We start from the raw sequence: 144,179 nt of genomic DNA, 5'->3' as shown, positions 1-144,179 counted from the left end.
GCTCTACATTTGCAGATGCATGTGTTCACGTGTACATGTCTATGGCTCTTAGTAAAATTAATGTGAGCTCCCTGCACAGTCTTAGTCAAGCATATTCATCTTGTCCCTATCATTTCTGACACATTCACCTTTTTAGAAGTGACAATCCAGGAGCTGACTATTTTGTGATAGGCTGGTCTATTGTTTCTCCAGATCTTTTCTCACAAAGAAACCTTTTATTTACGACATCTTTTGAAAGATGAAATGGTTTTTAAAGCATCACTAGGATTTTACACAGTTTGTCTTGGTTCGATGCTCCTGCTAACACACACAGCAGTTTTTACCAATTGCAGCTGATGGGGTGGCTGAGCTTACCCTGATTTACATTATATCTACATACTAGTGCTACTAAACTGATCCTGCCTTAAGTTCAGCCCTGCAGGGGTAGAACATCTACAGTGTTGCTATAATCAGGTTTCTTTTAATTTTTTTTTGCTTCTTTTCCTTTGAGCTATTCAGTATTAAGACAGACAGACATCCCAGGCAATGCAATGGACTAGTCCTTTCTCCAGTTACTCTGTCCACTCATCTAGCACTTCCAGAAAGTAGAATTCCCTGAACTCTGAGGTATAATCATTCAACAGCTTCTCCTATATGGAATAGTGCCTATTGAAAACCACAGGTCAGTGCCCTGCTCAGCTCTATACTTCCTCCATGGCCTTTGACAAATCACTTGTTCTGTCTGTATCAAGATGACTAAATATTTAATCGTGGCATTTACGCCAAAAAGGACTGCTCCATAGTGATACAGATGCACAGGGACCATTATGAAGTCAAGAAAGTTTGCAGCAGAGGAGTCACCAGTATCTCGCCCCTCAAGCTGAATCAGATCCATTACAGGACAGAAAAAAAATCTTCCCATTGTTTCCTGTCCTGGTTTCGGCTGGGATAGAGTTAATTTTCTTCCTAGCAGCAGGCATAGTGCTGTGTTTTGGATTTAGTAGGAGAAGAATGTTGATAACACACTGATGTTTTTAGTTGTTGCTGAGTACTGCTTATGCTAGTCAAGGACGTTTTCAGCTTCCCATGCTCTGCCAGGCGCACAAGAAACTGGGAGGGGGCACAGCCAGAAGAGTTGATCCAAACTGACCAAAGGGCTATTCCATACCATATGACGTCATGCTCAGTATATAAACTGGGGGGGGGGGGGTGGGTGGCCAGGGAGCAGCGATCGCTGCTCGGGAACTGTCTGGGTATCGGTTGGTGGGTGGTGAGCAATTGCATTGTGCATCACTTGCTTCGTGTATCATTATTATTATTATCATTATTATACTGTTACTATTAGCATTACTATTTTACTTTATTTCAATGATTAAACTGTTCTTATCTCAACCCAGGAGTGTTTCTCACTCTTACTCCTCCGATTCTCTCCCCCATCCCATCGGGGTAGGGGGAGTGAGCGAGCGGCTGCGTGGTGCTTAGTTGCTGGCTGGGGCTAAACCACGACATTTCCCTTCTTCGTCCTCAAGGCTACACAGAGATCAAGCCAGTTTTGCTCTCTATTACATTAAAGATATTTTCAAAATAAGCTTTTAATAAAACTTCAACCAGGCTTGGATGCAGTCCCTGTGTGGATATATATAAGAATGCTCCATACAGACAGGATTGTGTGGGCACATGTTGTGCCCTTACCTGGCTGAAGATGCTAACAGAAGCATTGCAGCCCTTCGCTTCCTCTTCAGTAAAAACACTTTTTCCTTTAACTGTAGCCACTGTGAAGTAATTGCATAAAAATAACCTCTCTATGAACAAGGTATGGGCTCCTGTCTTAGCAAGATCAATGAAGAATGACCAAGAGAAGTGACAATGTAAAGGTTTGATCCAGAATGCAGGTCTACACATGAACTGCCCTCCCAAAACAGAATGAGGAGGATGCTCATAGGGTCACCTATAGCCTCAAGTACTAGACAGTTTTTGTGGGATGAGCCAGTTCTCTCTATTGTAGGTTTATTTTTATGCGAAAAAGCTTGACTGGCTACATTCAAGGCATTTTCCCTAGCTGGTATGCATTTTCAGGGTTTAACCCTGAGCAACACACAGACAACTTGAGTAAAACCGTGCACCAATTTGTCTTTGCAAGTCATTTCAGGTACCAGCAGGGATAAACAATGTACAAGAACTTCCCAAGCAACCAAATGAACAAGGAGCTCCCTTTCCCCTGGCAGCTTTATATATCTTTAAGCTAACTTAAATCTGATAGTGCAACTCAGAGTTTAAGGACTTTCATGGGATTTGTAGCAATCTCAGAAGAATCACAGCCTGAGGGGATGAGGAACAGCTCATACTCAGCCAGCCAGATAATCATGACCTACACGGAAAGTCATTTCATCAACCAGCCAACTCAGCAGAAATTATGACTTTTTCTTGGAAGAAAAAGCAATTTTGTTTTATATAATGTTTTCTTAAATGTGCAAAAGAGGACAAAAGGAACTGAACATGTAGTAGCTTTTGGTGACATCTAGCTTCTATGTCACGTTTCTTCTAAACTGAGTAGCAAACACAATCCCATCTGAAGATGATGTTAACACTCTTAACCAGACCTACATTTCTCTATCCTATTACTCTTAGTTTCCCTGAATTCAAGCAGGATTTGTGCTCTAATGCACACTCCCGTCCAGTCTGATTTACCAGATAGGAGTTAAAGTACCTCCAAGTCCATGTCCAAGGATTGCTGGCCCTTATCCATTACAGAGGTAAAGCTAACACCCAACTGAAAGCCCAAGTTAGCAACAGTGTACAGAAGTACCTTGCACAGGTGAAAGGCACATGACACTTGTTTGCTCAGTGACACACAATGACATTGATGTTGCTTAAAATGCTGGCATTACATCCAGGCGTTTGGCTCAGGGATCATGAGTCATGACACAGTTAAATTGGACTGAGAAGAGATGAGGAGTTTTTAGACAGAACAAGTCTCAGGTGGCATATAAGCAGGACTGTGCCAGAGCTGCAGAATGAAGAGATATTGAACTGTACAGACACCCACCAAGAAGCCAGATGGGTACATCAGGGAGATACTGCATGTGGACCATAGGGCCACTATTAGAATAAAAGCCACAAAATAAAGAGCATGTTACCTTCTCTGAGAGATTTATATTCATGTGGTTCTCTGTAATGGTAATTTGCTACTGACAATAGCTTTTTCATATGTTCCAGACAGTTGTTTCACTGAGACCATCAGCAGTAAAGAATCTTTGTCCTTCATTAACTTCTCTTGCAATTAATTATCCCACAGATTCTAGTAATAATAGGCTTACGAAACTGATGTCTGTATCAATAACCTCTGCAGTGTCCTGTGCCATCCATCAGCAAATCCAGGAAAGTAACTGGGGAAGGAATATACTGTTAGAGAGTTTCTACCAAGATCCCTTTTCCTCCTTTGCAGGACAGTTGGAAAATGGATTGAGAAAGCCTGCTTTCATTTTCCAGGCTCTTCCTTCAGAAGATTTTGAAGTAGCACTATGAAGCTTAGTTATTAGTGTCTCTGAAGTCAGACTCCTGCTATTTAGTGTATATTGCTATGCAATTCTTTTGAAACAGCATCAAGCACAAAAGGTGCATTGCCCCTTCCTGCCTGTTTCTGTGACTGCTGTTACTCTGTGGCAGTACTGTGCTGGAGCCTGTGGTGTTGGGCACTATTAAACACTGACCATCAAAGCTGCATGCCCCTAGGAGCTAGAACAAGACGGCTGATGAGATACACCCAGGGAGCAGAGTACAGGGACCAAGGAAGCAGCACTAGTCAGTATGACAAGCACTGATTCTAGCAGATGAGCTGTCCCAACTCTTAGACTGATTACTGTAGGCCCTGGTCCTTGGAAGATGCTCTGTATGCCTGGGTCACTGCATCTCCAAGGTGGCCACTGAGGCTGCTGGAGCCCTGTGCAGACACTGTGGTCTTCCCACAGGAAGCACCTTTCACGATCGGGTTCTCTGAATGCACAAAAATGCAGAAAATCTCCCCAATCTCCCCATGACCTTTAAATGGCACATTGTTTGTCATGTAGCTGAAGGAGCTATTTCCCTGGAGTGTGTCGGGGGAGAGTGCTAAGGGTGTTTATTTTCTGTGACTGCACAGTTGGGTAAGTGTCTTAGCCCACAGTGCCAGTTTTCCAGCAGTCCCCCAGGCCTCAAGCCATCCCTCCTGTAGTCAGAAAACCTGCCAGCATGCAGGTTCTAGAAAGAGAAGCCCAGCAGAGTGTTCAGCAAACTAATCCTCCTCACCCACAGGTATCATTTATATTACAGTGGCTGTTAGATGCCATAAGCTTGGAAGAGCACCTTATGCTCTGAACTGTGGATTTATGTGTGATCCTTTATGCCAGCTCTCCTATTTCTAAAACTCTCATCAGATCACAAGTTAAAAATACTTGAAGTACCATGACCTGTCTAATCGTCTGGATGAGAAGCGAGTTCTCTGTTAGCACCACGCAACAATGAAATCTGCAGTGTCCTTTTTTTAGTGTGCTTCCTGGTTCTCTGTGATACAGACACTAATGAACTGTAACCTGGGAAACCACTGAAAGTCTGTTGGCTTAATGCATGTGAGAAGTTTGTGTAGATTAAGGTGTCTTTTAGAAAGGAAACTGAAGAGATGTTCATCCCCCACAACCTCATGGTCTTTGGACTGTTCCTTTAGACTAGCAAAGTTTCTTGAAATTCATGGAGCTAGGTTGTTTGTTTGTTTGTTTGTTTGTTTTCCTACCTGCAATGAAACAACAACAGGTGTCTGGAAGTGGAAGAATCTTTAGTTACCAAAATAACTTGTGAAAAGTGGGAAGAATGTATTTGCAAGATTGGGGTAAATAATATTTTGCCTTTGAGAACAGGATCGTGCAGAGGTTTATAAGCACTGCACATCTATCAGTTAAACTTCATACCAGCCAATTAGCTTACCTTATACAGGTAGCAGAATTACAGGGAGAGTAGAGGAGGGTAGGACATTCACTCAAACTCACGCCATGAACTGGACTTAGACTAAAACCAAAAGTCCCCAACCTCTCCTTCTGGCCCTCTGTCCATAAAAATGCTGCCCTCCTTCTGTAGCACTTCAGTAGCACTTCTCCACAAACACTTCTGCCCACTCAGCCCTCTCCCACCTTGGTCCTACTCAACACAGCCATTTTCTGTGGGCAGACTTGCAGTTCTGTTTTGGGCAAACTCTGTCTCTGATCCCTCTCTTCTTCCACTGGCTCGTGCCAGCAGCTGGAGAAGAAAAGAAAGGGATAACAGGTGCTGGCAGTGGCGGGAAAGTGCAAGGGCTTCACTGTGACAACTCCCACAAAACATCTGCTGTCTACTGTGGCTGGCCAAGCTCATGCCCTTAGGACAGCACCTCCTCTCTGCATGAAAAAAGGTCTCACCACATGCCTGTTCCTGCTAAGACACGCGCAGCAGATAGTGGTGTGCCAGGAAAGAGAGGGTGACAGAGGAAAAAATATGGCAGCACTGTACTCACTGGGATGTTAACCACCCAGTTCAAAGCACAGCTCAAAGATTAGCTCTGAACCAGCCTCCTCCACTGCAACCTGCCAGCTCCTGCTGACCACACTTTTCTTCATAGCTTTGCTTCAGTGACTTCCAATTCTGCCCTCCATCCCTAGTTGCTCCTCCTTTGCATCATCTACAGCAGCAGTCACCTGAGCACCCTTCCCAGAGCTGCATCCTTGATCATCTACTCTCCATCAATATTTGTTCCCTGGTAATCTCACCAGTTACAAGCCAAGCCGCTACACTTGCTGTCTGTGTGTAGGTATTTGACAGATCTATTGCTCTATTGCATCTGGGCCTGCCTTTCACTTGCATACAAATCTGCCTGTCTCTCTGGTACCTCCTTATACACATGTGATCTCTAACACAAAGCCAACAGGGCTACAGTCTGTCCCATCATGTCTCCTTTCTTTTCTCTAGCTCAGCTGGGATAACACTGCCATCCTCTCATACCTCTGCCACTCTGTGTCTCATCTTCTGTCCCCTTGTCCAGGCAACATCTCAGCCTGATAGGTTGTTTTTACCATTATCCCCACTATCTACTTGTCTCATTCAAAATCCTTCTAGAAAATAATTTTCCTCTGCTGCTGCCTGGATCCTTCACTTTCTCCTCCTCGTGCATTGCATGAATGTCTTTCTCATCTTTTCACTCCCAGCTCTGCAACCCCCCCACCCCATCCTAGCTCTTGTCTTGTAGTCATTCTCAGAGGAATCAAAACATGCTTCTAATCAGACTTGTGTCAGGACCCACTTATCTGGAGCCCTAGCAAGCATCATCTCTCTTTATCTTGTTCCTCACACAAGATAGGTGCTCTATGAATTTCCACAGACATGCTTATGCACACCCTCAAATATTTTTTAAATTCTCTTTTGCCATGATGTCACCAAAATGCTACCAGCTAACTAGGCTGCTGGTAGCTGGAGCCTCCTGCCTCTGGTACTAAGCATAATGTCTCCACTGGATCCCATTTAGCTGTCTGCATCCTGCTGGATAGTATCTTATTCTTGGAAGGCAAGCTTGGGGTTAGAGGCAGACATTGCCTTTTTGTTCTGTGTTTGCAGAGTAGCTACCACACTGAGAACCAAGTCCATCATTCCTGAGTCTTTGGCATTAAGGTGATAAATAAGAGTGGAAATTACAGTAACAGAATTGTGACAGGGAGAGCAAATGGCAGCACTGACAACAGAGCAGTGGCATCCTGCTTTCCCTTCTCGCTGTTCATCCCTCACTATTTGTTTCAATACCTCTGTGATTCTGCACCTGCACACATACAGCCAGTGGAGCAGTAGGAATTGTCACCACCTAGAAGTCTCCTTCTAATTATAAGAGTAAGATCACATGGCTTTCTGCCAGCCAAATAGTTGTAAGCTCTTCATATACAAGAAGCTTTCACTTGAACTTAGCCGCCACAATCCAATTTGCTTGATTTCAGTAAGGTTTAAATTGTTCTTCCTGCTCTTGCTACACTAACAGCCCCAGAACAGCATGGTAAGAAGATGTAGATAACATGTCTGAGAGAGATTTTCAATTAGATATGTTAAAATCTTCCTTTTTGCCCCTAAAAACATCCGGGCAAGAGAAAATTACTAGTTGCAGACACGTGTTTCTGTCATATCTATCAGCAACCAAGCTAAGCTGATTTGCAGCCTTGGACACTAACCACCACTCTACTTTCAGGTTGCTGAGGACTTCGTATATAAGCATGCCAAAAGCTAGGATGCTCCCAAAATAGAATATGTGTTAGGATTCAGCATAGTTAAAGCAGAACATTAAGGTGAAAAAGCAAAGACTTGATCATATTTACAGTGGAGTGTAACAGCATACTCCAAACAAAGTAAGTCACCTAAATGTTGTGTGAGAGATGTCTTGAGTCTATTGAAGATGAGGGGGCAGAGGGAGAGGCAGAACTGAGAGTTAACCAGTTGTGTAGAGGATAGGAAAAAGAAGTGCATTTTCTCCGGCTTGAAAGCTGTGCTATAGGTGTTAATTTTCCCCAGCTTGAAAGCTGTGCTATAGGTGTTAAATGGCCTCCCGAGCCTAAGCAGGCTTTATGTGTAATGAATATTTTCCTTTGATGTTTCTTCAGAACAACTAGTCTAGGGCACTGACCACCGTAAACCTCTTAAATTTCAAGTGCTATTTTTATGGCCTCTTTATGGTTGGAGTAACCTCACTTAAAGGATTACAGGGGTTACTTCATGTCTTTGTAGCCAAATGCATTCTGGTAAAGATCAGATTGATCTGAAGTCAACTGTTATCTTTAGCTTTGATTGTTAATCACACCCAAGACCTTTGTTCTTTAATTGTCACTAGGGAATCTTAAATGCAGGGTATGTTAATTAGTACCTGGCTTATCAGCAAGATGTGCATTATCAAATACAAGAAATATATCCCTGATATTGTTAGGAAAAGTACCTAAAAGTAAATTTAAAATAGTAGTATTCACCTGACGATTCCCACAATGTTTTGCTGGTTTGGCTTTAGTGTTTGCAGCTGTTTTATAGTAGAGGTATTTAAAAGGGAAGGCAAGTAGGGTGCTCCAATTTAAAAGGAATGAATGCTCTCTAAGTAAAAGAATTCACAGCCTAGACTGAAGCATTTAGACAAACTAAAGTCAAATGAACAGGTTAATATATTTGCCGGGTTATTCAGTGTCAATCTATAGTAGAAATGATGCAGACGCTGCTTTCGTATTAAATAGCATGTCACAGCTGATCATTAACAAACATCAGACAACACAGTAGTGATTGATGACACTCTTGTACTAAAGCTCTATACAGCTTTGCAATGAAAAATACAATTATGCAGTGTGTACTTTGAAAAGCACAGTCCAACTGCCATGTCATGATACCTTTAATAGTGTAAAGAACTACTTAGTGTCTGTGTACAGCTTTGCCCTCTGTAAGACTGCCTCACAGCACCCTGTTTTACCTGGGCCTGCCCAGTCATCAGCTGTCTGAGATTCACCTTTTGCTGAATTGCTTCACGCCTTTTACTTTTGAAGAAGGATGCAAGGTCCCCAGTGCTGTTTTCATGTTGCCCAAGCCAAGGTGTGCGTCCAGAGGAAGTCGTGGGTGGCAAAGGATGAGGATGATTGTATAACATGTAATCTGGCACCCAGAAATGCTCGTGTTCATCTGCCACGTCTATTTTTAGGCATTCTTCTCCCTGTGGGTGCTTCCTTCAGTCCCAAAGGTCTCAGGTAAATGATTCCTGTAATACACTCCAGTGCAAACTATTTGATCTGGGAGAAGACTTACAGCAAGAAATTGTTCTCATGTATTAAGTTGGCTAGAGCAAAGATGCTCAATATTAAATCTTAATCAAATGGTAAGTTCATTCTCTCCCTTCATAGTCCGTTATAGGGAAAGGTCACAGAATCACAGAATCACAGAATGATTGAGGTTGGAAGGACTTCTGGAGGTCATCTGGTCCAAACCCTCAAGGGCCAAGCAGGGCCACCTAGATCCGGTTGCCCAGGACCATGTCTAGATAGCTTTTGAATATCTCCAAGGAGGGAGACTCCACAACCTCTCTGGGCAACCTGTGCCAGTGCTCAGTCAGCTTCACAGCAAAAAAGCACTTCCTGATGTTCAGAGGGAACTTCCTATGTTTCAGCTTGTGCCCATTGCCTCTGGGCCTGTCACTGGGCACCACTGCAAAAAGCCTGGCTCCATTCCCTTTCGGTATTTACATGCATTGATAAGGCCCTTGCCCCCCACCCTGAGCCTTCTCTTCTCCAGGTCCCAGCTCTCTCACCCTTTCCTCATAGGAGATACGCTCCAATCCCTTAATCAACTTCATGGCCCATTGCTGGACTCTGTGCAGTGTGTCCATGTCTCTTTTGTACTGGGGAGCCCAGAACTGGGCACAGTGCTCCAGGTGTGGCCTCACCAGTGCTGAATAGAGGGGAAGGATCACCTTCCTCAATCTGCTGGCAATACTTTGCCTATTGCAGCCCAGGATACTGTTAGCCCTTCTTTGCTGCAAGGGTACATTGCTGGCTCCTATTCTTAGTTTCCAACAGGACCCCCAGGTCCTTTTCTCCCAAGCTGCTTTCCAGCTGGGTGGCCCCCAGCATATATTGGTGCATGGGGTTGTTCTGCTCCAGATGCAGCACTTTGCACTTCTCCTTGTTGAACTTTATGAGGTTCCTGTCAGCTCATTTTTCCAGCTTGTCAAGGTCCCTCTGGATGACAGCATGACTCGCTGGTATATCAGCCACTCCTCCCAGTTTTGCTGAAGGTATACTCTGCCCCATCAGCCAGATCATTAATGAAGATGTTAAACGGGAATGGACCCAGTACCGACCCCTCAGGTAAACCACTAGTTACTGGTGTCGAACTTCATTCCACTGATTACCACATTCTGGGCCTGGCCATTCAGACAATTTTCAATCCACCTCACTGTCTACTTATTCAGCCCATACTTCATCAGCTTTACTATGTGGATCTTCTGGGAGACAGTGTCAACAGTTGAAATCAAGGTAGACAATATCCATTGCTCTTGACAATCATCTACCAAGACAGTCATTTCATCTTAGAAGGTTACCAGGTTGTTCAAGCATGACTTCCCCTTGGTGAAGCCATGCTGACTGCTCCCGATCACCTTCTTGTCAGAGCAGCCTACCTATGGGATTAAAAGCTATAACAGCAGTATCAAAATCCATCAGCAACTTCTCAAATCTTATCCAAGCTCAATTCAATTTTCTTTCAAAAGCATTGATAAGACACCTTCCTTCATTAAGTATAGCTGGATCAGGCGCGTTTAAAAAGACATTTCTTTTTCTTGCCTTCAGTTCTGTTGTCAAATCTTCCATGCCATTGTTATGTTCTCCACAAGACTCCTGTGAGCTATTCTAGTCTCAATGGCAAATATCCAATGAGAAAATTTCTAAGCTGTCTTTCATTTACTTAAAAGACTGTATTTTGGGGCAGCATGTATTTTAGGCAGGTTTATCACCCAAGAAATGGAAGGGTTCCAGCCTCACAGTTAAATATGTAATTAGTCAACTCTTAAAGCACGGCTACCCCCAATTCACCTTGGGGGTAAGGGATAGTTCTTAAATAAGAAGCGTTTTGAAGTCTGTAGCATTAAGAGCAAGAGGTAGGAATAGGATCTTTACAACATATACCTTCAATGGGATTGAATTCCATGGTTATTTAAATACTTTTTTGAAAGATGATCTCTGTGTAATGAACAAAAATCTCATTTTACAAGGCACTTGCTTCTTGTGTGGGTCTGAGATCTGACTATGCAATGGAAACATACAGGTCATGATAATCCCTACTGGTAACACGAAGCAGATGGGACTACTACCTCACTGGCAAAGCAATCCACAGACTGCATTAACATTCACTTTCTGAGAGCTAACCTTACTGGCAGCTCACCACAGAAGTCTATTAGATCAAATAAATCCAGGTGAGTGTAAACTCTTAACAATTTACTTCTGACAAATGGACTTAGTCTGTCCTTGACCCAACTACAGCTATTACAGTGGTAGCTATTACTACCATTCTGCTTTGTGGTTTTGTCTTGCTGCTCATCACTTGAGTAGTATCTGAATGTCTTACAAAATATGCAAACACTAACAAAGTCCAGAGTGGATTTAAAACTACTGACAGCACTTAAAACACTTCTCTGGCCTCCTTCGAGGATGCAATGCTGGCTGCTCACTGCTCAAGAACCAAAATAATTTATTGCCTTTAAGTTTGAGTACAGGCTCCATAGATCATTAAAATAATTCTCAAGTGTCCTCCCAAGACCATGTGTGAATACATAATAAGGACATTTGCTACCAGGTTTTTGTCAGATCTTATAATTTTAAAATTATTGAAGTAGTGCCTTTGTATCCAAGATATCTGAGGCCTGACAAATATTGTTCTAATTTAAAAGACGCCAAAATAAAAGTTTTCTTCTTGTCTTTTAACTCACTGCTGAGGTCAGTAATTAGTCAGATTTGAGACCTGGCAGAGTTTTGAGGGTGCTTTTCTGTAGGAGATTCTCAGATTCTGCTTCTCTTTGCAGGCTTGTGCATATCAGAAATAGCCTTTGGGAGAGAATAGGCAGAACCAGTCAGCAAAGGCTGCTTCCCATCTTGAAGCTAATGCTAATGCAAGTTCCAGTCATTGCCTTCTTGCCTGGCATTCCAGATCAGCTGCACAATTTGAACAGTAAATTAAGTTGTTGAACTGTGGTCTGCCTTGCTCACAGCAGCCTCCTCAGGAGGAGCAACATCTTGTCCTAACTGGTTGGCAAAAACGTAAAGTTTGGTGCCTGGAACACAGTTAATACCAGAAGCTTGGAGATAACTGGAGCTTTATGTTTTAAAGAATAGGAGGAATTCCAGAAATGTGGCCCTGGTATGTGAAAGCCCCAGGAAGTAAATGACCTGAGCATATGCACCAACTTACTGCTTGGTTTTGGACTGGGCAGTGGTAATTGAAAAAAGTAATAAACTGAAATGTTCCACACTGGATACCAAGAGCTGGGTAAGTTCTGCTTAGATGAGAAGTGAATAAAATTCCACTTGCCTGCTGTTTACCCTCAGCTCCAGGGAAGTCTCCAAGGTGTAATTATTCAGGCCTTTCTTGTGTGAGCTGAATAGACTAAAGCTGCTCGCGCTCCCAGAGTGGGAAAAGCTCGCAGCTACCGGCAGCGCTGCGAGGCAGGCCCTGTGCTGCCCGGGGACTGAACGGGGCAGGGACCAAGGGAAGCTGAGACACGCAGCACAGAGCAGTGCCAGCAAGCACAGTCTGATAGCCATAGAGATGTGGCTAAAAGCTTTTCATTTAGTCAAAGCAATTCCTTTGCCATTTATTAAATTGATTAAAATTGATTGCTTTTTATCAAAGTTATTGCTCTGATTTTAGGCTCAATACAAAGGAAATAAAATAGGGAAACTGTTATTATGAGATAAAATGAAACATTGGAGCTCAATGAAAATGCGAAGGCTTCTTTTCTCCTGATATTTGATTAGGGGTAACGTTTCAAGTGAAAGTTCACACATAAACAGTTCATTGAGATTCAATAAGATAGTCACTGTATCTATTTAAATAATGAATTTAAATCATCCTGGCTCTGCACTATCCAGGTCCTCAAGCTGTGTTTAGAAGGTGGCACTGAAGAGCAAAGAGTGAGGGTCTCTGGTTTCCTCTGTTGTAAGCAGTATGAGAACCAACAATTCCCCTGCACCTCAGTTCAAAACCCATTAGCTCTGCTTAGGTAGACGGGACTCCAACACAGCCTACATGGCCTTCCTCTGCCTCGTATTCGCCAAGTCCTCCCTGTTGGCAGCCGCATAGGAGTGCTCTGCCACGGGTTTCCCATCTGTATTTTGGGGTAGAAGCATTTCCTTGTGTGGTGAGAATTAAATCACTGACATCCAAAACCAGCATTTAAGAACTAATGCTTAAATCAGAACAAATGATCTTTTTAACATATAAATAAAATTAGGGAGAAGTTTATGTATACATATGTAATTACTACATGGTTAGAAGGTGAACAGCATTGTCACAGGCTTTGTATTTTAGAGGAAATGCAAGCTCTAGAGGCTTCACTCTGCCATTTGATGTATAATTACTGTTACAGCCTGAGGAGCAGTAAACATCATCCACAAGCTTCATGTGGATGTGCCAAAGAAATTTTCTATCAACTGACACATGTAGACCAATAACAGAAGTTTTCAACCAAGCAAGAGATGGAGAAGATGAAAGAGAAATATTACTAGCATATGAATCAAATCTGTGTTTCCACAAGATAGCTGTAACTCTAACTCTCTGAGTATCAACTAAAGATGCAGTGGGTCTAAGTTACCTTCAAGCAAGGTACAGCCTAACAAAATAGATATAATCGAAGTATTTAAGCTGTGAAGTTTTAGTTCCAGCCTACTTCTGCCTTTCAAGATAATTCAACTTAAACAAAAGTATTCACCAAGTTTTGTTTTTCTCCCAAATTCCCAAATCAGAAGAGAACAGAACACAAGTTTGAGCTAACGGTCCAGAAGGGGTGTGTTTGCTGGTCCTTATGTAGCAGCACATGTGCCTGATCAGAGTCAAGCAAAAGGGCATGATGGCCCCAGAACAGGTACATATGCCATCAGGACAGTTTAAGATGTGGGAAATATAACTGGATTCACTGGAAAAAATTAGCTGCATTACTCAGCACTTCACTGTCCCCAGAGAGAGGGACTCAAGCCATACACAAAACCTGAGAACAAAGTTTTTAGTCAGATACATTACTGCAGAGAAAGAGTGACAGCAGAGATGGACCAATGGCTCATCTGATCAGTCACCAGTGGCTGAAAAGTAATGTTGTGGTGTGCACTGGTTTTCACCCAGTCTCTCTGGGGTTTTATGTGCAGAGAGCCATTGCTGCTGAAAGAACAGAAAACTCAATACTTTAAAATATATTTTATGGCTTTTGTTAGTGTCTGAATAATTGATAATTTCTAAAAAGACAACTTAAAAAATTAATCTGAAGAGTCTATAAGTAGCACCTGGGATTCTGGTTATTTCTTCCAGTGCTAGCTGCTTTACTGTCCAGCTTTTCATGACTCAGAGGAAACTCACAGAAGATAGACACTTACTGCTTCAGCTAATGGTCTATAGTCAACAACTAAACTAGACTTAGAAACTTGGAACTAAGACATGAAGAAGTTAAAAAATCACCCAAAAAATCCAAACAAGCCTTCAGGTAGCACAAGACCATATCCTTGCCAGACTTGGCTTCACAGCTGATCAAAGAAAGATGAAACTGGGATCCTATCAGCCCACACTGCTGAGTTTCACAGGAAGTCTTCACAGTGATTTATATCCTCATAGGGCTACTGCCAGGCTTGTCTGCCTGGAGAGAAAAACAACCACATCTGGCTACTCTGCAGGAAGAACTGATTCAGTTTAACCCTTCCACATACAACACAGCCTTTTCCCGAACCCAAGTGCACCTCTATGTGTGATTGTGAGTAAATGTTATAACCCATTGAGCTAATTAACTAAAGATATTTCCTACTATAGCCATGGCAAAAGTAGTTTATTAGCACTCCTTGTCTCCAGGGGAGGTTTAGACTGGACATTAGGAAGCATTTCTTTACCGAGAGGGTGGTCAAACACTGCAACAGGCTTCCTAGAGAGGTGGTCAATGCCCCAAGCCTGTCAGTGTTTAAGAGGCATTTGGACAATGCCCTTAACAACATGCTTTAACTTTTGGTCAGCTCTGAATTGGTCAGGCAGTTGGACTAGATGATCACTGTAGGTCCCTTCCACCCAAAATAGTCTAGTCTAGTCTAGTCTAGTCTAGTCTATGCTTTATTTTCCAGGAGTGATAGTAATACAAGAAAAAACTGCCTTTTCTCCACAAGAAGACAACTGATCAGAGTGTGCCCAGAGTATTGAAATGCAGCATGGTTAGCAGAGTCTTGCTGGGATTAAGAGGAGCACAAGCCTCCTGACTTTTTAAAAGACTGTTTGGATTAGCATAGGAAGAGAAGACTCAGGAGGGAACTCTGAGAATGCTCTTAGGTCTCTGCAAAAGTTTGTCTCAGATTCGTTTAGCTCAGAGGCTGCAGTCTCCAACCTGCCCCTGTGTAATGTGCAAAGTTAGACGATACAACACACTAACATTTCACCTCTCTTGAGACCTGTTTTTAAAACTAAGATGAATCGCAAGGAAAACAAATTTGATACTTTGACCTGAGGGCTAAATCCGAAGGGGAACTGAGTTAGTCAGAACCAGAGAGACCTCACAGTCCTGGGTAGGGTGTTTGGGGCTCCCCAGGTAATGTCACTGAGCAGTAGAAAGTGGAGCTGGCTTCACTGGAAACAGGCAAACCGAGCAAAGGACTGCCTGAGCCTAGCCAAAGGGGAAGGCCACCAAGAAGAACATGTAGTTGTGTCAGCTTAGAAATGTCAGCTGTGAGCCTATTTCTGAGATTGGCTGTTTAAAGCCAGAGAGAAACAGGTCCAGCTAATGGTTAGATAATTTCAAATCACCACTTTTGGCTGATTTGGAGCAAGGACTTGAACTCCATGATGTGAGCATGATCTCTTTAAGTTCTGCAGACTTGCTGCATGCCAAAGACATTTTAGGAAATTCTAGTCCCTAGAAGACAGAGTCTTTTTTCACCAAATAATTTCCCTGCATTACTAGCTGTCAAACCAAAGCCTGACATCCTTGAATCCCCCAAGAGACAAAAAGGGAGTACAACTCTTTGGCCTGCTGAGCAGGTCTGTTGCACAGGTGGATGAGGGGATCACCCAGATCCTGATCCCTGCTCCATGGACTGTTTATACATTTCCTTCAATGACTTGTCCACTTGAAACAGTTGGTCAGGCAGTAGCTAGCATCAACCTGCCAGGTCAGTGCACCACTTACTCTTCCCTACCATCTCTGGTCCAGCCAACATCTAATCTTTTTTTTTAATCACAACTTTAATAGGCAAGGCAGAAAGCCAGAGTAGTACATAGCCAGCAGGGTGGTAAGAATTTGACTCCTTTTAAGCAAAGGAACGTATGCCATGGGCAAACACTCCAGCCACAAGAGGAGCTATTTTGGCAGAAACCTGTTCTGTGGTTGTATTTTAAATGTGCTCCAAGGATGTGGGTTAACCTTGGCCAACGGTCAAACTCCCACTGAGCTGCTCACTCTTCACCCTCATGCCCCCAGTGGAATGGGGCAGAAAATAGGAAAAAAAGAGGGACAAGAAAGCTCATGTTTTGAGATAAAGACAAGGAGATCACTTAGCAATTACTGTCATGGGCAAAACAGATGCGACTTGGCGTAAGAAAGAGAAAATGGGCACAAAAATGGTCAGAGGGCTGGAACATTGCTCCGATGAATAAAGGTGGAGAGAGTTCAGCCCGGAGAAGAGAAGGGTCCAGACAGACCTTATTGTGGCCTTTCAATACTTAAAAGGGGCTTATAAGAAAGATGGAGAAAGGCTTTTTACCAGGGTCTGTAGTGACAGGACAAGGGGCAACAGTTTTAAACTAAAAGAGGGTATATTTAGATTGGATATAAGGAAGAAATTTTTTATGATGAGGATGGTGAGACACTGGAACAGGTTGCCCAGGGAAGCTGTGGGTGCCCCATCCCTGGAGGTGTTCAAGGTCAGTTTGGATGGGGCTTTGAGCAAACTGATCTAATGAAAGATGTCCCTGCCCATGGCACAGGAGTTGGACCAGGTGATCTTTAAAGGTCCCTTCCAACTCAAACCATTCTGTGATTCTATGATTCTAAATTAACTTAATTTGTTGTCAGTTAAAATAGATATTTAATTACTGATTTAGGTAGTGCGAAACAAGGAGACAGACATTAAACCAACACCTTTCTTGCCCCCTTTCCCAGGCTCAACTTTATTCCTCCACTCCAGACTCTTCCCCTCACCCCAAGTGGCACAGAGGTGTTTCTATCTGATGCTTCATCCTTGTCACACTTTTCCTCTGCTCTGGCTTGGGTCCTCCCTGGGCTGCAGTGGTGGATATTTGCTCCAGCACTGTGGAGCACCTCCTCCCCCTCCTTCTCTGACCTTGTTGTTCCCTTTGCTGTTTCGCACTCTTTTTGTTCCCTCCTCCTCTCTGTGGCATTTTTTGCCCTTTCTTAAATATGCTTTCCCAGAGGTGCTGCTAGCTTGGCTGATGGGCTCAGCTGGGTCCTGCTGTGGGTCCATTGCGGAGCTGGCTGGAACCAGCTGTCCCCAGCACAGGGGCAACCCCAGCCTCTGCTCACAGAGGCCACTCCTGCATCCCCACCCCCTAGTATCAAAACCTTGCCATCTACACCCAATACACCACCAGAACAAGCCTCTGAGCAATCTGGTTTTCATAGCAGCACCATACAGACTGCTATGAAGAAAACTAACTCCATCCCAGCCAGACCCAGTACAGCCTATCACACAAGCAAAGCAGTTTTCCTGCTTGGCCCTACCAAAAGTAACTTTTGAAGGTATCTGCAGAACATCTTAGTAACAGATGCAGATACCTTTGGAGGTTAGAAACCTCCAAGGTTAGGAAGGACTTGGCAGGGAGAGGGAACAGAGATGAACCCCACTCCTGCAGATTGGGAACTGGGCACCAAAATTCAGCCTCGGTCCTTTCTGGGTCTTGGTCCTACAACACTCTGTAGACGGGGTGCTTAGTCATTAGTGGATCTTTGTATAAATGCAATAAAACATCAGACAGAGGCATTTGCTAGCCCAGCAAAGATTAGGGCAGAGGTTCTTGCAGGTAAGGCTTGAAAATGGTGGCAGAACTGAGGGCGGAAAGTAGGTGAGTTTTGTTCAGCCTCATCTGGTGCATGCTGCACTGGTGGCAGGGAACCAGAGCACCCACCTAAACCCCCTGGTCCTCCGCAGGGCCTCCGCGCTGGCAGGCTGCACTGCTGGAGCAGGAGGCTTTGGTACAACATTTGGGCTACAGGTGGGCTATGTCTGCATTACATGTGTAACCCTGATGTCCTATGGAAACATCTGCTTGTTACAGTCCTTTCTGGCTTCTTTCTGGGGAGCTTGAAAAGTTTTGTAGCTATTAGGAAAACAAGTTCCCTAGAGAGGAAGGATGTGAATGTGCAAAAGTCTAACTAAAAATGAAATTTAATTCTTCTTTGCAGATGAAATGGGAAGTTATTACTTTCTGTGCTCCTGGAGGATGCATTTCTGAAAAGAAGATAATTTTCTGAATTGTCTTAAAGGCTTGCAAATAAATTGCTCAGTTTCAGGTTTTATTATAGTCTTGAGGCTCAGTAGGAAGTTGCTAAAACATTTGGGCAGTGCTGATTAAACATTTGAGTGAACCTAGTGGAATTCAGATTCCAAATGAAAGTCATGTAAATAGTACTCTCATGCAGCTTTCACGACACAAGCAAAATTAGGGCATTGGCTTTTGCTTTGATGTTATGGACTGTATTCAGAGGGAATGAACTGCTGCTGTATCTAGACAATGAAGAGAGCAAGGCACATCCAAAGAGCAATTTGCTGAGCCTATCACTGGGCTGAGTGGAAACCCTTCTAGAGTCAGCTAACACTCAGCACCGGAATACAGGTGCCATCGAGGCTGTCTCACATGGCCCTTCCCTTGGTTCCCTTTAGAAGAATGCCACATGCAAGGTAAAGGAAAGGCCAAGCAGGCCATTACAAAACAAGAACAAAGAAAAGGCTTGCTCAGCATGTGGGCAAACAACCCTACCCCCAAGCTGTAATCTAGTTCTCATCAGTGGATCTTTTCTGCAAACATGATCACCCACTGCCCTATTTTGCAGACAAGGAAATGGAATTACAGAGGTTAAATTAGTTACAGAGGGACCTTCACCACTGTCCAGCATTGCAAGGGCAAAGCCAGGAGTAAAGTGTTAGCATTCAGTGATCTGTTGACAGGGCGTAACTCTGCATTCATTAGTTGATACAATTAGTTGATATCAATTAGTTGATAACTAGAGACTAAGGCTAGTGGCTTACAACTGAAAATTTCAGACTTATGCCTCCTCATGAGCCTTATGACATGCAGCCACTGGGTTTTGGTGCAGGTTGTGATCTACAGATGTCATATCTGGTTTATTTGCAGGACCCGTCAGCTGAGATTTGCTGTCAGTTCCACACATTGCAGACATATATACCCAACTCCTGCCAGTATTACCAGGTATACCAGAGCTTCGTGCATAAGCCTCTGACTTCAGTAGCTGGTTTCAAAACATTGCAACATTATTTTCTCCCCTCTACTTTTATTGCACCATTTATATCTAGGTTCTAAAAATAACAATAGAAAACAGTAACCACTTGTTGCTAGTCAGTAACTACAGTTGTAAGGAGCACAAACCACAGAATTTACAGAGGACATGCCTGACCAAAGAGTACTTCCCATTTTCTATTTCTGTGGGGATTTTCCTTGCAGACTTGCATGAAGGAAAATTATCAGAAATAACTACCTTTTTTTTTTGGGGCGGGGGGGTATTCTGATAGAGGCAGATATTGACATCTGTGATCAAATTCATTCATCCTAGCTTTGTCCTAGCTCTCAGTGCCAGAGCTCAGAGAAGTGTCAAATATGCAGAAATTCCCACTGGGCACAACTTCTGCTGCATTTAACTCTGGTACCAAATAGCATTGGGGGGGCGGGGGGTGGGGGGAGCTGAAACAGGCTCAGGCTGTCAACTGGCTCAGGCTGTCAACTTTTCCCAGAAGTCCTAGCACAAGGCGGAGAGCCATTCATCCAAGTGTAGTTGTCTACCTGATTTCAGGGTGTGCTTTGCTTCACTAAGGTCTAAAGATCTTTTAGACACCTAAAATAGGACATATGAATCATGTGACTTTTGCCATAGACTATGGGCTGGAGAACTGGACAACTAGCACAGATAAATCCCAACAGGCAATGGCTGTTTCAACCTTCCCTTCAGGACATCACTTTTTGGTTGCACCATCAGCTTGTAGAAATCCCAAAATGACATTACTATTGGCCCAAAGAAGAGCCTTTTGCCAGTACCTTGGTGCCACATATGGCTCTTCCCCATTTGTCCTAAACACCAGGAGCTCCTTCAGCTCCAGGTCTTACAGTTGGCACCCCCATCACCTGCCCTCTCCCCACAGGGGTGCCTGGCTCCAGACCTCCAGCGTCTCTGCCTATATCTGTACTGCTAAATAACAACAGGACCAAGGCTGAAGCCAAGTGACCCACAGCGGGTCACATCCACACTGCATACACTTAGCCCTGCATGTCTTCTGGGGCCCACGTAATGCTTGGTGGCCTTAAGACATTATTGGGACAGGGCACAGTGCTTAATTCAAAATGCCTGAAATCATGGGATGAAAACACATCATGTGATTTCAGCAGAGTGATAACTTTATAGCAAGTGCATGTGAAATACATGTGCCATGCAGCATGGCATAAGGGCATACAGGAGTGTTTGAGGAAGCAAGGCTTGCTGGAGTGTGTCAGGGGACTGAGGAGGGAGTCAGACACTGCACGGTGTCTTCCATCCTGCCTGTGAGGGAGCATCATCGTCCCTCAGCCACACAGACTGCCAACTGGCATAGCCCAGCCATGGCAGGGAGTAACCTGCCACATAAGTGATATGGATAATTACTGCCCAGTGCTTAAACTCACCACTGGATGTTGTTTTATTTAGCTATATGGACACAGAGTCTTATACCCAAACACTTCCCTGGGAAAGGGCTGTATCTCAGCAAGAGAGGGACTAGCCCTAAAAGAGCAGATAACCTTGCTACCCCAAGAGCCCAAATCTCATAGATATTTTTGCCCTTACTTTCTCCCTCCCTCAGTTTCCTATCAGCAAAAGGTGGATAATAGCAAACAGGGATGGGGCAATCAATTCGCTGCAGTCCACAAAGCATGGAGGGGGCAAAAAGTGCCAGGAAAAAGCCTGCCCAGAAAACACTAGTTCTGCTTTCAGAGGGGACTCAATGAGCACACAGGAAATACTGCTGCAAACCCTACTGTGAATAACAAGAGCAGCCTCCAATACACGAGACTGGGTCCTGTGCTCTGCGATGCTGTTTTTAACTCCACTACATATGCACAAAGACCATGAGGCAGTAACCTGGATTCACCCCACCACACTTCAGCCATGTGACTTGAGTCAAACAAGTTAGGAGCTCAGCCACCCCTGGCTTCTAATGCTAATGGAGAGAAGTGAGGCACAACTTTGTAAGAACCACCTAAAACCTCAGTTAGGTTAGTTATCTACAGTGGAAAAGGATGAATCTGGAAGTGAAGGGTTGATTTTGCAATTGAAATTATTTTTTCAGGTTTTTTTTCTGAGAAGGGTCATAGCTGAATGGTGCAGAGCCAGCAGCACACTGTACATGAACATGCCAGTGTATAGGGGCCTACAAAGAAAACAGGCAGCAGAGAGGCTATTTAAAAAAAAATAAAGAAATTGATTAGATTTTTTCCAGGCAAAACGTAAAAGGTGATTAGAGAAATGCAAGTGAAAGTTTCTTACACAGTCCTGTTTTCCATAATCTGAAAAACTATTAGCAACTGCAGGCAAGGAAGGCATTTACAAAACCAAACACTGCCTCTGTGATAAAAAAAAAGAAGTTACTGAATAGCGTTTGCAAAAAGTTTTGAGCTGTCCTTTACTTAAGAACAGGCCCGCCTCAAAGCAGAGCTAAGTAGGTTGCTCTGTTGCAGGCCGTCACAGATTTCTTCACCTGGTGTCGCTTATAAAAAGACCAAAAGAGGGTATTGCTATTAACAGTGAATAATATGTGTGGATGTTCCCTGTCATCTTTTTGATACTGTTCTTACAAAAAGGTTTCTAGAAAACAACAGAAATCTTTTCAGAGGCCAACTCCCCTGAACTGGGGCACTGAGTAGCTAATGGCTGTGAGAACGATCAGTGAGGCAGAGCAGCATTTTGGGTGCGATGGCTTTTTAGGTTTTTCTTTTTCTCCAAATGCTCTCAACAGATTTGTGATGGATTAAAGAAGTGATGTACAACAAGATGATGGTGGAAGAAGAATAAAGAAAATACTTTTATTATCATAAATAATTCATCATTTGTTAAGAAAAATATCAATCTACCGAATTTGTTTCAGAATATTTGGAAATGTCTTCAGGGTGCCTGTTAAAGGATCTGGTCATCTATTCAAAGATTAGCTGCAGAAAATGTCCTTGTTTGAGATCAGCAATGCAAGACCTTCATCACCAGTGACGTCACAACTCAACAAAGACAGGATTGTGCTTCTAGACACCGTAAGCTAAATGTGTCCTTTCACCCTAAGCCACAGAACTAATTAATATAAACAAACATTAGTATAAACATTAATATCAATTCCTCACTCAAGAGAGAAGCTGGCCTCATGGCTCTCTTACTGAGTTCCTCTAGACTGGATCCTGGCTGTCAAAACAGCACCTGTGCACAGCTCCAGGAACACAAAGAAGCCTTAAACCTGTTCCGAGAAGCAGGTACGCATTGTGTCTGCATGGAGAAATCTTCAGGTAGCGTTCGGAAGACAAGACAAACTCTGTGTGCTCTTAACGCCCAGGGTGCACGCTCTGTAGGGGAGGCGCTTCCAGCAGGGCCCTGGGGAGCTCCAACCGGCGTACGCGTGCTGCTGTGAGCGGTCATGAGCCAGGCCAAGCCAGAGCAGCACTGACGCTGCTTTGACACTTGCTAGGAGAACATCAACACCCTGGGGGTCACAAAAGCTGTGCTGGGCCCTCTTTAGCCATGTTAGATTCCTCTATCAAGCACAACTCAGCCTGATGCCCCGGCCTTAGGTTTTCATCCTCCTAGGCAGCCTGCTTTCTTAGCTTTAGAGACACAGCACTTGCAGCGCGAGCTATATACAGCACAGGAGACATGCTTTGGTAATAATATGCAAAACTGTTGCATGCCAGAAACTACCAAGACAAATATATTCTGTGAAAAATGAGCAACCTTCAGAAATGTTGGAGGAAGGTCATTTGCAGCACGACTGCAATCTACGTTCAGTCTGATTTGAGGCCTCAGACCAGCTGCAGTGCTGAATACAAAGACTGAGGCTGGCCAGAAATTTTATTTTGAAACTTTTTTTCAACAGACAGTATACAATTTACATGAAAGATTTATATGATCTGAAGAGAAACTAGAGCATGTTTCAGCCAAATACTTTTCTGAGTAAAGCTCTTTTTAAAATTTTTTTTTTTCTTTGGAAAGCCAAAATATAGATAAACTTGCCTAAGGTGAAAAACTGACAGCTTCCTGGAGTTCAGTTGCTGAGAATGAAAAAAACCCCATGATTTTTATGAATTTTATTTTTAATTAGCATCTTCCACAGAGGGAAATTAAATTCTCAGCCTGTCTAAGTTGGCATTCATTTACCCAGCAGCCTTCTGGTCCCGTTCTCCCCACTATGCCCCTCTTTCCCTTCTCCTTCCACAGCTAAGATTATCATATAAACATGTGGAGAGCAGAGATCAGTAAGAGACTTATGTGGGGGCTTTCCTCTGAGAAGCCACGCATGACCAAAAGTAATATTGGAAATAGTAATAACAACAGGAAAAGAAAGAAAAGTACTTGCTTTGGTCCACATTTCTTACATGTCTCTGTGTTATCAACAGTCAGTCACCACGATAAACTTTCCTAGGCTATGTATCTATTTGCAGCTAGAAACATTGCAGCTCCCCAGGTTCCTGGTGCACACATGTAACTTCCATCTCTGTGACTACCATTTTCAGGATCTGTGAAGGCATTCTGGCACAGCTTCATCTCTCAAAAGTGTAAGTACAGGGAACTTCAAGTTGTTTTCAAGGATTCAAACAGTGAAAGCTGTATGAAATAGGAAGGATTTAAAAATCTGCAGCAGTTTAAAATATGAAGAAAGTTAAAAAGTGCCAGTGGGGCTAAATATTGTTCAGATGACAAAACACACGTAAAGCAATGTACCTACTTTGGAAAACTACACTGTGATTTTGGAAGAGCAATATAATAAAATATAATGTGACCTTTTTACCTATGTTTCTCGTGGAGGAACAAGTGGATAGCTTATGAAACTTCACACAAATCTCATGATCTTTCAAGTGGTCAGTCTCTCTTTCAGCAGCATCTGCAGTATCACATCATGACTGAGGTCAGATGCCAGAGCACACCCTTCCTTATTCTTTCTTTAGTAAAGCATCTTCCATCTGATACCAAACTGTAAAAGAAAAAGTGAACGCTTTCTCAGTGCCACTAGTGAAGAGGAAAAATATTTGCTCATGAACTGGGTCTTGAAAAATTAAACCAGATCAATCCCACAAGCCAAGCTCCCTCCCTCAGGAGGGGGTAAAAGACACGCAGGCTTAAAGCCTGTCCCTGTTGCAAGCAGTCTGAGTTAGATCCATGGTATTGGACACTACCCCTGGACAGCGATATTGAGGAGGGATAATGCTCCAAAGCATAGCATCAGAGCAGTAACATTTGGTACTACTTTCCCCACAGAATTCATTATGCAAGGTCCAAGAAAAACCTTAGCTCTGAACAATAATTTTTTCAACAAGATTTTATCATTTTATCTTCAACCCTGATTTTCCAAAGTCTGCATTTTTTTTCAGTTGTGGCTTTCTCTATCAAGGAGTGGAGCAAAAAACAAGACCATCCTTTTCTGTCGTGTAGAAGATGACTGTATCTTTGGATGTGCTTTCATTTAATTCTCATACATAGCACTACTAGAAGAATTACCTAGCTTAGTATTGGAAAGGTGCTGTATCAGATTGCAAAGTGTCATTAAATCCACCCACCAGCAACAGTGGGATGAAACTCAGCAGTTCCCAATTCACAGTAGCAAAATGTCAAATGGAAACAAGCCAGCAAAGGTCAAAGCACATTTAGGGTGATGAGGTTCCAGCTAAAGGATGGTGAGGCTCAGCAATGGTGCAGCCTGAAAAGGTTTATGCAGCCACTCAGAACGTAACTGAAAAAGGTACATAGCAAGCAGGGACTAGCAGGGACTTTGGGGCACTAAAATAATTTTCCTTTACTTGATCGTGTGAGAATCAGGAGACCATCTTGTGACTTGTGAGCCATGACACACCACCCATCACTGAAAAACAGCAGAAAAATAATTCAGAGACAAAAATCTGACTGACTCTACATGTGTGAAAGTAATTGCTCACTTGTCAGAGGGGGGACACACACAGAGGATAGACTTGGAATAGCAGAGGTGAAAGAAAAAATTGCAAATTGCTGTTTAGCCCCTAGACTACATGCTTCTCAGTTACCAATATTATTGATAAATATTTTGACAGCTCTTCAGCATGATAGATTTCAAAGGGGAGACGGCAAGCCCCTGTCATAGATATCAGATCAGCCAGAGCTCACAAACTAGGCAGCAGAGTCAGCAAGTGATACTATAGGAAGCTCACGGACCAACTTCTGCACTTTGTGACAGCAATGGCAAAGCTAAGAGATTCCAGCAACTGATTCCTACAGGCCAAAGAGGAGAGCTCCCTCAGGAGATCTGTACTGGGAACACTGCTCTAGCCCTCCTTCTGCTTCTCTCTTTTTCTAGTGGAGGGAAAAAGGCAGAAAAGAGTTTAAAAAAAAAAAAAAAAAAGTCAGGCAGATATAACTGGATCCAGAGTGGAGGCTGGTGGTGAGAACTTGCCGACAGTGAAGCGTTTTAAGACATCTATTAAAAAGGAGAGGAGGAGTCTAACAGAGAAGTAAAAGGAAGTTTGAGGTGTGAAAATTTGCATGTCTGTGTATTTATGTAGATGATATTAGCAGGATCTAAAAAGAAAGAGTGGAAGCTGGAAATTCCTGCACACATTTCAGAATATCACACATTCCAGAACATTATACAGTGTGTGCGGTTTTGACACCTGTAGCATCTCCTGCAGGAAGGAAGTTTGCCATAAGTATTGGAAATTGCAGAAGATCCAGTCAACTAAGAGCAAATGACAGCTGGTTTTCTTATTAAACATTATGTAAAACATTAACACATAGGCCTGCCATATTAAATCCTCCTTCAGGGTACTTGGCCTCACATGTGTAAGCCTAAAGCAGCTTTTGCTGGAAGCAAATGAAGCTAGCAAATCTATCCTGCAACTACATTTGAATACTAAAATACTAATGAGGCTCTAGCAGACACTGCAATCAGCTACAGCAATCATCTGGCTGCTTGGCCCCTCTTCCATTCAGGATATGTTTTGGATATAATGAATTTATGCGACTGGGAAAAAGGTGGCAGGAAAAGCTCAGGGCACTTGTCTGCATCAGTGTAAGTTTTCTGAAGAAAAAGTCCTGATGCACTGGCAATACAGCAAGGCGGGTGGTATTGGGATGCCACCCATCACTCACAGGTCTGGAGCTGGCAGAGGGGGAAGAGGGAAGGGGGTATTGATCCCAGGTGTTCAGGAGGTGAAAATAGCACTAGGACACCCACCACACTGGAGGGGAAAAAGGTAGGAGGAATATCCCAGCTCACTCTTCAGAGCAGAAGGAAAATCAAAGAGGTTAAAGCCAGGCATCAAGGGAGGGAACAGCAATGGAGTTTCCACACATTCATAGGGAAACTGTGATCCCAGTCACGTATGGAGGCACTGGGGAGGAGGGCACAGGTCCCTTCTGGGGAACACCCATAAAGGGTCAGGACAGCCTGCCCCAGACAACCTACCAGAAGCCTGTGGGGTCTCCAGCCATTCCTTTGAGAAGTAGGGGGGTCTTACCCCTATTTCTCCTTTGCTACAACAGTATTTATGCAGGGTCACAAACACTGGCAGCAGAGGTAGAACAGAGCCTCACTCTCCCCAACTTAAGCCGTAACAGTAAGAATATTAACTTGTGTATTTTTCATCAACAGATCTTGAAACATTTTATGGAAGAAAATAACTGCCTATTCTCAGTTCACAGATACAGGCATGACTTTCCTACAGCCAGAGAGCAAGTGAGGAGATGGTACAAAGAGCCCTGTTTGGGGACTGCCAGGCCTCCTTCCTCTTCAACCACAGGAGGAGGCCACAACTCCAGAATATCCCCTCTCTTCCACTTCTGTTCTCATGCCAGTTTGCATATCGGACGGCAATAGCAGAGCCAAATTAGCATAAATTGGTTTTGATATCAAGGTTACACCTTTTGCAGAGAACTCGTACTACCGCTTTGCTGAGCAAATATTTGAATGGAGTGGAACCAATTGGCAATTGTCATGTGTTATTTGCAAGTGAATACACCAGATCTTTTACTGCGCTGAGAAAACAAATAATCAGACCCCCAAATTCATGTACTTTCCCTTTAGAAAGAGTCACATTGTGTTGTTACATCAGCAATTGAAATATGACAGGGTGCTTGTGTTTATACTTGGAGAAGTCATATACAGATTCCATCTGTTGAACATTTGGAGCAAATTTGCAGTGATTACTCAGGCTGAAAATTGCTTTGGAGTTTTGTCTGCTGTTGCTTTATTTGAAATAAATCACCGATGTGGTGCCTCACTTCTGAACACAGACACGCATGTCAAAGCGAGAAGACAGCAGTTGAACTTCAGCTGCTCTGATCTGCAAGACTTTCAGGTGTTGACACTCACAGCATGGTTTTCTCATAGGTTTTGGAGAAATCCAAGGAGAGGTGAAGCTGCTGAGGTGAGGAATTAATTTCCTCGAGGTTTGTCCCTGCAAACTAAGACTCGTTCCACTTTGGACAAAGCCCATCCCATGCCATGGGCTCTGGGACAGAGCTGTCAATAGCAAATGTCACATCACAGAGTTGTAGCGGCATTGCTAAAGGTGGTTGCCCAGTAGTCTGATAGAGGTACCAGTTAAACTGAGGCACAGATCATTCCCAGCCATTCAAGCTCATCGGGTCCAGACTTACATCCAAGCTTTGAAGTAGCAACCTCTCTCTGAACAGGACATAGCCAAGACTCTGGATCTCAACAATATCAAAGAGAATTAAGAAACTTTTGAGTTTGCTCCAGCTTTGCTGATTGGGCTCTAAATCAGACCTGTAGAGAGATGAATTTCAAACTCGATCCTTGATATGGCCAAAGACGAAACCACAAAGGAGAAAAAATTATTTCAGTCATTCAAATGCAGTTGAATATGCTCAGCTGCAACTTCAGAGAGAAATCAGAGAGAAAGAATTTAGCTGATCAGATTTTGAGCCAGAAACAACTCCTATTAAAGTACCAGATGTTCAACAGTAGTCACAAATAATAAGGGTTAAGCTCTGCATCACCATTATCCAATCCTTTAAAATCCATGACTGATGGGAGGCTCTTTATGTGAAGGTAGACTATTCTTCCAACACTCTGCCTAGCTTGCGAGATCAAGTGGAGTAAAGCAAGATGACTAGCTACCCCAGCTAACAAATTAGTAAGATGAGAGAGTGAAAGCATGTGTCGTTCTGAGAATCAGGCTGTGTGGGTGGCAAAGAGACGGGAAATGGGTTGGAGGGAGTTGGTATGCATTACCAGCCTCTGATCCTCTGCAAAACTTGTTGACAATGGTACTGAAGCCAGGCAGCTTTGGAAGTTGAACAGCTTGGCTGGTGAAAAAAACCTGTTCTCTGGCCACCCACGCCATGGAAACCAGAAAGCAGTTGGCTTCAGATGGATAAAAGGTTATTTCTATGGATGAAACACACTCAACAATTAAGGGTAAAGTGGCAAAGTTAGGCATCGACTGAGCCCTACCTAACACCCAGTGACTGCAGCATGACTTGTGAGACACTGGCACCATGACACCATCTGTTTATGATTTATGCTGAACAGACATATAGAAACAGATGGGAGGTGTCAGCTTTTATCAGAATTGTTATGCCGGTGATTCCACAGCACATTATATAGCAGAGAGCCTTACTTTCCCACATACTTCTATAAAGAGGAAGGTGGTTGTATTCATAAGAGCTCCATGTTACTCAGGGAATTATTCTTGCTGAATCCCCACTGGACAGACTCCTAAGGTTATGCAGCTGGGACAGATCTTTATTATTGTACCAGGTATGTTCAAGAAAGGCAGTCACTTTGCCAAGTCCAATGTTCCTAAAATAACGTCCCAAAGTGTCTCTTTTGGGCTAGCTCTCAAGGTCAAATCAGAAACCTGCTGAGACTGTGTTCAAGTTTGTTATGAAGTGAATCTCAGGCACCACTGTCCTTCAGCACTGCCATCCTTGTTTTTTCAAGTCTCAACATCAGAAGGTTTCCTTTATGCTTTCATGATTTCATATGATTGTGAAAGTTGATTTTAAGTTTTCATGACTGTGAAAAAAGCTGATAAATATAACTCAGATTCAAAATAACAGAAATGCCCTTTGGAAGGGACCCCTGGACAGCTCTTGTCTAATCTCTCACTCAAAGGAGGATCATTTCCAACATTGGAACAGGGCAGCCATGGCTTTGTCTAGCTGGGGCTTGAAAGCCTCCAAATTTGGAGATTGCACAACCTCCCTGGGCAACATGTTCAGAAGCCGAAATGCAGACATAAAAGAACACAAACCATATATTTGCCAAGCCTGATTTATGATTTTTAATGCAAACACCTGGCATGGATACCTTCACGAAGAGTTTTCTAGTACAAATAATAGACCATAGGATCAATTTTCTGTGTTATCACTGTCTGCGGACTTTCCTTAGGCCACACAGTTGTTAGGAGACTCAAGTCAACAAATATTAGATCAAAATAGCCAAAAAGAATGCTACACATGAGGACAACTGTTAAAAACTAAACTAATTTGAAACTTTAGTATCATTTTTGTAGGAGTGCAGAGGCTTTCTAATATTTCCAGTTAGGTATGGATTGTGTAGCACGGAAAGATCTAGCTACCTTTCCCAGGAAGCAAGGGAGTCCTGCTAGTGCTACGCCAGGGCACGGGCCTCAGGACCACTGGCATGCAGCTGCAGGTCCTCACTTCTACGGAGAAAGCAAGCACCCGAGTTGTTGATTAGCTACATGGCACCCACCAGGTTCAAGAATAAAAAGCAGCAGATGGCACAGCAAGAGTCGTTATAGAAACAAAACAAAAAAAACTTTTTTACTTTTTCCTGAAACTAATACGGTTTCCTGAAACTATAACAAAATGAGGCCTCGTACTACTCGGAGCCGACACATCTTTCCCGGATGCTGTGCCTCAGGGCAGCGCTGCAGTGGGAGTCACCTGCGCTGCTGGGAGCTACAGACACGGGGGCCACGCACCAGCCGTTGCACTTGCAGGACACCAGCAGACATGGGGACCGCTTCTTTCAGGGGTTGTTTGTATTTACAGACGAGAAAGAGTGGATTAAGAAACAACCAGGTTTAGGCTGAAGGAATTTTTCACAGATTTCCCCAGGCCCTGGAGAAAATAAAGGCTGTAATTCCCAAACACTGCTGGCTTCCCACAGTCTGCGCTGCCTCACCTACCTGGCGTTATCAGAACTGATCCTGAAAATCACCTGCCAGATCAATTGAGTTAACTTGCCAGGGCGAGATCCAATTTTGCGCAGTAAAGATGCAGAGTCCAGGCTGGCCTGAAGGCAGGCAGAGGCAATGGGAGCACAGGGTCTGGAGGGGAGGATGCTCTGTGAAACTGGCTGGGAGCTGCTTTCTCAGTAGGCAACATAATGAATGGTTTGCAACTAGGGACAGAGCCACAGGAAGCAGCTACTGGCAAAGAAAGTTTCCCATGCGTTTAGGGCAGAGGAGGGAGGCTGTGGCCTTTGGACAGATGCTCTCCCTTCCCGCTGCTTGGTGCTGCTGCCGGATTGCTTCCCCCTCTGCTGAGCCACTGGGCTGGTTGTGCTGGCGGGCTTAGAAAAGAGTCACCGTTCAGTGCTCTCCCAGGCACTCGCCAGGGAGCTGACTCTGCACACTTACGGCAGCACAGCCAGTGAGGAGGAACTGTGACAGGAGGAACAAAGCACTCGCCCATTCCTCCAGCATCAACCAGTTCCCTCAATTCAGCTTTAGTGGGCCTATACACAGGCCTATGGAAATAGCACAGCCCCTGGGCACTTAACACAAGGATGGCCAGCATTAGACCGCAAAAACGTTCTCCAGCCTCATCTCTGCACTTGTCAGGCGTCTTGCAGCCAGGTCAGCAGAGCGGAAACCCAACAAGGAAGGGTTTCAAACTTGGCCAAGTGTTCAAGTAGAGGGGAAATGCTTTAGTTTCCTAACTTTCCCTTAAAATAATGCGCACGATCTGTTCTGGGAACACCCACCCAGTGAAAATCCCTCCGGAGGCTGCCTGCCAAAGCCTGTGAAAATCCCCTCTGGGAGCCGTGTCCGCTATTTCAGACACAGCCTGTTCATAGGAACATAAATCTGCTGTCCTCACTGATGAAGATTATTCGAGCTGGATTTAATGTGCCTAGGCACATCTTTCTTAACTTGGCTCAGACAGCCACCTGCTACTTCACGTGCATTTGTTGCTCAGTACAGATCTCTGAAGAGTCACCCATCCTGCTGACAGCAGCTGCAGAGGGCTGCACACTTACCTTTTCCCGATTGCCTAGCACAGTCTATGCGTATAACTGGTGCTACTGAAGAAGCCATTGCTCTCCACTCTGCCCGAGTATTTTATCTTGGGATCCTCTCCAATTGCAGCATTATTCCAACATGTTGTCAAATCTGGGGCAGAGAAAACCTGATGTTTAGGAAAGAAAGTAATAGAGTATGGCACAACTCCCTAAAAACATTCCAGAGATGTCACTTATGGAAACTTAAAAACATCTGTAGAACGTTACGTGAGTATCTATACAATTTACAAGAAAGCAGGTTTCTCTTGCTGAACATCTGTCTGGAAGTCCGTACCAGTGACAAAGTGCCTCCTGTATTTCACTAGGGGAACAAAACCAATGGGGCAGGATTCTGAATTCTGTAGGACATCTCTCTCCATTACTGTAATTCCTGTAGTAAAGAAGAAAGGCGGGGGGGGGAGCAGGAATAAACCCCATATTTTAGCACTTCTGCTGGCAACTTGTTGAATTGTTTAAAACCAAAGGAATCCCCACATTTTTTTGGGATGTCAGAACATTGGCACGCACAGACCTTTGTAAGGTTTGGCATAAGACGACACTGTTTTCACCCATACCCAAAGAGTACTGCGTACTGCCAGCCACTCCAAGCACACTGCCATTTCAACACGCTGCTGGCACCCACCCCACCTGCTGGAAATAACCCAGCATGCCAGCTGAATTCAAGTGTTCTGAATGCAATTGCTAGATTGGAGAGCTTGACTCTGCTAACATCCTTGGTGATTTCTCAATATTACCCCCCAGAATCAATGAGTTCCTGGTGCTTTAAGGCTTCATATCTTTCTGAATTAACTGATCAGAAGTCAATCCTTGTTCTAATGCAATGGTTTACTCTGTCCATGTTCTTTCTAATTCACCTCTTTATCCATGTATAAAAAAAGGTCAAAAATAGAAAGTTGATCCTATGCTGTCAGTTTTTAGGTAATTTTAAAGACAGAATCGATTCAAACTGATGTAGTTTATCTAGTTTGATATAAAGTAGATGAAATAATCGCAACGAATGATTATTTGTATCTCTCAGCCAAGGCTCCTGGAACACATTACAAGCATAGGCATAATAATTCCTGTTCACAATTCCCTACTACGGGATGATCAGATACCCACATTACTATCATCTTAGGTACAAGTACTCAGCACAGAGGATTTCACAGGGTTGTTCCAGTTCTGAATCCACAGTTTATAAGGCTCAGAACTTTGAGTTGAAGCAAGACTTCACAAGATATTCAGCTTCAATTTGAAATTCTACCCAGTGGGGAAACTACCCTGTCAACTGCTATCGCACTCAATTGTTAATTACCTTCACTGTTAACATTTTGCATCTTACCTCCAGTGTAATTTCATTTCCAAGAGATGATGGGCTATTATCATCCCTTTGGCTGCCAAGCAAAGCACACTCTATTAGTAGAAGTGTCACAATGTGGATGTTTATCAGCTGAATAAATTATCACTTAACCTTCCCTTTAAGCTAGCTGTATTTTTATCATTCTTGCATTCCTATTTTCCAGTTGATAAAGAGGCAAAAGGGATATGGCTGAAATCTAAACAAGTCAATAACAGAGTCAAGCATGCCTTGCAGGATCTTGATACTCAAACCTCTGTCCCTGACACTACTTTCTTCTAAGAACAAACTGACATTTTTGCTTCTCTCCCAATACTTTTTAACAGCAACACAACAAGCTGGTACATGTTGGAAACTCCGAGCATACAGAGTGCAAGATAGTAGAAGGATACATGCATTATAAAACCAATATTTTAAACAGCTAGGAAATTGTTCATTCAGATGAACAAATACAAGATTATCTTGTGATTCAAAGGATAAGAAATGGTCATTATGAGTTTTACTGCATATTATGGTCAAATCAGAATTAATTATTTGCAGAAACAATTCTTTGATTCATCTAATCTGAGAATCAGCAGTAACATCAGGGTTTTTTAAATCATCCAGTGTGCTAAATCCACAATTTGCTAGGTGTCCTACAACATATTTGCTGAAATCAAACACATACGGTCATTGGAAGTATCTGAAAAATACTGTGGTGGTTTGATCCTGGCTGGATGCCAGGTGCCCACCAAAGCCACTCTGTCACTCCCCTTCTCAGCTGGACAGGGGAGAGAAAATATAACGAAAAAGCTCATGGGTCGAGATAAGGACAGGGAAATCACTCAGCAATCACCATCACAGGCAAAACAGACTTGACTTGGGGAAAATCACTTTAATTTATTACCAGTCAAAACTGAGAAGGAGAGAGGAGTGATAACGTGTAGGGTAATGAGAAATAAAACCAAATCTTGAAACACCTTCCCGCCACCCTTCCCTTTTTCCCAGGCTCAACTTCACTCACAATTTTCTCTACCTCCTCCCCCTGAGCAGCGCAGGGGGACGGGGAATGGGGGTTGCGGTCAGTTCATCACACGTTGTCTCTGCTGCTCCTTCCTCCTCATGGGGAGGGCTCCTCACACTCTTCCCCTGCTCCAGCGTGGGGTCCCACCCATGGCAGACAGTCCTCCATGAACTTCTCCAACGTGGGCCCTTCCCACGGGCTACATTTCTTCCTGAACTGCTCCAGCGTGGGTCCCTCCCATGGGGTGCAGTCCTTCAGGAGCAGACTGCTCCAGCGTGGGTCCCCCACGGGGTCACAAGTCCTGCCACCAAACCTGCTCCAGCGTGGGCTACTCTCCTCCACAGGTCCACAGGTCCTGCCAGCAGCCTGCTCCAGCGTGGGCTTCCCACAGGGTCACAGCCTCCTTTGGGCACATCCACCTGCTCTGGTGTGGGGTCCTCCCCGGGCTGCAGGTGGATATCTGCTCCACCATGGGCCTCCATGGGCTGCAGGGGCACAGCTGCCTCACCATGGGCTTCACCAGGGGCTGCAGGGGAATCTCTGCTCTGGTGCCTGGACCACCTCCTCCCCCTCCTTCTCCACTGCCCTTGGTGTCTGCACAGTCATTCCTCTCACATATTCTCACTCCTCTCCAGCAGCAGCTTGTGTCCCGTGCCTTTTTTGTTTGTTTCCCCCTTCTTAAATATGTTATCACAGAGGCGCTACCACTGTTGCTGATGGGCTCGGCCTTGGCCAGCAGTGGGTCCGTCTTGGAGCTTTGGCTCTATCGGACATGGGGGAAGCTTCTAGCAGCTTCTCACAGAAGCCACCCCTGTAGCCCCCCGCTAATGAAACCTTGTCATGCAAACCCAATACAATACCTAATTTTATTTTTTATTCTGTGCTTTTCAAAATAAACTAAATGAACACTCAATGCTCACAGAAAAAAGCAGGCACAGGAAAGTTCATGTAATGCTGTGTTACTTAGTTCAAGAAATTGCTGGCATTTTTCTCAGTAATTAAGTGATTTGACTTTCCTAGTATACTTTTTTGCAACAGACAGGTTAAATTCGTACTTTCTGAAGATACCATCAAAACACCTTCACTAGTATTCTGTTTGATTCAAAGTTTTTCTCATGGCTATATACTGCTGCAGTAGCCATGATAGTCTAACAACAGAGGTAAAATTTGTTGGTAAAAGCAGAATCTTTTATTAGAAAAAATGATGTATTTATGGAAAAAAAAAAAGGTTTGTATGTTCAAAAGATATCACTTAATCTAATAAAAGAGCTACTCTGTTTCTGCCAAATTTTCAAAATGTCTTGAGTCAGTTTCAGATCATTCAAATATCACAAAATTTCTTTGCAGTAGTAAAACAGAAAGGTAGTTGCAAACACATTCCTGAGAACACTCCTACCTCTGTTCACATTGAACTTTGCTTTCACAATTATATGGAAGTTCCTCTAACCTTATACTATTCTCAGCGTGTTATGATTCCTGGAAGATAGAGGCTATAAGTTTGACTCAATATTAGGAACGATTATCTACAGTTATAGCGCTCTTTCATCGAGATTCAAGATGTCACCCATTTACTATGCGAGTGGACTGACTAGTTTTTTTTTTAAATAACAAGCATGAAATCTCCTAAGAGGAGCTTTAAAAATACATTTCCTTTTGATTAGTCTGTCGCTTTTGGAAAGGCATTAAAGCTTTATCAAGGTGTGTCAGATGATAATCTCAGATGTGGCAATCAACAACAGACACAACTTTGATGCAACACCTCACATACACAGCAAAAGGGCTTTTTGGATTTTGTTCCAACAATTAAAATCTTCAGCCTTTTGTGGGAGCTGAACTGCTGTGCGAGTAAGCTCAGGACACAAAAGCCTCAACAGCTGAAAGTGCACTTGAGTGAGATCTTCAATGAGCTTCCACAGGCTTCACATCAAGTCTGGACTGTCCAGCTGATGGTTTCAGTGAGACCACTGTAGCAACACTTGCCATAGTAAAGCCTCTGTTACTGCATCTCTTTCAGTGTGGACATGAAATCATTATGTACATTGACTGCTGGGACTTCTCCCGTCTCTGGAGTTCTATCAATACTGAGAAAACGGTGACAATTTGATAATGAACCATTATCATTTAGGAAAAATGAGAGAGATTGAAAGCAAACATCTGACAAATGGAATAAAACATATTCTTTTATCATGTATTGTACGTGCTCAAATCACACAGAGTATCTGCTGCAGGTCTGCTGCTCAGCATACACGTTTCCACCATGGGTTACAAACCTTTTTTTCTCCTTTTACATCAGCATTTATTCTGATGCAATTCAGATAACTGCTCTGAAATTAGTTGCTTAGCGGCCACTGCAATAACTGCATCTTATATATGTCAAAATCCTAACACCCTGTGGCACTGGGCATTTTTTTTTCCTTCACATTTTTTAACCTCAAAATCCTTTCCCTTCCCGGCAATGCTCACCTAGTGACTTCCTTTTGCAACTCCAGCACCAACTCCTCCCCCTAAAAAAGGCCAAGATCGCAAACATAATAAGCCATACTACGTTCCTGTAGAAATTTTGTCATCTTATTCATACCATACCTACTAAAAATCAGTCTGCAGCAATGTATGAGGACACAGGAACAGGCATTCATTGAAAAGACTTTAAAGTATATATTTTTGCACCTGAATATCAGATCAAATTCTTTTGTACCATAAAGATAAGTTTTTGTAGTCCTTTTCTAAGTTATGTTTATCAACATTATCTGCTAGTTAAGTAGGAAAGGTCTATGTAATTTTTCAAAGAGCTGCTTTTTGCCAAGCAATGTGCTCACTGAGTTTTAAGTTAGTTAGTTTATGGAACTATCATGAAGTATCCACTCACTCATTTCTCTAAGAAGTCCTTAAAAATCCCTAAAAAAACCAATAAAGAACAGAAAGCAGCAAATTTACATTTTTTCCCCTCCCATTTTTCAGAGGTAACCTACCTGATAATAAGCTTCCACTAAATGTTAATAAAACAAAGGTTACATAATTCACTATCCAGCAAGGACTAAGCAGGATAAAACCAGATACTAATGATGGTTTGTTTGGGATTAATGGTAAGCGTTGGATTAGTTGAGGGCTTCTTGGTATCTGCATTTCCCATCTCTGAACAAAAACTCCAACTGCAAAAGACTAGTGCCACCTTTGGATGAAAACTAGTATTAGATCTCTCAGTCAATCTAATCTTCTGTTCCCTACTGACACTGGTTTTTGATTAGACCTTTTGTCACACTTTCAGAAAGTTTAGTAAGATTTAATCAGAAAAGCCTTTTGTCCTCTCTCTCACCTTCCTTTTTCCTTTTGCCTCCCATTCAACTTTAATTTTTAAGCAATAAAGAGAGAAAAAGTCCTTCCTTCTTCTCAGTTCTCATATGTTACCTCATCTCTTTGGAGCTTATCCTTGGAAATGTATCAGAAAGTCTCCTGTTAATCATCATGACATTTGATTTAAGGTCCATTTGTAAGCTATTTCCAGGAAATTGTTAAGCATTTGAGGACCAAAAAAAAGGGGGGTGGGGAGGTGGGGGGGTGGAGCTCCAGTTAAACTTTTTTTAGTTAGGTCTACCAACTTTTTGAGTCTTTTTTTGGTACTTCAACCATTTGCAGACTATCCTTATTTTACCTTGCTTCAGATAGCCAGAAATGCTAATATCCTCATCAGTCATCAGACCTGCAGCACCTAATTCATCTAACAAGGAAGGACTGCTTCATTTTGAAAGATGGGATCCAAATGTGGCATACCAGGTCTGGCTGGAGTGGAGTTCACTTTCTTCATAGCGGACCATGTCCTGCTGTGTTTTGAGTTTGCGACTAAAACAGCGTTAGTTAATAACACACCAGTGGGTTTGGCTATTGCTGAACAGTGCTTGCATGGCATCAAAGCTTGCTTGTTTGTCACTCTGCCTCCCCAAGCAGGTAGGCTGGGGGTGGGCAAGGATTTGGGAAGGGACACAGGTGGGACAGCTGACCCAAACCAGCCAAAGGGATATTCCATACCATACGATGTCATACTGAGTGATAAAAAGCTTGGGGTAGGAGGGTGGAACACCTTCCAACATAGCCATTGCTTAGAGACTGGCTGGGCATTGGTCTGATCATGAGAGATGGCGAGTGCACCTCTGCGGCACTTCCCCGCTACCCTCTTTCCTTCACTTTTAAACTGCCTTTACCTTTACCAGACAGCTTCTTGCTTTTGTTCGTCTTATTCTCTCCCTCACCCCACTGGGGGAGGTGGTGAACAAGCAGCAGTGTGGGTGCTTAACCGCTGGACGGGGTCAGCCCACCACACCAGGATCTGGAAAACTTCTGTCTCCAAAATAGGCACACGGAAGCATGCAGTGACTTATTTCTTAAGGAGAAATGGTATAGCATTCCTGACAATCAAATCTACATTCATGTTTGGTATTAACAAAGAGCAGAGACTGCAAGCTAAAATCCCAGAGAGAGGCAAATGATACCATTTGCTAATTGGCTTTGGTTTTCCATCTCTTGTGTGGGTTTTATAATTACATGTAAGCTTCATTTGATTTCAAGGGCTCTGCTTTTATTTCTAACAGTAGCACTTTCCAGTTTTTATTGGATGATCCCCCGGAGACCTTGCACTAGGAAAAAATATAAATGTGATCAACCAAACGCTTCGCTTCATATGTTCAAGCATACTTCTACAGCAAAATGAAACAGATGCCATTTAATCTACCACACACAGAGGCAAGTGACAACTTGAGAAAGACAGTCTGGAGTGAGTCAAATCAAAAGAAGGGACTTTCCTTCATGATTTCCCAGTACAACCAATTAAGTCCACTCCCTGCACACTGCGTGGCCCTTTTTTCAATTTTTCATGATTTCTTTTTTCCCTAACAATTTCCCTTATCCCCTTAGGGGTGAATGGACAAGTGTTTGCTTTCTGCTGAGGAAATGTTCTGACATCAGTGCCCCTGTATGGCCATCCTAGTTTTAAAGCCTGTAAGAGCAAAGCTGAGGAAAGTTTGGCCAGCTGACTTTTTTTGCTCTCTACAAGTATCTCCTACCACTTTAAAAGAAAATTCAGGCTCATCTGCAAAAAAATTGTTTTGCACATCAACACATAACTGAAGTGATATCACTAATACCACGTGAGCCATCACATACCCTGTTCAGTTCTTATGACTGTTCTTCATCTTATCTACATGTTTGGCTCTAGCCACAAGCTGCAGTGAGATGTCTGCTTTGTCAGAGGCTACCCCTTTGAACTTACTCATCAAACCTAATTTTAATTCCCTGCTATGACAAGAGGAATCAGGGAAACAGGTATACTCTAACCTTACAGTAACTCATCCATGTGGGTCCCCAGTGAATAATTTGCTACATAGTCACTGTAACAAGGTTTGATAACTTGCTCCATCAGAATGAATATCTGATTTTAAAGTCTTGTGGAAAGAAAAGCAAGCAAAGAAATTAAGAGAGAAAACAGTTCATATACATGCTAAAAAGTAAAAAAAAAACCCGCTTGTATCCCATTGCTATAATCACTTCGATCAGGCTAATTTTCATCACCTAATATTTTTTCTGTGATCATTATAGAATCATAGAATCATAGAATCACAGAATCGTTTAGGCTGGAAAAGACCTTTAAGATCGTCCAGTCCAACCATTAACCTACACTACCAAGTCCACACTAAACCAATCAAGGGTAGACTAGACTAAACCATGTCCCGAAGTGCCACATCTACCCATTTTTTGAACACTTCCAGGGATGGTGACTCCACCACCTCTCTGGGCAGCCTGTTCCAATTCTTGACCACCCTTTCCGTGAAGAAATTTTTCCTAATATCTAATCTAAACCTCCCCTGGCGCAGCTTGAGCCCATTTCCTCTCGTCCTATCGCTAACTACATGGGAGAAGAGACCAACACCCACCTCACTACAGCCTCCTTTCAGGTAGTTGTAGAGAGCGATAAGGTCTCCCCTCAGCCTCCTCTTCTCCAGACTAAACAGTCCCAGTTCCCTCAGCTGCTCCTCATAAGGCCTGTGCTCCAGACCCTTCACCAGCTTCATTGCCCTTCTCTGAACACGCTCCAGCACCTCAATGTCTTTCTTGTATTGAGGGGCCCAAAACTGGACACAGTATTCCAGGTGCGGCCTCACCAGCACCAAGTACAGGGGGACAATCACCTCCCTGCTCCTGCTGGCCACACTATTCCTGATTATAAGCAGTTATATTTATGCTACACTATCAAATTGCTGATTTGTGAAGGCCAATTTACAAAGGCCATGACTACGCAATTTAATACACTCTAAAAATTCAGAGTTTCTCCATATGCTCTACACTAATGCATGAGTACCTGTAACTCACTTACCACTTGAGTCCAGGGCAGGTGAATATTAGGACAGCGTATGGCAGAAGATTCCTGGAACTCCTAACATGCTGGGAAGATTTAAAGAGTAGCTAGAAATCATACCTTGTGTAACAGCATCTCTTATTCATGTTTTATTTATGTGAAAGTCAGTCAAGGAAGTAAAGTGTATGTACAACTCTTCTACTAACTCCTACTTGCCCATTTCTACCCAAACAAGTTTAGTACATATCCCAGAAGGAACTTTGGAGCTGCAAGCATGTCCATGCACATTTAATAAAATGAAAGAAAACCAAAGTAGATAAAAAACAACAAAACAAACAGAAAATGCTGCTCTTTCCTCAATCCAGGCCATTTCTTAGTGCCCATCTGGCACTTAAAGCCACCTTTACACTTCCACCAACCCAAGGCCATATGAGCCCAGATTATATCCCAAGATAAAAATGAAGTTGTTGTATGAAGTTGTATGAAGTTGTATGAAGTTGTATGAAGTTGTATGAAGTTGTATGAAGTTGTATGAAGTTGTATGAAGTTGTATGAAGTTGTATGAAGTTGTATGAAGTTGTATGAAGTTGTATGAAGTTGTATGAAGTTGTATGAAGTTGTATGAAGTTGTATGAAGTTGTATGAAGTTGTATGAAGTTGTATGAAGTTGCTCTAAAAGCTCCAGACTATGAAAGTTAGATTAAACCATTTGACACGTACTTCATCCCTATCCTGCTAACATAAAATGCAGCAGCAAGCAGGCTCTTTCTGTCAATACAACCCATTTATTTTATCACTAACCCACCCCAAGTCTGCAGTTCCTGTCCAGATTGCTTACACTAAAGCCGACATTCACTCACACATCTTGATCACACCCAGCTTTAGTGTCCTGGTGGGACATACTCAGTGACTGACAGCTGACCACATTAGTATTCGCAGCAGCATGGACCATCACTTGTTACCTCTATGACTGCAGCCAGCTAGTCCTAAAAGCAGTTACCTTGTACCAAAGTCAGAACTTTAATGCAGAACACAAAACTCAGCAGAGGTTGGAAAATGCATCCAAAAAGCTGGGAAAATATTTGGCCACAGGATCCAGCCCTGGCCTCCCAGGCTGGCTAGTTTAAAACATCAGCTGCAGCAACAGAGAAAAACATCTGTAGATTCTCATCAGGTAATTCATCAGAGCATGTAGCTCACAACCAATAGACAATGCTCTACTAGACTTACAATACTTCAAGCCGAAGCATACACGATACCAAAATGATGAGCTTGTGACTGTATCACGGTATCTGAATTTCTGTATTACCTTGCCCCAAAAGCCTGACACCATCCCCCCTAGCAAGGATGCTAATATAGGCAGAAGCTAGTAGGCTGGCAGTGGGCCTCGCCCCTCTTCTCTCTCCCTGACCAGGTGGGATTCTTCCCTTCAGCAAACTGCTAGAACTGATGTGACTGCTCTGCTAGGAGAAAACGCGATTCCTCTGTTAGGAATTTTGTTCAGACTGGGGGTGGGGGAACTCTGTCACAGCCAGCACCATCTCACCTTGCAGTCTCCCTGGGACAGGTTCTGGCTTTCCAGCAGCCAGATTAAGACCTCCCACCCCCCATAAACATACTCTCTCCCCTATCCACCACCCCAGGAAACCATCAGGCCTTTGTCCAACAGGTTTAATGGCAGCACAACTGCAAAGGGTACAACAATACCAGAGAGAAGCATCAGGATCATGAACGATGCAAGAAATGTGTAGCTAAAAGTATTCTGATGTTTAACAACATGGAAAGCAATGGAATTCTAAAAAGTCAGTAAGACACACTGTAATACAAATTTAGGCACAGAGAAATGCAAGTGGACCCTTATGTCTGAGGCTATAAGTACCAGCTGAAAAAAAAAAAGATCTTTCTCTTGCAACTCTATCAGAAATCCCATGTCTCCCAAAATTTCAGTGCTAACTCTCAACTTTCAGTGCTTTGTTCTAACAGCTTACCCCAGCCAGGATCTCTCCATGTGCCTCCTCCAGAGCACACGGTGCACCGCAGTGCTCAGCTCGACAAGAGCAAAGAGAAAGTCACGACTGACACCGTAAAGATGTTTGTTCCACATATGGTTGCAGCTCACACTTTGTTAGTGTCTGTTCCTAAATGACAAGTTTATCTGTTGCTTTGATGCTAGCTGGCTCATGCCTGCCTAGCCATACTGCAAGCAACACAACTAACCCAACAGCAGTCTGGTTCCAAGAAACTCCACATTCCATGTCATTTACTTATCTGGCAAAATATCATAGGCTGCATAAGCCTTTTAAAGGTGTCCATAGAAAATGGGATGCTTGATGAGGTCTGTAACATTGCTAATCAATCGCTGATGGCCGGCACCATTATGAACGTTTACACAAGCCTGTAATCGACCCTCCCACTCGCCAGGTCAGTGGACCTGTCAGTCACAGGCCTGTCACAGGCAGAACAGTCTGGGGACTTGGGGATGTTTTCTTAGTCTCATTTATTGCCAGTTAACACCAACTTCTAATCACTGATCTGAGTACTGGGCGGGGAAGAGCATAAACACACCCATGAACAGCTCTCCTCCCCCTTTCTAATCTCAACTCCTTGTGGGTCAATGGCCAGTTGTGGTCAGCCCATCCCACCTCCCTGTTGAGGCGATGTACGAGGGAGGTGCTCAGGGTGGCGTGGTAATGGTCTCGCCCACTGCTCTCTCCTTCTTACTGCTTCTCCGTTGCCACTCCACATCTTTGTGTCTCCAAGCCAGTGGTGCACCCACAGCCCCCATCCCTCGGGGAGGGGGTTCCCCACCCTGGAGTGGGCACCCACGGCCACCGTCCTTCGGGGGGATACCTCCTCTGGCCTGGGTCCCCTTCTTCTAAGGGCGGCCATCCCCTCAGCACGGTGTCTCCAGCCCCTCGCGGCTGCCGCTCCTGCTCAAATGCGTCAGCGCCGATGGCCAGGGGCTGCCCGCACCGGTCGGAGCCGGCAGGTGATGGCATGGGGCAGGTGACAGCAGCCCGCAGCCCTGGCTGCCCAAACACGGTACACTGCCATGCAGCGACAAGCTGCTCTGCATCATATAGCTTGCAAGTGTTAGAGCCAAACTATTAAAAAAAGAAGTAATCTCAGTCTACCCTTGCTCTTACACCACTGGATAAGTCAAAATATTGAAATAAATTAAAGTAGATCAGCACTAATACTTCAGCAGTCTTTGACATGAAATTGTGGAAAATCCTCTTGTGATTTACTTTGGATTTGTTTATCTGTTCTAGATTTGGGATATTTTTTCCCCCTGCAGATTTCCATTTGTTTTAGCATACATACCAAAATTGGGCTGCTATTGCTATGCAAATTGTTTCATTTAGATTTCTTTATAGCTCTTTTGTTTCAAAGGCTCGCATAACTTGCTAAGGAACTCATGCTTTAAAAATATACATACTGAAAACAAGTTAACATTTTCTGCAGGAGGTTTCAAATATCTGTAGAAAGGGGAGTTAAAGAAAAAAATTAATTACCCTTTTAAGTGGGGTATCAGAAGTGAGACTTATTAAGTTACTTGAAGATTATAATGGAGGAGTTTGTTCAGACACAGAATGCAATTTCAAACAAAAAAGTATCATTGGTTCTAATTATGTACTTTCCCAAAAGGAGACTTTATTTTGGGCACAGAGACACACATACATCCTGCTTTCCCAAAGAAGCTTCTTTATGACCACACTGAGCTGCACCAATTGATGTCCCACTTTGGCCTTCAAAGCTCCAGCCTCAGACCACCGCTGAGACACAACACGTGCCCCAGGCCTGCGAGCACAGGCTTCGCGTTCTCGTGCTATATGTACCGCAGCGCAGAACCTCAGATGTGGCATATGGACAAATGAGCTGAGTTTGTATGACAAAAGATTGGTCTTCACTAACATTAGCCACACCAGTTTTTATTTCTGGCCAACTGTAGAGCTAGTATCATGACCGCCCCCCCCCCCCCCCCCCCCTTTTTTTTTTAATCAAAATGACTTGCACTTGCAGTCATTTATATTGGGATTTCTTTTCAAACACGGGAAAAGCAGAGGAGGTGTCTGCACTGAAAGTCTTCGTTTACTTTCATCTGACTGTAGCAAGAGAATGTACTTTTCATTTCTGAACTACAATGCCTTCTACCATATTCTTTAATGATGTGGCTAGTAGTAACTAGCAAAGAGGATTCTGAAATGAGTTATTCCTACAGCTACTGGATATGATGAAGAGCACTCAAAAAAATCTAGAACCTCCTTGACATGTCATTCAAGACAGCAGAAGATTCCACATTATCATTAGAATGCAACGTTCTGAAAAGACAGTGTTGGTTTTAACATTTCTGCACACCAAATTTCACCAGAAGTCATGGAAAACAAGACATGTTTTTTCCTCAGTTATGGTTTTCTAGGAGTAAAAGATTTTATGGTTCAAACACTGCATGACAAAGTCTTTATAATTTCTACAGATTTTGTGACTAGATTATTGGGATGTTTATTCCATGAATTGCACTAGTTTAATCAGACAGCAAGGTTAAAGAACAAGCAGCAATGCAGAGGCAGACAACTTCCAGCAGCCTAATATCCCATTTCTTGACTGAAGAATTCAAATCAAGAACAGCCGTGCCCCATACAGACACCAATACATCCCCAAAGAACAGCAACTCCTCTCTCAACACTCAATACACCACAAGTGTTATGAGACAACCCCCAAGCTTTCTGAGCTACTGACACTCTACATCCTAATTCAGGCTTGATTTCAGAACTCCCACTTCCACAAGCTGAAAAGCCTAGAAAAGTGGAAACAACAAAGCATTGTTGGTTGAGTAAAAGAGGTCACAGAAAAGACAAAAAGCAAAGCTGCTGAGTGTCCAAAAGGAACCAATGGGGTGTCTGAAAAAGCCAGAATGTATGGAACTGTAAACTGGAGTAAGAAATTCAGTATGCTGCTTTAATGTACTCTTCTCTCAAGCTTAGTCCCCCTACTAAAAAAATAAAAAACCCAAAAACATTCAAGACAACCATCCATCCACTGTACCCATGAGTGAAAAGAGATTCTCAAGGGGAAGAAATGCGCAAAGAACTAAGAAGACGTGGTGCAGAAACCCAGTTGATACCAAGGGAAGATCTCAGGTTCTCATGTTCTGAATCCCATCCTCCAGTTTCCACAGGCAGCATGAGAACACTAGGTTCCTATTCACCTAAATGACATACGTGGTGTTAGTAAAAGAGTAACTGCTCTTCTCCCCACACACTGTAGCAGATCAAAGAGTGGAAGACTTGTACAGATCCAACATAGAAAAGAAAAAAAAGACCCTATGCTTGAGGAGATAGTTATGCTAAAGCAGAATATTACAAACATAAATCACAAATAGGGTGAAGCTGATGGTCCAGAAAGTAATTCTTAGGCATATTCCACAGAAGTGTAATTAGACAACCAAGTAGGAATCTGCCTGTCTTTACCACTTCCATCTTTTCCCCCTTGTCTTCCCTGAAGCATATAATTTTGTCAGCATAGATAGATGTCCAATCAGACTAGACATTAAAGGTGCCCACTAGCTAAATCTCAGCTGCTTGCAGAGTCATAAGCAGGTTACCAACTCCACAGCTACAAATTTGCTAGACAATGAAAAAAAGAGACCTTGGAGTCAAAGCCAAGCAGCTGACTTGACAGTTTTCAAAATAACATAAATAATGCTGTACTTCAGCAGTTCTCATCAGTCACACAAAGGAAGTCAAAGCTCTGTGCTGTGCTGATAGGAGAGAGATTTTACATTTGTACGTACATCAGTAAACAGCAGACTTTCAAAGCGCAATACCCCGTTCAGAGACTTCCATGCATCTGCCCTTTTAGAGCCACAATACGCAGATGATGTGGCAGAGCACTTGCAATAAGAAATCAAGGCTTACAGAAGTATATGTTTAGGAAGTTAGTATTGTTTTAAACACAATTTTAGAAAGCTCATGGAATTACAAAAAAAAAGGTCAATATCATAATGAAAAGTCATTGAATACTAGGAAGATTCTTCAGTATTTAGGAGCCCAACTATAAAAACTCCCTTTAATTCCAGATTTCATGGAATTACACTGCATATGATTGAACTATCTAATGAATTATTAAACAGCAGAATGGTATGATCAATACAATGAAACAAAAAGCAGAAGTATCGTTAGTCTAACAAGTTAAATAAAGCTGTGTATTCAAAACCTTACAGACCAATGCTTTGACCAGTGGCAGTGAATGGAGTGCCGCATATATTAAAAGTTCATGAATAGACAAGAAAGAAGTCTTGTAACTTCTTGTTGGTGTTGACCCAGTATCAGTTGACAAGGCCATGATTTGCCTTCAGTGTTCTACTCCATTTCTATTATCAATACCAAGGCTCATTCTAGCTTCTCTCATGAGACTCTCTAGTCTTTAGACTTAGAAAGAAAAAACTGAGATTTGTAACCCTGGTGCCCCTAACCCTGTCCTTAGCCATGACCTAAACTGTAAACCAGATAAGCCAAACCACCCAGCACAGAACATTTCATAAATCACTTGCAGCCATCAAACCTAGACCTGCAGACCCTGCTGTGTGATCCACAAGTCTAATTCTTTCTGATGCTATTCATAATCCTAAATTAATCTTATCCTGGAGAAAAACATATACCATTCTTTTCTTCTGACACGACAGGCTTACAGACACTGAAAGATCTGCCAGTAAAACCTTCCAGTTCCTCTCCCAAATCTTAAACTCACACCAAATGACAGCTGACAAGACATCCATAACACCCTCGAGCAAAGCAGAACATCTCCCTAGAAAAGTCACCACAGTTTTGGTTATTTCTCCTTACCTTCCACATTGTCTAAAGCTCTTTCTTCACTCCAACTGTACCTTATTTCCAGACCAAGAATACCAAGGCAGATATCCTTCCCCAGCCTCAAGGAGACAGTTAGTTTTCTTTATGCAGCTTAACTTTAAACAAAAAGTATTCCCCCTGTAGCTAGAAGGGTTATTTTAGAACAATTTCAAAATTGTTAGAGCACATGTTCTGACAAGCAAAGGAAAATTCCATTGGAAGCTATTTCTTTCTTACAAAACAATCAGCTGAATAGTCCTGCAAATGTATGAGCAAAATTACCAGAAGTGCAAAACACTAAGTTCTGTACTCTTACGCATATAAGTATTGACTCTTGTATATACAGCTCACACAATGCAGTCTCTAGCTGGTCTTGAGGTCATGCACACATGCATTAGAAAAATAAGCTTCAATTTTTTATTAAAAAAATCGTGTAAATTATCCCTTTCTGTACATCATCTTAAAGGCACTCATTTTTATACACAAATAGCAGCAAGGCTACTAGTCAAATGTTCAATCTTTCCAACGTGTTCCTTGAACACAAAGCTGATGACTTCCTTCACTATATATTCTAATACCTCAATTACCAATGCAGACTTTTTTTTTTTAAAGTTGGCTTTCTACAGCAAGCTGTCAGCTATGACATAAAACTTGTGCACATGTGAAATTAAGACCACGCATCTTGACTGACCAAAGGCATTGCACAGTATTGCAGGAAATAACATCATTAATATATGATGGCATGACTATGGCTTTTCATAACAACTAAGTTGTTAAAATAGTAAGAACAGGCTACACAGGATTAACAAATAGGTGCAGTTTTGCAGGATGAGACTGTCACATGGCTATTTTACAGCTATTCAGTTTGGAAGGTATGGACTACATACATGCTTTCTACTTTTTCCAGTTTAACATTTCTTTTTGCCTCTCCATACAAGAACCAGAAGAATTTAACGTAAGTTAAAATATCAACAGTCCCTTCTCCCAACCAATGGAGCAGTAGCCTATGGGCTACTCAAATCCCATTTTAAAAAGTCAAGAATTAATGAAAACAATGCCCAAAACTTATGAAAATGCTATGTCATACAAGAACAAAAGGAGTATTTTGACACTTCTGGAAGAGAGATCAGAACTATGAAAAGTCGCTACTGAATTTCTACAATAAAAACAATGTTAACTATTCAAGTCATCAATATACAGAAACACAAAAGCTGCACCGAACTGTTGGCATCAACTCCAAGAGGAAGCAGATTAGGATCATGGTTTGCAATACCAGAGTGTTTTTTGACTGCAACAGAAACTAAATTTAGACCCAGTTACATAAAAAATACTAATAGCCTTAACACTTTTAATCAGCATAAGAGGTTTAGAGATACACAAATGATTTAAAGTCTCTTGACTAGTTTTATACTGCATTTGCAATATTGTGCATTAGTAAAATCAGGGAGATTATGAAAGAAATAGTGAACCATAATAAAATTACATAAATCATGAAAAGCAGGCTATACAGAGTGACTTCAAACTTTGATACTAATACAGATTTTACCAGAATACATCAAGCACATAATTTCTGTATAGATTCCTGCAGCATGGGGGCTAACCTACCCAGGTAATGCAACACAAGAACCAGGTATGTTCAGAAAACAGGTTAGACTCTTTATAAATGCAGTATTAACTCCTGTGATCCTACAAAGGGCAAAAAATAAAATGCTTACTATCTTCATACTGTTGCACACTGCTGATCCATGGCTAGCGCAACAGCACAAAGCAATCTGTCAGGCTTTCAAATGCCAAGTCTGGCATGGTGACGGGCAATATGCTCTGCCAGCTGTGCAACTCCTTCAGGAGCTGCAAAATGGCAAAAAAAAAATTCCCTGATGATTCCTAAGGATAGTTCATTATCATGGCTTGCAGAGCACCTGCCAATAATTTATGAAGTACTGATCACATCACGCTCAGGGTTTTTTCTCCATAGCAGTTAAACAAGTTCCCTGAAAACAACAGAAGACGAAGCAATATTGTCCTACCACAAATAATTACTTGGATAAGCTACAAATGTTGCCCCAGGCACCTGGTAAAATTGCAAATAGGTGGCAATGTTATCATATGTCCCATCTCCCACTTTTTGATATGTAATCTACACTATGAAAAAATTTTCAGGTTCACATCTTGAAGCATATGCAACAAGCCAGTTAGCTAAATGTGGGAAATATTTTTTTTACTTGAATAATTCATTGCACAATGTCATCAGAAAGTATTCCTTAAAAGCCTGTTTCTATCACTGCATACTAGCAGATACAGAAATTAAATGGCTGATGGTTAGTCCTACTGAGTTTTAATGATGACTAAGTTCTACCTACATTCAATTTTTTTCTTTCAAGGATCTTTCAAAATCCTCTTGTACAATTTTTCTATATAATTTGAGGGTTACTACTGATAAAGATGTATTACCTGCCCCCTTCAGAATTATTTCTGAGACACACTGGTAGTAACAGCTGAGATGAGCATACTATAAAACTTATCCAGATGGATTTAAAAGAGAAAAAAAGACAACTAACTTTGAAGCAATTTCTGTAAAATATACCTTAAGGCAAGTATTATCTGGCCAGTCACTTCTGAAACCGACTGTTCTTTCTACAAAAGATCTGGAGAGGAAGCAGTTGTTTCTCCAGATTAGATTAACTGCAATGGTTTTACATAAAACTACAACTTTAAACAAACCCCAATAAAAGGCTAGCTTTCAACTTCTAAGCTATTAATCATTTCTTCTTTGCAGGAACTCACTGTAGTGATCTAAGCTGGCTGACTCTAATCTAGAGTTCTTGTTCTGATTTACATAGCTGTAAAGTGGTCTAGAAAATGACTGTGCTGTGTCACAACATTATGGTTTAGACCTGGTGAGACAACTAAACCAGTCTCTTTGCAGACAAGGCAACTGAATTAAGCAACAATTCTAAGACGGTATCGATGAAAACACCAGCTTGAGAAACTGATCTCTCCAAGTGGTGTTGCTTAACAATTGTGTTGCTGAGTTCATTCTTCATACCTGACACCTAAATATTCCTATAAACTGATCAGCCACAAACAAAAGAAAAAATAATTTTGGTTGTATCTAAAAAAACCCTTTAATACATTAGAGATAGAATAGTTAATTAGCTGCAAAAGTTCTGACATAGTTACTTGACATTAAATATTACGCTTTATTTTCCAGATCTTAAATACCAGCAAGGGCACCATGTTCACTACCACATGATGAACTCTTTCCATGGATTTCTCTATGTAATTTTCCAAAGTCAATTTTAAGAAAACTGGTATCAACCTTGGGCTGAGTTGGGCAGAAAGCTTGTGGTTTGGGTTTTTTTTCTTTTTTTAACTGAAATTACCATTACTGCAAATTTCTTTAGAACTGTTGGTCAAAAATACCTTTAGAGAAGTTTTTAGCACTTCAGAAAAACTGCACTGAAAACAAGAAATATTTAAGAAAAGCCTACACAACTGAAATCCTGTATTTGCTTGTTATCAAAACTTGTGAATACCGGATCACATTTACAAACTATACTTTTTGGCAGATGCTTAGCTCATTATCATTCAGCTGTTGCACCACAGATCCAGCTTGCATCATCTAAGAGGCTTATGCAACAACAGGCAGGTTATTATTGCTTAAAGCTCATATACCGAACTTGCTGCTTCTTAACATTTTGAGTTTCTATGGATCCTTCTTTTCCGGGAAAACAGCTACATGGCTTATTGGAAGTTCTATTCAAAGAGTAGAACTCTTTTTTTAACTTTTTTTTTTTTTTTTTACTTCCTATCACAGTGGTAATATATAACCTATCAAAGAGAGTTAAATTTAAAGTGCACTGCATGAAACAATCTAGTTCTCCCATCTTTCTACCTCCCATATTTATCAAACTTCCACACTCTCACTATGCATAAGAAAACATACTTGTCAATTAATAGATATTTTAAATACTATTTCTATATTCCTCTTCTACCACTGCAAGCAAGCGTTACCAAGCTGAAAGGAATGATCAGTTCACTTACCACAGAACTGCAACCACTCTTCAGAATTTCTCTGCCAGAAGCACTAAGACACCTTTTAGGGCAAGGAATTAAGAATTTTACTAATGTAATTAAAGTAACTTAGATAGATCCAGAACAACACGCTCTTTCATCCCTTGGTTAATACTGGTCAAGCAGTGTGATGTACACTAACAGTTCACAACATATACTGCTTACCATGCAGGGAGGATGCAACTTCAGACCATCCAAAACATTCAATGAAATATTTGCCCTGCTGGCAAACTTCACAGAAGATTATTTTCTACAAAAGCTTGTGTTGTTATAATGGAAGCTTTCAGCTTCACTGGAAGGAATAAAAGTACTCTTTTTTAAGACGAATACTGCTCACGTCAACTTTGGCCAACTACCCTGTTCTGTACTTGCAGGAAACAAGCCACGCAACGGACTCCCATTTACAAAATAAATCTTAGTGATGCACATTTTGATCTTTGTGTTATAACTCTTTTCCAATCAGAAAGTCTCAGAGAAGATAAGGCTTCAGACTGTTTATAAAGTATTTTTAAAAATAAATTTCAACAGGCAATTTTAAAGATTCTTTTGATCCCATTTCACGATCCCGAACTACCACCAGTTCTTTATAGTTTTCAGATCAAAACATAAAATTCTGTTTAGTGGATACATTTCTTTATCAGATTTGACTGCAAGACCATCTTCCCGAGCACCACCTTTTTAAAACTATGAAAACATCTGTAAAAGCTATGAAACAGAAAATATTGTGCAATGTTCAGATCCTTACAGTAAGATTTCTTTTGCCAAGGTCTCCAAACATTTTAGTGGTTCAAGTGTTTTCCCCAGGCAATACACTCCCCTTTCCAAACTGAAATATTAATACATGTCATGCCTTATCAAAGAAATCTTGATTCTGCACAACGTTAAGTGTTTTAGAGTACAACCATCTATAACAATAATTTAGACTGGGGGGAAGAGGTAGGGTGTCTCTTTACTTGTTTATTCCAAATGAATAGTGTTTGACCGCCATTAAAAGCTAGTACAGGAGAATTCCTACGTTTCCATGGAAGTTTTACCAGCAAATAGATCTCAAGTGCTCTCATGAGACTACTCTGACTGAATGCAGGGCACACCACCTTTCCATTAACAGCATATTTTGAGAAGTGGATCTGCTTAAGTCTAAATATTGTTCAGGGAAGGAGAAGAAGAAAGATTTTCAGCTTCACCTCACCTCCAGCACATACTGTCAAAGTAAAATGATTAAAAATGAGACTGTCACCCACATGAAATTATTTAACTTCAGGGTAAAGCTACGTTTAGACAATGGGAACAGTTTAACAATTAATTCTAAATTTTTTTTTTATTATTAAAGAGTTCTGCTCCTACATTCTCTTAATCTTTTTAAATATGTCTTCATATTCTACTACACAGGCACAGGAAGAAAAGAATACAAAAGCTAGGATTTACCCACAAATACTACACTTCGGGGATGGGGGAAGGCAAGTTTCTGCCTTTCCTGTGTCTCTACACCCCCTTGGCTCTTCTTAGCTGAGGAATCTGAATTTTCCAAGACACTCGAAAGGAAATATTTTTACATGGTCAGGAAGTACCAAAACTAGGTTTGATTTGAAGTTAATATTCTTGCCCTCAAGAGCAATAGAGCAAAGAGTAAGAAATTATCAAATTTTTACTGCTAATGAAGAAAATGCAGAAGTCAGAAAATACAGCTTACAGTCCATGGAGGTAAGGGGAAATGAATCTTTCAATTCAGATACAAAAAAGAACCAGATTAGTAACTCTGAACATTACACAGAGAAGTTCAATTATTGTTTAAAGCAAATCACAGTTAAGAACAACAACAACAAAAGAAATAGAAAAGAACAATAATAATGTATCAGAGAACTGATAGCAGACTAGGCAAAATTCATGGGAATTTGCTTCAGTTCCACACTGCTTACAAGTAATGAATGCATAGCTGAGGAGCACACCTGCCCCACAGCACTGCTGCAGCCTGTGATGTTTACTATAGATGTCCTGTATTCCCCTTCATCCCTCTCACCACCAGAATTGTCCACAAACCCAGCCTTCCCCAGTCCCTGCACTCAGATGACTATTATCACCTTGCATATCAGCTTTCTAGGTCAGATTTCAAGCCACATTCATGCTGAATAGACTTTAAAAAAAAAAAAAAAAAAAAGAGTTAGCTGTTTTGCTCATACTTGAGCCTTTTCCTTAGTGATGGCACTAATTTGGGGTTCTCCTCTTTTACCAGAGCAGACAGGAATTCAGAGACTGGTAACACTAAACTTTTGTTAAACTTAACTGAATTTGAATCAATAGGTTAAAAAAACCAAACAAAACTGATAGAAAGGTTTATGATCACACTGTCATGTCTTTATCCCTTTCCTAAAAAGAGCACTATTTTTAGTTTGATTTCCTAAGGGGTTTTTCCTTATTAGTATATTCCATGCAGGTATGTGTTATCTCTGCCCACCTTAAGCCCTCAAGTTAAAAGTCCCAAGGCCAATGTGATTATGTACAAAGTAATGCACTTTATAAAAGTTCATTAGTATCAGCAACAATAGTAATACAACAGTATTCACCAACAAGCATCCAGTATCATATAGAGTTACACAGCAGTGCTACAAAACAGCTACAAAACCAGAGCATTTCTATGAAGTTCTGGCCATCAATACAATGGAAAATAAACATTTTTCTACACTGTAAAAAAAAAAAAAAAAAGGCGTTGAGCCATTCAGTCATTCCTAGCCAAGATTTTCTTTGTGTAACAAAATACATTCTCACTCAGCATTAAATTTTCAAGTTTTTTACATTTTTAGTATATAGTTCTAGCAGGATTTTTTTTCCACACACAGTCTTCAGTTTAAGTTACTATTTTAAACAGAATAAATAGTCTGTAGATCAGATAGAAAACTATTTGTCAAGAATGAATTGCAAAGTAAATTACCTTTCCATTGATAGCCTACAGGGCTATTTTTCGCCACGTTTTCAAATGGTTTTATTTAAACATACACACAGAGAGCACATATTACATTGCTGTTGTATGTAAAAACAAGCAACCAACCCTCCACTGCCAAAGCTGGTGGTTCACATGTGCACAGGGGAAAGAAGGATGAAATTCTCAAGAGGCCATTTATTTGCATAAGTTAATTTCTGAGAAATTAAGGTGCCCAAAACTGCTCATCTTCACCTAAAAAATAAGGTCAACTCCTAGCCTCAGCAGCTACAGTAAGTCCCACTGGCAACTAGAATGAAAAACGGCACAAAACATGCAACTAGAATGAAACATGGCACAAAAGCATTAAATATATCACATGAACTCAGATTTCAAGATAAAGGATCTTCCTAAACTTGGCTCATGGCATCTGAACAAACAGCAGTGCATGGATAAAGGCTTTAGACTTTGAAAGTATTAAAATCAGAACTCAGAATAAGATATTATAGTGGGCATAACCTTGCAAAAGCTGAAAGTTAGAAATTCTGTAAGTTTGTACAGAAGTTGCTCTGAAGCACACAATTACGGGATTTTAAACTGCCTGACAATATTATGCAGTCATCTTGGAGTACCTTTCCAAAGTAATTTTTTGAGCCTGCAGATTAATACTTTATATAGAACACAAAATGCTGTTCTGGAACAAATCAGCAAGATGGAGAAGATACAACATTAAGATGCAGCCAGATTAACACTGGGGGAAAGTTTAGGTAGTCTATCTTTAAGTGGGCTCTTAAAAATGTACTTTAACTAACTTACATTTTAAACAAAAAAAAAAAAAAAAAAAAAAGAGAGATATACTTGAGACTGTCCCCTAAACTGAAGTTATTTAAAAAAAAAAAATAAAAACACAAAACCAAAACAAAAAAAGAACAAAACCAAAGAAACCCACAGTTCCCTATCTAATCTTATTTTAGAACAGAAGAATGACTTTTATATATTTTGTACTCTTTGGCAGGGAATCTATGAAACCAAAACATGTCCTGGCAAACCGAACCTTTCCTGAGAAGGGTTCATAGTCATAAACTTGTTTATAATGTGTTACATGGGAGACGGCAAGTCATAACAGTTTGAAAGTCAACAACATGGAATGTACTAACAGATTTATGAAGAATGACAGTAGCAGTTATTTACATGTTCGGGTGGTTAATTGTTCTTTATGAATTAGGTTTCCCCTGTATAAATTAGAAAACTACAAACAGTCAAAATTGTCTTTAAAAGTTCAAGTAAAAACATCTTTGCAGCACTTCCCTTAGACAATAGCGTATTGCTCGTATAAAAGGTCTCTTATCCTATAGAAGTCCTGACACAGACAGCCTTCCAATCCAATGCGCCCTGTTTCAGTCTGAAACAAAAGACATGTTTCAATTTGTTATGTTTACACGTAATTTTCATTCAGAATATTATTTACCAAAGAGTTTAAGACACAGAACACCTACCCTGCGAACAGCCACCAGATTGTTGCACACAAGCACTCCTCCTACAAATTCAGCTTGTATACCTTCTCGCAAGAGAACTTGCTTGAAGTCAGACAGTCTTGGCTCATTCATAAACACAGACTGATGTCCAAGAACCTTTAAACAACACACACAGTTTTAATACTTCTGCTACTTAATACCTTCCATTTTTCCAAAGATCTCATCATTGTGTTGGCAGCAGTGCGGCCTAGACTACAAGACTATAAATTAGAAGATTGGTTCTATTTCTGTTCACTTGCAGCAAGGCATTTCCAGGATAGGAAGGCCTTAGAAGTTATCTGTTAAGTAAAGGAAAAGCTTCCTTCTTTGCTCATATATTGAAGACAAATGGAAAGCTGTCATTGAAGATCCCTCTTCCAAGCCATGTTATGCCAGGGACAAAGCTGCAGTAAGCTGCACTGCTGAAGTACATACTTATTTTAGTACTTATGAAGTACATACTTCTATGACAGTTGTCATGAATCTGAACAGACTTTAGAGTTGTCTCCAAAGTCATCTAGCTCCTAGAGCAGACTACATTTAAGACTGTGCAACAGTATCTTAAAACGCAGTTCCAGGATTAGAAGGCATTACTATGAATTGTGCTGCAATGAACAGATAAAATAGTATCTACTCACATGCAAAGTATTTTAAGAGTAAAGATAAATTTATAGAAAAGATTAGATTAATGAACTCTCAAATCACTATTACAGAAGCAGAGATGTATGAATTTCAAAGGTTTGTATCTCAAGTATCGAAAAAATTTTGGATAGCATCAGCAAAACATAATAAAATCCAGGAGTGGCTAAATGCCAACTAATTTCCAAATTTGCAAGTACTAACTACAAATATGAAAGATGCTAATTAAAATCTTATCTTCGCAAATAGATGGTACTGTATGCTAGGCACTGTTAGCGGATGCAAGAGATCATCCTTGCTGAAGAGCACAAAATCTGAACAAAGAACAGTACCAGGTTTAACAAAGAGAAAACCAAACATGAAAATCCAGTTTCAGTTAGGCTTTCATTTGAGTAAGATCACTATATCAACCTCTAAGCACTAGAAAAAGACAAATGGATACAGAGCTCTTCAAAGAAGAAGTCCAGATCAGCATAATTTTTGTACCTCATGAGGTGGCAGAGGTTCCAAAGTAGGAATGATCTCGCTCTCCTCACACATCTCCTTGTCATCGTCACCAAAGAGGCTTTTCATGGCCTTCTGTTGCGCAATGACACTAGAGTCTGAAGAAGGCATATCCACTTGCATCTCTAAGTCTTCATCTTCCCTCAGCTCTCCCTCTTCCAAAATAACTCCAGTATCCACTTTCGAAACCCGCATGTCCAGAACACCATCTATCCAAGCCAACTCAGCATCCTTGGCTTTACAGAACTGAAGGGAGCTGACAAGAGAATCTTTTAACCTGACCTGGGTTGCACAAAAATAAAAGCACTATTAGTTTGACAGAAAACAGAGAGAGCTCTTACTTCAAGCTTTAAAACCCAGCAGTTTTCCTTTCACTGTCTCTCCCCATCAGTTTGATTCATACTCTTTTGGGGAGGTAAAGGAGGGAATTGGTATCACCAAGGCAAGGTGTTTGTATACTTCCAAAAAGTAATTTGGATGACCCTCAAGCCACTATTCAAAAAGCAGCAGAGATGAGTACCTTTTTTGTCTTGGTCAAAATAATAATAATAAAAAAGAACCTACACAACTGCAAACTTGAGTTAAACTTACAGCAAGAGCAATCAATTTCTTTTAAAACATCAGAAACCTTTTTTGCAGCCAAGGAGTTCCTCAGTTGGCCTTAGTAAATTTAAGGAAAGTTTCTGTAGATACATTTAGGTTACTGAACAGCAGTTCCAAATTCAACCCTCAAAAAAATTATAATTAATATTTTATTGTAAGAAGCGATGTTGTAAATATTAGATTTTAAAGTGACCAAAACATTACCTTACTCTGATTCCTCTGGTGCATTCCAGGACTTTAACCCATTAAATAAAGCCCTACTCTGAAAGACTGTTCTCCACATGACATTGTGCATGACCCCATAGCAGACTCCAGGGTGCAACTGTATGAAGGATACTACAACTAACTATCCATCTGCAGCACAGTTGACGCAACAGACATGAAATTCTGATGCTCCCCTCACATCTATTACTTTCTAATTCAATGTCTCCCACGTACTTCATCTGTTCAGAAAGCTTCAAACAGAAAACCAAACTAAAGCTATGCAGGTTTTTTCCCTTTATATATATATAAAAAAACGAAATTAAATACAAAGTAATCACAATTTTATTCAGATAAATATTGTGTGATAAGTTACAATCATGTCACTTCTTACACACTAGCAATCCTCATAGCTTTAAAGAAAAAACCCCCAACCAACCAACCACAAAACCAAAACCCACAACAATCAATAAACCAAACACAGAAAACACCACTGTTTTAAGACTGTCAGAACTGGATAATTTTGAGTAACTGGAACTTTCCACTTCTAACAGAGTAACAGATTTTTCTCTGGAAAGAAAGAGAAGTACCTCTTTAAACAATTCTACTGATGTTTTTCTCCTAACTTTAAAAGGCCAGAAGGAATAAAGGACTAATGCCTCAAGTGCATGTGAGAGACTTTCCTCTAAACTTCAAAAGTTGAATTGAGACCATACACAATTTTCACATACTCCACACAAATTATCCAGGTTTTCTTATTTAGAGCTTAGCCATGAAAATTAAATGCAATATATTAACACAGTGCAACACATTATCATAATCTCACTTTCCAAGAACCATCACATTAACTTCTTTTTGAGGGGAAGGGGCGTCTTATTTATCTATTTTTAACATTAACTTGCTCCTAACTTTACATGTTCATTCTCAGATATTATTTAGGTACGAAGGATTTTTTTCTCTTTGCTCTCTAAGGCTCCACTTCAGATTCCAAAAAGAATCTTGAATTGCAAGTAGTGTACAGTGGCACTCTAAATATAGACCTTAAGAATCTATTAAGACTTGAGTAAAGCAAACCAATGTTCCCACGGGACACGAACCTTGCCTTCTGCACTACAGGTAAAAACACACTGATCTCATGTTTAAGCTTTTAAACACTTCTTATGAATAATAAGCATAAGGAGAATGCTTACCTAGAAGACAGAAAAACGCTACTAATGCCTTGATCACACGAAACCACGCATACACATAGGTAGTATTGTCTCTCCTCTCCCAAAGAATGGCGGGCCAAATTAGAGTCTGCCAATACAGCTCAACTACAGTTCACAGTAGTTACACAACTAACAAATTCCAGCACCTTACCTGGTAAATGTGAGTTTCGCTGGTTGCATCTACAGTTTCATGCAGTTTTGGCATGTAAACTTTAATATCTTTTCCACCAAAAGCTCTGCAACATTCTGCAAGGTCCTGACTGGCCTCAGGTGGTCCATGGACAATGATCAGTTGTCTTGGTTTCATTTGGTTAATAATTTTTTTAATTGAGTCCCCATCTGAGCGTCCTTCATAGTCAATGTATGTAACTCTGGCTCTAGTTTGAATTAAAAACCCAAGAATAACATTTTTTTTAGTTTAAAAGATTAAACCTTCGAGTGCTCCAAAATATTTCATTTAAAAATAGAAGATATTTTTAAATTATTCTACATCAACAAAAGCTGTGAGCACAAGGTATATTATGAATCAGTAAAATACAGAATTGTCAAATGTCAGCATGTATGTGTACTTAACACTATAAATTCCCAAAATTCACTTACATAATTATCCAAAACATGAGATAAGCATATTTGAGTAAGTTCTTTTTTTAACAAAATACATATACATTTGGGTATCTATGCTAACATACTTTTGGACCATTTGCTCTTCCTCTTTCACTTGTCTCCATCAGACAGGGAACAAACTGCAAATTTCTTAGGAGTGGGGAACCATAAGACTCTGTACTGTGCTCCCAGAAAGACTAGTAAAGAACTAACTTAGATAGCTTGGGGGGGAAAAAAGGGAAAAAAAACCCCAAAAGCAAGTCCTTTCCCACTTTCTTAATTCCAAGCTAGCCTTTTACCCAATTTGCACCATGCTCATGCCACCATTCTAGCAGAACTGACAGGAACAGCAAAGCCACTCACTTAATTTCCATGGATTCTGTTGCAGAAATACATTTGGTAGGGACATCTGACAAATCCTGGTCCATAGGCTCTTCTCCATTTGTCAAACCAGATTCTAATTTGCTTTTTTCTTCTTCTGTTGCTTGAAGTTCTGGAACTAGAAAATCCTCAGGTCTAAAGAATGAAAGGCATTTTTCTTTTAATAGTCTCACAGTAAAACCAAAGCACTACATAATATAAAACCAAACAATGCCAACTATTACTACCGAGATGTTTTATAATTGTTATTGCCAATAATTTTATTATGCTTGCCTTCAGTATTTCCATATTTGAACAGAGCTCATTTGGAAAATAACACCTCCCTATCTTAAAAAGGAACTTTGATATCTTGAGAAATACTAGCAAATTGAGGTTTTCTAACAAGTATTCCTTACACAAATAGCACAAGTATCACTAGATTTTTCTACGATGAACAATGTTCTTTCCTCTCATTATAAATTTATCAAAATTATGTGTAATTTAAAGCAGGAAAAAAGTCAGGTTAAAAAAAATTAAATCTTCTATCTTATAAAATAAAAACAAAACAAACAAACAAAAAGCCTGGAGTGGAAACACGTCCTAAGAGGTGCGAACACAGGCCAAGGATCAGCACTCTGCAGCTTCAATCCTATCATAAGCTTCCTGTGAGACTTAGCACAAACTGTCCTAACTGTTCAAAAGTTACTGCAGTTGGAAGAGTATATAACAGTGCTGCAAAAGAGACAAAAAGATGATTTTTACTTTTATTACTTCTATTTTTGAATTATTTCATAGCTACTACATGTTAGTATGCATTACCACCACATACTTGATAATCTCGCCATATTCATCCCATTTAATTCTTTCTTCAGGGGCTGGAAACATTGGATAAGATTTCTTTGCCTGTTTGAAGAAGCTTCCTTTCCGGCTACCTTCACCTTTCATCATCAAATCATGTTTGGTCTTATGTACAGTTGGCTGATCAATATCCTCTTCAGCATCACTCTCATCACTGGAATCAATATCTGCCCTGAAATGACATTCCAAAAAACAAAATCCTAGCACTCTTTTTCTTCTTCAGGTTTAATATTACAGAAACACACTGACTGGAAAATAACAGTTGACATAACACTAACCAAGGATGAGGACAGTTTATGTGTCTGAGAAAGAGCTCAGTCAAACAGCAGACAAAACAGGTCTATCGTAACAACAGACTAAACACAACCATTCCCAATTCCTCAGTGCCCTCAGACAAGTCTATCAAAACTATGATTTTCATTTATCCCTGTAAATGGTTGAAGCAGCAGAATGATCACACAGAAATCTCAACTCTGACCATACCAGCAGAATGCAAGAACAGCCAATATACTTACTCTTTAGACTGTTCTAACTTCTTAGCTGCTTCTTTCTTTAGTTTCTCCTTTTCTAGGTACTCTTCAAGTTCTTTTCCTTCCAACTTTACACGTTTTCTCAACTGCAGAGAGAATTAAAATTAATATTATTGTGAGTAGCTGACATGATTTTAATACCTTTCCTACACGCTGCTGACGAGTATTTCAGTACCAAGAGCAAGTACAACTTGTACATCACATACAAGACCAGCTTATGCAAATGTGTGGCACCTTGGCATGGCAACATCATGACAATATTATCAATTAGTAGAGTCTACTTTAACAGAAAAACATTTCTAAAAGTATTAAAATCAATTAGCTTTACAAAAATTTCTTAAAAAATCTTCAGAAAATACCTCTCCAATAAGTGAATGTAAATACTCTGAGATGAGCAGTGTTTTTTTAATTTTTGTGTCACTAACATCAAACCAGAAGAACCTGGCAAAGTCATAGTAGCAGGCAAAACAATGGTAAGTTTTGTCTCTTGCTTTCTGAATATCAAATTAGAGTATAGGTCACTTTAAATAATACTGAATTCTAGTAGTAGTCTAATAGAATAATTCAATGCTTCCAATCCAATCTAAAACTAAAATAAAGCTGCATCAACAGGATTGAAATTATCACTGCAATCACAGGGGACGCCCATAAATTAACAACGTCTACCAGAGAGAAGTAGACGCCGGTATATAAATTATTGAAAACAATTTGAAAGCATGAGTAACAATTAATTGCGTTCCAATTCCTGTCTTTTGCTTATCTTTATAATTCTGGTGGGATATATTATATTAATTTGACTTGATTCTCCCCTCATCCAACACCAGAGTATTCTCCAGCAAGAATAATCCATCATATACTGCGATCTGTATGTCAACTGCAAACAGAATTTTTTCTGTAACAAAAACACGAAGGAAAGTGTTGTCTAAAGGTAAGTGTTTAAAAGCAACTTCATGCTCATCTCTGTGAAGTATTAATTTTGCCACAGCACCAAAAAGCATTTTGCAGTTCCTCATATGAGACCTATTTTTATGTAAGTTTATCCACAATTGGTTAAACATGTAACATACTGATTTCAGATTTCCTTCCACCACTAGAAGCATTTTCAGTAGATCAAAAAGGAAACTAAGTTCAGTTTTGCTCATATGCCCCCAGATGGCCCACTATAAAAAACTTTGAGATATACAGACAACTCTTACCTCAATATCTATAACTTTTTCAGAAGGATTATCAATCAGGAATCGTGCTAATGTTCCAGGTGTGGTGCGATAAGTTAAAATTATAGAGTTTTTGGAATCCTGGCACCATTGAATGAAAAGATCTCTAGAAAACCCACACTCTAAGTCAGGTTGACTGGCAAGAACAACTTTTGGACTAGGCACTCGAGCCAGATCTGACAGACTATGACATAAGGAGAGATGGCGGAACTGAAAAGGATTGTTTCTCTTGTCTTCAAAGCACCTCATCAACTTGTCACTCATCCATTCAACCTAAAATATGTATTAAGAAAAAGTTATCGATAAAAATACAAGTTCTACAATAATGTACAAACCTGATATGAGGTACAGGATGCAATATACACATGACTACATCCATTACTTCTCAGCAAGTGTAGAAATAATGCTGAGTGTAAACACCACAGAAACAAGTACTTTAAGTCCTCCTTTTTAACAGCTATAAACTACACTAACAAGTCTTGTGACAAAACCAGAATTAAGTGTCAAGAAACATGCCCATAGCCATGACTGGACTCTCTGTTACTTGATCAAAAGATCGGAGACACAAACACGCCCTATAGAATAAGGACAACACCCAGTGTTTAGCCATTTTTTACTGTTAAAAAGAAAAACAAAATGCTTTTGCTTACATTTTCCATCACCCTCTTCATAATTGCATTTTAAAATGAAAACAAACCTGTGATTTAGAGAACTCCACTACATTGTAGCTGACGTTATTCAAAAGTGCTAGAGAGTAGACTCCTAATCCTGCATCTTTCGTTCTCCAGATCTGATCAAGAAGTTGAGCAAGTTCCAGAACTCTGCCTGCTGTATCCACGGCTATTAATACATTTCCATCACCTCGTAACGTCTCCAAAACATTAGCTAAGAAGAATTTAAAACAAAACAAAAACCTACTTATACTTTGAACCAAAATTCGTAGCTTGGGTTCTTTTGTTTGTTACATCACACTAGCAATCATAACCAAAAGCAAATTGATCACAGAAATACATCAAGACTTCAAAAAAAAAAAAAAAAAAAAAAAAAGATCCAAAACCACATTTCCACCAAAATTAAATGGAGCTGGAGTTTTCTTGGTAGCTCTGAAGATCTCACTGCCTTGATACTCCTTTTTCTTTCTTTTTCTTGTTTTATTAAAAAAAAAAAAAACAACAGTAAAATGGAGTTCAAAAAAGAATGTGTTGAAGAAGGTAATTTAAAAATCCCTTAAGAAGAGATTAATTGATACTGGGTAAAATACACTGTTTTCAGATACGGTTCATTGTTTTCAGGAAAGTGTTTAACCCACATGATCAGTGCCATCAGAAAAAGGTAATTCAATATTTGTTAAATTTTAATAAAGATTCTTAGTTTGGATGCTGATTCATTTCTCATAGAAAAACAATTTACAGTGGCTAATGAATCACATTACTGCTATTTTCAAGCCCAGACAGAATACATACTCAGTAGCTGTTCATCCCTTTGCTTCCTCCTGGGTTGTACATAAGTAGCATTAAATGAATCTGTAATAAGCAATGAAGGCCTGCTCAACATTTCCAAGGAACATCCATTCAGATGGCTGTGGAAAAAAGGCGAAATCTCACTTTTTGCATTTCTATTTTATAAGAAAAAATATGACAGCTAGCTTCTAGATGTTGCATGTACAGAAATCAAACTCCTCACTAGCTGAATGTTTCCTGCTTCAAACTTACAGATAAATAAAACTGAGTGGAATGAAGAAACCCAGAGCTAATGCTTGTTTCAAATTGATTAATCTGAATGCAAGTAAAATTAGTGGTCGTCTTATGGCTGAAAAGGCACTGCTACTTCCATACCTGTTTATCACACACTAAGTGATGCACACCTAAAACAACATCTAGGAAATATATATTGCTATGTTGAACTTACATCTCCCTCTTGTGGTTGAAATCAACTGCATAAACAATTTCTTCCTCTCCATCCTTGACAATCTTCCAAATTGTGCCTCCTATCATGTGGCCAGCTGGCAATGGTGTGATTGACAAACCATGTCCTTTGCCTACAAAAGTTTTCAATATTTTAGGTACATTACATGTATTAAAATCCATTAGTCCAAATAAGAGAGAGTAATTTTAAACAACCAGGGAAAAAAGTCAAATGAGGTATGAAAAATCAGTAACATATCTGTCCTTCCCATCTAACCAGGAACTTCAAAATTTCTTGCAATTCAGTTCTATTTTGCCTCCAGAAAAAAAAACTAAAGCAAAGATCACTTCTTTCCTCCACTTCCCGCCCTTACTCAGAGGCACTGCAGTACTCCTGTAACTATAGACCTAAACAACAGTAAATTATATAACTAACATATCTCATGAATGCAAGTACACTGGTGAAAGGCAGACCCCTCTCCGGGGCAACACAAAATGTTTGTTCTATCATTCACTGCCTAGGTACTTACAAAAACACTGCCTATGTACTTACAAAAACACATATAAATTACACAAACTGGAAGTTTCCCAGAATGACAAACATGCAAGTTAAATAATACCAGGAAAGGTGTTGATATGCTGCAGTCAGGGATGACAGATCTTTTCAGCACCTGATGCCTTTTTTTTTTTAATGCACTGTTGCTCCTTGTCATTGCTACTAGCCTATATCTTTGTCACAGTAAAATTAGACCAACCCCTGATCATTACTTACTGACTTTGCTGCGTCCCACCATCTTGAACAGCAGTGCACATCTTCAATAATAACAAAAGCATACGTTACGTTCTTAGATGCATCCACCCAGTCTTTTCGAATCACTTCCATTAAATATGAAAAAAGTAGGGTGTTTTAAAAAAGTTGTTCACTAAAATTACTTTTAAGATGTAGAAGTTGGCAGCACAGACATAGCCTTGCTACAAATATCTTGAAAAAGGGTCAGCAGCCTTTCAAGGATGGCATCCCATTTCTGTTTTCCACGTTACAGGGCAAGTATTTCGGCAAGCAGCGTTCAGGAACAGGGAGATACTGCATCTCAGAGACAAGCTGCTGGTGTATATGTCTGTTCAAAACCAGGGTCTCCATTTCATCCTGATCTTTAAATTCAACAAGAGTGAAAAGCTGCTGATTCTCCAGATGCCACAGTTCCTAGCAATAAGCTATGCCAAGTATCATTCATAGTCAGTGAAGACCTCCACATTTAAATCATCCACGTGCTGTAACTTAAATCTCTGCAACCTATTCATTCTCTAGAAAGTTTTCCTGTGTGTTACTGGCTACTGAAGAGTTCGGAGGTATCTACCACTGGGCATCAGTAAATGCTTTTGAGAGACATGAGCAAATTCCAAGAAAAGTTACAAAAACACAAGAGAAACAAACATCTAAATATGCTCTGGCATGACCTCCTCCTCATTAAGTGGAAATTCTACCCATTTCCACATACAATTACTGAGGCAAACGTTCAACTGATATAGACTGACACAGGGCTACTGAATTCAGCCCTGCAAAACGCGTAACATTTCAAAACTTACCCCCTTTTAAAAAAGTTCCTTTAACTTTTAATGACTCTTGCATTTCACTAGAAGTCATTTATTGAAACTTTGGTGACAACTTTACCTTTCAAGTTCACAATCTGAGAAAACTTCAGCTGCTGTATCTTATCAAAGGCTGCATCTACATCATCCAATGTAAAGAGTGTGAAATCTTCAGTATTATGGCGGGACTAAAACAAATAAGAAGTACAGAGCATTCAAGAACCTGAGCACTCTACCATACCAAACATGCTGTGTATGAAAGTATCAACTTAAATATACCTGGTAGAGATCATACATAAACATCTGTCCCATTTTATATACAGGAATAGTTGCATAAATGGCACAATTCAACCCCATTTTTCCAACTGCATATGGAAGAGCACCAAGGTGTAGAGGGTCAGGATGAGAAAGAAGAACAGCATCAACCTGGTGTACATGTCTACAAAAAGAGGGACAACAGAAGTTGGTGAAAAAGAGTTCTGTATGGTCTTATACACTCCCTGTTATGCCTATTTTGAGAATACATATGCAGTCTGAATGCCAAACAGGAAAATTTAAATCCTTCCAGGTTTAGAACAAAGTTTTTAAAATAATAATTAAAAGTTACAGATATTTCCTCACATTCAAGTACTTAAAAATGCAAGTGACTTCTGAAAACATAATTTCAAGGTCTGGAAGACATATGTTTCACATCAAATTCTTGATTAGAAACACCTTAATATATACTTGGACACCAGAAAGTACATTAACTGAGGGGCCAAAAATATTACCAGTGCAGACACACTACAAATTGTTTACACATCTAAAAACCTAAACCAGACTACAACTTTTCTTCTGATGAGAAAGACCAAAAACAGCACCAAAGACACAACAATCCTTAAACTGATAGGGATCGAATCAAAGTACATTTCTTTAAAAAAAGGTCAAATAAATATATCATTTAAGAAAAGTAGCACATAAATTTTGGGCATTTTACTCTTTTTAAAAACGGAAGATTTTTTTCATGCAAAGTGTGGCATAAAATAAGAACTCAGACTGAAAACTTACTACCTATCATAATTGAAAAACTTGAGGGCATAAAAGATATGCAACAAGTGAAAACACAAGTTGGGCTGAAAGCTTTTTGTTCCTTCACACAGTAGCCGAGGCACACACATTCTTCTTGATGGCTCGTATTAAAAAGGGGGTTTTATCTAATTGCTTCTCAGATAAGACACTCAAAAAATTTTATAAATTATCCTTAGTACATAATAATCCCCAGTTAAAAGACTTCAAACACTACAAGTGTGTCACTGCTAGAAAAGTGAATCTATAAAAATAGCATCACAAAGCTTAGTCTCTTTCAGGAATTTCCATGTTTCAGTTCTAACCTTGTAATCAATGCTTGCATCAGCAAAGCTCCTTGCTGTAAACCTGCAGAAGTTCAGTATTAAAAGTCTAGACAGGTTTATTGCTTTGCAGGGCTGGGATAACTAACAGAAGCTGTTTTCCTGACTGACAGTCTATTCAACTTGAAACAAGAGGCAAGAGTTGAACTACTTTGCATTCAGCCCACAAATACTAAGGATTCTTTCATTTAAAACTCTGTTAACCATTCTAAATTAGTTTAGAGCCAAGGTCAGTCTCCCATAAACTCTGCTCTGTGTCATGTTTATGAAAAAACCAAAACATCCAAGCCAAAACACAGAACAGTCTGAGAAGGTACAGTTAACAGATGTAACTCATTAGACTCACAAAAAACCCCACCAAGTTTTTACTGGAAATGTTTCAGCAGCATAATTCTCTTCATATAAAACATACTTTAAAAAAAAAAATTTGGATTTAACATCACCATACAAATACCATCGCATGGTATTTTGAAAATTTTCAGAAAAGCACAAGACCTATTAAAAACCAAGAAAGTGTATGAACTTAACTACTTACTTCCTCAGAGAATCAATAATATCCATAGAAAAGTTTTCATCCCATCCACAGTCCAAAAGAAAACGAAATTCATCTACTTGCAACAGATAGCAAAGGGCAGATTCCTCCTGCACCCCTGAAAGTGTAGTCAACTTGATAATCGATGTCATTTTCCTCTGCAAGTGTTTAATCTCCAAAAGAACTGATCTGAATGGGGGAAGAAAATGTTTCATTGACTAATCCAAAGGAAAAGTCTGTTAATTTAGATCTAACTTCATAAGTTTCTCAGAATACACAGGATAACAGTTGTGAATACTGTTCAATACACCAGCTATCAATTAAGCCTCAGATATCAACTTTTGATCGTTGTGGATCTTTTGTTACTAGAAAGAGGAGGTTTTTTACAATAAAAAGAAAAGGATGGCTACGAGCAGCGCAGTTAACAGCAGCCCTGCCGCGGGGGCCGGAATGGGGCACCCGGACATGGCGTATCCAGGGCGGCGGCCCCTCAGGCCCAGCGCCTGCACGGGGGGGCCCAGCACAGGGCGGGCCGGGGGCTTCGCACGGCGGCTCCAGCGCCCCGCCGGGCCCCGCCGCCCGGGCCCACCGCCGAGACAGCGGCCCGGCCCTGATGGGGTGAGCCTCGCCGGCCCGGCCCGGCCCGGCCCGGCCTTGAGGGGTCGAGCCCTGTGCCCCCTCCAGTCCCGAGAGGAAGAGGAGAAGGAGCAAGAGGAGGAAGAGAAGGGCGAGCTCGCCGAGGACAAGCGAGCGCTGCACGCCTCACCGGCGGGCCGACCCGGCTCCCCGCGGGGAGGGGAGGGGAGGGGAGGGGAAGGAAGGAGAGGGGCGCCCAGCAGCGAGGGCCGGGGCCGGCCCCGGCGCTGCCCCCGAGCCGCCGCCGCCGCTACCTGCCTCGCGGGCCTCCCTCACGCTCAGCGGGGCGCACGCCCGCCGCCTCCGCCCGCTGCGGCGCCCTCCGCCATCTTGGGGGGGCGGGGAGAAGGAGGAGGGGAGGTGGAAGGGTAACGGGCGGCACCACCGCCAGGCCGCCGGGGGGGGAGGGCCCTCCTCCCCCTCTCGCCGCGCCGCCGGTCGACTCTCCCGGCCTGCTCGCGCCGCCCGTTGCCCTTGGTGCGGCCGCTGCGCGGGGCCCGCCGGCAGCGAGGACGGTAACGGCCGGGGGGGCGGGAGCAGCCGGGAGGGGGGGGCTGGCTGCCTGCTGCCGCCCTCAGCCGTCCCCGGGAGCGCCGCGCCCCGTCCCCCGTCCCTTCGGCCGGGACGCGGGGCCGGGGGCGCCGGGCGGGAGCGCCCCTGAGCCCCGGGGCTTTATGGCGCTCTTGCCGCTGCGGGCAGGGGCGTGCGGGGCGGCTGGGTTCCCAGGCGGGGTGCGGGCAGCCTTTCTCCGCGCCCGGCGGAGCCGAGAGGCTGGCAGGGCCCGCTCGTGGGTCAGAACCGTGCGCGCCGGCCCGAGCCGCCATCGCGGCCGACTGAGGGAGCGGCCTGGAGCGGGCAGCGCCGGGAGCGGGCAGCGCCTGCCTCCGCGCCTCGGGCGCCGGCTGTGCCGCCGGGCCGCGGCGGCTGTGGGAGGAGCGGCGCCGTTCGTGTCTGTCCGCTGTGATTAGCACATAGATTTGAGCTCGCAGCTGTACGACTTCCTTGGTGTGGCTTTATGACTTCCAGCAAGACGCTAATCTGGAAGGCTTTGGTTAGGTTGGAAAAGGCTCGCTGGATTTTAGAAGTGTCCTTTCTTCCTTATCTGTCAGCTTCCCACAGAATGTACAGCTTGTCTTTCAGTCGTTACAGATGATAAAGCGTCCATCTACAGGAGTTTAGGTTCTAAGTGCATTTGTCATGTTTTACGGAACAGCAAACTTCTGTTTCATTAATGGGCAAATTACTCTAGGACGTTTAAATGGAACTACTTCACCAGGGATATCTTAAAAGAGATGTTCTGTTTCTCTCCCATTTTTAGGATAAAATCCTATTTCCCAGGGCCAAGAGTTAGTTAGGATTATTTCTAAGGAACCTGTGCATGGATTTGAGAACAGCATGTGTCTCGCAGGAAGTGTTTAATGGCCCTCATGTTTATTATGCTGTTGTGGGATCCTAGTAAGTGAGATTAAAGGTGCCAGGAATGCAACAGTTTTCATGTACAGATTTCTCACTAACTGTGATCTGTTATGCTTTTCTTTCTAGCAGTCATGGTGAATTTCGCCCAAGCTGTGCGTGATCACTGGGTTCACATACTTGTTCCGTTAGGATTTGTGATTGGATGCTATTTGGACAGAAGGAATGATGAAAAACTGTCTGCCTTCAGGAACAAGAGCTTATTATATAGAAGGTCTGTTTTATGATGCCTCTTAAACATATAGGTATTTTGTTATTTTGCAAAGTGCTTCTCTGTTCTTTCTGAGAGTCTTAAGTATGAAAAAAAAATCAGTGATGCTGTCAAAATATTAAAGGGAAGAAAACCCTAAAAATTTCAGCAAGCATTCATGAAGGGATTTAGGTCACGAATGCCCTCTGAAAATTTGGGCTTTAGGAGCCATCTTAGTCATGAAGGAAAGGATCATTAACTGCTGTCAAGTTCTTAGTCATGAAGTGTGGAAACGATTATTTTGTATGTGTCTCAAACTTCAGTGGAAAACACAGTGCTTGAATTTTAATTGTCAGCTTTTCCGTTGATTAGAACAAACTGCTGTCTTAAATTTAAAATGATCACAGTACTTTTTAACTAAATACTTTTATAAATTTGTGTCATTTAAAAACAAGTTTTCAAAAATTAACATTTTCATTTGCAACTGCTGTATCTTCACTGAAGGACGTGATTATGTACACTGATCACTGGCTGGCTTCTCGGGGAGAATGTAGATAACTTAATGCATTGCCTCACCCCTGTCAGTTCTAATTCTATATTAGACCATAGGGTTAACGAAACAACAGGAAAAAAAATCATGCTGCATAGCATGGACTAATAGTAGGAATATTATCAGTTTGCAGGTGGGTATTTTTTTTTTTTACTCTGGTCTCACCTAAATTAACTCTGAGTAAGAAAGTAAGCTTATGATATAATGCACCCCACTTACATCAGCCCTTTTCTTCCTGCAGTTGCTGGCCAAGTTGGGCTGGTATTTCAGCACATTGCAAAAATCCCCTCTGCATTCACACCTAGTTCTCTTCCCAGTAAAGTAATGAAGTTTTGTACTTAAAAGAAGTAGAATTTTTCCTTTTGGATCCCATTATGTAAAAAGTCTGTTAATTTCTTAGAGGTCAGCTGTTTTGTGCTTCCATGTAAATGAACAGGAGTTAAGAGGGCTCAATCTGTTGAAGCTTTGAAAGAAAAGAGAAAGCTTATCAGTATCGAAAGATCTTTAACTGACAATGATTGCAAAGAAAGTTAAATTTATATATCACTCTCAAAATTAAGGTATTGTGGAATAATTAATAACATTTATTAGTAATTACTCCACAAAAATTACTCTAATTTTAGTCTCTTTCCTCTGTTTTCTTCTTTCCACACAGAGAGTTGAAGCCTGGTGAAGAAGCTACATGGAAATAAAGGCTGCTGGTGAAATGGAAAATATTTTCGTTTGATTCATCATCTTATCTCACACGTTGAAAGAATAGGAGTATGGTTTTTATCCTGGAGAGAATACGTAAAGCTACAGAAAGGAGACCTGCAATTCGTCAGTGCTAGTTTAATTTCCAATCTTACATTTTGGAAGATGATTTAATTACATGACTAATATGTGTCCAGGAATTCCATTAGCCCATAAGCGTTGAGAAGCTTCTGTCCCCAGGAGTCGTACTCGGGAGAGGGGGGAGGAAGAATTACATAATAAAGAAAAACTATGCAAAAATCCTTTATGTTGTTACTCATCCGCGTGACGTGGAATTCATGTGTTTATAGCTGATTTACGAACTCGCCTTCAAAGGAATACTTCACATGGAGCCAGAGCGGGGCCGACAGTTGTTTGGGTTTTTTAACTGAGTCTGGAGAAGCGTCGTTCCCGGATTCCTCTGTAGCCCTGGCCCTCGGGGCAGCTGGGAGGACGAGAAGGGGGCTGGCACCGCTGGGCGCCTGCTGAACCCGGCGGCGCAGGGAAATCTGACCTTTCCGAGGGAACGGGAAGCTCGGGGCGCTCTGGAAGTCCTGCTCCCAGCGGGAGGAGAACGGGTGGTACCGGCCCGTCTGCCCGAGGCGCTCCCGCCGCCTGCCCTGCCTGGCCCGGCCCGGCGCTGGGCGGCGGGTCAGCCCGGTAGCCTCCTTCCCGGCAGGGGGCGCCACCACTGCCGCCCGCCAGCCCTCGCGCCCGCCTTATCCGGGCGGCCTAGCCCAGCAGGGGGGCCCTGCGCGGATTGGCTGCAGCCGTCGTCGAGCAAGGGAAGGTTTGATTGGCTGGCGAGGTCACGTGAGGCGGAGGCTGCTGGCCGTTGACAATAAACATGGAGTCAATCTTCCACGAGCGGGTGAGTGAGGGGCTGGGGGAGGGTCCCGCTCCTTCCGGGGGCCTGGCGGCCGGCGTAGGGGGGAGTGCGCCGTCGGCCTGCCGTCCGGGCCGGGAGCGCTTTCTGTGAGGAGCTGTTCGGGGCGGCGGCCGGGTCTCCCGTCCCTGCGCTGGCCCCGAGGCAGCCCCCGGTCCCCGCGGGGTACGCTTGGCCTGTGCCCCTCCGGGCCGTGCTGCCCCTCCTCGGCATCCTTGCGGCGGCAGGATGAGGCAGCGGCTCGGTTTCCTCTGTCCCGGGGGAGAGCTGGGGCACTCTCCCGCGGCGTGCCGGTGCCTGTGGCCCGGCCCAGCTCGGCTCTGCGAGGCCTGCTGGCGCTGCGGGGAGAGGAAACGTTGCTGGAGATCAAAGAGGGCCAGGGCCGAGCCTCAGCGTTTCCTCTCGCACGATGACTGCTCTTCTTGGGCCTTTAGAAATAGACCTCAAGTGTGGGAAGGGGCGGGCCACAGCTCTTGAGCGAGAACTCGCGTGGCTGAGAAGCGAGTGTGAAGATGAGCAGCGGCAGGCAGGGCTGTTTCTGTCCTCTCGGATGTGTCTCTTCGCCTGGCCTAGCCTGGCTTGGTTGGGGTTGCATGATGAGCAGGGAAAGGGAGAGCTGTTAAGGAAACCCTAATTCACGTACTGTGCTTCAGTGTGCTGAACAGTGTTTCCTGTTTTGGAGGACAGATGTTTCTATGAACTGTGGAGTAGCCTGCTTCCCAAATACGAGCTATTTATGCTTTAATACTCTTCAGGTATAATTGTCTTTTTTTCATGTACTTTGTCAATGTCTCTGCACCTTTATGGTGTTAAGATTAACACTAGTTTTCATACACTGTTCTCATGCATAATGGTTGTTTTACTTAGCAAATAAAGCAAGATAGCTGTATAACTTTTTAAAAAATAATAATAAGAAAAAAACTTGTTATGAAGTCCATAGAACCTGAGGAGTGTTCTTCCAAACTAGGTTTGGGTAGCAAAACTTGGCAAGCATTGTGGTATTAAACAGCTGCTGCTCAGAGGACGAGTGTTGGATTTCAGCCATTGTGGCCTCTGCTACAGTGACCTTGAGTTCCAGTCTAGATTTGAAAATGACTTAAAAACAAGTGTACCTTTCTCTTATGTGGCCTAGCCTATCACATAATGAAATTATAACTTTTTAGTGACTAGATTGCTTTGTAGTTTAATAACAAAACTCTGCTGAAACTGAAGTGACAGAGCATAATACATTCAAATTTATAAGCTGATTATAATTTGGAGTTGCTACAGGTTTTTGGGGGGATAATGGTCTTGGGTGTCTCACGTGAAACCTTACTGCTCCCTGGTTAAATTAGTTATGCAGTTACAAAGTTACACCTGAATGCCTGTTTTAAATTGAAGTACCAAATATTTTTATCTTTGTTGTCATTATTACTCTAGGGAAAATTTAACTGAACCTCGTGGTTTGGGTTTTTCTGGTTGGGTTTTTTTTTTAGGGGTATTTCCTGCCCCCAGCCAGGAACTAATAGGAACTATCTCAGTTCTTGTCAAAATATTTAGTGCTTCATGTACATGCACACCCCCTGGCTTGAATACACACACCTCAGATGTTCCAATAAAAAGGCATGAAAAACATTTATAAAGGAAATTAACAAAACAAAGACCTAAGCAGTGTGGCATTTTTAAAGGGGAATTTAAGGAGCCCCTATCTTAGAAGTCTGCCCCTTCTTTGATAAACTACAAGTGGTTGAAAACACAAAGCAGGGCAGCAGTTTATATATCAGGATATGTTACAACGAGGGAATTTCAGATTATGGAAGGGTGTGGTATTCTTTGCACAAAAAAGATTGACGTTAATGTCTGTTTAAAAACTGTAAGATCAGTTTTCTCTGTGTTTTGCAATTAATATGTAAAAACTGTGCATGTGAAAATTAATGTTTATTGCTTTAAGATAAAACTGTACAAATACAGAAAGGTCCTTTCAGTGAAATTAAGATTCAAGCCTGTAAAACAACTTACTTTCAAAGGTATTTTAATATCTCTTTGTTTCTAAATCAGTTTCCTACAATTCTGGGGGAGAAACCTGTGATTCTTGAGCAGGTTCTTCTGTTACAGTTTTATTGTATGACCAGCAGCAGGGATGTGGTCCTGAAGGGACAAGAACTGTTGTTTAGTCTTGAGCTTGTTCTTGTGGGAAAGACATGAGGTGGAGAAGGTTTCTGGATTCTCTTGGCCCCTGGCTGTACAGCCAGTCTAGCGTTAACAACTTACTGCTCAACTGAGTGATGAAGGCCCAGGAAGATTCTGTTATCTGGGGTCACGGGAGTTTTCAAGGTTCCTGCTGTAAAGGAGATCATGGGAGATTTATGCATATAATTTGTATGAGGCGTTCATGGAAGTTTAAAGAATATTCCTCCAAAGCATGCTCTTCTATTCTTAGTTTCTGTGGGTTTGGTGGGAGGGAGGGGTGTTCTTGATTTTTGTTGAGGAGTTTTAGTTTTGTTTTTAATAGAGTGCCTGCATATTAGAGTTCTTAATGTAAATAAAAATGAGGACTGAGAGAAAAGCAGGATTTTAGAATCTTGTCTTGCACTTGTAGTTTGGTTATTTGTAAAGAAAGATTGCTTTTCATGGGAAACTGTAATTTGGTTGGTTGGTTTGTTTTTTTAACAAGGCAGTATTTCATCTGCACTGATGAAAATGATGGAGCCTGACATGCATTCATTCAGTTTAGATATTTTTTAATTTGTGCTACGAAATCATGACTGACATTTCTAATTTACTCATTTGTAATTTGGATTGACAGTCTAAAAATGTTACATTACATTTCTATTATCTTCAATGTTGTGGATATGTAACAAAATATTTGAATTGTTTTCCATTTAAATGGTTTATCAACAAAAAATATTTTCATTGTTTGATATGAATTTAACTATTTTTTTTTGTCACCTCATCATTGTCATCAAGATTTTAGAACCAGTAGTATTAGCTTCTTTTACCTAGTTCCTATATGGAAATTTCATGTGGAAAATGAGCTTTACTGCTCTTAATCGCTTGCTAGGCAATAGACAAATTGGTTATAACCTGAACTGGGTGAGTAACCTGAAATGAAGGAAATAAATTCCATAGATGTGTACTTTTAAATCTCTCCAAAGTCCTAATGGTCTGTTTTTCTTTAGCCATGTGTGGAGAGCAGATTGCCAGTAGCCACACATGGCAGGAAAGAAAAGTTTAAAAAGAATGAGAGCATCTGTTGCAGAAAAGATTTGTTACTGGGAAGAAGAGATCTGAACTATTTCATTTTCATGTGATGGTGATTTGGAAGAGGACAGAATCCATTGTCCTCATGGTTGCAGAGTCCTTGTGTGATTTGGTCAGGCCATTGGCAATTTTCTACAGTGTTTTCAAAACCAACATTTTTACATGAAATGTATTACATTTGAGGAAATAAAGTGGTATGCATGTTGGGTTTTTTCCCCGTCAAATTCATGGGAGGGTTGTATTCTATAGCTTGCAGTGTAATACATCCAAAGCATATATGGTATTCTGGGTGAGTGGGGAAGGCAGGAAGTTTGCCAGAATGAAATGGCTGAGTCATTTTACAGAACAAAACATTAATGTGAATTTTTTGTTGTCTTTGGTATTTTTTTCTCTTCCAATGTTAGCAAGAAGGCTCATTGTGTGCTCAGCACTGTCTGAATAATTTGCTACAGGGGGAATATTTTAGTCCTGTTGAGTTATCCTCTATTGCACAGCAGTTGGATGAGGAAGAAAGAATGAGAATGGCAGAAGGAGGAGTGTCTAGTGAAGAATATAGAACATTTTTACAGGTAAAATCTTCTTAATTTGAGGTTGCTTGATATTTGCCTGAAATCTAATATTGTGTAGCACAGACCTGCTATTCTTGCATAGCTAGAGAAGGTTAATTTCCTAGTGCTAAAACTCCTTAAATTTATAAGCCTTTTCATTCATGCAGCTTAAATTGACATTTTCAAATGTTACTGGTACAGCTTTACAGTAATTCTACAAAAAGCTACAGGTGGGAAGGTCAGGCATGGTGAGGAGGAGGATCAGCAATTTGCCTTTTGTTTTGGTAAGCCAGTGGGAGAGATATGAACAGAAGTTCCCATGCCTGTCCTTTAAGCACTGAGCATTTCTAATTTAAAGGTTTGAGTTTTTAATTAATAAGCTTATTTGGGCACTGTAATCAGCCTTACAGACTAGGACGTATTTAGTTGTTGCTTTAAGTATGTGCAGTTATATTTATTTTCAAAACTGAATTAATTCTGACCTTTTATGCTTATGCCATTTCTCCCTTTTTTTCCCTCCCAACCTCACACTGAGCAGCAGCCTTCTGTAAATATGGATGATAGTGGATTCTTCTCAATTCAAGTAAGTATGGCTCTATATTGACATAATTTTTATTTATGCAATATATGTTCTCTCATATAGTTTAAATGGCATCAAGCTTTTTCATCTAGGTTCCAGTTTATAGGCTTAATGGGATTAAGTGCTGGACTTATAATAAATCTTCAGAGTGTTTTCCATTAAGAGCAGTGACTTGCAGTTCTTCAGTTCATGGGCCTTTAGACACACAGTAGAAGCATGGACTCCTGAGCTGTGAAACGATACCTCCTGGTGATAAGCTTGATTTCTAAGTTGCTTCTTATGGGTGCTTCAGGTGTAGACCTTGGCTCCCATAAACTACAGGTGAAAAAGCAGACTTGAGATTGTTTTCTCAAATTATAGACTGTAGAGCCCTTGGCAATGATTACAGGGTTATCACAGTCATCTGCAGAATGGAAAAAGCTGCATATCTGCATTCCAGTTCTTATAACGCATGCCAGACACTTCAGAGCTGGGTTTCTTTTTTTTTCTTTTCTGTTTTTAAAGGACCGTAATGGAAAAGTAGTTAATAAGACATACTTAAACCAGAACAACAACAAAAAAGGTATTGAACACCGAATTGGGGCTTGTGTCTAGACTAGAGCTGTAGGCAATGCTTTGTACCTTTGGCTGTCTCCCGAGCTTTCAGAGGTGCTTGTCAATGCTCCAGAATCCCTCGAGAGCCTCCCTTTCTTATGTCAGGAGAGGGCTGTTTTTCTATTCAGTGAAAAACCATTAACAGTTTGGCACTTCCTGTATTCTTGATTGTGCTGCTTCAATACTGAAGCTGAAAAAAAATGCTTCCTCATATTCTATGGGTTTTTTTGTCCTGTCATTGCTTTGCTCACTTGCTACATAGTTGGCTTGCTGAAAGGAAGATGAATTGTTAATTTAAAATTTCTTGCAGCATTATTTCATATAGCTTAGAGTTGTAAAAGAGTTTATGCTAATGTACCTGGCTGATCCTGTGACAATCCAGTGGTGCAAAATTTTCAATAGTTACTGTGGGGAAGGATGACATTTGTATTGGCAGGGGGAGGGAGGGCAGAGCAGTACAATGAGAGCAGAGACATGACAACTCATGAAGTATATGTGGGAGGTGAAGTTACAGCTTTGTCTGGGGGAGTAAGCTTATTAACACATTTCAGTTAAATCCTAGTTCTGTTACCCTTAGATACAGTATGTGTGTTATGTTTGCATGTAGATTCATGACAGTTGCGTTTTGAATAATGTGATTCCTAGATTTCCTAGCTATGTTTTGAACTCTAAGTTTAATGAAAACAGTATAATTGTTTATAGCAGCTAAGATGGTTGCATTGCTTAAATTTGGATTTGACTTGTTTGACTCATGAAAAGTACTATTTTTTGACAGGTTATAAGCAATGCCTTGAAAGTTTGGGGTTTAGAACTAATCCTCTTCAACAGCCCAGAGTATCAGAGGCTTGGGATCGATCCTATGTAAGACGTCTTTTTCTTAGCACCCTGTTTTCATTTTACAGAAAAATAATACTCTTAATCTATGATTTAAGCCTCTCTTTAAAATTACTATTTCAAGCTCTGTTGCATTCTGATGTTTTTATTATCCCCTCTGTTTTTCTTTTGGAAAATTCTTGAATTTTTTCCTTTTGGGGGTATATATAAGCATCTGTCCTCTGCGCCTTCATGATATCTCAGTATCTGTGGCATCACAGGTATATGGAGATTTCAGTAATGTTGACAACTTCCTAAATGTTATAAAAGCAGTATGGGTACTCTGTAACATCAACAGTTGTATTACTGAAGTTTTATTATGTACGCTTAAATTAGTGATAGCAAAGAACTTACATTAATATGCATTCCAATATTAGAGTATTTAATTTTATCTATACCTTTTGTTTTTCTTTTTACAGAAATGAAAAATCATTTATTTGTAATTATAAGGAACACTGGTTTACAGTTCGAAAGTTAGGAAAACAGGTGACATTGTCTTTTTTTTATTTAAAAATTGACTTCAGAATGGGGGTGGAAAAGCGGTTGCAAGTAGACTGTGTGTTGGCCTTTTGCAAGCTTTTGCTGCAGTTTGCTTTAATAGTATCCCATATTAAAAAAAAAAAAAAGTAAATGTTTGTTAAATCACAAAAATGCCAGGCAGCTTTTTATGAATGTTAGCCTGGGGAAAGACTCTAAGATCAATTTCCCAGTGAACCTGTCCTCTAGGGAGCTGAAGCTCTCGTAGAGTCTGTGTGACGCCTTAAACTCTTCTTTCTTTTCTGCATGAAAACTAGCAGAAAAATTGTATGGAGCAGGAGGGAGGAGTCCTAGACAAGGATTAGGATCCCTATGGAATGCAAACTTATTTTAATGCACTAAATTATTGACATTGTAAAAATAATTTTGCTTGTTTAAATGGACAGTGGGTATAAGAAAATTCTAATTTTTAATGTATTAATATCTATGATTGCTAGTATATAAGAGTATCCATCAGGATAAGGTTGGGGAAAGTAGGATTACAACTTTGCACTATTTTAGAAAACTTTCTGAAACAGTTGTATTATAAGCAGGAAATAGTTATTAAAGGTAAGGGATGGCCATACAAGTATATGGTACATATACAATAACTCAAGTCACATCCATGTTCCTTGTGACACCAATGTGGTGTTTTATGTCAGTAGTCAATCATTGTTCTGGATCATACTGCATAAGCTTTTATACAACAGAAACTGGTTTGGTGTTTGTTTTTTTCCAGGGCTTTTTTTTTGGTCATAGAAAATGTTCTTCAAATAAGCTTTTAGATTCTACAGTAGTGGACAGGAGTCTCTTTACCCATTTGGTTCATTTTGCAAGTGGTGGCTGCCTAAGTTTTCATCCAGATTGAAATTTGGGGGTTTGGGGTTTTTTTAAATTATTCAGGTGTGGATAACCAAACTAAATGCTCCTGTTCTGCTTTACTTTAAAAGTATGGCTAATTTTTACAGACAGTTTTTGTGTATTTCATATTGAAAAGGCTGAATGGTCTCTTAAAAGTATGGGAATGTTCCTTATTTTATATATACAATCATGTTGGGTGGAATTTTGAGAAATAACATTCTAGCCCAAAATGTTTTAAGTTGGACAGGGGATGTCTTTTGCTTGTACGTGTGGCTTGTAACCACATGGAGACAATACTAGCTGTCTGTTATCTAGAGACTAATGAGAAAAGCTAGACAAAATAGGTTGACTTAGATTTGACCTACTTCTGTTACAGTTTAAGCAAAATTAGTTTACCAAACCTTCTTCCTCCATATTCCCTTTTAAAAAGTAATCTGTCCATTGTATTTGTTTACATAACTTTTTATTCCCCATTCCTACACTGTTTGTCGTCTTATGCTTTCCTAGTGGCAAAGAGCATTTTTGACAAATTAAGTGACTGAATGACAGAATGGTAGATAGTCACTCACCTATATTCCAGGTGAATTATAGTATGGGCCTGACTGCAAGTGTATGACTGCACATATGGAAGTTTGGGTAGATACATGCATTTTGTGAAAATGGAGATAAAATTCTACTTCTACTATCTGAAATGGTACTTCCTGGATAAAATTGGATAATATTGGATGAGAATGGTATAAAAAGGTTCTTCAGATTGATTGCAATATATATGGGCTTTTTAAAGGTAGAATATTTTGTCGTCCATGTTGAATATATTTTTCTCTCTAGAAGAAGTATTATAAATGATGAGTTGTCTTTTTCAGGGAACTTGAAATGATCTGTATATATTTATCTTCAGTGTCCCCTATTGTAGTATTATGCTGTACTATTAGCACATTAAGTTAATTTTTCTTAATTTCTAAATTTAAAAATTATCTCGGAGAGAAGTAAACAATAGTTTTCAGCATCACTAGCTACTAAAGGCAGAACGTTTAATTAAAGTATTTAGTGGAAAGAATTCAACTTCTGTTTCCTGTATCTATTAATTTCTTAAGATACAGCATTAACTTATGAAGGGTTTCTTCCTTCATTAGTCTCTGAACAGATTTAAAACTAGGATTAAGCAGAATTTTAGAATGACATCTGAAATAACTCTTCTACCATTATATTTTGATTTATCTGTTTTAATCTGTCTGCCTGGTGGCAGTGTTCAGTAACGGGAGAGAGTATGCAGTAATTTCACCACTTCAGATCTCCTGTTAGCTGAAGAGTATTTGAAGGGTAACCTTTAGCAGTATAGGTATTGTGCTTCAAGAGACTTTTAATTTGATAATTTATTTTACTAGATTTATTCGGATATTCCATCATAGAAAATGACCACAATGTACAGAAATGGATTACCGAGTAATCTTTATGCTAATTTGTTCTCTCAAACCTTTTTTTTCTTAATTACAGTGGTTTAACTTGAACTCTCTCTTGATGGGTCCAGAACTAATATCAGATACATATCTTGCACTTTTCTTGGCTCAATTACAACAGGAAGGTAATAGTAACTTGCAGATGTTAAATCTCATTAATTAAAAGTAGGTAATAATCATTATTTATTAGAACTTATGTATTCAGTTAACTACCCTTAGTTTTATGGATTGAAACAGTGAAATAACCCAAGTCCTTATAATGAAAGGTAGAGCCTTACTTTGTAATAAATTGCACATCGTTGTGTTCCATATAGTGTGTATTTTAGAGTATTTATGTATGCACCTTAATGCTGTAGACTTACAATTTATTTTTCTCAGGTTATTCCATATTTGTAGTAAAAGGTGACCTGCCAGACTGTGAGGCTGATCAGCTATTGCAGATGATTCGGGTACAGCAGATGCAGCGACCAAAACTAATTGGAGAAGAGACAGCACAGTCAAGAGATCAGAGGTAAGGTAAATAGAGATTTCATTTTAATAATGTTCAGTATGATTGGTTTCCATGATTAATGCCTACATGGAGACAATCCCCTTAAAAAGTAATTAGAAGTGCCTTCAGTACAATGTACTTACTACTGTTGCACACAGTAAAAGCAAGTTGCTAAGATACAAACGGTGTATTTTTAAGTGGGCAAAAACTACCTTAATAAGGATTCAATCTTTTCATGTGCATAAGTGTTGTATAGTGCATGTTTCTAACTTCATGATTACGGTATTTTTCCAATTATAGTAAAATGGGTTAGCAAATCTTGCCAAACTATGGTTAAGAGTAGTCAATCTATAATTAAGACTGGCTTGTACGTTCTGTTGTAAGTAGAAAAGAACAAGAAACCCGTATCTGAATTCCACATCATATAAATCATACAGCATTCCCTTTTGGAATAATTTCACTGTAAATGTTGTAGTGCTGCTCTGTTGCAATGCATGCTGCTAATATAAAATAACCTTGAAAGCATACGAAGTACTACTTCTGCAATAATTTTGTCACATTTTCATAGTGAATAAATTGCATACTGGTAAAAAGGCTTCAGAGGAATTAATTCATTATTATTTCTTCCACTCTGTAAAGGTATACTGGTGTTATAAATTGATGGAATGATAACTACTTGGCAGTAACATGGAAAGTGTGTATAGGTTACAGAGGACCTATTGCTCTAGTGTGGTCATCAAAGCTTCCTAAGAAGGAGACCACATGCACTATTTTCTGCTGGTGTAACTGTTTAAATAGCAATGTGTTCAAAAAACATGTATTATTGCTTTTTGTAGGGCTATTGTTTTTGAAGTTTTTCCTATCTATCAGATTCTTGTCAACATGTGCATGGGTTTAGAGTTGCAGTATTTTCATTTTTACAGCTGCAAGCTCTGCTTGCAGCCCTCTTGTGCTTTTTCATGTAGAAATGAAAGTAGTTGTTCATATAACATTTTCACAATAGAAATGTTTTTTTCCAAAGTTAAAAGAAATAGAGTTAAATCAGCAGAAAATATTTACTTTAAATCTCACAGTAAAAGTTAATATCACTTCTGTCTGAATTCTGCCATAAATGTATCAATTTCACAGGCTACCCAGAAGTGATGTGGACCAAGCAATAGAAGTTAACCATCCTTTTGATGGAACAGGCATGTTAGATGAAGACGAAGAGAATTTTCAGAGAGCCTTGGCTCTAAGTAGGCAGGAAATTGATATGGAAGATGAAGAAGCTGATCTTCGCAGAGCCATTCAACTCAGCATGCAAGGTGCAGTGCTCATCTAAATTTTTCTTATGGTGTTCGTGTTGCTTATGCTTTAGGCAGCTACTGAAATCAGTTTGTCAGCCACTTTTTCCAGCACACATCAAGCTCTCTGAAAAGACTCTCTTTGAGGCATGGAAGGACACTTCAGAATTTCCTGTAGCTATCTCCTTTCTGCTTTTTGAAGAGTAGTAACTTTCATGTTAGCATTGATCATTAGGAAGCAAGAACAAATGGGCAAAGGGTGGCAGGAAGGAAGGGAAACAGTCCTAAGGTGAGGAGGAAAGACAGTATCAAGTGAAGTTAGCCTAGGTCTCCAACAAGTCTCTTTCTTCCTCTCAAGTTCGAAGACATTTTCTTAAGATATATTTCATTTACTAACTTAATTTTACTGTAATTAGTAGGATGTGGCATGTTCTGGTTTTAGGTAGTCGTCGAAGTGAGTTCTCAGACTCATTACTACAGAATGTTCCTCAGTCACCTCACACCAGTCAGACAGACTGCCTTTCTTCAGAAGAACTACGAAAGAGAAGACAAGCGTATTTTGAAAAGTAAAGTAGCTGATGGAAAACTGCATGTGGAAGTACATGTTGTATTTTTCAGTGCTTTTGGGGCATGGATGGGTTTCTGACTGAGGTCCAGCTTAACTTTTCTATCCTAACATGTTTTCCTAACAGTACCTGAATTTTGCTATTCCCAGGTGATTCCTATGAAGAAAAGAAACCTGTAAATAAGAGGGGATCTGTTAGTAATGCAACATCAGTCTTGTGAAGAAAGAAAACATGCATATTATAGAAGTATTTTAAATGAAATCCTGTAAATTTCCGTAATTATCTTCCTGAAGAAAAGTATTTTTTCCTCTAAGACTTTGCTTCTGGTAATGATGCCTCTAATGTGCATCACATGAAAGCGTTCTAGATGATATTTTATGTTGCTGTTCTGGAGTACCTTCTTAATGCATAGTTGGGGTACTGTTGTAGCTTTTCCTTATCTCTGATTCCTAGTGATGGAGGAAATAAAGACCAGGGAGAAATGCTATGGATGGGAGGAGTTAGACTTTGCATGAGAGGATAAGAATGCAGAACATCTGAATTCTGGGAAAATAGCAGTGTGGCTTGGAATATAATGTTGGGAAGATAGGTGTCTGAAGGTTAGCAGGGTGCAATGATTGAAGAGGTTTTAGGTGCGGGGGTGTTATTGTACCAAACAGCTTCTACTTCTCACTCTTGGCCTTCCTTACAATGAAATAGACTTGATACAGGTCTCATACTGATGTTAATCTTATTCTCTTATAAATTTGTAACGCTTTCAGGCAGCAACAACAGCTACAGCAGCAAGATCGGACCCCAAACCTACATGATAAGCCAACTCTAAGCTCAAGCGCTCCGGAAGCTGACCCAGGTATTGTTTTTTAAACTTATTTCCAACACTGAAATATTGATGTCTTTTTCACCTTTGTGTGTGCTCTGTTTCCTAACTTTCCTTCTCTGCCTACTTCCTCACTCCAGCAGCCATTCAGACTGTGCGTCACAGCCATTACTCTTTTTGGCAGTGAAGGAAAGGATCACTTCCTTGAAAAGCCTGTTCTACTTTGAATGTCAACATCCTGTGTCAAAGTGAAGAGCATTACTATTAGACCATTTGAGTTCTGGCTTTGCTTTTTGTTGTTGTTTTGCTTGGCTTGAGCATTACGATGGGATTTGTGCCAATAATTTGTTTTCTAAATGACTTTTAAAGTTGTATGACAGTGTGATAAACTTAGAGTAATATCTGACAAAATTACTGGAACCAGTTTTCAGTAGAACATAAGTATGTAGGCCTTACCAGTACTAGGTATTGGTGATCCCAAATTAATGTGTATTACTTTGTTACTAACTGACCGTTGTGGATGGAAAGCTAAGTGCATTTTAAAAAAACAAAACCAATTTTGGGGGTGGGGGTGAAAACGGGTGGGTGTGGTCAAAAAGAACAATGAAAGCATTTAACTACAGTTGGGAACTAGCGCTGTGCATTTATTACAATTTATATGTATTTTCTTTAGGAGGTGATATGAGTGAAGAAGACATGCTTCAAGCAGCCATGAATATGTCTCTGGAATCTGTTAGAAACCACTTGAATACAGAAGAGGAGAAATGAGAAATTCCTCCCCCCCCCGCCCGCCTTATTGTCAAAACACTAAGTCTCCATTATAATTTTACTGTGTGGATGTTGCACAAGCAGGGTTCATTTCAGAGTTCTGGAAGCAGGAATGAAAGCAGGGCTGGAGGTCAGAGTTTAGAGGGAGTCTGCAAATACAAAAAAGATTGCACTAATTTAGAAAACTGTAGCACTCCTACTACAGAACATCTGTTCACAAGAGTAGCTGTATTAAAATTACCTAAGCTAGTCACATGAATAAAGTTAGACACATGTAGCAGCTGTAACTTGCATTTAAAAAGCAAGTTTAAATTGTTTTGAAGAATTCTATAGAAAATACAAAAGGTGCCCAAAACTAGCATCAACTGATTTCCTTCAGTACTAATGGAAAAATAGATAAGAGTAAGAAGTTGTGCTCATAAATTACAAAGTTCTTTATAAGAAATCACTTAAAATGGAAAAAGAATTAAATTCTGTTTATCTTAGATAATTTATTTTGTGATTGTTTATTCTGAATGACTTCATGTCAACTTTTTGATCCTGCTGTCAGCTTTTGAAATGACCCATTCTGCAGGAGAGACATGAATCCATAAATTTCATACTTTGTAATTCAGGAGAAAAAAAATCTTTGGTGTATTGTTGATTATGATGTTACTCCTGAATCTTTCTGACCTTCTAATGCTTTCTGGTTTTACTTTCAGTTCCAGCTGTAGGTTTTGCTTTGTTCCAACTGTAAAATTTTAAGATCCACGTTTAAAGTAGGATTTTTATACTGCCCTGTTGTCTTTTTGGCAATAACTTGCCTTCTTTGGTGTTTTTTTAATTCATTTTTGTTTTCTTATGCTCTTTCTAGTTATGCCACTGTCTTTACTATAAAAGCGTAGAAGTTGCGTTAAACAGGTTTTCTTTTCTACCTCTTCTGGAGTCTTTTTTCCTCTTCAAGCTCAACCCTTCATTCTGGCCTTTCAGTATGAAAGAGCTGTAACTGAGTCTAGGAGAATGGAAGAGGGGATTTTGGTGCCATAAAGTCAGTGCCACACACATAAGGTGCATTCCTGCAGTCTGAAATGACCCCTGTGCAAGTAGTTCTTTTAAGAATGAGTATTTATGTCTGTATGGATGTTCTTTCTGAAATGCTTTTTATGAGTGTCTGTCAGAATGTTGCAGCTTTTTCAGGAATGGCCTTTATTCACGCACCTTACAATTTTTTATCATGCTGTTTCTGATCCTGAGAAATATTGGGGAGCAAAATACGTGAGATAGCTTATGCTATTGGTGGTAAGACATTTGCGTTGATATCCAGGATGAATGTGTAACAGGGTGACCAAACCTGACTTTCAACTTCAGTGCAACAATTGAGATATGTTTCATTTTCCTAACTGGTGCTGGAAATACAAATGCTGTTTACATATAAATTATATGGAAATATGTCGTAGATAGAGTATGTAACCTATAGTCCACTTAATGCATTAACAGTTAGCACAGGCATTCTAAGAATCTTTTGAACATAACCCCAAATTTCTGTATCAAAATATTCTCAAGTTATATCATTGCACAATAGTAACATTTAACTAAAATTAGTATGAAACAAATGGTAGCTAGATGGAAATATTCATTCAGCATCAGGTAGTACTATACATGAAAGGGCTCTTACCTCTCAGTAAAGATTTGTTTACAGCAATGGTTTCTTGATAGCTTAGGATACTACTATATTATACATAATTGGGCTAAATTCTGTGTTCCTTACCTGTGTGCTGAATTTCCACCAATGTCACCAGAACCACTGGTATGTGTAAGACAATATGGATTTTGACATGAGACAGCACTACTTTTTTAAAACTGATTTTAAATTTTGTCTTTTTTAAATAATCCTGTCATGCACATTATAATTAATATCTGTAATGTCTCAAATTAATACAGCTAAACAATGGCTTTAAAAGTCCATGTGTGCATATGCCATTTTGAAATGCTATATTTTTTCAGGATGTAAATTTCTGCTTTCAGTTTAAAATTTATATGAAACTGAAAACAGGAAAAGAATCTCTAAAGCACTGAATTATTTCTTTGTTTGTCTGTAAATTATCCACAGCTTTAATTTCCCTTCTTTTGTGGTGCCATAAACTGATTGTGAAATAAGACTCTCATTTTATAAATAGGTTATAGGCTGGCAATTTGATACCAGTACTTGGAACTTGGACCTTTTATCCTCTCTTATAAGAATATAATAAAAATGTATTATTTCTATAGCTATACAGTGTAGCAGCCCTATAGTGTAAAAAAACCCAAAAAAACCCAAACTAAGCCCCTTGAATTGCATTAACTGTAACCTGTGACAATTACATGTGTTTTATAATCACTAAAGCATGGAGGTTTGTGTTTGAACTTTCATGTTGCTTTGTAAGTTACTTTACCCAAGTGTTTTAATATGTAAGGAATACAGAGTAACAGTGCCTGAAGAGCACAACTGTGTCAGTCATTACAGGGCTAACCACATTCCTTTATCTGTAGAAACATTGTGACTCTACAAGTACCAATTTGATTTTCAGAGGAATGTCAAGTTTAATGACATAGGCGTATCTGCCTAGTCAAGCAGTTAAGAGGTAGTAATTTAAGCTATGTATGTTAATTGCACCAAAGGAAAAGACTAATACTAACTGCTGACAGTACATATTTTATAACCCAGACCTAAAGTTCAAAATGTGTGGACCTGCCATGAAGCAGTCAATAAAAAGTTGATCTCATTTTTTGGTGTGCATTCTTTCAGTGGTAAACAGTTCTCAATGTGGCTGAACTATGCTCATAAGGTGTTTACTAATTTAGAGCCTATTTCTAGTGTTACCTATTCTGTTAAGCTGTTTTTCCCACGTTGTAGCTTTAGGCCAAAGTCCATTATAAAGGAGCAGAAATTGATTTTTTTTATTTGAGGGAATTTCAGACCTCATTCATCCAACAGATTTTTACCATCTTTCTCACAGTGAATGGTCCATGTAATTTGTTGTTTTCTGCCTATAGAAATCAAGGGTGTAGGGGGAATGAGTGATACTTACATTAAATATCTTCCAAAATTAGTTCTGTAAGTATAGTTATATGAACTGATTTCATGGTCTTGTAATGAGGGCAGGAGGAAAAAGCACTGTAATGCAGTCATGCTTGAATGCAATTCTTGTTGGGCACAGCAGGTAAAAACACGAACTATTTGCTCACTTTTTTCTGGGCTTGAAACTAATCTGATACAGTACTGGCTTTATTTATTTGGGCTCCTTGTACCCTTCAAACAACTTCAGCAAGTTTAAATGTAACTTTCAGGTACTCTTACTATTTTCCATACTTAATTACTTTGCAGACTAATTAAAAATAACCAATACAAAGTTAAATCTCCGATGTGTTTTAATGTTGGGTTATTACTTCTATTACAAATCTACACAATGGTGAAAAGTTTAAAATGGCTTCTGCACATGTCTAGTAAAGAATTATATTGCTGTATCTCAGACAAATACTGTCATTTGCAAGCTGCTTTGTTTTATTACAAAACTGGCAATTAGGCTTTTAAAAAAGAATGAGAACATGTTACAGCTCTAATGTCTGTGAAATTTTCTAGAATTTAGTTATTGTTTCAAACAATGATTAAAACTTACAAATGGTGGCCTTTTTACTGAGAAATATTTTGGGGAATGGGATTGGAGAACTCTAGAACTCAGACTTGCAAAGAAGTATTATTGGACAATTCATGTTACCAGCACATACTTCTAAAGGAATCAAAAAAAAAAAAAGAATCCAAGGAAAAGAAAAATTGAAGTGGAAACCTTTAAGGGCTTAGATATAAAATTATGTTGCTCGCTTGGTAAGCTATTACTGTCTTGTATAAACCAAACTTAACTCCTGGGAGATCTTCATAGTTACTCACAAATCATTTTTTTTCCAAAAAAAAAAGTCTAACAGGTAATACATATATACCCATTCCCCACATAAACATAGAATCAGTTGTTCAAGTAAGGACAATACTTAATCTAAATACATTTGAACTGGCCTGGCCCAAATATTCAGTTATTTGGTTTCAAATTAGTAGCTGCTTTGTGTTGTATCCAGGTTTGCATCTTAAAAGCATGAGTTGTTTTGCAACAAACAAACCTTAATTTTTTAACCTGCATACACACATTTTGCCTTATTTGCATTTCAGACATGGAGGGAATGCTGTAGCATTTGACCTGCCATAGTCACCTTCTTCCCCAAGTACAGTTCTTCAGAATGTTAAAGTACATATGACTTTTCAACTGCTTTTACCAAATCAAAATGTTTTTACTTTTTTCTTTTTTAAGAAAAGCAAATAATTGTTATGACACTTAATTTTTTTTTAAACGCCACCTCCTCCCACCTCCCCCCCAGTACAGCCACTGTATGAATTCAGGAGGGAAAACTTATAAAAGGGTTTGAACAGAAAGGGATGTAATATTTAAATGCCACTGCACAAAAAAAGAGAAAAACCTTGATATTGTCTTTAAAGCATGCAAGCATTGATAAAATTTTATTTTTTGCTACATGAAACCCCATGTGTACAAAACAGTGTAGAGTTAGGATTTTGTAAGAGAATAATTTTTTTCATCTCTTGCCTAATAGTTGTGTATTTTGAAATAATTTTCAGTAATAGATTTTTTTGTCTTGAGACTCTGCTTTCAGTATCATGTCTTGGGCTCTGGATTCCTATACAATTTTTGTCACTATTTTGTGTATATAAAGCATATAATACTGAAAAGATTAAAAAATAAAAAAAGCTGAAATGCTTTGTCATTGTTTTGACTGGAAAATGGCAGTGCTGTTTGATATTTTGAAAATGCTCTCCAAATAGGCAAGAATATATATGGTTGTATTTGATATCACTTTTTTAAATAAATATGATTATAGCTTCTAATGTTTCTCTCTTGACCTGAATATTTGCATATGTGCTTTCCTTTATATGTGGATTCAGCACAGAATCATCAAATGTTAAAATCTCATCTTTGGTATCACTGGGCTTTGCACCAGATGTTGTGTATATACATTATTATTACATTATTTGTCCAGAGAGGTGGTGGAGTCACCATCCCTGGAGGTGTTCAAAAAGATATGCAGATGTGGCACTCTGGTACATGGTTTAGTAGGCATGGTGGTGTTGGGTTGATGGTTGGACTGATGATCTTAGAGGTCCTTTCCAACCTTAATGATTCCTAGTTTCTACTTTCATTAAAAAAATAATCGAGCCACCAAGCCAGGAAACATTAAATTAATTATGACTCTACCCTTAATTGGTTTAGTGGTGGACTTGTTAGTGTTAGGTTAATGGTTGGACTGGATGATCTTAAGGGTCTTTTCCAACCTAAGCGATTCTGTGATTAGCAGTGGGGTAATTTTCTGTTGCTCATAACTGACATTTTGTCATCTCTGATGTCTTTTCATTGTTGATACTCCAAAATTTATGTAAAGATGCTCCTGTTAGGAAGAAAGTTGGTGCCGATTATAGTTATACTACATCTTTAGCATATTTCTTTAGGAATTTTGGTTTTTTTGATCATGGGGAGGTTTACATGGTGCCAGGCCTGCTGGCAGCAGATGGAGATCAGCTGTCTCCAAAGGGGAAAAGGATTCTTGCTCATGAGTTGGTGGGGCTCATTGACAGGGCTTTAAACTAGGTTTGAAGCGGGGAGGGGATATAACCAGGCTCACTAGAGAGGAGCCCAAGGGTGGCATGGCAGCGTTGGGGGTGAAATTGATAGCCCAGCTCAAGTGCATCTACACCAATGCATGCAGCATGGGCAACAAACAGGAGGAGCTGGAAGCCGTTGTGTAGCAGGCTAGCTATGACTTGGGCGCTATCACAGAAACATGGTGGGGTGACTCGTGACTGGAGTGCTGCACTGGATGGCTATAAGCTCTTCAGAAGGGACAGGCAGGGAAGGAGAGGCGGTGGGGTGGCTCTGTATGTTAGGGAGTGTTTTGATTGTACAGAGCTCGACAGTGGTGATGATAAGGTCGAGTGATTATGGGCAAGGATGAGGGGGAAGGCCAACAAGGCAGATGTCCTGCTGGGAGTCTGTTATAGACCACCCAACCAGGATGAAGAGGTAGATGAAGCATTCTGTAAGTGGCTGGCAGAAGTCTTGCAATCACTAGCCCTTGTTCTTGTGGGGGACTTCAATTTACCAGACATCTGCTGGAAATACAACACAGCAGAGAGGAAACAGTCTAGGAGGTTCCTGGAGTGTGTGGAAGATAACTTCCTGACACAGCTGGTAAGTGAGCCTACTAGGGGTGGTGCCTCGTGTAACCTGCTATTTACAAACAGAGAAGGACTGGTGGGAGATGTCATGGTCAGAGGCTGTCTTGGGCTTAGCAGCCATGATACGACAGAGTTTTCAGTTCTTGGTGACTTAAGGAGGATGGCCAACACAACCACTACCATGGACTTCTGGAGGGCAGACTTTGGCCTGTTCAGGATACTGGTTGGGAAAGTCCCTTGGGAGACAGTCCTGAAGGGCAAAGGGGTCCAGGAAGGCTGGGCATTCTTCAAGAAGGAGGTCTTAAAGGTGCAGGAGCAGGCTGTCCCCATGTGCTGCAAGACGAACCTGCGGGGAAGATGACTGGCCTGGCTGAACAGGGAGCTTTTGCTGGGACTCAGGGAAGAAAGAAAAGTTTACCACCTTTGGAAGAAGGGGCAGGCAACTCAAGAAGAGTACAAGGATCTCGCTAGGTCGTGCAGAGAGGAAATTAGAAAGGCAAAAGCCCAGCTAGAACTCAATCTAGCCACTGTTGCAAGAGATAATAAAAAATGTTTCTCCAAATACATTAACAACAAAAAGGACAGAGATTCTTGGCTCTCTTTATTGGATGGAGGGGGGAACATTGCCACCAAGGATGAGGAAAAGGCTGAGGTACTTAATGCCTTCTTTGCCTCAGTCTTTAATAGCCAGACCAGTTACCCTCAGGGTATTCAGCCCCCTGAGATGGAAGACAGGGACAGAGAGCAGAATGAAGCCCCCATAATCCAGGAGGAAGCAGTTACCAACCTGCTACACCACCTGGACGCTCACAAGTCTATGGGGCCAGATGGGATCCACCCGAGAGTACTGAGGGTGCTGGTGGAGGAGCTTGCCAAGCCACTCTCCATCATCTATCAGCAGTCCTGGTTAACAGGGGAGGTTCCTGATGACTGGAGGCTTCCCAATGTGACGCTCATCTACAAGAAGGGCCGGTAGGAGGATCTGGGGAACTACAGGCCTGTCAGCCTGACCTCGGTGCAGGGGAAGATTATGGAGCGGTTTATCTTGAGTACACTCAACAGGCATGTGCAGGTCAACCAGGGGATCAGGCCCAGACAACGTGGGTTCATGAAAGGCAGGTCCTGCTTGACCAACCTGATCTCCTTCTATGACCTGGTGACCCGCCTAGCGGATGAGGGAAAGGCTGTGGATGTCATCTACCTGGACTTCAGTAAAACCTTTGATATTGTCTCCCACAGCATTCTCCTAAGGAAGCTGAAGGCTCATGGCCTAGGCAGGGGTACTGTTTGCTGGGTAAAAAACTGGCTGGGTGGCTGAGCCCAGAGAGTTGTAGTGAATGGAGTTAAATCCAGTTGGTGACTGGTCACAAGCAGTGTTCCCCAGGGCTCTGTTTTGGGGACAGTCTTATTCAATATCTTTTATCAACGATCTGGATGAGGGTATTGAGTGCGTCCTCAGTAAGTTTGCAGATGACACCAAATTGTGTGGGAGTGTTGATCTGCTTGAGGGTAGGATGGCCCTACAGAGGGATCTGGACAGGCTGGATCGATGGACTGAGGCCAATTGTATGATTTTCAACAAGGCCAAGTGCCAGGTCCTGCACTTGGGTCACAACAACCCCATGCAACATTACAGGCTTGGGGAAGAGTGGCCGGAAAGCTGCCTGGCCAAAAAGGACCTGGGGGTGCTGGTTGACAGCCGGCTGAACATGAGCCAGCTGTGTGCCCAGGTGGCCAAGAAGGCCCCTCAGTACAAGAAAGACATGGAGTTGCTGGAGTGTGTCCAGAGAAGGGCAACGAAGCTGGTGAAGGGTCTGGAGCACAGGCATTATGAGGAGCAGCTGAGGGAACTGGGGTTGTTTAGCCTGGAGAAGAGGAGGCTGAGGGGAGACCTTATCGCTCTCTACAACTACCTGAAAGGAGGTTGTAGTGAGGTGGGTGTTGGTATCTTCTCCCAAGTAGTTAGCGATAGGACGAGAGGAAATGGGCTCAAGCTGCGTCAGGGGAGGTTTAGATTGGATATTAGGAAAAACTTCTTCACGGGAAGAGTGGTCAAGCATTGGAGCAGGCTGCCCAGAGAGGTGGTGGAGTCACCATCCCTGGAGGTGTTAAAAAAATGTGTAGACGTGGCACTCTGGGACATGGTTTAGTAGGCATGGTGGTGTTGGGTTGATGGTTGGACTGATGATCTTAGAGGTCCCTTCCAACCTTAGTGATTCCTAGTTTTTACGTTCATTAAAAAATAATCCAGCCACCAAGCCTGGAAACATGAAATTATGACTCTACCCTTAACTGGTTTAGTGGTGGACTTGGTAGTGATAGGTTAATGGTTGGACTGCATGATCTTAAGGGTCTTTTCCAACCTAAGCGATTCTATGATTCTATGATTTAAAAACTGTATGCTTTCTAATTTTAAAATAAGCTAATGTTTCCTGTTTTGCTACCAGAACACACATTCTTTTTGTGACACAATGCACTGTTTTGTAGCTTAGTCAATCCAGAGAGTATACTGGATGATTTCTGTGTACCTTTATCAACAGTAGATGAAGCCAGTCAGCTAAAACATGAGTTGCAATGCTAAATAGCCAGTTTCTAGTTTTTCAAGAGTAGTAATTAACGTGGGAAAAAGCCCTGTGTGCTCCTTTATCGACTTCCTGCCTTACTTGGCATTATAAAATGAACCACAATAGGAGACATTTTTAACATCTCTAAATATTCTTAAGTCTGGAGGACATCCCTGATCTTATTTGTAAAATGTGAAGACAGTTTCCCATAAAAATTAATTAACCGAACACTATTGGAAAAGATGACACATCTTTTATCTCCTGTGGACCCATAAGTTTTTTGTTAAAACAAACTATGGTATAGGATGTTTTGAACATTGTAAACTTTTAATCTCCATTAATTTAAAACATTTGGTCTAAAATTAACAAAAGCGATTAAGATACATGTTTACATTTCATGCTATATCACAGCACTAATACTTCCTACAATTCTGGTGCATGGGTTTGGGGGTGGGGGTTAGTTAGAAATGGATTTGAAGTAGTGTACGATTGTTTTTATTATGGATAATCGTAAGGGTGGTAAATATACTATTAAATTAAAAATTTGGTAATGTACAAACCTGATGGAAAAATTGTTCATTGAAGAAGAGGGAAAGCAATCTTTATTAGAAAACTGTTCAACCTGACAGCTATTTTGGTTACTTTTAACTTCTAAACTCCTGGACCACATAATATGCCCAGCCTCAGAGTTGCCTCTGAGTGACAGCGGACAGTAAAGCTAAAAAGGCAATCCAGTATCGGAGGGCAGCTATGAACCCTTCACGAAGGTTCTGTACGATACCATCTGGGAAACAAGAAGCCATTTTTTCCAGAGCTGCCTGGTAACGTTTGTTGGCTTGTAACTCCAGAGTGTGTTTCGTGCCTGCTGCGTTCTTGGCTCCTCTCTAAAAATGTTAAGATTTCACCTGTGAAATGCTCTTTCTTCTCAGCTTCATTTTATTGTTGATGTGGTGCTTTAATTATTAATCTTTTTATGTAGTTATTAATTCGAAACTAGGTATGAGCTAGCTGCCCCTGTATTTTAGTTCCAGTATCGGCAATTTTTTAGATCTGTACTGTTCTGTTTTAGTGCTGCGTTTTCTGTGACAGTGCAGTACTCCTTGTAGCCCCTAATAATTTTAAATGCCTCATTTGATCAAAAAGAACTTTGAATCGGACCAGTGCCGGGGTTGTGGCTGGAAATCCAACCAAGCACCCGTCGCATCTACACCCGCAGCAGAAGGGGCCTAGCCTCCCAGGAACTTGCCTATTTTGCAAAAGCACGCATTCAGACACGGAATACCTCTGCTCTTGTAGCAGCGGGACACCGCGGGTTGTTAATGACGCACGACCCAAGCATGTGTCCTAGAATCCTAGAATCGTTTAGGTTGGAAAAGACCTTTAAGATCGTCCAGTCCAACCATTTACCTACACTACCAAGTCCACTCTAAGCCAATCAAGGGTAGACTGGACTGAACCATGTCCCCAAGCGCCACATCTACCCGTTTTTTGAACACTTCCAGGGATGGTGACTCCACCACCTCTCTGGGCAGCCTGCTCCAATTCTGCCCAGAATGTATTTATCGCTGGTGGCATACAGCTACAGCACAGTTAGTAAAGTGTCGGTGACAAGGTTCGGGCTGACGCGGATCGCAGGGCGTTACTGGCCCAGCTCCGCGCTGGGCCCACACGGCCGTGCCCGCCGGCCGCACCGCGGCTTTGGTTTTGCCCCCCTGCGTCGCACACCGCCGCCGCCCCGGGCCCGCCTGCCGGGGGTGCCGCCGGCCCGCCCGCGGGGGCTCCCGCGCCCCGCCGCCGCCACCAGCCGCCCGCCCGGCCCCCTGCGCTGCCCCCCCCACTATCCCGGCATCCTCCGCTGCCGCGGACACGTCACAGCCGCCGGCGCGGCGCTCTAGCCGGCTGCGGGCGCCGTCGATGGTGTGTCGGTGTCATGGCGACCGTCGAGGTGGCAGAGGCTGGAGCCGCCGGGAGGAGCCGCTGAGCCGGGTGGTGGCGGGGGGATGCCCGCGGCGCTGGCGGAGGGGTCGCCGAGCCCGCTCTGCTGAGGCGGCAGCCGCAGCCTTGACCCGCCCTAGCGAGGGGGAGGGAGGAGGGGCCGCCCCTGCGCCCGCGGAGCCGGCTGCCAGCTGCGGGGCCGCCGAGTGAGGCCCGGAGCCCTCTGAGCGGCGGCGATGGCGTCGTGGTTGGGCGGGCTGGGCTCGGGGCTGGGGCAGTCCCTGGGGCAGGTGGGGGGCAGCCTGTCTTCGCTCACCGGCCAGATCTCCAGCTTCACCAAGGACATCCTGCTGGAGGGCGCGGAGGAAGTGGGCGGTAAGGGGGGCTGAGGCGCCGGGCCGCCGCCCGGGCGGGGGGCGTGCGGGGCGGGGCGGGATGCGTGGCGGGGCCGCCTCTGTTCGGTGCGTACCTGCCAGGAGAGGCCTGCCTTGGCGAGGGCCCTTCCTCCGGCCGCCGCTTTCCCCGGGGGCGGGCGGCGGCGGGGGCCTGCGCTGCCCGCCCCGGCCGGCCGGCCGCCGGGGAGCTGAACGGGCTTGGTGCCGCGGGAGAGCTGCGGGCTTTGCTGGCTTTGTTTTTATTCCGCCCGTGTGACCGCGGGATCCGGACAATAAGCAAACATATTCCCAGGCCGTAACAGCAGAGGTGAACCTGGTCTAGGTTTGTTATTCGGAAGTTTCTGAATTGCGTGAAGCGTTGTGTTTGTTGATCAGTAACGAACGCACACAACGCTCTGCTTCCCTTCCGTTTGCTTAGTTTATCTAAAACCCCGTTTGATTAGCTGCTTTTAGAGTGGTTTCATAAAACTGCAGAGGAGTAGTAGTAGTACAGAGTTTTTTTGCCGCTGGTGTGATCTAAGTCTGACGTGTCACACAGGCGAAGGTCCAGTGTTTCTGATGGTTTTGTTATTTATGTTTCAGTTGGGCCCAGAGAAACCTGTCGAGTTCTGCCGTTCTCCTACAGCCAAGTAAGAGAACATGGCCCTTGTTTTACAGGGATTAGAAGCTAGGATGATTTTATATTTAAAACACAAAGTTGAAACAAAAAGCTAGGACATCAAAGTAAGATTTTCAATAAAGTGATAGTAAATGTATTCTATAGTCTTTATAGTTTTAATAATGCCTTTTTGTTAAGAGTTTTTGAGTAAAGTTTTTTATTTTTCTAGTAGAGCAATTGTATAACATGGTAATAAATACTAATAGGTTAATAACGCTAGTATTGTTTACCATCTTGAAACTATAACTTCCTGAAAAAAAATGAGCATTCTCAAAACAGTGCTAAGAATAGCAACCACAAAGAACAGCTGAGACTTCTGAATGTCTTACGTGTGAAGTTAAACAATTCTACTTTGTTTGCAACTTCACCACTATGAAGCATTGTGAAAGTATTGTATAAATCTTGTTGTCAAGCTGATACTACTGGTCTCATACAGATGGGTTTTTTTGGTATGCAGGTAAAACGCTCAGAAGAGAGAAACTTATTCTGATAACTGCAAAGTTATCTTTTTTTCACTTTTCTGAAAGACTTGCTTAGAATTGTTTTAAATTCCAAAATCCATATTAGTTTAGTTTGGAAACTTATTTTACACTGCTAAACTGTGTAGTCATCTAGTGCATTTGTTTGCCTTTTTAAAAGATTGAGGTTCTGATCACAAATCTGTGTTTTAGTTTGTGCAAGAGGAATGTGCTGATGTACACACTTCCAGGTGTACTTGAGTGCTAGATACCGCTGTGAACAGCTTCTGTTTCCTAAAAATTTCATAGTAGTACATTTTTATGGGTTACTAGCCTTGAAGGTGTAAAAATCTAGTGGCATCTAAGTACTCTTCCATAAAGACCTTTAAATACTATGTGGCCCAGAGAATGCTTTTCAAGCAGTTCCTTACATTCCTTTTTTTAATTTCCTGATTTTCTAATGTTTCTGAATTGTTGATGTTATCCCTTACATTCACTGCTTTAACTGCAATCTGAACTGAAGATGGTGTTTGTGGATTATAGACTTTAACATCTTCAGTTTAGCAGTTTTCATGGGTAGATTGTTGCCTCTGCAGCACTTGAGCTGCGTCAGTTTTGAACAGCACATAGGAAATGATGAATTACAGTATTTACTTGAAAATTTATATTTATTTCAAATTTTGAAAAATTGTCAAGGTTGCTTTATAGTCAATTCAGGATGATTTCTCATTAATAAAAGGAAACGTGGTATTTCTATCCATTAAAAGTGGGACATGGGAGAAGTAACATAGCCTATTTGAGGAACGTTGATCATTAAAGGAAGAGGATCCAGGGACAGAATTATGTGCTCTTTGTATTAGATAAACTGGTATGGTAGATCGTGTCACCTTTGTAAATGAAAGCGAGTCTTACGGGGGGTTTTGTGCCTTTATGTCGGGGGCAGGGTTGGTGTTTTGTTATGTGGGTTATTTTGCGGGTTTTATTGGGTTTGGGGTGGTTTTTTTTTTCCCCCTGAAAATTCAGTCGCTTGTGTGTGTTTTATGGAACTAATTCTTGTTTTGAAACTTTACATGAGATTACTGAGATACACACAACTGTCATGTCAGGGGCAAAGTCCTAAATGAAAAACTCATTCAGTGACACAAAATAGTCAGGTAAAAACTTTTAATTTCCCTTATTTTAAAGCTTAAATCCATACTTTTCTGTTAGTTTCGTGATCTGACTTGAAGCCTAGGTAAGAGAGAACTAAATTAGGTTCGGAAAGACTCTCTGGTCTGAAAAAATAATAATTCTGACAGTGTTCTGATAAAAGCAGCTTTTGATATTTACCTAGGAATGAACATTGAAGCAGTTGAAAGTAAGATACTTATTAGTAACTGTGGTCTTAACTGATGTCTACTTAACAGATTAAAAGTAGTTTAATAAAAAAGAAAATTTTCACTTTCTTTCAGATGCAGCAACAGAACTCCATGTGTCCAATTCTAGACTCAGAGAAGTAGAAAGTATTAATGCAGCACAAAAGTTTGAAGTAAGAAATTTTGGAACACTACTGTAATTAAAAGCAATAACATCTGTTTCTTGTAAAGGTGACATATTGCACTGAAGTTGCTTGTCCCTGGGTAAATCTAGAAACAAGGGTGATGGTGGGAGAATGTGGGTTGTTTTTTTTTTTGTGTGTGACAAACAGTCATCACAGTTAGGGGGGCAGATTTGTTTATTGGACTACGCATGTGGTGCAAGTTACCATCTTCTGCTAACTGTTGCATCCTGCAACTGTTCCTGCCTATCACGTGGACTTGGACTGCAGCAATAGACTTGGATCTGAAAAGCTTGCAAATGCAAAAATCTTTTAAGTTTTCATAAATTTCAGCTGGTAAAGTGTTAAAATGGGTTTATAGCATTTCATATATGATCACAAATAAAAGCAGATCTAGAACGTCCAGTTATGCTGGACAGCATGTCTTTTCCAGCAAGCTTCAAAGCATAGAGTGTGCATGTTCCCTGATGCGGTTCTCTGTGTTGCCCTACTGTATGGGCATTTTGACATAGCTACGGATGCTCGTGCTCTTCCAAAACTGCTTACAAATCCCATGTGCCCTTGTGGAAAGTGACTTTGTGTACTTTTAGAAAGGACTTGTTGGTCTTGTGACTTTATTTATGGCTGTAAACCAACAACTTTCACATATGTCTTCAGCCCTCAAGAGCTTTGAGAAGTTGAGATAGTATTTTGGGGAAGTAACTCTTCCTGCTTGTCCTCTTTCTACACTCTTGCCATCTGCTATTGGCCATTGTTGGAGAGAGAGTACTGGACTGTATTGATATTAGCTCCGATTTGTGCTCTGTGCCTGTACTTAAATTCCAGCTGTGGATCATGCTAAGATGTAATTCAGCCCTGAATTTTTCTTCCTGGTATTTACCTCTGGTTACCACAAACATCTTTCTGAAAGTGAGCTAGAGTCCATGCCATATAAAAATGGAAAGCTTGGACATGAACGTGATTTTGGGCCCACACTTGGAAGTTACTGTGTGTTTTAAGTGAAATAACATGAGAAATCTGTACAATTTAATTGATTTCTTTACTGTTCAGCAGACTTACGCTTTTCTAATTCTACAGAACTGTTCCAAACTTACCAACATTAATTTCTCATTTTTGCTAGAACGAGAGACTGAAAAAAGTTTGTAGTGATTTAGAAGAAAAGCATGAAGCAGCAGAGCTTCAAATAAAGCAGTTATCTATAGAGTACCGAAATCAGCTTCAACAGAAAGAGGTAGGATACAGAGTAAAGTATTTGAGTGAGTATGTCCAATAAACTCGTGTATCATGCTGTTTAATCTGTTTGTTATAGTATCTGTGCTCTTTCAGTGGAAGTATTGGTCACAGTTATGGTTTCTTTGTTTGTTAACATTGACACTGAGAGACTAAGATATATATTTCATTGAATCAGGCAACATAAGCAGAGCTGCGAGGAGATAGTTGAGACAAGAGAAAACTCTGGGAATGTCATGCATGTACCAGAATTTCTGTTGTTTCTGGAATCACTGTGAGAAAGGACACTCAAACTGATTTGTATTTCTGATTCAGTTATCTTTAAGGAAGACAACAGGAGAAAATTCTCATTTGAAGCAGTTATATTGTCTGCAGATATAATTATTTACCTTCATGTATACAATTAAAGAGAACAGAACTAGCTTTCATAATTTGAGAAGTGTCCCCTTGTGGTGGAAACACCAGCTTTATAACCTATTGCGCAACATGAGATTTTGTAGTCTTCTAAATGAAGAAAGCTGCCAGTATGCCTAGAATTACACAAAGGAGTTTTATTTCTGCTTTCTTTGTAAATGCATGTGGGAACTAGAGGAAGCACAATTTTGAGGTGTATAGAATTCTGCTTATTAAATACAATAACAGAATTGTTATGAGAAAATTGCATGCAGCTAATTTCAGTTTATTGTAAATAAGTAAATTTTCAATAGATTGTGTTGTTAAGCATAAAAGAAATAAAATGTAATATAAATAACTGGGGGACCATCATATATTGCTTAATTTTCATATCTGAACAGCCTCTTTAAATGTTTAAATTTTTTGTACAACCTGTTAGCCTCAATCTTGCTATAGTACTTAGGTACCCTGGCTGCCGAAAAAATCTGCAAACCAAAGTTTTACTTAACTGAAAACTGTTAAAACTTTTAATATGTGTCCTTGCATGAGATATTTTGTAAAACGTCAGCTAATACTGCTTTTCTCCATTGGGAGAGTGTTTGGGGTTTTTTCCTTTTCTTTTTAGTGAAAGTGATCAGTAGTTTGTGCTGGGGGGGAGTTGTTTGGCTGGTTCACATTTCATAAGGCCACAAAGGGTAAAGTAGAGTGTGTTTTGATATCCTTCTTATTGAAAAAAATGCATTGTATTCTGTATATTCAGGTGGAAATCAGCCATCTAAAAGCTAGACAGAATGCACTACAGGAACAACTGCAGAAAGTACAGACGGCTGCTCAGTCAGCACAGTTAGGAGCTGGTGTTTTGCCACCAGCCACTACATCAGCTTCCTATGTTCCAGTGGTCAGACATTCCTCAGGTTTTGAAGGAGATGACATGGATTTTGGGGATATAATCTGGTCACAACAAGAAATAAACAGATTGTCCAATGAAGTTTCTAGGCTTGAATCTGAGGTTGACCACTGGAAGCAGATTGCACTGGTGAGTGGTTCCTCTCTCTTTTACTCTCCCCTTCAAATTAGTGTTTTCATTGCATTTGGTGTTTCTGGAAAGGGTCTTTTGCAAGTTCGTGCTGTACAATTTCTAGAAGTAACATGATTTGATGGAAAAGCTGAAACCTAATGATCTTGTAGTCATTTTCTTGCTGTCACATGACTAGGGACACATTCAGTGACTAACTTCCAAATGCTTTTTTATTAGGCTTTTATGCATGATTTGTCAAGTTAGAAAAAGAGTTTCATAAACATTTGCCTAGAATACGACTTCAGGGTTTCATTTTTGTGCAGACTTCCAAGAAATGCTTTTCATCTTCCTGGCTGTGATGTTGATTATTTATTGACAGCACAGTACTGTTCATAGTGATAGTTGGATACTTGCATACTGTTTTTACTTACTCTTCTGTCAGTCCTTCATGTGTCAGTTGTAATTCATGGTCTGCTGAGACAAGAAAGAATATAATCTTTCAAGCTTTTGTTGATGTGAGTCATCATTTTTCAAGCTATAGCCTCATTTCAGAGGCATACTTTTCCCCTGTGGAAATATTTAAGTAAAATTAAGCAACCCTGTTGTCTTATTAGGTGCAATAACACCCCCTACCCCAAACTTCTACGCACTGGCATGTAATAATAAAAAAAATCCATGGAAAATTAAAATGTTTCCATTAAACTATCTTTTTTTTTGATCAAAATCAGTGTACATTTGAATTTTGCTTCACCTTAGCTTCGTTTTCTACTTTTGAGTATCAATAGAGGAAGCACTTACATGAAAAATACATGTATTTATCAAGTTTTCACATGGATATGTGATTTCCCCCCCCCCCTCCCCCCCTCAGTCTTCCAAAACGCAAGGGACAAATGATGCTGAACAAAATGAAGTATGCAAGCTGCAAAATATTGTTAAGGTAAGTTGACAGCTTTGACAAACTAGTCTTCTCTTATGCTCTGTTCTTGATGGTTTTGCATATGGTCATATGAATTGTGAATGTAATTAAAATATTTATAACACTAGCACTTACATTTTCTCTATTAAAAATGCACGTGGGGATGTAATTGCGCTGCTGACTGAAATGCTGCTGGGCTATATTTAAAAATGGCCAGCTATTCTGAGAAAGTGTATTTATATGATTTGATGAACATAGTACGTAAGTTTAAAAGAATGACGTTAATATTTATGAGGGCAAATTACTTTCAGAAGCTGTTGATGACGTATGAGACTGAATTTCAGATACACAAAATCATTTCTTCTCCCTTCTCAGAAACATCTTGCCTTTTTTTCAATGAAGATGCAAAATATGGATTTGCATGTCATCCTTGAAAGTTGCTAGAAATTTGTCCTAGTGTATCCACTTCCTATGAGAGTTGCAATCTCACTACATTGGCTTAATAGTTGCTGTTGTGTAAACCTTTTTAAAAGGGATTTCTTTTATCATGTTTAAAAAAAACCCAAACCAACAAAAGCCAAGAAACTTGACCTCTCCTGTGAGAAATCCTTTAATAAATCCTTTAATTTTACCTGGGAAAACTTTTTTCTTTCTTTTGTATTTTTTGTTTCTTAAGAGTCTGTACTGTATTTTACCATTCTGTTTCTCTAATGATGTTTTTAGGAGCTCAAACGGAATTTAAGTCAAGAAATAGATGAACATCAACATGAACTTTCAGTATTGCAGGATGCACACAGACAAAAGCTAGTAGAGATAAGTCGTCGACACCGAGAAGAGCTGAGTGAATATGAAGAGCGAATTGAAGAACTTGAAAATCAATTACAACAAGGTCTTCACCACATCCTTTCTTTCTTATTTAATGTACAGTGAATTTTGGTTAAAGCATAAAATACGTATGTAACAGTGTAATAGATAGCAAATACGTAATGTTTAGGAATTTGAATTTCAACTTTAGTTCAGCTTCATGCTTAAGACACATGCGTGTCCTGGTATCTTATATTCACTGTGGTTGGCTTGAACACTGGAATGATAGCATTTCATCTTCTGATGTATATCAGTCTAGAGGGTCATTTTCTATACATATCAAATATTGTGCTCTAAGTTCTACACTTCCTAGTTTTCTAACTTACACTGAATATAGGTGTGGATGAGGTGCACAAAGCTGAAGATCAGAAAATCTCAGCACAAAAATAATTTTGGTGAGAAGTACTATGTGACAATTGGGTTACTTGACAAAAGCTCCAAGATTGCCATAAGGGCCATGCCTTGGTCTGTGGCATGACTAGATTGTAGGAGAAGCTCAGTAGTTCTCACAAGGAGCTTTTCATTGTCTTGTAGGTATTTCATATTCCATAAAAACAGTCCTATCAGTTAGGTTTCCTTTAGGGTCTTCTTTGCACATATGTATAAGATTTGCCTGTAAACCTCTATTTTATTATCTGTTAAAACTTGGATTTCTAAAGAGTGTGTACTCTCCTTTTGGAAAGAGAGATCCATTTTCTTCTTGGAAAGAAGGGAAGTATTTTTACAGACTCTTATTTTCTAAGGTAGTACTGATAGGAAATTTATTTCTTAAAATCCACATGCCTGTTAAGATGTAATCTGTCTTTTACTGCACGTACTATATATACTGCACATACGTACACCAGCAGGACTAATGTAATGAAGTTAAAGGCAGGAATCCCATATCTTTTGCATTACAAGTTATCTGTAAAATAAATAGTGCTCACAGCTTTTGAAGAATTAGAGTATTTTATATTTGTATTTTGTTGGTTCTGTTTGACAACATAATACAGACTGGGGCAGGGGAAGTATTTGAGCTTACACTGAAATGAATTCACAAGCAGTGTGCTTTCATTTAACTTTTTTCTTCCGTACATTTTTGATTATGCCTTTTTATACTCAGTAACGTACCTGGAAATTACACTGTGAGGATTGTGCAGAACTGTGAATGTCGTGATAGTATGGTAGATCTGTAAAAACATCAGTTCTGCAAAATGAGATCTTTAGGTGAAAAACTTTGTGCATCATTTAGCGAATGGTGTACTAATTTGTAGCAAATTGTTCTCTATAACAACCATTCAGCAAACCTTTGACATTTAATTGACTAAATTATAAACAGGGATTTTGCATCAGGCTGAATTAGATGGGGTTTGATAAATTATTCTTAGAGAACTGAGGGATTCCAAATCCTGATAAATTAGATTCTGTCATCTTCCCACCGAGAGAGATGGGTGTCAAGTAAATTTTAATCAAATTGTGAATAATGTATGTCTTGCAACACTTACCTTTTAAAATTATTTCAAGCCAGGGATGTGTAAGTATTTGAAAAGCTGCTTATCAAACCAGGATGCAGTATATGTATATGCTATACATATACACTAGTATACGTACTATACATATACACTAGTATATGTATAGCACTGCTTCAAATGTTAATTCTGTTTACGTAAGCTTTCTGTTGATGATGATTATGTCTTTGGTTTAGACTGTCTCCCTCTGTCAAGAGAAGGGGTGGAAGAAGAGACTTTTAAGCATCTACAGTATATGCTTTGGTTAATATTGCAAACAATCTTTTTTTCTTTTTAGGTGGAGTGAGCTCTGATGCCATGGATGACTCTAAAATTAGTCAATGGAAGAAAAATGCTCAGAGTCTAGAAGGAGGAAAAGTAGAAGAGTTGCAGGTTGTAAAGGACCTAGAGGATGAAATAAGAAAATTAAATCACAGATTGTCTTCTGCCAAAGAAGAAAACAAAATTCTTTTGAAAGAGCAAGAATTGGCAAAGGTAGAAAAAATCCAAATAACACAAGACTATGAAAATCTTAAATCTGACTTTAGTGTGCTTCAAAGTTCTGTTGCACAGCAAGATGCTCTCTTGAAAGAACAGGAGAAGAAGCTCCAATCAAAGACATCACTACCAGAAGATGTTGTCAGACTACAGCAAGCACTGTTAGGTACAAATATGATAATTCTTTAAATTATTATTATTTTTAGTATATATTCACAGGCTTTCACTTTTAATGCTCATAATTTATTTTAAGAATTTGGAACTGAATATGAGAATACGTACGTTTTAAAAGTTGCTGCTTTAGAAAAGGGTTCTCCATTGAGGTAAGGCTAAGCAGAAAAGAAGATGTAATTAGGACTAGTGTGATTATCATAGGGGTTTCTCATTAGGTAGGTAATCATGTCTGCCAACTGTTTGATAGGCTTTTCTTTCTTTAAAAGTAAGTAAGCCTCAATAGAAGTTGTTTGTTCAAATTCTAGAAGTACATGTTTTTGTGTGTAAAGGCGGTCTGTTACTAATACCTTCTCCTTAAAGAAACACTGAAACATATCTTCTGTATGTAGAAAATATTTTAATATTGCATAACTGATACATTGTAGTACCAAAGTCCTCCTAATGTGGACTCAGTTGTAAAACTAATGCTCTGTTTTGTGATGGTGATTGGTGGTGCATTTGAATCTTTTGCAGCGCTGATGCTTATCATCACAAAATACTGTGAAACTATTATCAGAGTTCTGTTGGGACAAGGTGGGAGAATGATTTGGTTTTATTGTTGTTTGGAAAGTAGTAAAATTATGGGGTTTTTTTGTTTGTTTTCCTTCATAGAAGCAGAGAACGAAATAGCAAGACTTTCAAGTTTAAATCAGGTAAAGCAATTTCTAAATTAAGCCAACAAAAAAGTTTGGAACAATAGTAACTGATGGTAAACACACATTCTGGCACTATACATTTTTTGTATACTTCTACACTTTCTATACACTTTCTATACTTCACACTTCTACATAAATAACCTTGTAATCAAGGAAATAATTGTAGATTAATTCTATAATTACATGTGGAATTGATAGAAATGATACATTTGGACTTGTGAAACTCTGTGTACTCTCTTAAAGAAAACTAGTGGAGTTCCACCTATCCCATTGCTACTTAGGCTGCTGTAACATATATTTTTAAAGTATTAATAGTACATTCTATAAAATTTGTCATTTTTCATCTTTCTTACTTTGGCACGTTTCAGGTTTGACACTGTTATCAGTTGTAAAATGTCTCTCTTCTTCCATGTAGTACTCTAATAATACTACATTCCATCTTACTGATGAAGTTAAGCAGTGGAACATACAGTTTCTCTGGAACACGCCTTTAGTTTTTGGCAAGGTTGACTTAGTCCTTTATAAACTCAGGCTTGAGAGATTTGGTTTAGTTTACTTGGTATCCAGTAGTATTTTTCAGCTGGGATCCTCTGTCTTTTGCATGCATTCAAGAGTTCCCGTGGCATTTTTGATAAGGACATTATTCACGTGTCCTTGATTAAAAATTCCTGTCTCACCATGCAGCATACTACACGTTTAGGGTATCTCCAAGAGATACAATAGTTTATCCCAGCTGTGGATCCGTACCTCAGAGGTGGATATAACTTTGCTTGTCAGACCATGATTTTTTTGTGCAGAAGTTTGTAAATCTCACTCCTAAACTTAAGTGATAAGAAAATAAATGTGGATGTATGAATGGTAGAGACAAAGACTTTACAATGAACAATTTTTAACTGGGGTAATATTAATGTAGGCTTAGAGATTCTAACATAAAAATGCATGCTTTGCTTTTAATTGTTGAAGGCAAAAAAGAAGCCATTTGAGATTTCAGTTTATACATTTCAGCAAGATAAAGGCTAATATTTAGAAATTTTTTTTTAACTTGAGGGACTTGAGAAGGAACTGACAAGTGCACAACATAAAAATGAGAATATTCTTTCTGCATATACTGAGGATCAGAATTCACAACTGAGTCAGTTAAGACAAGACTTGGAGAGGAAAGAGCATGAATTAAATGAAAGTATTGCTGAAAGAGAAACATTAATAGTGGAGCTGGAAGAACTAGACAAGCAGAATCAAGAAGCTACTCAGGTAATAAATATTGCAACTAATTATTAAACTGCTAAAATAAATGTTTAGATTTGTGTGTTTATCCTTTAAGTTAATCTTTGAACATAGATAGCAGGGAACTATAAGTTATCCTCTGAGGCCTAAAAAGAATATTAGGACCAGTGTTTCTTCATATCTGCTGTCTCAGTGCAAAATTCTGAAGTGCAAGAAACACACTTGTTATGGACAAAGAAATAATATGACGTGTCAGCTATCCATAAGGGATGTTAGTTTCTGAAGTCCAGTTAAATACTACTTGATTTTTCTTTGCAAGCTTTTGATGGTTTTTATCCTGCTAATATTTTGACCTCTGTCTTACAACAGTATGCATAAGATGAATGATTTTTTTAAAAACTTTTTTCTTTTCCTTTCCTTATTTTTAATGATGTCAAATAATTAAGTTACTTTATTACAAGTTCCTCATAATATGAGCATTTATGGAGCAAAAAAGGTCACTGATTATATGTAATCCAAATGGAATGATACCTTTTTGTCACTGTCCTGATCTATTTGACCTGTAAACATACAGTTGCAAGCCATGTGTTTTCAATATTGGTTTACTTTATGGAATTGAACATTTAAAGTGTTTTCCTATGAAATGAATCCCAGCAGGTACGGTTAAAGGTAAGCTCAAACAAGAAATTGAAAATAGAATATGCAGATATGCATTCACTTCTGTAATTTATTTTAAATTTGGTGCCTCCCTGTTTTTAAGTAGTGAGTGTTTGCTGCATACCTATTCCAACTACCCTGACAAATTCTGACAGTTGTTTTTCTTAGGTAGTTCTCTTTTTGTTCCTTGATTTAGGTAGGTAGGGTTCTTTTGGGAGAGATGATGTCCTTGTTTTTAGTGAAATGTAATCTATCCCTATTTGATACTTGGTTTTAATTAATTTAGCATTGAATAGTTGATACTGCTTGATACAACTTACGTTGGCAACTAGGAAACATTTTTGTTTCCCTTCAAATTTTTTTTTTATTGTTCACAGGATAAAAATGAATGAAATGCATAGTTTGGCTGGGTCTCCTCTCCTAATGAATTCTTTTTTGTGTTCATTTCAGCATATGATTACACTGAAAGAGCAGTTGTCAAAACAACACACAGAAACTGATAATATCATAAAACAGCTGAAACTTGACATAGATTTTGAAAGAAAGAAAGTATCAGAATTAGAAATTGAGAAGATGGAAACTATTAAGGAGTTAGATAGTCAGAAAGAAAAACTAAGCCAATGTTCATATGCACTTAATGATTTGCATATAAGTAAGCAGCAGCTTCAAGATAGTATTAAAGATCTTCAGGAACAACTAAGGAAAGCCCAGGACTGTAATTTGCATAATAAAAAAGAAATCGGAGAATTGCAGCAGAGACTAAAAGAAAAAGAGGAGGAACTTTCTGTATCCTTGAGCAAGTTAGCAGAAAAAAGTAATCAGGAATCTAACTATGCCTGTCAAGATCTGATTCTGAAAGAAAGAGAAGTAGAAATTGCAAAACTACAGAATGACATTTCAGAAAATAAACAACTAAATGAAGACTTAGAGAAATCTTTGTCTGATCTCAGAACAGAAAATGGAAAGCTGATAGCAGCCATTGAAGAACTAAAACAGGAGTTAAGTGAAGCCACTTCTGAGAAAAGTAAAGTTTACTTGGAAAAAGACACTGTTGTGGAGGCTTTGAAAATGGAAAAAAGACAGTTAGAGAGCGAATTAAACCAGGTGGAAAAGAGGCTTTTGGAACAAGCACATAAGTATAAGCAAACTATAGAGGAATTATCAAATGCACGTAGTATGGATACCACTGCATTGCAGCTTGAACATGAGCGCCTAGTTAAACTCAATCAAGAGAAAGACTTTAAGATTGCTGAACTTAAAAGGAGCATTGAGCAGATGGAAATTGACCATCAAGAAACAAAAGAGATGTTGACTACTAGCTTAGGGGGACAAAAGCAGTTGACAGAACTCATAAAAGAAAAAGAGGTATTTATTGAAAAATTTAAAAATCAAGCCTTACAGGTGAAGCAGGAACTTGAGGAATATATGAAAGTTTCAAAAAAGCAGGATGTCTTAAAACAGAACTTGGAGGAAAAAGACAGAAGCCTTGCAGTCATGAAGGAAGAAAATAATCATTTGAAAGAAGAAATTGAACGCCTTAAGGATCAGCAAAGTAGATCTACACCTGTGGTTGAGCCTAAAACTCTAGATATTATTATTGAACTTGAAAGTGAGGTAACGCAGTTAAAAGTGATAAAGAATAATCTTGAAGAAGAAATAGAAGTTCACAAAAAAACTATAGAAGATCAGAATCAAATAACAGCGCAACTTCAGCAGTCTTTGCAGGAACAAAGAAAGGAAATAGATGAGTCTAAATTTCAGTGTGAGCAAATGAATGTCACACATGAAAGACTTTCTTTAGAGAAAGATGAGGAAATTAAAAATTTGCAGAAAACAATTGAACAAATTAAAACTCAGTTGCACAAAGAGAGACAGATTATTCAGACTGATTCCTCTGATCTTTTTCAGGAAACCAAAGTTCAGACTCTTAATGGAGAAAATGGAAATGAAAAACATGACTTATCTAAAGCTGAAATTGAAAGACTGGTAAAAGGTATCAAAGAAAGGGAGATGGAGATTAAGCTTCTAAATGAAAAGAATGTTTCTCTAAGTCAGCAAATTGATCAGTTGTCTAAGGATGAAGTTGGCAAACTTACCCGGATCATTCAAGAGAAGGATTTAGAAATACAAGCTCTCAATGCTAGAGTTGCCTCAGCTTCCTATAGGCAGGATGTTCTTTGTCTTCAGCAGCAGCTGCAAACTTACGTTATGGAAAGAGAACAAGTACTAGCAGTTCTAAGTGAAAAGACAAGAGAAAACAGTCAGTTAAAAACAGAGTATCGTAATATCATGGATATGGTTGCTGCTAAAGAAGCAGCTTTGGTAAGGTTGCAAGAGGAGAATCAAAAGTTATCTAATAGATCTGAAAACAGCAGTCAAGACATGTCTAGAGAAACTATTCAGAATTTATCACGTATCATTCGAGAAAAAGATATTGAAATAGATGCTTTAAGTCAAAAATGCCAAACCTTACTGACTGTCTTGCAGACATCCAGTACAGGTACTGATAACGGGTCAGGGGGTGTTAACAGTAACCAGTTTGAGGAACTTCTACAAGAACGTGATAAACTCAAACAGCAAGTAAAGAAAATGGAAGAGTGGAAGCAACAAGTAATAACCACGGTTCAGAACATGCAGCATGAGTCAGCTCACCTCCAAGAGGAGTTACAGAAGCTTCAAGCACAAATTTCAGTTGAAAGCGATAGTAATTCAAAGTTGCAGGTTGATTATAATGGCTTGATTCAGAGTTATGAACAGAATGAGAAAAAGCTGAAAAGTTTTAGTCAGGAATTAGCACAAGTTCAACACAGCATAGGGCAGCTTCACAACACCAAGGATCTTCTCTTGAGTAAACTCGATTTGGTAACACCCTCTGTGGCAGCGCCTTCCGACATTTCACAGCTTTCAGGCATTCAGTTCAGTGTTCCTGAAGTACTCAGTGATGAGGCTAAACTCCTTCAACAGGAGTTGGAACAATTGAAAAAAAAGTTGCAAGAAAAAGATTCAACTATTAGGACTCTTCAGGAAAACAATCAACGATTATCTGATTCTGTGGCTACAGCATCAGAGATTGAAAGAAAGAGTCAGGAGGGGACTGAGTCAGAGATGAGGCAGATCAAAGAAAAACATGATGTCTTACAGAAATCACTCAGGGAAAAAGATATATTAATTAAATCTAAAAGTGATCAGTTACTTTCTGTGAGTGAAAATCTTAGTAACAAAGAAAATGAAAATGAGCTTTTGAAGCAAGCTGTGACTAATCTTAAAGAAAGAAATTTAATTTTAGAAATGGATATTCGAAAACTGAAAGAAGAAAATGAAAAAATAGTTGCAACATGTAGGGAAAAAGAAACAGAATTCCGAGCACTTCAGGAGACTAATATGCAGTTTTCAATGATGCTGAAAGAGAAAGAATTCGAGTCTCACTCAATGAAGGAAAAAGCTCTTGCTTTTGAGAAGCTGTTGAAAGAAAAAGAACAGGTATGTGCATTCATATTTATGAATATCTTTTAAAATTAGTCACATGGTAGTGCATTTTTGTGTATATGTAGCCATCACGTGTTTGCCTGAAATTCCTTTGTGACTCCTTACTGCATTACACTACAAAAAAAAAATCCCCCTGCAGAGTTAAGAAATTAAAATTCAGCAGGTGAGTGGTTTACAATGTTATCTGTTAATTGTGCAGCCATAAGCTACGTTTTTCATTTATTTGGAAATTGCTCATTTACTGAACAGCTGCTTAATATTTTGCTTTGGCCTTGTTGTTCATTAAGTGCCCTATACTACTTTTACTGTATGGTGCTCAAACTTCTGCAGAGCTGGCCAGCAGGACTAATTTTCCAATGTGCTTCTCTCTAGTGTTTGTCATTCCAATGTGATTGCTTCACAACATCCCCGTGAGATGAATGGGTTTATGTATCTTGCTTTTACAGTTGGAGAAACTCCACTGCAAAAAAAAAGTTAAAAGATTGGACAAGCTAAATTAATGGTTTCTTCTCTACAATTTGACATGTGGAAAAATCGATACTCTTTTTCAAAGTGTGTGTTCAGAAAAAAGTTGCAGTGGCTTCTTAATTATCGCTTGTGTAATTTGAGGAAGAATCTTCTTTGAAAGAGCAAAGAATTATGTGGCATCATTGATACACAGGTCAACAGCATGTTACATGAACTGATGCAGGAGTTAACAAAGTAATGTGTGAATTGCCTTTTGTCTTTGAGAAATAGGTGTTAGGTACAGTGCAAAAGTCTTTCTGTAGCTTTGGCAAACACTTGACAGCAGAATTCCAGGATGTAGATATTTTTGGGTTGCTTTGTAGGCTCTGAAAGTGAGTATGTCCTAGTGGTTAGACTTTTCTGGTAGTTAATTCCAAACGTAATTTTCTTTCTTTCTTGTGTACTGTCCACATCCCCGTTCTCTTGGTTTTGGTGGTTCTAGTCGCCATTCTTCAATCGTCTCTTACAGCTGTTCCCCTCCATGCATACTGTTCTTATTCACCCTGTTGTCTTTAGCATCCCTTTTCATTTTCCAAAGTTATGAGCATTGCCCATTATCAGAGAGTGGTATTTATGCAAACCATTGTGAAGTAACTTGGCGTTAATTTTTTTCCCCCTGCTATAAGTATAATAAAAACTGCCATAGAATCATAGAATGGTTTGGGTTGGAAGGGTCCTTAAAAATCATCTAGTTCCAACACCCTGCCATGGGCAAGGATGCCTTCCACTAGATCAGGTCAGGGATGCCTTCCGCTAGATCAGGTTGCTCAAAGCCTCATCCAACTTGGCCTCGAACACTTCCAATGATGGGGCATCCACAACTTCTCTGGGCAACCTGTTCCAGTGTCTCATCACCCTCACAGCTCTTTGAAATATTTTCAAAGTACCAACTAAATCTGCAGTGTAATGTATTTGGAAAAGTAAAATACGAATTACCTTTAACAACGTGTCTTTCTAAAATTTATGATTTGCAAGTGTCAACTTTGACATAATAGATGTGAAAAACTAGGATTTTTTTTTTTTTTTTTTTTTTTTGAGAAGTTTGACTTAGGACAGATGTTTAGCTCTGCTCATAGTAGAGATTTCCCTGTCCTGTTCTAAAGAAATACTATAGAATTACAATGGGAAGTTTTATTGTCTCAACGTACAGTTACATCGTGAAAAGTAGCTTTGAATTACCGTTGGGACTTCCTACGTTCATCAGTCTTGTCCATATAAAATAAACTAATACTTTACAAATTAACACTCCTACTGTTTTGGGTTTTGTTATTCTAACTCATGAAAATCTGCATTGTCTGGCTAGATTCTCTGCTGCATGTCTTTGGCCTGCAGACTTTTGCTCACTGGTGGCTTAGGCTTTCAGTTTCACAAGCATGGAACATTTGTCTGGATGTTTTTCTTGCACAGATCAGAGAAGTTCCTGTTACATGTTTTGTGTTCACCATGGAGAACTAGGAAAAATAGTATTCAAACAGTTTTGTATTTTGTGTGTGTGTCGGAGGATAACATGACACAAAAAGAGAAGGTTTGCCTGCAGGTTTATGGTTCTAGTGCAAAAAGAATTTTACTATATTCAGTTTGATTAATAAAAACAAATAATTGAAGCTCATAAGTATTAGTGATTAAAAACAAAGATTGATTTACTTTTATCCAACATAATAAAAGTAACTGCTTTCAAACCAACATATGAGACAAAATGTAAAGAGCATGCTGAAAAGCATGCTGAAAGAGCATAACTGAAAATGCATTCACATGTACATGTGAATTCCATGTAATTGACATACACTTCTCCTTTACATGCTAATGTAAAGTTGTAGTAAATTGCATGTAAGTGGGAACATTATTCATTGAAATTTGACATCTGAAAATGTGATGGACATTGCTGTGCTTCACTGAAGGCTAATCTTTGGGAGCAAGGTCACCTTATGGTTTGGTTTTAAAGATTTCTTCATGTGTTTATTCTTAAGTTCAGACAAGTTGACCTACCTAGGCTGATGCTTTACATGTGCATGGGCTAATAAGTGGGTATCACGTAGATTCGATTCCAGACACTGGGGGGGAAGTGAAATTTTCAAGTATACAAGCGTCTGAGACCCTATGTACATAATACATCTCTCATCTAAAGATAGGTAGGTATCTGTTCACAGCAGTCAGTTAAGATAATGCATCTGTATAGTGTCTTTTAACAATAACTGTTACTTTGTCTTGTAACGTGAGTGAAATAACTTCAAAACAGTATTTTCCCTAAATGTTTTTCTACGCTGTAGGGCCATGGGTGTCCTGCCCTTTTCCTTGTTAGATCAGTGTTGTCTAAATCAGTATTGTCTTTATGCTTTTCTGGGTGAGGACTATGACTGCTTTGGTAAAACTGTTTGCCATGTTTGAAATGCTTGTTTGTGTCGTCAACAGGGCAAGACAGGAGAATTGAATCAACTGTTAAATGAAGTTAAATCAATGCAGGAAAAGGCTGTTACTTTTCAGCAAGAGAGAGACCAAGTCATGGTAGCACTCAAACAAAAGCAAATGGAGAGCAGTGCCCTGCAGAGTGAGGTACACCACCAAATAATTTACAGTTGCAAGAAATAAAAGAAAAAAGAATAAGAAATTGCATCTGTAATATTTTCTGGATTATTTTTGATAGCAATTACTTGTAAAAAGCATTTAAAATTGATACACATTTCAGTGTGTGTCAATAGACATGTTTTATGTTTGCTTAAATTATTTTTATGAAAGGTGATAGTACAAGCAACTTAAGGTATGTTCTACACAGATACAGCATTTGCGTGAGAAAGAGCAGCGCCTAAATCAGGAACTGGAGAGGTTACGCAATCACCTTTTAGAAATGGAAGACTCCTACACACGAGAAGCTTTAGCTGCAGAAGACAGAGAGGTCAAACTAAGAAAAAAAGTTTTGATTTTGGAAGAAAAACTTGTGTCCTCATCTACTGCAGTGGAGAATGCCAGGTAGTCTTTTAATTTATCCAGCAGTGGCATTGGCTGTATATATCACAGTTAGCTAGACTGGTACTGATGGCTTTATTTTACTGAATTACCATTCTATAACATGCTAAGCACTTGAGAAAACAAAGAGATACGAACTTTTGTTGCTCTAAATCAGGAAGGTGATTTGAAATAGACTTGGCTACTGCTGAGAACTTAAGAAAGTATGTGTCCTTGTACTAGCAACTATTGAAATCTTGCATCTTTGACAGTGCTTTGAACTAAAAGCAAAAATCCCTCAACCCATCAGTTTAGTTGTCTGTTAAATCAAAAAAGATGAACTTGGCTTACTTTTAAGTCAAGGCTTCATTCAGTTTGAAAGAGTCTTATTTGATGTACTTCAATGCACAGATGTGACTGTCATGCTTTGTGAATTGCTTTTGAGACAGGTACACATCCTTACTTTATACCTGATACCATGGAAAGTATATACTGCTGCAAGCTTTTTTCTTTTTAGCGCATATATATATATATATAAAGCAAGATGCATTGAAATTCTCAATGGGAGGCTAGAGCCAATTGTGGTTTTTTATTTATTTGCCATAATTACATTTTTCAGCCAGAAAAATGAAAATCCAAGTATTAAAGTTACTGAATGCTTATCTTGACTCCTTTTAATATTGTTTTATTTAAAAAACATTCTCAACAAAGAGATTTCTGAGTTGAGCAGAATTTGTTGTGAAAAACTGTGGAGAAAGTGGAAGACTTGGGGGAAGGTTGTGTAAAAACTGTTCATCAGAATGTTTCTTAATTCTTCATCAAACTTATGAAATACTTTTCAAGAAATAATCCCTATTTCCCACCTGATATGCACTCTTTAAAAAGACTGGCATAGGAGTAAATCAGGGTCATAATACTTTTGCATAATAGGAAGTTAAATGGGGTGGGTGTTCAGTGGCCGGTATGGAGCAAGGTATACCGAGTTCTTGGAGACTGGCTTTAAAAGTAAAAATTGGTAGGAAGACTTACTGATTGATGTAGGAATTAAAGCAGACAATTAGCAAGGTATGGATTCTTTTTCTTGGTAAAGATACTGTTGCAATAATGAACCTCAAAGATTAGGTTTTTCTTTTTCTAATGCACTTCAAACAAAAGTAGGGTGGTTTTTTTTTTGATTGCCAAAATTTTATTACCAGACTTACTTAAAACCTGTTGTTAGGTTGGGTTTTTTGTTTTGTTTTGGTTTTTTTTCTTTTAAAGAGGAATCTGGGGAAAAAAAATGGTGCTTTCATTTTTATAAGTTGAGCTGAAAAATTAAAGATAGGCTATTTTTTCTGGGATTTAATTTTCTCAGTGATGACTTTGTTATTGCCTTCATAAATAGTGTATTTTATTTTCATTAAGTCATCAAGCTAGTCTGCAAGTTGAATCTTTGCAAGAGCAATTAAACCTGGTTTCCAAGCAGAGAGATGAAACTGTGCTACAGCTCACCATCTCACAGGACCAAGTGAAGCAGTATGCATTGTCACTGGCCAACCTGCAGATGGTACTAGAGCAATTCCAACACGGTAAGTTTTGTCAAGAAATAGCAAAGATCGCAACAAGCGTTTTTCAGCTGGGATAGTTACCATATTTTGGTGCTTTTTAAATATTAGTTACCTAGTTTCCTTTTTGATAGCTTGAATTTCAGAATCTGTTGTTTTAAAAAACTTACAAAACCAATTCTGGCCCTGTGAAAACTGATGGTCAATATCCCACTTATGAAATTTGAATTCTACCTGAATGAATACCAGATGTGATAATGCTGAGGTTTTGCAATTGTGTATCCCAAAGAGAGTTATGTGTTGTGAATCAAGATTTGTTTTGTTTTGTATTTTTAACCCTTTAGAAGAAAAAGCTATGTATTCAGCAGAGCTGGAGAAACACCAAAAACAGACTGCAGAATGGAGGAAAAAAGCAGAAAACCTGGAAGAAAAAGTTGTATCACTGCAGGTGAGCTGAATAATGAAATTGAACCCTATGAAACTGAATGCTAGTTCTTGACTGAATTTTTTTGTTTTAACTGCTGCGTTAAGTGTTACTGTCAAAGAATACATCAAGTTATGTAATTATTCTCTCTTCCCTGGAAGAGATGGGGGCACTAAAAGAAGGTCAGCAAAGTAGCATTCCTCTGCTGACCATCCATTTCCTGAGGATGTTTGCAATCCAGTTATTCTGAAGAATAAGTGATTGAAGTCTCTGCATCTGTTTGATCTGTTAGTGTAACTGTGATAGTGAACTCCCTTGCTTCTCTTTTTGTCCCTTTCCTGCCTACTATTCAGGAAAGTTTAGGAGAGGCAAATGCTGCACTGGATGCAGCATCAAGGCTTACTGAGCAGCTTGACATCAAAGAAGAACAGATTGAAGAGCTTAAGAAAGAAGGTAACGACTTTTTTTTTATCTCTGCTTAAAACATTCCAAGCAGTATATAGTATATATAGTATTCCTAGAAACTTACCAAAATTTGTCTCCTATGAGGAAAAGAGTAATTCTGTGCTACCTTTTGAGGACTTGCTCGTTTATAAAGCAAATTTGAAAAAGTGTGTTTACCCTCTGTTAGGGATCTTTCTCAAAAGAAATCCCTGTAGTAGTAGTTTGTTTGGGTTTTTTCCCTGTAGATACCAAAGGCCTTGATTTAGCTCTGTAAGTGTCTTTTTAAGAAGTTTGTGAAATATCAAATGTCAGATTTTCCAAAGTAACTAACTACCATATTTGACATAGATACAGGAATACAGTGAGGTAGAGAGAAAGGGTGTGCTGTTGGTTCTGTACTTACATCTCAGCCCTGACTTGTAATTTTGTCTGCAATGTTTTGTTGAACAAAGAGGGGAAGTTACTTCTCTGTTTCTAGCTGCATGACAGTTCTGATATGGGTGAACTTATTAAAAGTACTGACTGCAGAGGGAATATTAGGCTTTTTTTTTTTTTTTTAATTGTCTTTGTCTTTTCCTCCTCCATTTTCCCAGCTGAGTCCTACTTTCTCTTTCCCTCTTTATTTCTGTGGGTCACCATATTTTGCTACTACTGCAGCATCCTCTGTTATGGTCAGGCTTTCACTGAGCACATGGGATAAATCTAAAATCAGAGGAAAATTTGTGATTGGTCCCTGAAGTGACTCTAAAAAGGGAGCTTGAAGAGCAGAGGTTTGCTCCCTCTCTGTGGCTATTTAACAGCTCTTACTTTGTGGGTTTTTTTCTCTGTGTCTCTGGGAAATTTTTGAGTGAATGCCTTTAATTAAGGCTTGCTGGGGGAAGACCTGGAATATCATCTCTGCTGGATGCAGTGGTAACTCTTGCTCTGAACATATACAACTAATTCTTGCTATTCATTTTTAAATTATCATTTGTCTTACTCTTGAGATAAATATTTTCTTAAAGCATGCTGGCCTATGATCAGTTGGTGTGAAAAGTCACTTGAAAGTCTTCACAATTTCTGCAAGAACTCTACAAAAAAGTTATGACTTTTCTACTACATAATCGAATGTTTACTTACTTAAGTTTAGTTGTGTCTAAGTGCAATTTGGCATCCAAGTGGGTGTCATAGGAGTGCTCCCTGAGTTCACATATGAATTTTAAAAGCTAAATTAAATTTCAAGCTGCTACAGGAATGTACAACTAAATACTGCTTTGTTTTTTAATTGACTGATCTGTATAACTCTGTCTCACTACAGACATTCACAGCAAAAGTTTTTGAAAACCCTGGGTGAAACTAACTTTGGCATAGACAAATATGGCACTCTGAAATGGGGAATTCTTCATTACTGGTTAATTTTGATTGCAAACCTTTGCATATGAAAGCAGGAGGGGTTTGAACTTTGAGAGGAAACTGAATCTCAGTATTCTATCAAGCTATGTTGTATTGGCAAGCGATTTACTTGTTAACAAAAATCGAAAAGGGATTGTTGCATAAAGGAAACAGCACTTTCATGTTGTTGTAGAATAAATCATAACTTTTATTGAAAAAAAGGAGACCACTCCATTTTCTCTATTTACACAAGAAAACATATAATGTCTTACTGAAAATTGGCCAAATACATTCCCAGACACAGTTTTGTTGGCCAAATCTTTTGAAGGATTTCTTTATGGATTTTTTTGGCAGGAGAAGTGATTTTAAGGGAAAAGTGTAAGATGTACCAGATGCAGTTTTCTGGATTGCCATAAATGGTTAACAAATTATTGGACACTGTTGTAAATGTCTGGTTTACAGCAGTCCATGCTGAATTTTGGCTCAGATCTTTTTTGTTATTCAGTCTTTTCATACACACAAAGTACATGTTTTAAGTCCTTTTCAACTGTAAGATTCTATTTTAGAAGGAAATACTCCATTTAAAAAATGTTTAATGATAGAGTTGCATAGTCACTGTGGATGGAATATAGCTGCGTAGCTGTCCTTAAAAGTTGGTCCTCTTTGATATAAAATCTGTTTGCCAGGAAAAAATAGAAAACAACAGTAACATTTCCTTTAAATTATTAATACATTTATTTTAAAATTCATCATGTGAATAAAAATTGAAAAGGAAACTCACAGTTGTCTTGCTTCGTAGAGGAATAGCAACAGCATGAGATGTACTTGAAACTTGTTTTCAGATGCTGTTTGTTTATCTTTTTGTGGCATTAGTAGTTTAACTTTTTTAATTCCCTTTTCCTCTGTGGAGACCCAAATAACAACTCAACTTCCATTTGTGCTCCTACAACTGTTACCATTCCATAATTATATCCAAATCTTTTCGTTGGAGTTTTGGGGTCCTATTTAACACATTTACAAAGTAGCATAATTTTAAGTAAGTTTAAATCTTGAAACCATGGATTAATTCTTCTGTGCCGCACCCTGGTGTTTTGAGAGAGCAGAGTGCTGAAGAGCAGTCACATTGTTGGAATGGATTTCAGCGCATATGGATGTAGTTGTTACAAGATACATTATTGTATAATATATATAGTTTTGTTTGATTTTTAACTTGTTTTGAATAAGGAGCTTAATTCTTATGTTCCTTGAATAAGAACTTTCCCAGCGTGACACTAGTTAGTTTGTTCTACTCTGTACTCTCTAAAATTCATATTTGTGAAGTGAAATGTTTATATAAAGTTGTGGAGTTGAACAGTACATATTAGGTTGTATCCATTTCACAGCCTAGCTCTTTGATGTATATATATGAAAACTCTGTGCAGGTTCTTACGGAGTTATTGGTGTTAATTGAGAACCATGTTGTGTCAACATAGTTGTGGCATGCATTTATTAAAGATTGAAAGTCGTGTGGAAACTAGAGTGGAATGTTTTATACCCTTCAAATCATCTGGGATGCATGAAAAAGTCATAAAAGTCACTTTTCTTACAAAGATATTGAAGTTTTTTAGAAATTAACTACAAGGTAGATGCAAGAAAAGTGTATCTTTTTGTGGGTTTTGTTTTGTTTTTTAAATGAAGCACTTTTAATTAGCATGAGCCCAAGAAGTGTTAAAATGGTAGGGAAAATAAGTTGATCGGCCATTTTTCCATAGGATTTGAAGATAAGTATTCAACCTTATAGAGGGAGAGGAAAGCAAGTTCATAATTTCTGCTTGTATAACTGTAGGGTAGAGTTGGTCTTCACATGGGCAGTCCATGTTATCATATATTTGTCAAGGTTTTGTGTGTGATTAAGACTTACTTGTACTTTTATTAGGAAAAAAGTAACTTCAAAGGTAGTATCTTGCAGGACGCCAGTTTGGTGAAAAATTATATTTTTGCTGTCTTGAGGTGAAGCCATTTGTAATTTATCTTCTAAGAATTCTTTGTGCCTTGTAATTGTTCATTTTCTTGTCTGAGGACATTTCACTGCCAGTGTTCTTAAATCCTGTGTTTGGGGATTTAAGTGAGATAAGTTTTTCTAGCACTTTTTATTCCATGTTTTTTTGTATAAACTTGCGTAGACCTGAACATCAGATACTTTTATCCAGTTTCTAGTATATCTGAGTTTTTATAAAGAGAAAGCTTTGTGCCTTGTTTCCTTACAATCAGATCGTTATAAAATATTTATGGCAAGTAAAACTTTTAGGAGAATTTTTTTCTTTACTAAGAGCTTTATTTTTATGAGTTTTGAGGGAGATCAGACGAAGCCTGAGTTACTGACACAGAATGGTTGGGGTAATTGGGTGTATTTGAACTAACAAGTAATTTGTGTTAGTGGAATTTTAGAATTGTAGAAAATTTGGTGCTGTGAAATTATTGGGCAAGAGTGAATATCATGTTACCATGCCATGGCTCCTTTTAATGAAATGGGCTAGTACATTTGTATCTCTCTCATTAAGCACTCTGATGTCAGTGAGGCTCAAGTGTGTAGATAGTACACAAATCATTGACTAAGGTCAGGAATTTCAGAAAGCTGAAATGTTATATAGCACTAGCGAATGCAGAATCTAAACTCCTCTCTTACTCTCCTAATAGTTCCTTTCTCAGGTTTGCGGAGAGGTCCTTTGTGTAGGCCAAGAATGTCGTTATCGGTGTTGTGATATCCTAGACGAACTGATTCCATTGCAGCCACTACAGAACAGTATCAGAACTTGGAGTCAGCGTGCAAAGAAAGGCAGAAAATCTGTGTGGTGACTCCTAGTACACTCCTAGACAACCTCATATTAATTAACTTATAATACTGGCCTATTCATTTAATTTGCAGGACATGACACCTGGCTGAAAGTGTGTGCCATTTTCTTCTCGGTTTTGTCTTTGGCTCATGCTAGCTGTGGCATTTCATCTCTGCCACTTTTATCTGAATGTTTGTATTCCCAAAAGTATGGGGAATCTTGCATAAATCTCTGCAGAGCCTTTCTTGCCAGTACACTGAATCGTGAAGCACAGCACTGGTTCTAGGATGCATTAGTGTGCCCCAGCATGCTGTTTCAAGAGCTTGCATCGGTTAACAGGAGCGGGAAAGGTGCTAACGGGAGAGACCCACAACAAGTTACTGATGCTGCTCTGCTAGCCGGTAATTCTCTGAGAGACTGGAGAACTCCTTAGTACTTCAAGGCCTTAGCAACCCGATAGTAAAGTATGCAGAATAGCTGGGTTTGGGAAATATTTGAGGTTAAGTACTAAGATCAAAAGACCTGATGCCAACATGCAGTTTGGTCAGATTATGAAAAAGATTGCCAACACAGGACTATAGACCTTGTTCAAGAGTTTCTATTCAGTTCTGTGTTATGTAGGTAGAACAGAGCAGTTCATCAGACCTTCTGCAATTGATTTATTTTCTGTGTGTTCCTGTATTTTAGCATTGAGTATTGTTCCAGAATTTTTACCTTATGATTTCAAATAATAATCACTTATTAAGTTGACACTTTTTTAATAAAAAATCAAGCTACTTTGTTTTTTTTAAAAAAAAGCATAACAATATTAGCATATTTTTATTTTAAAATGTGTTAATAAATTTTGCAACAAAGTTTCAATTTTTGTTTATTTGCTGTGACCTAACATTTTATAGGTGAGATCAGAAGAGAAATGTTAGAAGATGTACAAAATAAACTAATGAATCTTATGAACAGCACAGAAGGAAAAGTGGACAAGTAAGTCTTTAATGAAAGACTTGGTATGCATTTTTGAATTTTATTCCTCACAAAGTACAGACATGTTACTAACACAGTTGCAAGAGTAGTGCAGAACTGGGCTTCTGTGTGTGATCTTGTAATTATACTTTGATTATTTTGACATTTTTCAATTGCTTGGTGGTTGTAAATAGTAATTTTGATTAGTAAAACCAATGTGTATGTAAATTTGGATTAGTGATGTGTTTCTTAAGTAGAAGTACACTTCATAGCATGAGCTCTGCAATTGGACATAGAAGTTCTTAATGTCTGTTATAATGTCTCAAGTGTGAACAGCAAGCCCTTTCATGTAGCTAGCATTACCTGGATGTTGTGTAAATCTCTCTTCCTTGGTCTTTTTTTTTTTTTTTCTTTTTCTTCTCTTTACCTGTTAGAACTGACACAGGGGTAGGCAAATGGGTTCCCCTGTCGCCTTCCTTATGTCTTGATTTAGGACTGCACATAAGTGTCTGTTTAAACGCTCTCCTGAGTCAAGATGTTAGAATAAGCATTTTCCCTGATTGTAGTGCTTGCATCAACTTGCTCATGTGCAAGTCAGTTTCACCTTACTGCGTACAATATTTCTAATACTGTCCAAATTGACACTTACTGTATAAGAAATGTTACAACTTGTAGGGGAAGGAAATTGGTGAGGTACTCTTTTAGTTCCTTGTATTAGATTTGTTTATTCGGATTATTGTAAAGTAGGCAAGAGTTTGAGGAATAAATACACCAATATTACATTATCAACTGTTACGCAAGAGCAGATTTTATAACAAGCTTCCTTTGTTCTGCAGGCTGCTGATGAGAAATCTCTTTGTTGGACATTTTCATACTCCAAAAAATAAGCGTCCTGAAGTGTTAAGGTTAATGGGAAGTATCTTGGGAATAAAAAAGGAAGAACTCGATCAGGTAATACTTTGCAGAAAACTAGACTTCCTTTTTTATTTGCAGTATCTTTACCTAAAAATAGAATGACTTGCTGCTAAACTAAATGTGACTGTCCTTGCACTTCTTGTGGGGAAAGTATGTTTTTTGTTTTCCCATCCAAATTAATTTTTTATGCAGGACAACATGCTGATTTTAATGGAATCTTTTGGTAACTTTTTAATAGAATGGATCTCATTTTGCTGAGGAATGCTAATGCAGAAAGGAAGGGATTTAACTTTGTACTGTTGTGTATAATAGCTGTAATATGTCAGTTACAGAAAAGTAATGCAGTTTTATATGTACCACTAGGTACTGTGGAGAATGTGGGGCTTATATTTTTAAATAAGGAGCCAGGTTTTTAGACTGCCAGTCTTTGGGAGGCAGAGAATAAGGTTTTGACAGTAATTAAAGTTTTTATTTATCTGTAGGATTTGCACGTAGTTATGGTGAATAAATGTAATAAGCACAATGTTGCCGTTTTTTTATCTGCTGCTTTATTTCTGGTTTCCTAACTTTTTTTTAATGCTTTCTAGTTATTATCTGAAGACCAAAGAGGAGTTACGAGATGGGTGACTGGCTGGCTTGGTGGAGGAGCTGGGTCAAAGAGTGTCCCTAGTACACCTTTGAGGCCAACTCATGAGAACATTTTTAATAGTGTAAGAATTAATCATGCATTCTCTGTGTCTGAGTGGGAAAAAAGGGGCAGTTGCATATTAATGCTAATGTTTGGTTTATCAGTATATTGAGCTTCATTTACTGATGCTACTGTATCTTGCCTTATTTGTTTGTTTTGTGCAACTCCTTTGGCATAAGTTTGGTTTGGTTTTTTTTTTTTCCTACACTAATAAATACATAGGCATTGGTGAAAATTATACAATACTAAGTGTTGGGGTAATACAGAAATCCTGGGATCACTGATGACTTACAGTATGGACTTTTATCTTGCAAACTGAGAGTGCTGGAGGCTAAATAAATGTGGGTGTCTGGAATTCTGCAATACTCAACAGTATAGAAGACCATGACATCGTATTTTGATGACTGTGTTCCCACGTGTTCTTTAAATTTCATTTGAAAAGCTTTCTCAGCTGCTACAGCTAGTGCCTCTTATGTACAGCATATAAAGTTGGTATTTTAAGCTTTCAAATACCGTAAACCAACAGTTCTTATAGCATGGTCCGTGGGAGCAGTCAATCTATGGAACTTTCCATTTTGCAGACCAGTAAATAATGCACTCAAGGATAGAGCACTGAGGGATTTGGCTTTCCGGATTAACTTTGGTTTTTTGCTTATTGAGCTAGAAAAGCATGTTGAGAATTGATTCCTGTAAATTATCTTGAAGTGTAGGAATTGGGTTTTGCCCATTAAAATAATGCAGGCACTTAGGCCACCAGAGGATCTTGGTCTAATTAACTATGGACGTAAAAGAGGAAAATTAAGGCTTTTGTACGTATAGTACAAGCTTTATAATGCAAAACTTTATCTTGTGATGCTACTGACACCTTAATCATTCCATGCTTCCTTTATTCAAGACTTTTTGTCAAATAAAGCAAGCGATGGGTTTTAAGAGAAATGTTTTAAGTTTTTTGCGTTTCTGGAGGAGTGATTTGCTTGAGCATGAACACAGGAAATACTGCGATGTCAGTAGCAGCATGGGATTCTTAAAATAAGTGGTTTTAATCGGTAATGGAACCATGGTGGAAGTATGTGTGTTATCTTTAGAGCTTATAAGTTTCACATAAATACCACTTACTGAGAGAACAAAAAATATGTGTATTGAAAATACATTTCATTGCCACTTACTAAGGACTACTTGGTAACTAAGTACTAAGTTCTTAGTACTAAGTACTGGTACAAAATTCTTTGGAGGCTGTTGACAGCTTTTTGTTTTATGTATGTATGTATTTTTAACTTGCATACTTTTCAACAGAGCATCAGTAAAATATAATAACTAGTATCCTCTTGTAGTCTTTTTCAGAATTGTTTGTGAAATTCCTTGAAACAGAATCTTGCCCAAGCCTTCCTCCACCCAAGCTCTCTGTCCATGATATGAAACCTTTAGGAGCGGCAGGAACTGGTAAAACAAGCAGTACTCCATCCAACAGTCAAATGCAAGGTAACATTTGAAGGAAAATTTGAATCTTTACACAGAACATAAATATCTAAAGGTAGAAGGGGATTTCAATGATTCTGTGCTTCCTTACTTGTGAACTATCAATTTTATTTCTCCCCCTGCCCACCCACCCCCAATTTCCTACTTTCTTGTCTCTTTTATTTCTTCTTCCCCCACTCCTCCTTCCCAGTGCTTCTATACCCTGCTTCAAAAAATCTCAATACAGAAGATTAGAGGGACCAAATTCCCTTTGATATGGAAAGGCTTTAACAGCACCTGTTAGAGCAGAACGGAGGCTGTGCAGACAACTCTATATGGTATATCAGTGAACCCAGTCCTGATTTTCAGCATCCCTGTTGATAAGTTTGGGTCTCACTGAGTGAAGAATGCAAGTAATACCAACCTTGTGGTGCCTCTCTGGTATGTAGAACCTGGTTGCTCAGAGAGGACTGAAATAAAGTTAGTTAAGTATATGGGCTGATTTGAAATCTCTGTAAGCTGTGCAATGAGTGTTAATTTTGATTTTTCTAAGGTAGAGAACAATTATGCTTATATTATGCATGTTGAAATTAATGCACTTTTGTCTAAGTAAAGAAGATCCAAATCTTCAGTTTAACTGATCCAGTTTGTACTTAATTTTTTTACATGCATTTAAGACTTTACCTTAATACAGTTCTGCTGATTTGCAGAAACTTTAAACTGTAAACTCACAAAAAAAACACCCCACCAAACCAAAAAAACAACCCCTAAACCTGTGTGTTTTATAGATCTACGGGGGGGGGAGAGAGAGGTATGCTAAAAACCCTCTTTCAGTTCGCCTGAAGTAGTTGGGTGTTACAAAGTATAAATGTTTACTGTGAAATACCAGTTTATCTCTGAAAGCAGTATTTATTTTTTTTTAATAAACCTAAATTAAGTTTAATTTTCTTTTTACTCTTCTTCCTTGTAATATAATAGGTAAAATACCTATTTTACTTGGCAAAAAAACAAATTTCCTTGTCTGGCAGAACTAAATTCTTGGTGCCTTTTATCCATTCAGGAGCTAAATTGCTGGCTTGTAAAATTAGACACCCATTATATATATCCCTTTAATTGTTTGGGTGCTTTAAGTTTTTTGTTCCTAGAAATAAACCATATGGTAGCAATTTTTAAGTGCTGGACACTAATGCCTGGCATAATATCCACACAGAAATGCATTTATGAGAATTAGGATGTTTACATGATGAAAGAGCTTTTTAAAACAAAAAATCTGAATAAAATCACCTATCCAAACAATTAGTATGATATGGGAATGTCAGTTTAGTTTCTGCTCTATATGTGATGTAGGAACCTTGAGAAGAGGTTACATTTGGAGCTGAGTGAGGATTTGACAGGGGAAGGTGAGGAGGGGCAAGTCAATTGTTAGATTAAAAAAAATAGTTTATTAATACTTTATTAAAACTAAAATTTTGTTAGAATTTCACTAGTGGGCAAATATTAAGTTTTGTCTCACGGACAGTGAGTCACAATTCAGTCTTGATGTTTATTTACAGAGGTTTTCTTGGGGCTGACCCTGGGGAAGCTGTGCCAATACACCATGGGGTGGGAAACCTACCTGTGTGCTGCTTTGCAGTGCATAGACAAGGGCCCTTACACCTTTGCATAGTGCTGGAGTAAACATGACAGATATTTCACGTCTGATGCTGCATGTGTGAAGTGAACCTTGACAAATGGTGTTCATGTTGCCTGCCCCAGAGATGTATAGTGGTTTTTTGGGTAGCCTGCGCTGTAACTGAGTTTCAGCTGCCAACAAGCACAATATGGTTGGAAGGTCCTGGGAGTGCCCTAATCTTTAAGTCTATCTTGTAATTGGTGGCCTGAAGTGTAGGAATTTTTCAGCAAAAGAAACAGTGGCAGATGAGATCCAAGATGAGAGAAGATAGAGAGAATGAAAGTCTTTGAGAGCACCTACAGCCCATGGCAAGAAGATAAAATAGGCAATTTTAGAACTTTTTTGTGAACAAATGCTGTAAAATTGGGTAGACTTAAGAATGCTTTCTCACAAAGTGTTTTTGTTGTTGGGTTTGGGGTTGGGTGTGTGTTTGGGGTTTTTTTTATTTTTTATTTTATTTTTTACATTTCAGATTCTGCAGTCTTGGGAACGAGCAGAAGACCAGATACAAATCCATTTTTAGCACCTCGATCTGCAGCAGTGCCTCTCATAACACCTGCTAGTAGTTCTGGACATCTACTTATGAAACCTATTTCTGATGCATTGCCTACTTTTACACCACTGCCAGTGTCCCCTGATGCTAGTGCTGGTGCTGTACTAAAAGACCTCCTAAAACAATAGATGATCTTGTATAAATATGATAGTAGCACTTTAAGGAAAATAAGAACACTATGCTGTATATAATTTACCACAATGAGGCCTTCTGTAAAAAGTCATGTACTTGTTTGCAATTGTACCTTGCTTTTAATTATGAACTAACCAGTGCTTTGGAAATTCTAATGGTGGCGTGCATAAATGCTACCTTCGTAGCAGGCATTCATTTTGGGCGTGGGTTAAATCTTAAAGGGAGAAAAAAAAAAAAATCTTATCTTGTTGCTAGATTGTCAGAAGACAAAATAGAAGGATTTTTAAACCTTAGTTATACTCTGAGTTGTTTCAGTTATGCATGGACAGTGTTAACTCTTTGGTATTGAGATCCATTTTTCCATTAAAACAATCTGCCATTGGCAGTGGGCCTTCTAGAACCAGAATTAACCCCCCCCCCCAAAAAAACCCAACCAAAACCCAACTCCAGCCAAAATTGATCTTAGATAAGGTGTTCAATTAATGACACAAACTCCAAAGAATAAGATGGTGAGCATATGGGAGTGTGATTATAGAGCAGCTGCAGTCTTCCCACACATGATTTGTGACATTTACTTATTATACACCAGGACATGTATGTCTTATTTACAGGATTGGTCACATTTGGGGGCAATTTGAGGCATGTTAATCTCTTTTTACACAGTGATTTGATTTCCTGTGCGTGTCCCCCCTGCCCCGGATTTATAACTGCTTTCAGCTGTCAAAGCCATTAGCACCAAGGAGTTAACTGTGGAAGTGAGTGCTTCATTCTCTAGAGGGATCCATGTGATGAAGAGCAGGTAATTTAGCAAAGCATAGGTTCACATGTATAAAGACACTGTACTCTAATGGTCTAAGATGTATATTTGAGAGACTTTTTATCTTGCAGGATTTTGTAGATCCAAATATAGGCTTAAAGCTTGAACACATGTATAGAATTTAAAGGGAAGAAGATGCTTACTTATCTCAAATGTGTAAATAGGTCTTTGTAAGACCAAGGCCAAAGTCAATTATTGTGTAAATTTTGCTGTGATAACTTGTACACTTTGTTTGGCAGGTGAAGAATGAAGTTGTATACTAAAGGATAAAAGTCATCTTCATAGTGAATCTGACCTAAAACATCTTCAGTATAAAATGTGCAATTTCTAAATCTTTTTATATACCATTCCTTGTTTAGTCAGTGTTAAGATAACTGTTGTGCAAGTTCTATATTAGAACTGTCAACCTTTACTTCTCATTTTCATTAAGATCCTGGATTAAATTGTTGTAAGAGTTATATTTAAATAAAATTAATTACTGAAACTTGTACAGAATCAACCAAAATAATGCAAGAAATCTTTGCATTTATTTATGCAGAGGTCAAATAGTGAATTTCTTCTGTTGCCTTGAAATCTAGCAAAGTTGGTTTGGTTTTTTTTTTTTAATTACTGTATTTACCTTAAGAACTGCTTGAGTCCCTTTTCTCCAGTATGTTAATGTTTCATGGAAGACATGCAGATTTGGTAGTGGACTGCCCATATTGAACTTTTATTTTAAATTTTTTACTTCATTATAGACAAGGTAATTAATTTGGTGGTTTCATTTCTGAAAGGATAGCAGGCACACATAGTATACCAAAGTAAATTTTGCATTATGTAATAAATGTAATGAGAATTTGAAATTTCCTTGGCTGAGAACATTTTAGTTTGGTACTTCAAATGTATATCTTCATTTAAACTGGAATAGGTACCTGGTTTTTTTTTTCCCTACAACAAATATAAAGAAAACAGAAATCAGATGGCTTCTGTGCAGTTTCTCTCGTTCTTGTAGTCATACCTGTTTAAGGATACGTAGCTGCTTCAGAATAAAATTGCCTTTTGGTGAGCCAAAGCAGAAAGAAATGTTTAGTTTTTAAAAATAATGTGATTTACATAGTATAAATTACAAATGAAATCATGCTGCTCACTGTCCTCTGAATGTACTAATTGAGCAGATCTTAACTTTTTGGTGCAATTTTTTTCTTTAATTGCAGAGAATTTAATATGTACTTATTTCTCTTCCAGGAAGCTTTATAAATGCCAATAAGTAAAAGATGGTAAGACCATTTGTTTCTGCATGCTGTAAATCAGCTCCATTTATACAGTAAGCTATGAGTTTGAGGAGCAAAATCTAAAACCAAGCAAAGGTATTGATGAACTTCAGAGTTCTCATTAAGCTACTTTGGAGAGAAGAAAATCCTTTACAGGAGAGAGATAAGAGGCTTCAGTTGCTAAGTCCTAGGAGGTCTGTTGGACTATGGAGAAGATCCCCATGGCTTGGAGGTTTCTGTTCTAGGGCTTATTCCACAACTACTTTGGTGGGTTTTGTCGCTTTGTTAGAAATCAAATGTGCTCTGTGTTCCAGGCAGTACTTTCCCACTGAAAAGTGTAGAACAACTTCATTGCCTTGTTTCTCTCTTCTTTCTTAGACTGTTTCACAGACTATTAGAAACCTTCAAGATTTGTTTTCATTGAAAGATTAACGGATATATGTTTTCCTCTAATTTTTCTTCTGTGTTTACTTTGTGCTTGATAACTGTTTCATATATATTTACCTTTCCAGTTTCCCACATGTAAGTATGTGACTCATGTAGCCTGTCCTGTTAATTGTGTGGGTCTTTCACGCAGCAGCAGGGGGAAGAAAATTCTTTGTGGAATTTATGAGCAGGTGCAGTAGTTGAAAATTTTCATTCTTCATTTAACATAATTGTTCTCTTTCACCTTGCTTTTGCAAGGAAAAAAAAGTATGGCCCTCCCAGTTTTGGTCTAACAAGCTGTCAGTTATCTTTAGTGGTAAGGTAACAGTTCTAGTAAGGAATTAATTTTGCATACTTGATAATAAGGGGGGGGAACTAAGGGTTAGGATGTTCTGTTCTCCTCTTTAGACTCTTTCAGTTTTTGCTATTCTTTGCTCATCCGGCATTCTTTGCAAAGACAAGGAAGTAACTGGTTGATCTTTCTAATTGTTGCTGTAAAAGAATGCACAGGGTTTTTTTTTTGTTTTGTCTTTGGTTTTCTTTCTTTTTTTTTCTTTAATTAAACTCTCCTGCATTAAACCAGTTAGAGCCATATAATTTGTCACATTATAGTGACCATTGTAGAAAGAATTTTTTTTACCAAATGTCAGTTCCCAGCCTGCATTTTATTATTGCTTCTTATTCATGTTCTTGACCCATTTTGCATAAATAGTTACTGATAAGGCAGGCTACCTGGAATATATATAGCATGACTGATTGATAAAGTAGAAGACACAGAATGGAAGATGCTTGCCTTGTAAGAATTTCACATTATCACATATCTCATGAAAGCTTTGCAATTTTAAGCATTGATGTCTTCTTACTGCCAGTTTTGATGACTTTATTGCCACATTATCATATAAAAGTTCAAGAATAATTTTCTCAACTCTAATCAGACGTACTTGAAAACTTAATGTTGCATCCTCCCAAACACTCCCACTTTGGGAATAGATTTAACTGGAATAAAATTAAATTATTTTTTGTCACCTATTCGAAGAAAAAATACAAACTTTTGTTTAATATGGAGAGACATTAGTATACTCTGGAAGTAGCAGGGATAACAGTTTCATGCATTCTTTCAAAGAGAGAAGTCTTTGATTTATTTGGACATTCAAACCAAAGTAGTCTTTGTGTCAATATACTTTTATGGGTTTTTTTTTTTTTTTAAACATTGACAAAATACGTATATGTATATATACACATATGGCAGTGGTAGCAGTAAGGCTTGAGGAGTTAAAAACATTGTATGTATTTGTTTTATTTTGGCTCTTTTTTTCCCATTTGCAGTAAATTTAATAGTTTGTTGCCTTGAGTAGTTGTCTCTCAGGTGGTAAGCTTCTAATTAGCTTTATTAGAAAATAATATGTAAGAATTACCAGCCTACAATTTTTGCTCTATTGTGTTGTGCCATTATATACGGCTGAATTTATTTGCAGGCCCACAAAACTTAAATATGGATACCAGTCTTCAATAAAAACCAAAGGAATAGACAGATGCTGGCATTTTATTTAAAGGAAAAAAGTAGTTTGTACATGGCATGTTGTTTACACCAGTAGCAACACTGTGTCTTGCACTATTGTGTTTGCCTCAAGCTTATAGAAGAGTATGGCATTCTAAATTTCAGTATCTGAAAGCATGACCGATCTAACTCTGAAATACATTTTGCAGTAAGTAGTTGTTGAAGCAAGTTATCAGCATAAGCATGCAAGAAATGTGCCTGTTGTTTGCTTGTTGTGTTAGATCTGTTGAAAGGCTAATTTGGACACATTTATTCCAAACTGGGAGTTCAGCCATGCTGCTAAAACTCTTGAACATTTTGCCAAGCAGAAGAAAATTCTATCAAGTGATTAAAGGCTTATTTTCCTTGCAGGAAATAACAATTGGAAGATAATAATTATTTTTTTCATACATGAAAAGGGGCTTTTATCATTCAATAAGTGACTGTATCAAGTAATTTGGGGTCATTCTGTGCCTTCTTACTGAGCTTCTGGCATTACTGGTTAAATCTAATTTCTTTTAAAATGTTCACAGATGTCGTACATCATCCTTGAGCACTGATAGTGAGTTAATCTCTCTCTGCTCTTGTGTTAAGATAGCCATTAAACAGCTTCTCACAGATTAGATTTTAAAATTAGTATTGCTTGCACTCAAGTTTCTGCCAGTCTGTGCCAAACTGCCTTTGAAAAGGTTAGCCTTTTTTGGTCTGCGATCATCAGCTAATATTACTCTGGATATCCACAGTAACACCAAAAACATTTCCCAGGCCTCTTAGGCAGACGGAAAACACCCCTTTTTCTCTATTTGTAGCCATTTTGATTTGAGTTCTTTTACGCCTTGGGTTTTGGGGGTTTTTTTGGGGATTGTTCTCATTGGGAACCATACACAAATGTTTCCCCCTTTGAGGAAATGTGATGCAGCTCCCTTGCTACTCATAGTTCCAGCTGTGTGGAATGTTACACCCAGGAAGAAGGTGCCCCTTTTTTTTAAGTCTGCTTCTGCCAATTCTGTTGAGTGAGGTGAGAATAAATTAATCTGCTAAATTTAATACACTTACATGTTGATCAAACTTAACACTGATTACCCTGACAAATTCAAAACTGTTCATATTATGCTCATAAGATGAAAGAATAATTACTATTTACAGTGTCTGGTGGTAGGGGTTGGAGCTTTGCCACATTTAAAAAAAAAGTCAAATCAACATCTTCTCAAGCTTGAAGGAACTTTGCTGAATACACAAATGAGGAAGCTTCATAGCTAAGCTTATGCCTTCAAGACTGTTCAGCCATGCACCAACTGAGCTGAACCCCAGAAACTGACAGCAGCCCAGATAATTGCATTTTCAGTAGGCAGTGTCTGGTCACCAAGGGTAGCAGCTGCACAAGGCTCTGTAGCAGTCTTCTGTTTTGCTGGAATTTTGCCCTGAATCGGTAAAGAAAGGAAAAGATGGCTGCAGCTTCTTCAACAGTAGAAGCTGTGGCCTGAGCTTTGTTTTCTTATCTGAGATTGTAGAGGAAGGATCCCTTGGATCCTTGTGTTTTGATTTATACTGGGGAGACAACTTGCCATTTTCTTAAGTACTTGACTGGCAGATTTTGGATTGTGCTGCACATAGGTAGTCTTCCTCAAACCAGTCCTCAATCCAAACCTCAATCTGCTGCCAAATATTAGGAGTATAAACATCTTACCCTTTGAATTATGTAGAAATGAGTGTAAACATTTTTTTTTTCTTTTTTTTGCTACAATCCTAAAACCCATACAATCTTAGATTGTGGTTCTAATGCCCAGTCAGCTGGAAGAGACCCAGGAACGAAGCTTCTGTGTGCACAGGAGTCCTCCATCATCTACTTCTAGTGTAGTGTATTTTAATGAAGTCCAGTTTTGCTTTGGCAAGACCCAGCCTATCTTGGGACTTACAGCCCATGCTCTGAAGGAACATATGGGGAATATATTCCCAGATTCTCTTAGGTATTTTTATGGTTAACTGGCAAGTACGTGCAGAGGCAAGTGACAACAGCAGAGTTAACACATTTCATGAAGGTGCGAAAATAAGTCAAACTGGCAAACAAGTGGGACAACAGATTTCCTGGTTGAAGACACGTTAATGCACAACAGTGAAACCCAGCTATAATGTTTCTACGGGGCATGTGTTTGAGTAGATTAATCACATATGTCCTTTAGGGCCTGTATGCTTGTTGGCTGAGTTAAAGTTTAACCTAGTCTGCTGAAAAAAAGGAGATTGTGTGCACTTCCTGCAAGTGGATGAGAAGATGAAATGGAGTTGCTAGCATCCACAATCCTTTACTGAAGTCTAACTAAAATGTGACAACAGAAAATTTGAAGGGGATTTTTTTTTTTTTCCGCACCACCAAGACTAGAAAATGTCATTCAGAATGTACTTTGCCATTTGTGAGTGGCCTGACAAAACCAAAAATAAATTGTTCGCTGTGTACAATGTGAGAGTTGTCTTCCTACAACTTCCTACAACAGTAATAAAAATAAATATTTAAAAAAAGAGGACTTCTTTTGTATCTTGCATCAAACCCTTCTCGGCTTCGCTTTTGTCAGTACATTTGCTCCTGCTGAAGCGTGTGAGACAGGCTGTGGTCTTCCGCTTGTCTCCAGAGAAACACAGCTAGAGACTCAATACTTGCTTTTTAACAGCCCTGACAATATGCCTCGGACTTTGAGAAGACCATTCTCATTACCAAGAAAGTAGTGTTGCGGTTTAGTCTTGGTACTTCACGTGGCTGCTGGACTTGTCAGCAGCAGAGAGTTTTACGTGTGTACCAGGTGGGAGCTGTATGAATGAATGAATGAAAGAAATTGTATGCAGTGTTTGACAGGGAATAGACCAGAAGTCATATTTCCCCATGGCTCAATCTAGTTTTCAATGCTTGCAATTAACCATTAACCATTTGTTAATGCAATTAACCATTTGTTTTAATGAGACAACCATTTAAAAAGTATTAGTCTATGGGAAAAGTGGAAAAAGATGATATTTGGGTTATGGTCAACTATTATTGGAGTTTTTTGTCAATGATTGACAGAACAGATTGACAGAAATGGTGTGTATTTTATCATTTGGCAGCTTTCTGCGAAGGCTATTCTATCAGGTGAGCAAAGTCAGATGATTAATCTTGACCTAGTAAAAGCAGACCGGTGGTGTAAGTCCTGACTCCCTGGAACGGGAAGCACTGCTAAACACAACCCTCCAAGAACAGGAAGCCAAGAGTTATAATGCTTCTACTCTAAACTTTTGTAAATCAGGGAGTAGGGAGCTAAGGACATGCTACAGTTTTGAGAATTTGACCTCTCCATGCTGCCCAGAGAGACAGAAGCCACCATTTGGCAGAGGCAACTGGATTTATACAACTAAATGTACTCTGATTTATACAACTTAGGTACCCTGAACCCATGTGGTTCCTGAATGGTAAGTATAGTAGTATCAATAAAAATATATTCAGCCTAAGCAACAGAGTGGCAACTGGATGTAAATAGCACAACAGTAAGAGGTAGTAACAGTTTGAGCAAATAAGGTGAGTTGGATAAGAATATTAGTTCCTAAATGGGAACATGTATAAAAGATGAGACCTGCAAATATTATTTCTCAGGAGAATGAATACTGACCATGAGAGTGATCCCAGACACTTTTTGGTCTGAGAAACTGCATATAGGAAGGGAAATAAAGGATTCAGCATTCAGGTAGTCGGGGGGGGTAATCACGTGAAATGTTGGTTGTAAAATCAACCTTTATGTAAAAATGTTTCTCCATCTCCTGCAGCAGTTTTCTCTATTGTTACAAGGTATTAAAGTACTTGAGCGACACTTTTGTTTGTAATAAAAGGGTGTTTTCAGAATTACAAGCAAATCACTGAGTAGATTCTGGTTCATCCATATGTTTTGGTTTACATGCCATACTGCGGATGCAACACTAAGTTGTACCAAGAGTAAAAATATAGTAAAAAAAGTGGCTCAAATGGTAGACTGGAGCACTGAAAAATAGTCATCAAAACTAAAACTTTTTCTGGAAATACAATCGGAAAATATTTAGACTGCACTTTGCTCTGTATGCTCAAGTAGAGGGTGCCAATAAAAATGAAGGCAAACAGAAGACTGCCTTATTTTTGACAATAGGAGCAGGAACAGATGTGTTTAACAGTTTTCAGCTAACTTAGAGGAGGCTTATTATGAAACTACAAAAATTTGAGGAGTACAGGATTCTAAAGAAAACGAATGAGTCATAACTAGGCTTGCCAGATCTGTCTGGACCCAAACCCAGACTCTGAATTAGCACACTGTCTGCAGAGTACTCAGGATCGAGGACCGACGGAGTGCCACTGGCAGGCAAAGATAGTGTAGGTGGTACCTCTGTCTTTACTGGACTCTTGACAGAACGATGACTATGGTGTGCTGCCCAGAACCTGCCTACTTGGACTGGGGATGCAGGGAGCCCTCAGCACTCTGGCTGTGATGTTCTTCCCCTGAACTCAACCAGTGGCTCCAACTTCCTCCTACTGGTACTTTTAATAAAGTCAGATGCTTTGCAGGCAACCTGAAACCTGCCTGACCTGGCCAAATGTGACTAGTAAATCTAGTTCATGATAAAAAGATTTTCATCAGAAACTAAAATGGAATAGGGAAACATCAGAAGTAATTGGAATTTATCAGAACCTGAAGAGCCAACCTTCCAGTTCTGGAGATATAAACGAAACTCTGCTGAGGGGCGGAACTGAGACTGAATTGATGAAGAGCCAACCGTCCAGTTTTGGAGATATAAACGAAACTCTGCTGAGGGGCGGAACTGAGACTGAATTGAGCCTGGAACTCGCAGGAAGAAGGTGACGTACTCTGTCACAGTGGTGTGGTCTTGACCTTGTGCTTGGTACCGAGTCCCCCATTGCCCGGGGTACTGATGCATCTATGACCGCTACCAAAAATATCTATACCAAAAATATACCAAAAAACAAAGTGCGGAGGAGAGGAGATGGACTTAGTGATGAGAAGTTACACTTCAAAAAGCAGTTGGGCTTACCTTCTTGGGTCCTTCCCTCTTTGTTCCCTGCCTTCTGTTCTTCTAAAGGTATCTCAGCAGACCTCCTAATGGCATGTTCCAGTGCCAAGACTCCTGGGAGTCTTAGCCACACCTAATTCAGCTTCAGTGCCCATTCCATGTCCCTTTCTTGGGCTACCAAGGGTGGCTACAAAGGCTGTAGATGAAATCCTAGACTTAGAAAGAAATGACAACTGTTATACCCACACTTCCAAGTTTTTGCTGGGAACATTTCATGTTTGCTATTTACAGGTGCCAGTTAGGAGTTGGCTGGAACCAGTTTCAGTTGCATGGAGTAACAGAGCAAATATAAAAATAAAACGGTATACCATGGATCAGAGCTAGTTTCCTGAGATACGTAGTTGTTAGGATAATCTCCAAGAAAATCTATGCCTGAAATATCAACGCTAAATCTCCTGTGCTGTGCTACTGATTTGCCTGATATATTGGATTTACTGTTCTGTATTTTATTAGGCATTATATGGAAACCTATTAAAAACAGTATCTTATTTGGTACCTTCTGTTCTTCTGGCACTAAGGCAATTTTGTGAGAGGTTACACTTATGATAAATAGTTCAGCTGTTGCTTACCTTCACATTTAATTCAGTTACAACACGCAATTTCTAAATGTCAAGTGAGTTCTGATGAATTGTTACTCTTCATTTTCTTGATTTTTTCTACAACCTCTTCTGCTGGCACTTCAGTTTTAGGCAGGTCCTCTCAAGTATGATCTTTTTTTTGGTTTTACTTCTTTCTCTTTTTTTTTAAATTCCACTATGGGAACCTCTTGAAGTTTCTCTAGCAAATGCAGATGAAGAAGAATCACTTAACTTTCTACTGTGATTTTATCATTTCTAAGCACTATTTTTATACCTTGTTCATCTGTTGGCTTTGCAGACTGTTTGGCACTTTTCCTGCTCTTGGTGTGTCTGAAAAAGATTTTATTATTAGCTTTTATGCCTCTTATGCTTTGTTGCTCAAACTTTCTTGGCCTGCTTTTCTGTTTTTACATTTAACCTGTCAGAGTTTTTGTTCCTTTCTATTTTCTTCATCTGGCACAACTTCAGCCTCTCGAATTTTGCTCTGAAACAGTGGACAAAATGGGGACTGATTGCTTTATCAGGCTCCAGCTATGGGCTCTTTTAGCAATACAAATGCCTCTGTTGGGAGAAGGGTCCGGTTCCACTGATTTTTCACAGTCAGTTCTGGTGCCCCACAGCACCCAAACGGACTGGAGCCCCTGGGAACAGCCAGGCTGCTTCTGTGGGGGGAACTCCTGGTGCTGCTGAGCTCCTTGTGCTGTGACAACCAGTGCAAGTCAAAGCGAAAGCCAGCAGATTAAAGAAAGGAAACAATCTGTGCTGTACACTGCATCCTTTTGCAAGACTTTGTACGCACTGCAGCATGCATACAGCGGAACTAGCAAACAGGAGAACATCCCCTGCTCAGTGGAACTGCTACCTATCGCATTCTGAATCGCTCCCTTACAGCAGCTCTCATTGCTGCAGCGTGGTGAATAATGAGTCTGAAAACAGATAAGACATATCATTTTTATCACCCAGTTTCATAGCCAACTTATTTCCAACAGCATGGTTAATTTACAAAACCCCAAAAGTAAACAGGTAAATTGTGAAATGGTGTAATCCCTGATATGGGGATGAGTAAATTAAGTGTAGTAGTTTTCAAATTGAAGAAAAGTTTATAAATGTCTTCTGGGGTTAGGAAAGCCGTTGAGTAAGTACAAAACAGTCAAAATTATCCCTCTCCTCATTCGGAAACTTTCTGCCACTCCCATATTTGTCTAACGTATAACCCTGGAAATCATAAGATAAGGAAAAGATCCAAAAGCGTGGGCATCTTTGCCAATTGTTTTATTGGAAAAAGAAACTAGAAGTCTCTGCTTATATGTGCACCTATAAGAGTGAAACATGTTTAAAAAGGGAATGTTTTCCATCACTTGGAAAGAGAGAAGCTCTGGAAGAGAGGGCTGATGTCAAATATTTTTCTACTCTGGATTCATCAGCAGGGTTCTGGCAGGTGCCCTTACAAAAATAGTGCACATACTTGTGAACATTCAAACATCCCCATTGAGAGATGGCATTTCCACAGACTTGTCTGGGTTTGCTCAGAACCTGAAGTGTTTTAATGGAAAATGCAGTATATGCTTGATGCTAGAGAGGGTAATCTTTTGCTCTGGATAAAAACAAAGTGAATTGCCTAAGCAGACTAAAAGAAATATTAAAAAAAAAAAAAAAAAGAAGAGACAGGATGCTCAACTAAATCTGGGGGAAAATAAAAGAAAACCCACCCAAAATGTAAATTCCATGTGATAGAAATAAAGTACCTGGGAGAGAAGGAAGCACAGGTGAAGATGATGTTTTACTGGCACACAAGCCCCTGCAGACAGGGAACGCTGCCAGGTTAACTTGGAATGGTGAACAACTGTCTCCAGTCAGCTACTCCAACGTGTAGCCTGATGCTGTTGTGCCAGATGTGCCCAGTGCGTACGATGTGGAGCACAAGTTAGTAAAGAACTTGAGAAACTGCAGAAGACACTGCAATCTTGAGGCATTTAAGCATAAAATAAATTGGTCCTGAATATTTCTAAGGGAGGCTTTAGTACATACTTCTAAATGTCTGGTCATAATTGGAGACCAATGGTTTATGTATCCCAGGCACTTGCAAAGACTGAATGTTGGCTCGCTCAAATAGTGAAACAGACTTTAGTCTTGGTCCAGAAGTATTAAGAGTTTTAGGTCTTTATTTATGGAAGGTCATTCTTAGCTGAAACTGGCCATAAAGGATTTACGCTTGTTATTAAAGGGGGCTGGTAAACATCTTGTCACAAGATTAAAGAGCATCATTTCAACCACACTGTCTAGACCATTTGACAAAAACGCAGAGGAGAAAAGGCCACAGCCTAGTTTATGTACATGTCAATCTTATAAAATAAACAAAAACAAACTAAAATGTGTGTCTAGTTTCAGGCAAGATGTGAATTGCAGTTACCAGAGCTATGCTCAAGGATGAGACTCAACAGAAAAAAAAGTAAAAATATTAACAGTGGCTGGGGCATCAAGTTCTCGGATACTCATAACAACTCAAGGGGGAGCTGTGAGTTCTCAAGGAGATCTTTTGTCTTCAGTTACAGGATGATGTTCTATACATCTTTTACAGGAAAATAGTTTCAAAAGCATAAATGCTGGCCATTTAAGGATTGAAAAATCAAGAAGAATGTTGTATACTGTTGCAAATGAATAGTAATACAAAAGGACCTGCTGAGACTTGTCACATGCACCAAAAATGCTGTGAAAGACTCTGTATTTTTCCTGGGAAAGTTATTAAAAAGTTTTAGTTTGTTCACTTACCTTACTTTTGTGGGGGGAAAAAACCCTGAACCATACTGAAGCATTCTTCCAAGAATATTACTCTTTTTTGCCTCAGGTGGCCTTCCTAGACCTTCCTAGAAAACACTACAGCTAAACAGGCAATCTTGAACATCATATTTGATCTCACTATAGGAACTGTACCTGGAACAGTTTTGTCTTACAGCAGATGCAGTTCACTGGGCAAAGGTTTAAGCTGTTTGGGTTTCCATATGTACCTGCTACATCCTACTATTCCTCATTTAATGGGATGATAGTATGTTTTCAAAGCAATAAAGTGGAGTCAGATACCACTCCATGTTTAGTGTTGTTACATTTCAGAATGGATCCAGTAGTGCCTGGATTTTCCACTGATTACTTTTTTCCTAAAAGAAAATGTGCTGTTAGAAACCAGTATCAGAGTAACCACAGACATGTAAAGATAGTTACATCTGTAAGATGTAGAGTTAGATAAGGTAAAACAAAACCTTTAAATTATGTGGTCTGTCTGGTAGGGTACTCTGAGAATATCAAAGGGGCACTCTGCTTATTGTTCTTGGGAAGCAGTGATATCGTTAGCAGTGTGGTCATCCCAAAGGAATTCATGCTTCTGACAGATGGGTGACATCCCCTTACAGGAGGGAAAGAAGGGATGCTGTATTGGCTCTTTTTTCCATGGATATCTCACACAGGTGGTAACTGTACCATATTGAGACAACTGAGCCCCAGAGGACAGCAGCACAACAAGAACTGTTACACTTTCTCCTTCCTAACAACAGCAGTGTGATGTGCAAATCGACACAACTTCACAAGACATCTCAGAGACTCTACATTCACAGCACATTTTAGTTAGCACCAGTGATGTTTTTAAAATTACACATTATGTTAATTTTCACTGTTAATTCTTGCTTGTGTTATGTTTGGCTAGGAAAGGAAAATATATGTGGGACTGTGCTTTTGAGCTTCTGCCCGGGGCCATCTGGAACAGGTTATTGCATCGTTCATGTTATGAGATGGCAATTACAGTTCAGACACTGAATGAAGCAGACCTCAGCTGATAGCGTAAGGCAGTCCATCTTTGAAAAAGGAGAGGGAACCCTCCCGAAGCACCAAGAGTATGTAATTGGGATTCTGTGCTGGGAGGTGGAAGAATCAAGCCCTACTCTTTTTCAGGCCAAATTAGGGTTTGAGACCAAGTTTCCCATGTACTTAGTGCTATTCATGAGGCAGTAGGGTGAGATGTGTGTAGTTCAAATCACTGCCTGTCATGTGTCATATCAACGTGTGACAATATCAAAAGCTTGCTTATTTGGCAGTCTCCAAGAACACTTAGCTCAATCTCCATAGTCAGGCAAAAACCCAGCTTGTGAATCTGACGGAGCTTAGGTGCTATCAAAATACAATTGTTCCTGCAAATGCCCAGCATTTGTGCTCTAAGTATTTTACCAGTTTTGCTGGTAGAAGATTTGATTCCATAAGGTTTGGTAGGAGCAAGATGGATGTTTTAAGCATCTAAAGCTTGGACATAGGCCCTTAAAGTGTCAGTTATTGGCAAAGCCCTTCAGTGAATTCAGGTCTGTATGGCTGTGTAAAAGATGTCCAAGACTTGTCACTTCCAATGAGTTTGGGCTCGCACGCCTATCACCATGCAGAGCTGTGTGATTTGACTCTGCTCCCGCAGTTTGACAATGTCCCTGAGAATGTTCAGAGAAGGTGAACTTTAAAATATGACAAGAACATCTAAGAAAGGTGTTTGGCAGATACAGTTCTGGAGAAGTGTAAGTATAATTTCAGATAGAATTTAAAAAGGAGACAAAGTGTTGTAAAAGTTAGTAGATGAGGACTTGTTTTTGTGACGCAGACTCTTTGTTCAGGAGTGCTGAGTGTAGTTAACACTTACTGAGTTCCCTGACCAAAATACAGCCTTTGTCTTAGCATTCAGAAGCTGTTAGATTATGTTCTCCAGTGCTGAGGGTCCCTGCTAACCGACTGTTGTGCATTATCTGCAGGAGCATGGCGTAATTCATACATTCAGTCATCTCATCCAAGGATGGTAGAGTTACGCGACAGAGCTTGCACCCCTTATAATTACATATTACACAGTTTTCAAGGCTCAAACATAATTAGAGCTATAGTTTCAACCCTAGCTATGCACAAAGCAAACTTGTAAGAACATACTCAGTTACTTAACAGAGCCCCATTTTTTATTGTGGATGGTTCTGCACCTCCTCATGAAGACAAAGAAAACATCAAGGTAATCTAAATAAACTAGTGGTTTTTATAACATGGGGGGATAGTTGATGCCATTGAAGTGAGAGTGCTGCTAGACCTGAAGTTTAGCCACCGTCCTAAGCATAAATAGTGAAGGTGCCAGCAGATGGTGTTGAAACGTATGTTGACTTGCCCATGTTTTTATAGGGTGAACAAAAGAGTTTTTATGTACCAGAAACATCTTCCTTTATGCAACTCTTTATGTCAAAGAGGGTTGTGAGAAGGGTGTGGCTGCATCTCATTATTTTGTGGCTGATGGTAGTTACAGAAAGGTGCTGCAGAAATTCCACTTAGCCATAACATCAAATCCTTTTATTTAGGAAAAAAAAAGTCACCACACTGTAAACTAGCCCAAGCTGTGGTTTGGTACACTTTTTATATGCTGGTTTTTATCCACTCCAGCTGTCAGACGGAGACAGGAAAAATCAAAACACTTGTACAGTATTCCTTCATAAAGGAGCCCCTTAGGTGGTCAGGTCTAGATTCACCTCCCGCCTCAGGCGCTGGAGCATCTCTGCCAGTTGGCTGATGAACCAGAACTCTTTAGTCTGAGGCAATTCTTTGGGAGCAGACTGGTGCTGCACTCATACGGTGATTCTGGCACATGTACAATGATTTTGTCATGTGATGGTGAGAAAAATTCAGTGGATCAGCAAGTGAAGTATCAACAAGTATATGAAGCAAGCTCTTCGTCCACACAAATGGATGCTCAGAGCAACTGCTTTGCTGTAGAGCAGTTTCTCACAGTTTCAGTAGATCTTCACACACCTAATGTACAGTAAGCACTGCTACTTTTAGGCTTGGTAGCTCTCCAGATCATTGAGTGTATTGAGAAACATGGAGTAATGAGAATACTAACGTTTTGCCACAATGAAAATTTGCCCAGTCTTTGCTTTCTATCTCTTGCCTGTTTTCTGACCCATGACAAAACTTTCATCTCATAACATGCCCAGCAATCTTCTTCAGAAGTCCCTTACGTGAGTTTTTGTTAAGCTTTTGGGAAGTCTATTTCAAATAACGTAATTGGTTCTTGTTTATCTGCAAATGTATTGACACTGTTTGAATAATTCTAGGAGCGTGTTTAATTTTCCATGTGATGCAAGTGATGTAAGCACAACACTGAGTGACAAACTGTCAGAAATGGCTCTGAGCGTCTGGCGCTGTCATTTTGGAAAAGTAACTTGGACAATTACAGCCAGTTAATGAGGTACAGAGCTCTTGCGCTTGCATTGGCACCGATATGATTTGTGGGTGGTCAGCAATCCTGAAGCAGCTCAATCTTTGTATCTCAAGCTGCGTATCCATGCTTAGAGGCCAGTTTTATGAATATCTGTTACACCAACTCTGTTTCTCTATCTGTTACAGAGAGATGTATGATAGATTTTTATCGTCAGACATTTCATGTTGCTTAGGAATAAAGGGTTTCCTCAAACGGAAGACTCAATAGAAAGTCGAAGTATTCATTTAATGTCTATGTCTGTATTTCATTTCAGTGTTCATCTTTGGGTCTAGCATAATCTTTGCAGCATCTGATTGCTTACCTCTCACATCTCAGAAATGTTCTGCTTGACCTACTAAAGCTCTGCCTGTGGCAAAGCTGCAAAACACCTGAAAAAGTACTTCATTTCCTTCCTCTTCAATCATAAGTGGAGATCTGCAAGATATGTCTTTCCTGAGAAATATTTAATTTCACAAACCACTCCCTTAAGCGTGGGGTCAGTTTAAAAAAGGCCAGTGTTTGTAGACAAAGCATTTGTTTTCCTTTGAGTGTTTAATTTGTTTATTCCTGTTTTCAGATAATCCCCAAGCAATATAGTTCCTGTAGCTGCGATTGTCATGAATTCAAGTTATTCACCTCCCAGAGGGTCAGAACTTTCATCAGTATGCCATTGGCACGAAGCAGCGAGTGTTGCATATTCATCGT

General features: G+C 39.7%; 4 protein-coding genes across 13 annotated transcripts; 3 read left to right on the top strand and 1 right to left on the bottom strand.

Moving 5' to 3' along the window:
- Positions 1-54,852: 54,852 nt before the first annotated feature.
- On the bottom strand, positions 54,853-67,799 carry CPSF2 (cleavage and polyadenylation specific factor 2). Of its 2 annotated transcripts, XM_009483392.2 has the most exons (14): positions 67,627-67,799; positions 65,983-66,142; positions 65,786-65,891; positions 64,118-64,247; positions 63,673-63,788; positions 62,907-63,094; positions 62,192-62,482; positions 60,981-61,081; positions 60,437-60,637; positions 59,611-59,763; positions 58,796-59,021; positions 56,615-56,914; positions 55,472-55,606; positions 54,853-55,377 (listed from the first exon to the last, which is right to left on the bottom strand). In XM_009483392.2, the coding sequence occupies exons 1-14, from the start codon at positions 67,773-67,775 to the stop codon at positions 55,285-55,287; spliced, it is 2,349 nt and encodes a 782-aa protein (XP_009481667.1). In that variant the 5' UTR covers positions 67,776-67,799; the 3' UTR covers positions 54,853-55,284. The 2 variants fall into 2 exon arrangements, with proteins under 2 accessions (XP_009481667.1, XP_075568236.1); XM_075712121.1 differs by lacking the exon at positions 59,611-59,763.
- Positions 67,800-68,728: 929 nt separating this feature from the next.
- NDUFB1 (NADH:ubiquinone oxidoreductase subunit B1) lies at positions 68,729-71,467 on the top strand. 2 transcript variants are annotated; one of them, XM_075712843.1, is made up of 3 exons: positions 68,729-68,774; positions 69,802-69,946; positions 71,128-71,467. In XM_075712843.1, the coding sequence occupies exons 2-3, from the start codon at positions 69,807-69,809 to the stop codon at positions 71,162-71,164; spliced, it is 177 nt and encodes a 58-aa protein (XP_075568958.1). In that variant the 5' UTR covers positions 68,729-68,774; positions 69,802-69,806; the 3' UTR covers positions 71,165-71,467. The 2 variants fall into 2 exon arrangements, with proteins under 2 accessions (XP_075568958.1, XP_075568957.1); XM_075712842.1 differs by lacking the exon at positions 68,729-68,774 and adding an exon at positions 69,553-69,714.
- Positions 71,468-72,038: 571 nt separating this feature from the next.
- Positions 72,039-86,655, top strand: ATXN3 (ataxin 3). Of its 6 annotated transcripts, none has more exons than XM_075713380.1 (11): positions 72,039-72,075; positions 75,735-75,899; positions 76,420-76,461; positions 77,828-77,913; positions 78,345-78,411; positions 80,797-80,884; positions 81,138-81,270; positions 82,378-82,555; positions 82,992-83,098; positions 83,860-83,948; positions 84,589-86,655. In XM_075713380.1, exons 1-11 carry the CDS (start codon positions 72,052-72,054, stop codon positions 84,681-84,683), a joined length of 1,074 nt encoding a protein of 357 aa, XP_075569495.1. In that variant the 5' UTR covers positions 72,039-72,051; the 3' UTR covers positions 84,684-86,655. The 6 variants fall into 6 exon arrangements, with proteins under 6 accessions (XP_075569495.1, XP_075569493.1, XP_075569494.1 ...); XM_075713378.1 differs by having other exon boundaries at positions 76,417-76,461; positions 82,378-82,553; positions 82,975-83,098; XM_075713379.1 differs by lacking the exon at positions 78,345-78,411 and adding an exon at positions 76,963-77,020 and having other exon boundaries at positions 76,417-76,461; positions 82,378-82,553; positions 82,975-83,098.
- A 9,013-nt stretch (positions 86,656-95,668) lies between these two features.
- TRIP11 (thyroid hormone receptor interactor 11) lies at positions 95,669-127,939 on the top strand. 3 transcript variants are annotated; one of them, XM_075713141.1, is made up of 20 exons: positions 95,669-95,807; positions 98,395-98,471; positions 99,601-99,711; positions 100,864-101,139; positions 101,990-102,058; positions 102,761-102,926; positions 104,687-105,052; positions 105,712-105,752; positions 106,803-107,006; positions 108,087-111,116; positions 114,039-114,179; positions 114,400-114,593; positions 115,974-116,137; positions 116,458-116,561; positions 116,891-116,990; positions 122,062-122,143; positions 122,959-123,073; positions 123,625-123,747; positions 125,057-125,204; positions 127,325-127,939. In XM_075713141.1, exons 1-20 carry the CDS (start codon positions 95,669-95,671, stop codon positions 127,531-127,533), a joined length of 5,859 nt encoding a protein of 1,952 aa, XP_075569256.1. In that variant the 3' UTR covers positions 127,534-127,939. The 3 variants fall into 3 exon arrangements, with proteins under 3 accessions (XP_075569256.1, XP_075569259.1, XP_075569258.1); XM_075713144.1 differs by lacking the exon at positions 100,864-101,139; XM_075713143.1 differs by lacking the exon at positions 106,803-107,006.
- Positions 127,940-144,179: the final 16,240 nt, after the last annotated feature.

Source organism: Pelecanus crispus, chromosome 6, assembly GCF_030463565.1.
Source record: "Pelecanus crispus isolate bPelCri1 chromosome 6, bPelCri1.pri, whole genome shotgun sequence".
NCBI lineage: Eukaryota > Metazoa > Chordata > Aves > Pelecaniformes > Pelecanidae > Pelecanus > Pelecanus crispus.
Note: the sequence above shows the minus strand (reverse complement) of the source record. Positions and strands in the feature narration are given on the sequence as shown.

Bases quoted from the DNA above. Each gene is read 5' to 3' on its own strand.
- CPSF2 (XM_009483392.2), bottom strand. From the start codon at position 67,775: ATGACATCGATTATCAAGTTGACTACACTTTCAGGGGTGCAGGAGGAA. The intron at 59,764-60,436 runs GTATGTGGTGGT...TTCATTCTTTAG, and splicing joins GAATATGGCGAGATTATCAA to ACCTGAGGATTTTCTAGTTC. The intron at 55,378-55,471 runs GTAGGTGTTCTG...CTTTTGTTTCAG, and splicing joins ATCTGGTGGCTGTTCGCAGG to ACTGAAACAGGGCGCATTGG.
- TRIP11 (XM_075713141.1), top strand. From the start codon at position 95,669: ATGGCGTCGTGGTTGGGCGGGCTGGGCTCGGGGCTGGGGCAGTCCCTG. The intron at 99,712-100,863 runs GTAGGATACAGA...CTGTATATTCAG, and splicing joins ATCAGCTTCAACAGAAAGAG to GTGGAAATCAGCCATCTAAA. The intron at 107,007-108,086 runs GTAATAAATATT...TGTTCATTTCAG, and splicing joins AGAATCAAGAAGCTACTCAG to CATATGATTACACTGAAAGA.
- NDUFB1 (XM_075712842.1), top strand. From the start codon at position 69,678: ATGGCCCTCATGTTTATTATGCTGTTGTGGGATCCTA. The intron at 69,715-69,801 runs GTAAGTGAGATT...TTTTCTTTCTAG, and splicing joins TATGCTGTTGTGGGATCCTA to CAGTCATGGTGAATTTCGCC. The intron at 69,947-71,127 runs GTCTGTTTTATG...CTTTCCACACAG, and splicing joins AAGAGCTTATTATATAGAAG to AGAGTTGAAGCCTGGTGAAG.
- ATXN3 (XM_075713378.1), top strand. From the start codon at position 72,052: ATGGAGTCAATCTTCCACGAGCGG. The intron at 76,462-77,827 runs GTAAGTATGGCT...ATTTTTTGACAG, and splicing joins GTGGATTCTTCTCAATTCAA to GTTATAAGCAATGCCTTGAA. The intron at 83,949-84,588 runs GTATTGTTTTTT...TATTTTCTTTAG, and splicing joins CGCTCCGGAAGCTGACCCAG to GAGGTGATATGAGTGAAGAA.